The sequence below is a fragment of the Notechis scutatus genome, chromosome 2 (assembly GCF_049901735.1).
Source record: "Notechis scutatus isolate UNSWTSFEM ecotype Mainland chromosome 2, rNotScu1.2, whole genome shotgun sequence".
Lineage (NCBI taxonomy): Eukaryota > Metazoa > Chordata > Lepidosauria > Squamata > Elapidae > Notechis > Notechis scutatus.
Genome location: NC_142010.1, coordinates 224,047,119 through 224,191,297, shown reverse-complemented (window position 1 = coordinate 224,191,297; position 144,179 = coordinate 224,047,119). Strand labels below are relative to the sequence as shown.

Here is a 144,179-nt window from a genome sequence, read left to right as displayed (position 1 = left end):
CTTCGGGTGCTTTGGAAAATGTGCTGTTTCCCTCCTCTCTGTGATAGCCCTTTAAATATTGGAACACTGCTATCATGTCACTCCTGGTCCTTCTTTTCACTAGACTAGCCATGCCAATCTTGCCACCATTCTTCATATAATTTAGCCTCAGGCCCCTAATCATCTATGTTACTCTTCTCTACACTTTTTTCTAGAATCTCAACATCTTTTTTATAGAGTGTGGCCAAAATTGAATGCAATATTCTAAGTGTGGCCTTACTAAGGTTTATAGAACAGTACTAGTTCCTTACATGATCTTGATTCAATCCCTCTCTTAATTTAATTTAGGATTGCATTGGCTTTTTTGGCTGGCTCATAAATATGCTGGCTCATATTTAGTTAATAGTCCTCTAGGACTGCAAGATCCCTCTCACAGATACTCCTATTAAGCCAGGTTTTACCTAATCTGGTTTCATGGGTACATTTTATTTTTCTTGCCTAAATGTAAGACTTTACTTTTCTCTACGTTGAATTTTATTTTGTTATATAGGTTCCAGTGTTCAAGTCTGTCGAGATCCATATGGATCTTAAGCCTATCATTTAGGGTGTTGGCTATTCCTGCCAGCTTAGTATTATCTGAAAATTTGATAAGTATTCTCTTACTATTTTCTTGCTTATTTTAATTTTTATTTCCAGTCTTTTACAGTTATGTTTTTGGTAGGTTGGGATATAGTTTCTTTTTGCGTGAAGACTGATGCCTGTTACTTCCTTGCCATCTTCATTATAATGTAACAGTGTAATGACCATGTCTCCTGGTGTATATAGGGAGAGGAAATAATGCAAATGCGTGATGAAATGTAGTCATGATGTCATGACACAAGAGTAACAACTTATTTTCTTGTACCAGGATGTATACTATATAAGGCTGGGTTTTGTGTCATGATGGTTTATGTTGCCATTTTGATATATTCTCAATCTGTAATAACTGCCTGTGTTTATGTTGGCTGGAAATTGTGGGATTTGTATTAATCTATGGGTATCAAGTTAAGGCAGGCTGATATAAATGATTTGAATATGTTTGAGGTGGAAGATAATCTGTTTAATGATAGAAATTCATTCCTGTAGCCACTACTTGTATTTTTCATCCCTCCATTATGCAATATGCATAATATCAGTTCAATGGTATGGTACAGTTATCTGAATTGGAACTGAAATTTAAAGTGAGAGCTCTTAATACACTTCTTAATCTCTCCTTCAGTTCTCAAGAACATTTGTTTTGACATTCTGCTTTAATTTCACCTGATATCAAATCAGAGATGATAGAGCATTTTCACTGCAAGGTGTAATTTTTTTTCTTGTTTTATGATGAGTTCTGAAAAAGTAAGCACAAATGCACTTTAATTGCTATATAACTGGAAATTCTATTTTACTTCAATACTTAATTTGTGGAACATTGGCAATAAATGACTTCAAAATGTTCTTTACAATTCCTTTGCTAGAATAGTGAAAAGAACAATGTGAAATATGTGATGCAAGTTATGGGTTACAATCTTAATTGAAACTGTATTTTCCATTGCTAAACAAAGTGACAGTTAAGAAAAGTACCACATGACAGTGCCTCTTAGCAAAGGCACCACATGACAGTGCCCCTTAGCAAAGGCAGTCCCAGTTGTAGACATTGAATGAGGTCATGTGCATGATTGTTAAATAAGGACTTTGTTTAACAAACATGAAAGTGAGAAGTTTGCACTTTCAGCCTTGCAAGATTCTGATAGCAATAGCAATTTCATAGTGCTTTACAGCTCTCTTTAAGTGGTTTACTGAGTCAGCATATTACCCCCAACGGTCTCATTTTACTGACCTCATAAGGATGGAAGGCTGAGTTAACTTTGAGCTAGTGAGACTGATGATGCAGTCTTACAATAAAGAAGATTTAGTTCACCTAGCTTTGTTTCCTGACATGTTTATATAGGAAGGCTAACAATGCCATAGCTGTGGCCACCTCAAAAGTCTCTATGTGTCCTGGCCTCCCCAGTTACTGCTCACTCCCATATCATCTTTGTGGCACAAAGGGAAAAGAGCTTTGCTGGCTGAGGAATTCTGGGAGCTGAAATCCACATGTCTTAAAATTGCCAAGATTGGAGACTCCTGCTTTAAAATACACCTATTCCAACTCCTTTTAATATTTTGGATTTCCCCACACTCGGTTTAAAGGACCATTAATTTCATTGGACAATAGCAGTGGAGGAAAAAAATATACATTGACCTTGGATTGAATGCACAGTAAGGGCTGGTGCAAACAAATAGTGACTCAGAGGCTTTCAAAGTCTTAAGCAAATCCAGCCTTTATTCTAAATTCTGTATATTTTGCAATTCCTGTGCTCTCACTTTATAATCTAATGTGAATAAAGATGGTGAATAATGGATGGTGTTGCAGATGGATGAGATCCTTTAGTGCCCACTAGTGTTTAAATGAAAATAACTTGGGAAAAGTCTGACCTATTTGTATCATAAGTTTACATGTAACATTTGCACCATCTCTGTTATTTCCATTTTTTCATCTATGTCAAATATATTAAAAGAATGTTAAGGCAGAAATTCAATACCAAGAATTGATTATTTTCAAGGCTAGGACTTTTCCATTTGTTATTGACTTTTTCTATAAAGAGCACCTACCCTACATTCTAAAGAAATTTTTGAGAAGAAATAATATAAACGAGTACAAAGAAGGATGACTTTCAAAGAACAACGGTTGTAAAAATCATCAGGGATATCACAGGCAGGAATTTTTATTTACGTTAAAAAAACATGCATCTACAGAGAAAATGTCAAGTGTACTTTGCTAGCACAGGGATTATTTTTTTATAACTAAAAGGAAACAAAACAGGGTACGGTATTTTTCAGCTTTTACAATTACTATTTTAGCCTTTTTACGCTGGTTGATGACTGTAATAAAGATTTGATAGAGTATACAGGATTCACTGGTGTTTTCTCAACACCAAATTCGACAAGAGCCCTGTTTCTTCCTGTCCTGTGACATTTGAGTTGCACCTACTTCCTGCTCTCTTTACACCACTTTTTTGGGGTGGGTGGGGGTGTAGAGATAATAATTCTAAAATTCCACTTGATTATAGAGTTGAAAACAATGTTGTAAAAATGAGAAGCATACGGACTACACAATAATGAGAAAAACCAATTGGCTGGAAGAAGCACCCTTTAGGAAATGTTTCTCTGCTGGAGGTGTTACACCTCAGTAGGTAAGAGACTAGGAGAAGCCATCTGGCCTTGAGGTTGAGACAAGGTATGTAGCTCTGTAGTCAATTAATATCTGATTTATCCTTTCAGGTGAGTAAGAAAAGGATATAGCCCATCATATTAAGTATTTTTGAACAGAATTGATTAAAATCAAAGGTTACAAGTATTTAAGCAATAAAGAGTTGCATTTTTCTAAAGTTAAAATTTTCTAAGACTAGCATCATTAAAAAAAAAACAGCTGCAGGCACTAGAAAACTAGTCCCTGGAATGCAATTAAACTCAATTGCCTTCTAATGTATTCTATACCCTTTACAACCATTATGTTTCCTATATAATAAATTACTTAAAGTAACAATTATCAAGTGATTTGAATTGCAAGATACAACAATGAGATGACTACTATTTACATACAAACTCACATGAAGTGGTATTTTGAAATGCAAAGGTGAATGAAAGAATTTAATTTCTCACTTCAAAATGAGCTTTTACCTATATTTAACAACACCTGTGACATTTAGACTGCTCTAAAGAGACTTGAATAGCCTTCAAGACAATATTAATACTATAAAGATGAAATACCAAATGTCTACTTGCATTTGTAAATGCTTAAAAAATGCTTTCCTATTTCCAAACATAACAAGTTTCTTTTTATATACATATAGTAATGTTTTGTTTTGTTCAGCTTTCAGGTGGTTTTCCTATTGATGGGTGGACAAGGCTCTGTATAAAATTTCCTCCTAACATTTGATTAGGCTGGAAAGAATGAAAATTATTGTAAATGTAAATATATTCAGATATGCACTCACAAAAATGTTATACTCTGGTTAGTTTCTGAACTGAAATCAATTATATAAATTCCTATTCCTAACCATGAATTAGTGCATATATCTCACATAGGGGCATCAGCAATGGAGCAGGATGGGGAAGGGGAGTTAAGATGATGGCTATGATTGGAGCCCTATCCTATTTCTACCTAAGATACACATGATGCACAAAAAGGAGGCAGAGATTCATTTGCATGGTCACATGTGCCATCTTGACTTTTTTTTTTGACATTCACTTCTCACATCTGTTGCATTTGGGTTGGATCTATTTAGCCCAATTTACTTTTGTTTGCAGGCACAAGGAAGCTATTCATGGAAGCTTGGCATTCAGACAAATCAGCCACAGAGAAGGACCACACTTAAACAGTAATCAAAATCAAGGAATGAAACTAACATTTAATACATCCCCTCCAGCAGTCCATATACAGATAAGACAAACAATCAGACAACAATAATCAATGAACTGATAAGGTGGAAACTATGCCCTTACCAAATCTGGCATGGTAAGTACTTCTTATAAAGAAGCAGCAAATTGATTTGAAATAATGATATTAGTTGAGCAATGAAACATCTGTAAGCAAATCACCAACCTCAGAGCACAGCAAGAACTCCATATCTCAACCCTGAGATATAGGTATTCTCTTCTATTGGAACTTATGCATACTTTGTAAAAGATCCTTGGAATTCAGGTACGTTTGGAATTTCCAGTTCTGTTCATGCTGATTCCAATATTCTCTTATTTCTTTCTATACCTCCATACCAGCATATTTTATTCACCTTGGAAGGATGGAAGGCTGAGTCAACCTTGAGCTTGGTGAGATTCAATCTGCCAAACTCAGGCAGCCAGCAGCCAGCAGAAATAGCCTGCAGTACTGCATTCTAACCACTGTGCCACCATGGCTCTTAAGGAACTTCTCCATTAGACACACTTAAACTTCCACATGTGGTGAGCAAAGAGAAGGCTAACTTGTTCTTTCCTATCTCCCTCTCCTTCCACTTCTTTAGATACTTATTGCAATCCTCTGCAATATGTAGAAAAAACCATTAAAGCCCCCATAAAATCTGGCTGTCCAATCTTTTCTTCAAAAGTTCTAAAGATAGAAAATCCACAAATCTCTTTTTGGAAATTTTTCTTTATATTTCAATGAAATCTAGTTAACAACAACTTATACCCATCTAAATCCACCAAAACTCTCATTCCACTGTGGTCATTGGCTCTACTTCTAGCAGAGCTGTCTTCAATACTCCATTTCTTCCCTGAAAGCCTTTCAAGAAAATAAAGACCATTTATTGATAAATAAATATACTGCCTTAAAAACTCCATCTGAAAAATAATCTTAATGTGGGAATCCTATTTTTAAAAATCCATAAATTGTGTCTTTTAATATAGTTATATATCTTAATATCAAATTGTATATGCTACCATGTTTACCATATTATGGAACAGATAGAATTTATAAGAATCAGCCAAACAGAAATCATCAAAATGATAACCTTTTGTTAATTCTATGTCTTACAACTTTCACATAAGGAGAAAAATTCTTTTAAAATATGGCATTGATAGCTGAGAAATGGAAATATATATTTTTTAAAAAAATATTTAACCCAGATTTCTTTGGCTGTTTCTGTTGAAAACTTCCTGGTCTAGGGAATGGCATTTTTTAAAAAAAACAAACTTTATTGATTACAAAACCAAAATATCAAACAAACACAGCACACAGAAGAAGAAGAAAAAGAAATAGAAAAAAAGAAAATGATTAAAAACTAACAATTCTACTATCGACAGTGTATGGTACCTTGTTTGTTATCAATATTGGTGATACATTTACAAATATATCTTATTGCGAATATATAATTACTACCTCTTTTACATTTTACATTGTTTACTAATATATTTTCTATTTTTGTTCTATCCAGTCATACCAGCATTCCCAGCTTCTATAATATTCTGATGTTTCTAGGGAATAGCATTGTTTACTGAATGTTTTCTGGGACCTTTTCCAAACAGGATCTTTTGCTTCAGATGATTGGCCTTTGTTCCACAACATCACAGCAACACTGCATACAATAGATGCATTTTGTCTCAAAACTTTATAATACCATAGAAAAGGCATTGCAACTTCAGTGTGCACTTGAGCATAAGGTGAACAGGGCATTCTGGAAATATTTTTCTGGTCTCAGATACTTCTTTATTCCTGAGTTTTGCTTAGCAGTTCATGATAAGGAACCAAATGAATCCTTTTTTTAGTGCATTTTGTTCAAAATTTAGGTTTAAACTGTATGTTAATATTTTGTGGAAGTTGTACAAGAAGTCTCTGTCAATAAATATTCATGCATGCAGACAAACATATATGCACACATGCAGTCATAGAGCTACATAAATATTCATTTTTATTTTTTGTGGCTACTTAGGTATCCTTCCACATTTTAACTACAGGTAGTTCTCTAGTTACAACCACAATTGAGCCCAAAATTTATGTTGCTAAGGGAAACATTTGTTAATGAGTTTGTCCCATTTTATGACTTTTCTTGCCACAGTCGTTAAGTGAACCATTGCATTTGTTAAGTTAGTAATGTGGTTAAGTGAATCTGGCTTCCCCATTGACTTTGCTTGTCAGAAGGGTCACAGAAGGTGATCACATGACCTGGGGACATGGCAACCAATATAAATATGAACCGGTTGCCAAGCAACTGAATTTTGACCACATAACCATGGGGATGCTGCAACGGTTGTAAGTGTGAAAAACAGTCATAAGTCACTTTTTTCAGTGCCATTGTAACTTTGAACAATCACTAAATGAACTGTTGTAAGTCAAGGGCTATCTCTATCTATTTCATTGTTATTTCATACAGTTAAAATAGTCTCCTTGTATATAACCTGGCATCATTTTGAGATTTTGTATTCCAAGACACAATGAAGACTAACTATCCCTGACATAATTATTCAGCAACCCATCTCAAGTAAAAATATGATGGGTTAAATGTTAATGTTAAATTAAGTCAGCTTATTCAAGTATAGTAAATATGTGTGTTTGCTTTGAGGAAGATAGATGGCTGGGTTCGGAATGAAGTATCTTTAGAATGATAACATGGCTAGGTGATTTTTCTCAAGGTCATGCTTAATATGATATTGATCTTCAATCATGAATTATTTGGACAAAGCCATATTTTCCTTTCTATAACTAAAAATAATCTGGGGCTAAGGAGCTCTTTAACAGAAGAAATGGCATGGTGAATGACATCCCATCTGTTCCCAACATCGCAGCTAGGCAGCTTATTTTTTAAACCAACGTTTTCAAGAGATTTAATCATGGATTTCTCTTATAAATCCTTGTACAGTCTTTCCTATATTGGAAGGGAGAAATACAATAGTCTGTGTATTTGTTCTTCTCAAAGTGCCCCCCCCCCGTCGTGTCTGTGTGATCAAAAGGGGCTGCTGTTCTAGGCCCCATCAATAAATGGGAAGAACCTCATTTAAATTAATTAAAATTGTGGGTGTTTCATTTAAGGCCATACAACCAACCAAATAAAATATAATCCCCAAAGATGGCCCCCTATTCCAAATTTCCATTTACTACAACAGTAGGCAACAACAACAACACTAGCTGTAATTGGACATAATTTAAAACAAATTATATCACTATAGAGTGCCCCACGTCACAGTATTAGTTGGAATACTTTTATTCTGAGTTCTACATTTCAAATGTGTGGGAATATTTAGAAGACCTTGGGAAACATCAGGCAGGAGGAGAACAATTATAGAAAAAGATACAGAAACTCAGAGTAACTCCACCTTAATTATGATAGGTATCAATTGATTTGTACAATTATTTTGGCAGGATTTCAAGTTCCTCTTAGATTATACTACTAGAAATAAAGAACACTCCTAAAATTAAAAAGGTTCTTGTCTACAGAGTTTGACAGACTTAATGGGTTGGGTTTCCATTGCATGGTCCTATCTACTGTTTTTGGATCCCCATAAGGCCCTGCTGACAGGTCTGGAAAAGAACTGTCATTTATTTCCTTATCCAATTCCCATTGCCTACTGATCAAGTACTTTTCATGCACATGCCATCTATACAGCTGGAGGTCACATGTTCAGTGTCAGTAAGCTCACATATGTGCACACCATATGGATTGCCACCAACTGCTCCGTTGGAAACTATAAACTTGTTCGTCTTATATTTATGAAGTTAAATTAGATCTTATGTAAGTCACTCCAAAATATAGCTCTGATACAATCGTTTTCTACTCACAAGAAATCATTCATTCTAATTTGGTTAATCTGTTAATGTTCCCTCAATAAGAAATGTTTTCTGATTAGTGGAAATACAAAGGAGACTGTATGAAAATCTAGAATAAAGTGCAAAATAAATTATTACTATAAATGCAAGACAAGGAAATGCCAGTTACATTGTTGGACTTCATGCCAATTTGTTAAAGGAGCTGTTATGATCTGGAAAGAAATGTAACGCCTCTCCCCTAAACCAAGGAATAATGGCATCAGTTTTGTTTCATTGGTTCTGATACATAATATTGCTAAGAAATAGTCTACCAAGATCAGATATCCATGCGAATGTAGGCTGCTGCTTTTGCCATGGACTTGAATGATAGGATTCAATACAAACTTTTGGACTATCATGCTTGGCTGGTCAAAGTTTTCTTTAGAAAAAAACAAAGAAGGCTTATATTTTGTTCTACTCTTATAGATCTTATTACTTTGCCTGCTCCCCAAGAGTCATTTCTGAGAATTTTTCCAACAGACCATCTATGTGCCTTAGCACGCTATAAGCAAAAATGATGATTTTAGGAAAAACTACAGTGAGATGACCCGAGAATATTTTTCTAAAGTAGCCTAGACTTTGTAGAAACTGTGAATGGTAGAGTACTTGACTCATTCAATTTTTCTAATAGTAGGTTAGGAGAACATTGACACAACCATTTGCCTCTTCTAGTCTTATTTCTTCCACAAGTTCAAATTCCCTTCACATTTTACCTAACTTGAGTTACTTAGGCTCAAAGGATCTTTTGGTTATTTCATAGTTTTGCATTTTAACGAAATGTTGCCTGCCACAACTCATGGGGGGAAAGTTGTTCTATAGGACAGGGGCTACTAAGGAAAAAGTGCACTTCCTAGGTCCTAAAAGATAGCAACATATGAAAGAATAGACTCAGAATGTGCCCACTCTGTCTGAACCAGTGGATGAGCATATCTCAGAGACAGATGGTCCCACAAATAACCCAGATGTTGCTATTTACTGATAAAAATCTTCATGACTTATGGTACTTATGGAGCCATCTTTCTCTTGTCATTTCTGCTTGAGATATAATATCTGAAAGAGTTGGTGTACTGCAGATGTCAGTTGCAAACCATTTCCAAATTGTAAGATAGAGGGGATGTGCTTTCTTTGAAGCAGTGTCTGCCCTATGGAATAATCCATCTGAGCTTATTTTGGCCCTGAACCTGTTGAGTTTTTATAAAGCCGTAAACAGTTACAGCAGGTTCTGAAACAGGTTGCAGTGACTGTGTTATTGAACACCTATTCTGATTTAACAGACAGTATTAAATAATATTAATATTATTCTGATTTAACAGACATAATTATTTTATGTCATCCCAAAATAGATCATCCTTCATCTATATGTGATAGATATGATTGCTTTGTCTTTGTTAGTTTTTATTACTTTTTTTTTGTAATGCCTGAACATATTTCAGTAAATGAGTAAATAAATAACAAAACCAAATATGAATGACTGAGCATTAATGTTACTGTAAGGATGAGCATAATACTGTTAGATCTGGAGGAGTGGGCGCAAGGAACGGAGACGAGGCATCGAATAGTGACTCAACTCTTTATTAGTGACTTCAGAAAAAGAACGAACGCTTGGGCAGCAGCAGCTCCTTTTATAGAGCTGGCTGCTGTCACAATGTCCAATGATTCAAGTTTGCTGCACTGGAAGCGTCCAATCGGCGGCGACCCGCTGTCAGCCAATCAGATTAGCCAGAGACAACCAATCACAATCTGCTAACTGCAGGCCAATCAGAAGTGCAGGATTACGAGCCTGCTGTGGAAGTAAAACTATTAGGATTCAAAACCAATGCGTTTGCTTAGTTCGTAACAGTTAGTTCGTAACACCCCTCCCCCCTAGGTTCCGTCTGAGGGGTGGGGTGATGTATTCTTCCAAATAGGCAGGTCGTTTCACCTGTCTACTCGATCTGCGTTGCTCCACCGGTCTTTGCTCTGGCTCTGGTTCTGGTGGGCTGCTTGCTGAACTTAATGGCAATGATAGTCCAACCTCTTCGCTGGGTGACTCGGGGTTGTCATCTCTGTTTCCGTCACGGCTGTCATTCGGATTCCTTGGATTTGCTTCAGTCGCAGTACTGCTTTGTGGCGAGGCGATCATCTGGCTTGGTTCTCCTTCGGAAGGTGAGTATCCCCGGGTTGGTTGTGCTGATTGCTGGTTTTTGCTTACTGGGTCGTATGCTAATTCTCTTCCGGTCCCTTCAGTTTCCCTTCCCCCCCTGGTTTGAAATTCTGGGCTTGTGACGGGGGTAGGTGCTAGTCTGGAGTGAAGTTGGTCGATGTGGCGCTTCCACGTTTTCCCATCATCAGTTTGTAAATGGTAGGATCGAGGGCCCGTAGGTTGAGTTACGGTAGCAGGGACCCACAATGGGTCGCCGGAAAAGTTTTTTGCAAAGACTAGGTCGCCTACCTTGAATGTGTGACACCTGCTGCTGGACCCCAGGGGCTTTTCCGGCGTGTAGGCAGGGTGTAGGCGATCAAGATGTAAGCGAAGTTTTCGGCCCATGAGCAGTTCGGCTGGGGTTCTGTTTGTGGTGCTGCTTGGGGTGATATGCTGGAGCAGAAGCATCCTGGTCACCTTGTCATCGATTTCCCCATGTTCCATCTTGTGTAGCATTTTCTTTATGAATTGGACCATGCGCTCAGCCCTGCCATTGGCCGCAGGGTGAGCCGGCGATGTTAAAGCGTGGCGTATTCCCCGGTCTGCCAGGTACTGTTCAAATGCCAGAGCAGTGGATTGGGGGCCATTATCTGAGACCAGGACATCTGGCAAACCGTGCGTAGCGAATAGTCTATTTAGTTTTTTGACAACTGCTTCTGTGGTGGTGCTCTTCATTTTGTGGACCTCCAGCCAGTTGGAATAGGCATCTACTGTTATAAGAAATGTGTGTCCCTTGGTGGGTCCCGCAAAATCGATGTGGATACGGGACCAAGGACCTCGAGGCATTTCCCATTCAGTCGGTGGGGCTTTTGGTGGAGCTAAGTGAGTTTCCTGACATTTGATGCAGGTGGCCACCCAGGTCTCTATTTGCTTATCTATACCTGGCCACCATGCGTAGCTCCTTGCCAGTGCCTTCATGCACACGATGCCTGGGTGTCCATCGTGCAAGAGTTTTAGAACTTTATGCTGTAGTCTCTCTGGGATTACGACTCTGTCTTCCCACAAGATGCATCCTTTTTGGGAGAAAAGTTCTGTCTGTCGGTTTTTGAAAGGCTTAAGGATGTCGCTGGGTTCGTTGTCAGGCCAACCTCTTTCCACCCAGCTGAGGACTCGTGCCAAACAAGGATCCTTCTTTGTTTCCGAGGTGATGTCCCGTGCAGTCAGGGGTGGTGAAGGAAGAGTTTCTATTTGTAGTGCAGCTAGGGTTGGAGCTGGGTCACTTATGACTTCCAGAAGCGGAGAACGGCTCAAGGCGTCAGCGTGGGGAATGACTTTTCCGGGGCGGTGTAGTAGTTGGTAATTGTATGCAGCCAGAAACTCTGACCAACGTGTCATTCTGGGTGATAAAATGTGGGGAGTTGGTTTGTCTCCCGCTAAGATGCCAAGTAATGGTTTGTGATCGGTGATTATGGCAAAGGGTCTTCCGTATACATACTCATGGAATCGTTTGATCGCAGACACGATAGCGAGAGCCTCTTTATCGAGTTGGCTATAGTTTCTCTCGGTTTTAGATAAGGTTCTTGAAAAAACGCAATAGGTGCCTCAGTTCCGTTTGGCAGGACGTGGCTCAAGATGGCTCCTACTCCAAACGGTGAGGCGTCGCAGGTGACAGTTAAAGGTAAAGTCTCGTTATATTGCATTAATACAGCATCTGAAGTTAAAAGGTCTTTAACTTGCTGAAAGGCTCGTTTCTTCCGGTGTCCCCAGATCCAGGACGCCTTCTTGTCGAGGAGCCTATGCAGGGGTTCAGCAACGGTTGCTTTCTGGGGCAAGAAGATGTTATAAAAATTAATGAGTCCCAGGAAGGCTTGGAGATCTGTTTTATTCCTAGGTCTTGGGGCATTTTTTATGGCAGCTAGTTTTTTCTCAGTAGGGTGAATTCCTTGTTTGTCAAGAAGGTACCCCAGGAATTCAACCCTCTCAGTACATAGTTGGCACTTGTCTTTCTTGACCTTCAGGCCAGCGTCTTTGAATTTCTGGAGAACCATTCTGAGTCGTTTTTCTAATAGGCTTCTAGTGGGGGCAGCTATCAAGACATCATCGAAGTAGGGCACAACCCCTTTTATGCCCTGTAACAGTCTCTCTATCAGACTTTGGAAAATGCCGGTGCTACACTCACTCCGAATTGGAGTCTATTACACTTGAATGCACCCCTGTGCGTGACTATAGTCTGGGCTTCTGCAGTCTGTGCATCTACGGGCAGCTGCTGGTACGCCTGGGCTAGGTCCAATTTTGCAAATATTTTTCCACCTCCCAAGGAATGAAGAAGGTGTTGGACCACAGGTACGGGTAAGCGCTCTGCTGAAGCGCGTGATTTAGGTGGCCCGGTAGTCCCCACAAATTCTCAAGGATCCGTCAGGTTTTATGGGGGTTACAATTGGGGTCTCCCATCGGGCGTGGTCAATCGGTTCCAACACGCCCTGGGCTATTAATTTGTCCAATTGTTCATCAATCTTTGGCTTGAGTGCAAATGGCACTCGACGAGGCTTAAGGCGAATGGGCGCAACATCAGGGCTGAGATTAAACGATATGGGGGATCCTTTGTACTTGCCTAGTTCCTCGGTGAACACGTCCTGGAATTCCTGGATGAGGGCCGCTTCCCAGTCATCGCTTCCAGTCTGGTGGATGCCTGCTAGTTCAATTCCTAGCGGCGTGAACCACTGCAAGCCTAGCAAGCTGGGCCGATCTCGATCGACGATGGTAAGAGGAAGAGTTGCAGTGTGGTCTTTTAAAGATACTTGGACGTGGCTGGTACCGGCAACTGGGATTCTGTTTCCTTGGTAGTCTTTTAATATGATTTTTTGAGTGCTGAGGTCCTGGCGACGGATGTCAGGGATCAGCTGTTTGAGGGTTTTCCAAGAGACCATTGATAAGGACGACCCGGAGTCCTTAACACATGGTTGATTTGCAATGGTGACCTGCACTCGGATTTTCCTTGCATCCAGGGATGAAGCGTGGCCGATGGTGATGGTTTGATGGGTCTCTTCTCGTCTAGTTGAATTGGCGGGTGCTCTATTTCTGTAGTGGTAGTGGCTCCATTGGTTGTTTAGGCAGTCCAGATTTATTGGTGGGGTGCCTGTTGTCTGCCAGAAATTATATTCTCTTCGGGTTGGGCTGGATCCTCGTTTGCTTCTGCATACTTTTGCGATGTGGCCTCTCTTTCCACAGGAATGGCAGAGTGCGTCTAGGAATTTGCAGTCTGACCGCGGGTGATTACCCCCGCATCCAGCACATTGCTGCGAAGATTTAGGGTTCCGCTGGTCTCGCTGGTCGCGTTCTGACCTGAGGCGGTTGACCTCCTCTTCCTCACTATCAGACGAGGATTCGAGGTCTTCATGGTGGGTGGTCGTTGTGTGCTTCTCGGAGAAAGGCGGAGTGTCACTGGCGAGTTGGCGGTGCAGTGCGTTCGCTCGGTGCATTCGAGCAGCTGATTTCCTGGTTGCTTCTGCTGCAGTAGCATCGGCGATGACATCTGCGAGGCCGATGTCCCCTTTGCCATAATTTTGCTCTGGGTCGTAGGGTCTTCTAGGCCCAGAACAATTCAGTCTCTCATGGCTTCCTCGAGGTTTGCGAAGCCACAAAGACCCACCAGGTTCCTGAGATCAGCGATGAAGTCTCCAACACTCTCGCCTTTCTGTTGGTCCCTCTGGTAAAACTCGTGTCTTCTGATGAGTGTTGGCACTGCTGGTGCATAATGGGCCCGGAGGATCGGCGCGAGGTTGTCCCAATCCATTGTCTTGACTTCGGCTGGTTTCACAAGTGCTTTTGCCATTTTAAAAATGGCGGGCCCGCAATGGGTCAGGAATACAGCTCGTTCTTGCCAGGCGTAGCATCTTTTAGATTGTTGGTCTCCAGGAACATCTGGAACCTGTCCATATACGAGTCCCAGTCTTCGTTAGCCGGGTCAAATGGAGTGGGTGGTATGGCGCTGCTGGTCATTCTGTCGCTAGTGGGTGCGCTCTTAGCCACGTGCTCTGTTTGGTGCTCAGCGAGTGGTCAGTCAGCTCTATCGTCTCCGCATCCCATCCTCGTCGCCAGTGTTAGATCTGGAGGAGTGGGCGCAAGGAACGGAGACGAGGCATCGAATAGTGACTCAACTCTTTATTAGTGACTTCAGAAAAAGAATGAACGCTTGGGCAGCAGCAGCTCCTTTTATAGAGCTGGCTGCTGTCACAATGTCCAATGATTCAAGTTTGCCGCGCTGGAAGCGTCCAATCAGCGGTGACCCGCTGTCAGCCAATCAGATTAGCCAGAGACGACCAATCACGATCTGCTAACTCCGGGCCAATCAGAAGTGCAGGATTACGAGTCTGCTGTGGAAGTAAAACTATTAGGATTCAAAACCAATGCGTTTGCTTAGTTCGTTACAAATACAATGCCATGTTTAAAAGAAATAAGAATAAGAAACAAACAAAGTAAAACAAAAAGAAATAAGAAATACACCTGATATGAGGTATGGAAAGAAAAAATATAGCAAGTGTTGAAATCAAATGTTGCCCTCCTCCTCCCAAATAAAACAAAAATGTAGAGAAAATTCAACCTAGAAAAATTGCTTTAAAGGGGACTTTGGGGAATAATTTATAAATGAGTGATATCTGAAGTCATTCCAGCACCATTTAAATTCATTTTATGGAAGCAAGAAACAGCAGGCCCAAATATGCCATTTAGACATTTAGCTATCTGAAAACTATTATTTCAAACCCTGTAATTTATAGTATTTCTGTGCCTTTTCTGTGTGGAAAAGTAACCTTTCCTTGCCATGTTCTTAGAAACTACCTTCTTCTGTCATTTTGAATTGCTAGCCACCATTCTTTCTCCCCATCTTTAAACCCACTCAGAGTATGAAACTAAAAACAAAGCAGTTCATTGGAGCATATGTCAAATAAGGTCCTTGCTAAAGCCTGTTTTGTTCAAATGTTTCATTCTCTATTATGTACACCTAAGGTCTACAGTTTTAATTGATAATCTTTTCATTTTTAATAATCTTAAATTGAGCACATTTGCAATATTCAGTAATTACATATCTTGAACCAAGTACAGCCAATTCAGGTTTGGGAAAACTTTTAATTATGCTTAAAAAAAACCAAGCAAGTTTCCCTATTAGGTTTACTTTACAGAAGTAACAGTAAAAGTATTCAGTGTGTGTGAAAGATTTGTGTGTGGAATAGGCAGTAAGATGGCACCATCCATAAAATAAAACACATCTGATCCAGATGGTTTAGTCCCTACAGAATTTGGAATGCAATTGTTTTATTCCAGATGTAATCCTGAATATGGTTCTTCCAGACAGAAAAAAATGTTTCTGATGTTCCATTCTGTTCTAGCAGTTGGGGCTAAACATTGACTTTTCTGTTTGTGCTGTAGCGTTAGCTTTTCAATATCTGGGTCACTTTAAGAGCGACAAGTCATGTCCCTGTTTCTCTTGGCTTATGTTGTGGTGGGAATGAAAACCACTTTCATCTAGTGGTTAAGGCACCAGGCTAAAAACCAGAAGACTGTGCGTTTTAGTCCACCTCAGGCATGAGCCAGTCAATCTCTTTCAGACCACGACATCAGGCTTGGTGATGACTGGTTGGTCAATTCCTGTCATAACCAGTGAATCAACACCTGGTTGATCAAAAAACAAAAAAACAAAAAACCAAGCAAGCATCAAACCTTGCACCTATGGAAAGACTCTAGGAAAGAAAAGGAAAAAAAACATTTGGAGCAAAGCAGAGGGCATTTTACTACCTAGGGGAAGAAATTTACTTGGCTTACTTCGCTGTCTTTTTCAGGCCTTGTAGCAAGAGCTGAGCCTCACACTGGAGGAAAATGAAGTGGCTCTCTATAATTCGCCTTCAAATTATAAATCACCTATTAAATTATAAATCACCTATGTCCACAACCCACATCTCAAACACACCAACAACAGCCAAGCCTCCTACAACTGGCCCCAGTCCATTGGGCTCACAACCTCTGGTGATCACAGAAAAAGAAGTGCAAGATCTATTACACAGACTACATTACAGTAAATATTTTATCCATCATTTTAATCATATTTTCTAAAATTATTTCTGTTTATAATATAACAATGCTATCTTGTGTACCTTTGCAGAATCCCTTTTGCAATTAAATTTTCACCCATTATCTCTAGACAAGCTTATGGTTACAATCCTTATATATTTTCCCTGTTTCTCCATTTCTTGTTTCTGTCTTTTACAACTTCTTTTCCTTGCCTTCTTCCCCATCTTCTTCTCCCTCCCTTTTCTCTCTACTTCTAACTCTCTCATCTGTAATCCCCTCTTCTGTTGCTTTCTAATATTATACTTATCTTTCAAATTATTATTATTCTTTTTGGTTGTTTTTTCTAGTCTTAAACCTTTCACTCTTTTTCCCCCCTTTTCTTTTTTTCCACCACTTAAAATTATTTGATCATTAAAGATGGCTTCTTCTTTGTCCCAATCTTCTTGTTCTGTTTCTTGTTGTTTCTCATAGTTTCAGATCTCCATTTCTAAGAATTGAAATACGAAGCCAAAAGAACCTCTTCCTTCTTGTGCATCTTCTTTCCATTTTTTAAGTTTAATAAGAAAAGATAATATGAAATTGAAACAGGACAGACAAAAGTATAAATATAATGATTTGATTGAGATGAGATAATTAAAATAAAGTTGAGAAAATTAAAAGAGGGAAAAAACTATGTAGAAAATATAAAACGGTAATAAGATATGGAATAGAATATAAAAATGAGCATGAAATTGAGTTTGGTGTCTGTATGAAGAAGTGATAACCTGGGACCATGCTATTTTCAAAAAAGATGTTTTATTTGTATTTTGTTTTTGTGAAAACCCAAATAAAACTTTAAAAAAAAAAAGAATCAAAAATATGCATATGGTGCATATGCACAGTTAAACTCAGCAAGCCATAATCAGCATAGTAGTTTAGTCATTATTTTCCCCCCATAAATTATGTGCTGGCTTGTTTTTAGTGAGGCTGATTCTTTTTGGGATTCTGACTGACTGCTTTTGAAAAGCAAAAAGTAACCTCAGTTGTTGGAGTTTTTGTCTGATTTCATTGTTTATTCATCCTTGTGCACTCCGTGCTCTGCACTACATTCTTTTATGCCTTTTTATTTATGGAGCTTTCTAAATATGTTTACAATTTCAGAAAGGTTCTGTACCATTTGGCTCACTAAGCTTAGGTTTGTGTGCCCTGTGCAAATGTTACTGATTCTTGTTCGGGTTTAGATTTAGAGTGCCTTTGTAGCAAGAGTGTTATCTCCAAACATACAGTGAAAGCTTCACAATTTACAGGGCATTGTATTTTCTTGTGCCCCTTTGTGAATGGAGACATGCAAATGACTTTCTGCTGGTTGCCTTGCTAAGGTTATGCCCCATGTGCCTGCACTCTGTTTTTGTACAGTGTTTTTGTACAGTGGTACATGGGTCATAAAAGCCTGTGTGACTTTGGGAACTTCCGGTTTGTCGGCTTCGCTAGCGGCAGGGATTCGCGATACTGCGTGATCCCTGCGGCGCTAGCCGTTTTGGTGCCTCCGATCCGGATGGGTTTGGAGGTTAAGGCTGCCCTGCAGGGGCGGCTGAAGATAGGGGGGATCCAGAGAGGGGTTTGGGGGTGTTGCAGACCCCCTCCCCGGCCGGCAAAACCCCCTTTTCTCAAGACGGTGCAGCGGCAGTCTGTAATGGCTGCCACAAAGAAGCCGGCAGCTGGGTAAGAATGTGTAGGAGGAAGAGGAGAAAGTTTTTGAAGTGAAAGTTTTTCTTGGCTGACCCAGGACTTTAAGACACATTTAACATCCTGAACACTATGACTTTTTGAATGATACTTTCCAGAAGAGAATTATAAGCGGCAATTTTGAGGCGCTGAAAAGGAAAGTTTACTCTCCTTCCCTATGGAATCAACAAATGGATATTGAGAAACTTGTCTTTTTATAGAAGGTAAAAACTTGCTTTTTGTGATAAGTGGGAAGGGAGAGGACAATATATATATATATATATATATATATATATATATATATATATATATATATATATATATATATATATTCTTAAGTTTTCGTGGTACTTACATGTATGGCCTTCAGCTTTGTTCGGGTATTTTCCCACGTCATTATAAAAGCACAACTATAATGACGTGGAAAATATTTAAAGTTGAAGCTATATATATATATATATATATATATATATATATATATATATATATATATATATATATATATATATATATATATATATATGGATCTTTGGTTATTCAGTGGTTTTCCCGCGTAAGATTCAAAGTATCTAAATTTGGCGGTCCCACTCGCCATCTTCAGGCTGGTGCTTTCGGCTTAGTGCCAGTGCAAGCAGTGTGTGACCGGAGCTGCCATCTCTCTATATACAAATGGTGGGGGATGGTGTGCTGGGCTGGTTGGCTGTGCTGCAGCTTGCTGTGTTCTGCTTCTAATATCAGAAAACTCCAAGACCAATAAACACAGACCAAGACTCTCAACCAATCAGGATGAAGAAAAAACCATTCTGGCACAGCAATAGGCTGCCCCAAATTTAAATCTGAAACCACTGTAAAGTCTAACTCACAGAGAACACAATACAAAAGCCTGATGATGGCAGATGAGATTCTGCTGAAATGTTGCTACAACTTTAAAAGCACCACTACTATGACGTGGGAAAATAACCGAACAAAGCTGAAGTATATATATATATATATATATATATATATATATATATATATATATATATATATATATATATATATATATATATATATATATATAAAGATCTTGTTGGAGGAGATGCCTTAAGGATTTGAAGACTGAAATTTATTGCAATAAGGCTTTAAAATACAGATTGGGTTTTTCTTTTTTCTTTTAATTGATATTACCCCGGGAAGAGAAAGTGAGAACTTTGTTTTGGTTTGGACTGATTGATGACTTTGGGACTTTGGGATTGTTCTAACTCTTGAAACATCTTGGTTGTTTTAAGAAGAAAGAGGAAAAAAAGAAAAGAAAAGATTTATAATGGCTTTATCTGTTGATGAACTGAGAAAAGAATATGAAAAAATAAAAAAAGAAGCCAAGGACGCTGTGAAAGAAGCTTTTCTCTTTTTAGAAATGGCGCTTGCTATCTATCAACAAACACAACAACAGATGGAGGAAGAAGAAGAAGAAGAAGAAGAAGAAGAAGAAGAAGAAGAAGAGAAGAAGAAGAAAGAAGAAGAAGAAGAAGAAGGAGGAGCAGCAGCAGAAGAAGAAGAAGAAGAAGATGCCATCTTTAATGAATCTCAAAATTTAATTAAGAAAGAAAGGAGAAAGAGAGGAAGGAAAATGTACTTAAGACTTAAAAAAACACCCAAGAAAGAGAAAAATAAGATGCAAAATCAATATAATGTTAGAAAACAAAAGAAAAAAAGGAATACAACAGAGAAGGGAAGCTAACAAGGCAGAGGCTAGGAAGGGGGGGGGGCAAGAAGGCCTGGTGGGAGAAGAAAGGAAGGGAGAAGGCGGAAAAAAGCCACAAAGCTTTGAAACAAGATGGGAAAAGAGGAATTTTTTTTAGGGACAAAGGGTAATGTATAATTTCTTTAAAAAAGATTCTGCAAGGTACATAAGATGGTACTGTAGCATTTGTATTAGAAATAGAAAATTAGAATGTTATAAGAATTAATAAGAGATTAAAATATTGAAATGTTTAGTAATGATTGATTTTAAAACCTAATAAAATATTAAAGGGAATGTTTAGAATATTGAGTTTAATTAAAGAGTCTAATTGACTATGGTGTTGATGCTATTATAAACTTATTATTGTAGCATTTGTTTTTGGAAAAGATAATTGGAATGTTATAAGATTCAATATTTAGATTTATTATTTAACTATGTATTTAATCATTTTGTATTTATTATTTTTCTTTTTAAAAGTTAGTAGATAGAATGTACCAAGCAGAATCAGATTGGGTATTAGGTGTTAATTTAAATGTTAATTTAGGGTGATGATAGAAAGGCATCATACTCTGATTAGTGATTTCAGGAGAAATTCTTTTTCCTTTTTACTATAGGGAATGAGACAAATGGATAATAAAGGATGGACAAAAGATACAAATATAATGACTTAAATTAAAATGAATTAAATAAGATAGAATCAAGAAGAGTGAAATGTGTGGAGAAATTAATATAGAAGTTATAGAATGGTAAATAAAATAGGTAATGGCATGTAAGATGAGCATGAACTTAATTGAAGTCCATATAGAGAGAGGTATCTGGGGCCAAGTTACTTTCCTAAAAGATGTCTTATATTTTTGTGTTTTGTGTGTTTATGTATGTGGGAGAATTAATAAAACCTTGCAGGAATGTAGGATGAGAATAATGGTAATCAAGTCAGAGAGAAATAGATGATAATTATAAATTGGATAAATATAGAGAAAAATAATAATAATAATGAAATTGAATAAGAGTAAAGAGAAATAAGGAGAAATTTGATAAGAGATATTTGTATGTTCATATGGAAATGGTCTAAAATAGAATTATGTTGTATTAAATAATGATTTATTTGACTTGTAAAATTTATAATGGAAAAAGGTTTATGTATTTAATGGTTAATGATGGTTTGTTTGTCTTTAAAATTAATAAAATTTGTTTAAAAAAAATAAAAAATAAAAGCCTGTGTGACTTTGGTGGCTTTTAGCCCATTTTAAAGGGATTTTTTTTGTGTACTTCATATAAAATGAAAAGTTGTTTTACTGAACAAAGGTGTCTACAAAATAATAATCTTTTGTCTTTGCTACTGAGTACTAGGATACTCACAAACAGTGTCCATTGGGGAAGTTGGCCTGCTGTTTTTAATTATTCCACAATGATACACAATACTATATCAGGAATGATGCCTAAATCACAGAAACTCTTCCCAGTCCTCTCCGAATATTATTATGTATAGGTTTCATAATATCCTTCAGTGTTGCTGCCTTGTAAATATTGTGGAAAATTAGCTTACACCATATAAATTTTAGAACTGGCATATCCAACATGCAGTCTGTCAGCCACATGCAATCCAGGACAGTGATGTGGTGGCACCAGATCACTAAGTTTTAACATTATTATGTGATTTATGTACATTAACTATATTATGTATTCTATATGCTGCCCAAGACAATTCTTCACTTAGTGAAGCTGTGATAACTCAGAGTGTAACACAAACGTAACAAAATCCAAAACGTAAATAAATGTCATTTAATGCCTTCAACTTGGCCCCTCTGTTCAATAATTCTCAGTTGGAGATAAAACATATTCAAAAATAGTCTTCAAAAGAAAGCAATACAGTCCGAACTTAATGCAATACAGTCTGAACTCACCTTCTTAGAGGTGAAAATAAAAACCAAACAAACTACAATGATGAAATTTCCACAATGGAACAGGAGAAATATTGACCAAATTCAAGGAGATAACAAGACACAGTCTGTTGGAAGGGTGCCAACCAAGATAACCTCAAACCAAAATAAAACACACTTTGTCTACAGCATTTGCTAGAACGCAGGTCCAAACTCTTATGCAGTTATCACACCTGCAGCCCATGAAGAGGATCCAAGCCCCCTCCTCATTCTTATCCTCTCCTCCCTGCGTGCCCTAGGATGGATAGGGGATGGGCCTGGGTCCTCCTCTGACTGCTCAGCCAGCCTCTGCCCTTCCCCAGCCTCCTCTACAACCTCCGGAGCCATACTTCCAGTCCCTGTTGGCTGTTCCTCCTCTCCCTCAGAGTCAGTCTCCACCAGGAGCATGACAGAAGCCCAGGCAAGCTAAAAGGTTGTCAAGAATATATACTGATATACTGAATATATAATGATTTAAGATTTAAAACAAGACAGGGAACATGCTAAAATACCAATCTGTAGATGAAGAATGATCAAAGAGCAATGTGGTCAAGATAAATACCTTCTAGTGTAACTTCCGTAGGCACCAGTTGGATAGGAAAGAAGCAGAAGAATGAATATACCAAATGTGCTTTTTTAGGAGGCAACTGGACTTTCTTATTTTTGAAGATGTTTCACTTCTCATCCAAGATAAATCCTTCAACTCCCTACTATCCTGTCAGAGCTGAAGAAGCTTCTTGGATGAGAAGTGTAATGTCTTCAAAGAAAAAACAAGAAAGTCCAGTTGCCTTCTGAAAAAGCACCTTTGGGAAAACTATGACCTGGATGACTGAGAATCTCTACAGAAAAATGGATGTATTAATGGTGGACAAATAATTGTTCAACTGCTTTCTGCACAACAACCAAAGTGATTTTGTTAAATGATATTGTATACCCAAGATTACAATTACTCTGCGTATGCAAGTGTAAAGATAGGATTGTGATACTGGGGACATTAGGAAATTTTGTATTTTTCATTGGAATTTGGATATCTGCTTCATGAATTGTAATTGTAAAACAATAGCAGTAGCAATAGCCCTTAGACTTATATACTGCTTCATAATGTTTTACAGCCCTCACTAAATGGTTTTCAGAGTCTACATATTGCCCCCAACCTCATTTTACCCATCTCAGAAGGATGGAAGGCTGAGTCAACCTTAAGCCAGTCAGGATCAAGCACTGGCAGTGAGTTGAGTTAGCATACAAAACTGCATTCTAACTATGGCACCAAGGTCATACAATACTATACAGTAAATGATTATACATTGCAGACACTTCTTTAGTCACAAAGTCATTTAGAACAGGACTCACTAATTCCAACACTATTCCAATAGTCCATTTACTTCAGTCTTACTTATTTTAGATACATTTTTTTTCAGAGTAGTCAACATAAATTTGGATACCTCTTACTATGTCAGATTGGAATAAAAAGTAATGAGGTCAGAGTATGAGTACAGGGAAACAGAAGCTAGAATTGTTACCTAGATTTTCTCCTTCCAGAAAGACTCACTTTCTTGTTGTCTCGTGCGAACAGACCCAGTTTCACATTTCTAACTGTAAGGTTCAGCTATAACTTAAGATCACGATGTGCCAAAAATGAACTTAAGCAGAGGCTTTGAAGAACAAAATCTAACTTTTATTGATCAATAAAAGGGTAAGACCTCTCCTCTCATACACACAGATATATGAGGAAACTTACAAAGCATATAGGTGAAAGTAACTCTTCTTATACCTTAAGATTCTTTTAGAAGTAGATTAAATGCATTGTAAAACACTCTAAGTTAGATTTACATCTTTCCTGCAAAAAGACAAATGTCCTCCTGGCACTTGTTTATCTTTCAGTATCCTTTCTCCTATTGTCTGTTAATCGATCACAACTGACCATTTAAGAGGGCTATTAACAGCATACTTCAAAAGGTGTATATTGCTCCAGATGTAGGGAGTTACATTCCCAGGGAGTACGTTCCATTCAGATTGATTTAGATGGGATAATCATGTGTCTTCATATGAGAGAGATGTAACTAATTGCAAGCTAGTTTTACAACACAAAGGTTAGAGAAATATTTTCCACAACAGCAAGATAAGAAATGTCTATAGAGATAAATACTTCTATATACATAGGAAAACAACTGCCTAACATCAAAATAAGACATGCTTATAGAGTAACTCTCTACTCTCTCTCTATAATATTTTTTATTTCTTTCCTTTATTTATTACCCTAACATTCCTCCATTTTGTTTTAAAGGATAGATTTCTTTCTATCCCGATGAATGAGGAAAGATAAAGGCATTGATAAGAGGCAACAGAAAAATATTCCTTCAATGGCTCCCAAAAGCTTTCAACCATGAAGGTCTAGCAGTCAGGAAAAAAAGTTCTAGAAAGAAATTTACAGCATCCTATTTACAATATCCAATTTTCCATGCCAATTATTTTCAGATGTTTATATCACTGTCTGTGAGTTTCCAAATAGGTGTTACGCAAGCACAAACCCCAAAAATTCTTCACAGCCATGGTTCTTCTTGAAATTACAGGCTGCCCATTTTCAAGGGATCATTACTGTACCTGTCCTAACTCTTAATCATTGTGCAATCCAGGCTATTTACTATTTTGATTTATTTATTTTTTACACACAATGAGCCCTTGGACTTCTACTCATGAGGACACCAGTGCAACATCTGGGCAACTGGGCAGCATCATTTGTGAGTTATAGTCAGGGCTTTGGGTTTGGAAATCTCTTTTCTGCTGTCTCTTCAAGTGAGGGAATTGCCTGAGGGGGATGCCCCTCCCCCATGGAGACATGACTTATTGTGCCTTAGTGGCACAGAGCAAAAAACAACCTAGGAGCAGCTTCGTGTGGAGGTACTAGGAGAAACTTTGCCTAATTCTGAATGGTATGTGTCTCTCTCTCTATATGTGTATATGTGTATGCAGCTACTTTTCAATACAAACATGCTGGACAAATTTCCCATCCATCAGACAGAAGTCCAAAGTGTTCAAGACCAAGGTGTTCAAAAGTTGCTGTGGCAACCACTCTCAAATACACAATTCCTACATGAGTATATTAAACTGGTTACAATATAAATGAGACAACAAACATTGCAATGAATTTCCACCCTCCCCCCATAATCTTTCCAGCTGTCTTTTCGGAATTGAAAAAGAGTCTTTTACTGGTCCCTCAGCTTCCCTTGGGATCTTCAGCTGGAATAACATAAGCTGACACTCAGGCAGGAAAAATCAAAAAGTTGGTACTCCTGCAATAAGAAAAATCACAAACAAAGTCTATTCATACCACCATGACCACATCAGCTTTTGGTAATTTTTATTCTCAGCCAGTCTTCTCCAGGAAACACTTTCCACTCTTTTAAGTTCATCAGCTGGGGTCCACCCTTTGTCTTTTGGTCAGACTGCTGTTTCAGTGGTCAGCAAGATTTGGTAGGACCTGTCCCAGGCTTTTATCAGGACCCAATCCCCAGGCTGGAATTTATGGACAGCAAATTCGAGAGTAGGGTTTGAGCTAGAAGTCCTTTGCTTCTGAAGTGAGATAAAGAAGAGTAGAAACCAAGTATACAGTTCTTTACAGACATATCTTTAGTTTCACATGGTGTGATTTCCCTTGTTCTGTTCAAGTGTGGTAATCCAAACATCATTTCAAAAGGTAAAGTGTCCCTTTTTGGACAGGTTCAAATTCAGAGCTAAGCCAAGGGTAAACAGTTGGTCCATGGCATAGATGAATTTGCATTCCACAGAATGTGACATTCCCACCAATTTCCCACACTCCATGATTGATTGAAAAATGAGTTGCTGTCTATAGCTCCTACTATCCCATATCTAGGTATTATCTGCTCCAGTATAATTTTGGCTCTCATGGCTGGATAAGCCTCAACCCATCCAGTCAAGTGATCCACTATCTTAAAAAATAATAATTAAATCTTCCCACTTTTAGCCATTGCCCCAAGGGAATATAATTTAAATCAAGTCTAACCCTAGGCTATAATATAAGTACCCCAACACAATAGTGTTCAAAATCCAAACCTCCCTATTAATATCTTTTATCCTTGACAGGTAGGATCTAGCATTTCAGAGAAAAATGCCACTTCTGTGTTGAAAAATCCTCAAAAGCCATTCCATAATCTGTGTAACATTAGGCTCTTCTTCTAGCAGTTTAGCATAGAAGTCTTCATTCAAAATAAGTGTAATTATCCATCCATTCACAGCTTTCAATATCCAGCCAACACTCATCCCTTAACAACTCCTAAAAAGGGCAACAACTTGTGTTGCTGACAAATAAACAAACATGCCATAGGATGGAGCACTGTGATTCTTAAGTATGTAAAATCTGTGTGTCAGACTCAGATTCCATTCACATGGAAGCAAATTCTCTTTAAGTCAAAAATATTTACAAATGTAAGCAAAATATTTCAAAATCATTTCTTTTTAGATAGGTTTAATTAAGCATTTTTTAAGCCTCAAAAATTTTCAGAAGAAAAAAAAATCAAAATTGTATTTAGAAAAGAAGAATATATTTGCATAGCTTTCAATATGCAAGCCAAAATAGTGTAGTCTGCAAAAGGCAGGGATCAGATGTCACTCTTTTTTTCAGAAGAGATTGGGTAACAATTTGTCTAAAAGGGTATAGGTTTCCTGCCTAAACAGGGGGTTGGACTAGAAGACCTCCAAGGTTCCTTCTAGCTCTGTTATTCTAAAACTTCTAGAAACCTTTACTGTGCCTTTCTCAGGCTGGCTCTGCAGAGAGGGAGAAGGGGGGGGGGAGTTAAAATGAGAAGAGAGGGGTAGTTCCCCCTCCCCTGCTTCTCTCTTCAACCTTCAAGGTAAAAAGAAAAAAAATCCCTGTGCAAAAGAAGGGGTGTTAAATTACACAGAATTCTCACCTCCCTTCTCCACTCAGTCTCTTTCTCTCTCTTCAACTAATCACACACATTTCTCTCTCTCTCTCTCTCTCTCTCTCTCACACACACACACACACACATTGCACTCCCAAATCAAACCCTTCATGGGATCTTTCTCACTTGTCTTTCTTGCAAAATCTTGCAACTGTAAAAGGGAATTTCGGGGATGGGGGTGGGTGGGCAGACACATATATATACCATTAAATATCACTCCAGACCTGTGGAGGTTTTATCCTTTTAAATTTTCACTTTTCTTTCCATGGCCAATCTGTGGTTTTTTTTTCAAATTAAAAGAAAGTTTATTTAAGAATCATACATTTAAAACATAAAAAAAACGAGCATATAAACAGATATATATATATATATATATATATATATATATATATATATATATATATATATATATATATATATATATATATATATGGCATTCAGCTTTGTTCGGGTATTTTCCCACGTCATTGTAGTTGTGCTTTTAAAGTTGTAACAACGTTTCGGCAGAATCTCATCTGCCATCCTCAGGCTTCTGTATAGTGTTCGTCTGTGAGTCAGACTTTTACAGTGGTTTCAGATTTAAATTTGGGGCAGCCTATTGCTGTGCCAGAATGGTTTTTTCTTCATCCTGATTGGTTGGGAGTCTTGGTCTGTGTTTATTGGTCTTGGAGTTTGCTGTGTTCTGCTTGATTGGTGTTTCTAATATCTTCTGTCTGTTTTGTGGCTCTTTTTGTATCTTGATTGGCTGGCAACATTGTGTTACTTTATTGGAGGCCTTTAGTGCAGCTTGGCTCCGGGTGAATGGACAGCTATCATTAGTTAGGAAGCTAGGTTTCATCTGGGTGCCTGGTTGGGGTGTGTTTGATCTGGAGGTATCAGGGGGGATGTTTGTGCCCAGGTGTTTGCCTGGCTTGTGGTGTGGAGATTTTTTTGTTTGTGAGTGCAGGCTTCCAAATGATTGACAGTCTGGTGGAATCATCTCTTCTGTTCATGCTTTCTGGTCTTTTTTCAATCTCTATGGTTTCTCTGATGATTCTGTGGCTGGGGTTTTCTATAGTGGCTAGGGTTTTGGTGCCATTGAAGTTGATGCTATGACCTGTGACTTCCATGTGTTGGACTAGTGAGGAAGTGTGTTCCAGCTTTTTGACTGCATTTTTGTGTTCATCCAGGCAGGTACTTATTCTTCTATGGGTCTGTCCAATGTTGGGCATGATGCACAGGGGACTTCGTATATGCCTTGGTTTTCCAGGTCAATTTTATCTTTGGGGTTTCTAAGGATGGCTGCTCAAAACAGACAGAAAAATAGCAGCAATATATATATATATATATATATATATATATATATATATATATATATATGTATGTATGTATGTATGTATGTATGTATGTATGTATGTATGTATGTATGGTGTTCGGCTTGGTTCAGGTATTTTCCCACGTCATTGTAGTTCTTTTAAAGTTGTAGCAACGTTTCAGCAGAATCTCATCTGCCATCATCAGGCTTCATACAGATGAACACCATACAGAAGCCTGATGATGGCAGATGAGATTCTGCTGAAACGTTGCTACAACTTTAAAAGAACTACAATGACATGGGAAAATACCCGAACCAAGCCGAACACCATACAAATATATATATATATATATATATATATATATATATATATATATATATATATATATATATATATATATATATATATATATATATGGATTCAGTTTGTTGGTATTTTCCCACGCCATATTAGTTGTGCTTTTAAAGTTGCAGCGACGTTTCAGCAGAATCTCATCTGCCATCATCAGGCTTCTGTATAGTGTTCATCTGTATGTTCTTCTGTATAGTGTTCATCAGATGAACACTATACAGAAGCCTGATGATGGCAGATGAGATTCTGCTGAAACGTCGCTGCAACTTTAAAAGCACAACTAATATGACGTGGGAAAATACCCGAACCAAGCCGAACACCATACATGTAAGTACCCGCAAAAACTTAAGAAAACAAATTATATATATATATATATATATATATATATATATATATATATATATATATTGCAGCGAACGTTGAGCAATGTTTACCTTCTTCGTTGTTTCAATGTCTTCGTTTCACAAAATATTTTATGATTAAACGCACGTCTTCAAAAACTTTTTAACTTATCCAGTTGTCAAATAATGCCTTTTCTTTAACCATTCATACTAGGAATTCCATGTTTTATAGTAATCACTATCTTGGTTATTTTTTAGTAGTTTAGTTAGGCTATCCATCTCTGCACACTTTTGATTTTTTTTGGTGACCATCTCCTCTGAAGGGATGGTAGACAATTTCCAATTTTGTGCATAGCTTATTCTAGCTGCTGTTATAATGTGTAAAATTAAATATTGGTATTTTTTTCCCATTTTTGAATCTATCATACCCAGCAAGAAAGTTTCGGGTTCAAGTTTTATTTCTTGCTTAGTTATATTTAAAATCCAATTTTTGATATTTTTCCGGAACTTTTGCGCAAATGGACAGGTCCACCACATATGGAAATATGTTCCCTGGATGCAGTTACATTTCCAGCAGTTTGGGGGGAGGTTTGGGAACATCTTAGCCAGTCTCGCGGGTGACAAGTGCCAACAATACACCATTTTATAGAGGTTCTCTTTATACGAGGCTGACATAGTTAATTTGTAGTTTGTTTTCCAAATATGTTCCCACTTGTCTAATTCAATACTGTGGCCCACATTTTTTGTCCAAATTATCATACACTCCTTGACTGTTTCTTCTTTTAGTTTATAATCCAATAGATATTTATATATTTTACTAATCATCTTCCTTTCTTCTCCTTGCCAAATTTTATCTAATTCTTGATAGGTCAAGAACCGAATTGTTCTTTATCTTTTTTGTAATGCGATTGTATCTGTGCATAGGGCCACCATGATATCTCTTTTCCTAAAATTTGTATTTGATTCCTAGCCTTTAGCTCTCCCTTTTGATGTAATAAATCTTTATATCTTACAATATCATCAAAATCTAAAAAATTTGGATGTGTAACTGCCTCCATTGTAGATAACCACAGTGGGACCTTGCAGTAAAGTACTTTTTTATCTTTTCCCAAATATTTAGTAGCACATTTCTTATATAATGCCTTTGAAAATGGTGTTTACTCTTTTCATCCCACATAAATGCGTGCCATCCGAGTTGGAGATCAAAGCCTTTTAGTGTTAAAATCCTTTTGTTTAAGTCCTTGGCAATATCTTGGGTACATACTTTCCCTTTTTGATCTTGGAGAGCTACAATCGTTCTTTTTCCTTGTTCTTTTTTTATTTTATAGGCTAACCATCTCCCTGGCTTGTTTGCATTTTCAAAATAGTTTTGTTTTGCTAGTTTAACTTTTTGGGCCAGGTCTTCCTGCATACTTAAATTTATCTTATGTTTTACCAAATCTATTTCTTTACTAGTATTTTGATTATTCGGATCAACTTGTCTCCTTACTTCTAAATCTTTAAGTTTCTCTCTCCACACATTTTGTTGTTGTCTTTTTTCTTTATTTTTTTTAATACTATAGCCAATAGTTAGACCTCTCACATAGGCTTTTGTTGTATCCCAAAGATTTTGAAGAGACGTATGCTCTCTCTTGTTTATTTCAAAAAATATTTTCAATTCTTTTCTCACCATTTCAATATATTTGTTATCTTTTAATATACTATTATTAAATGTCCATCTTCCAATCATTCTCTTTCCTTTCCACTTAATTTGAATAGGATTATGATCAGCCCATACATTTGGCAAAATCTCTATATTTTCAATGTTTTCCATTAAGCCTGGGTCCATCCAAATCTGGTCTATTATAGACCAAGAATGATGGGGATTGGAAAAGAAAGTATAGTGTTTTTTGGTGGATATAGTTCTCTCCACACATCCTTCAAGTTTAATTCCCCTACCATGTTTTTAAAAGATTATGGGAATAGTCTCCTTTTATTTTTGGTTTGTTTTTTGGGGAGAACTTTTATAGTCTTTCTCCTTGTCTGAAACAGCATTTAAATCTCCTACAATACATACATTTGTATATTTGTATTCTATAATCTTATGGTACAGTTTATTATAAAATTCTTTTTGGTTTACATTTGGGGCATATACTGTAACTAACAAAGCCTTTTTCTGGTTTAATATTATTTCTATAAATAACATTCTTCCATCACCATCTTTATAAACTTGTTTGTGTTGCAGCCAATCTTTTATATATACTACAATATCCCTTTTTCTTTGATTTTAAAGGGCCCAATGCATTTTTTCCCAAATTAGTATCCTTTAGGAGGTCTGCCTGTTTATCTATGATGGTACACATTGTATACAAGTTATATCTGCATTTTGCTTTTTAAGTTTTTCAAATGACTGTTTTCTTTTTAACGTTGAATTTAAACTATTGATATTAACTGAGAATAAGGTAATTTCTCTGCTCATATTACTGTCTGTATAAAGCGTTTTTTGTTTCTTTCCTTGTTTTGGGTTCTCTTGTACTTGGTCTGTTGTCTTCATCTTCTCTAGGTTTCTGAGATTCTGACTGAGGTACAGGTTCTTTCTCTTCAGATAGTTGTTCTTCCTGACTTCTTGTATTTAAATCTTCTCCACTTTCACGATCTTCTTCGGGTCCTAAATATTGTTCACGGAAATGATGTGCTTTCTCTATTGTGTCGATTTTATATTTTTTATCCTGCCATGCTACTAGGAGTCCTTCTGGGGTGAGCCATCTGAACGATATACCATTTTTAATTAACTGAAATGACAAAAACTGGTAACCCCTTCTTTGCTCCCTAACTCCTCTGGGTATTTGCTTCAATGTAATGACTTCATGATCTTTATATATCAGTGGCTCATCTCTGGTCTTGCCATATAGCATGTCTCAAATCATCTTTCTCGCGAATTGGATGTGGACTTCTCGAGGTAAACTGTGTCTTCGGGAGTAATGGGTGTATACTCTGTAGACCTCATCGATGTCATTCTCAATTTCCTATTTGTCTTTCTGTAGGGCTGTTGCTATCAAATTCACCATTATTTCATGTAAATCTTCCTTTTTATCTTCAACAACATTCTGGAATCTCAAATAAAATGATGCTTTTTCTAATTCTATATGCACCACAGAATCCCAAAGTTCACAATATAAAACTTTGCAATTTTGTTCTGATTCCTCTAATCTCTTTTCCACCACCTCACTTCTTGCCTCTACTATGTTTAATTTTTTTTCATTTTTTGTCATTGTCTCCTGGATCTTTCCAATTTTACTATCTAAATTTTGTATCTCATTCTTCACTCCTCCTATTTCCATTCTCATTTCTAATTTCATGTCTTCGTGGTTCCTCGCTATCAGTTCATGGATTTTTACCATCATTTCCTGCATCGTAGCAAGGGTTGACTGTACTGCCTGAAAAGTTTGGGTGGAACTTGTCTTTTCTGCCAATAACATTGCGTCAATCGATCTCTGTCCCAGAGGTGAAGATGTCGCTGTTTTAGGTTTCTTCCCTGATTTTACATTTGTAGTTATTGTTGCCATTTTAACTATTTGTACAAGCTGTCTCCAATCTACCATCAACTATCCTAATAGAGTTATATTGTCTTCTCCTTTAAATACCGTACACGTATTTATACATATATTGTTAAATGAGAATTTTCTATTATAGGTAGTCCCAGACAGATCTTATTTCAATTTCTTAAGAGATCAAATATTCTAAGGTTTAGAGAGTTAAATATTAATCCAATATATATTTAATTAATCCACTATAAATACGAGTAAGTAAATACTAATATATTTAACTAGAAAAACACCAAATCTATGTAATCACGAAAATATTGTGAATAGTTAAAGCACCCAGCTCATTAATATATTTAAATATATGAATTTATCTTTTTCTTTAAGGATATATATTTAATCAAAGTAGGTAATTCTAATTACTTTTTTTCCCCATTAGATTTCTTATATAGTACTTTTAAACAAAAATTGATTGGTATTAGTTTATCAGTAGAAAACTAAAATGAGAATAATAATACTATAATAATACTATATAATTATCTTTATCTATTTCATATATTTACAGAATCATTTTCCAACAATTATACAATTAATCCAAGCAATTCAATCAGCATTAAACAATATTCTATAAACAAATTTCTAGTATATTTACCTCTATGAAATTAATTTTCTACCAACATCACTTAAATAGACTTGTATCTTACCAATATCTATTAAATCAGATCCAGCAATATTTTTTTTGCTAATTGTCTTACATTAGGTCTTAATTCAAAATGTCCTCCTTCCAAATTGCACTGTCACTTTCTCCATTTGGGTATTTTCTTGTTGCTCTTTATTCTTATTCCCGCACAGTCACAGTTTTACTTATAAACCTTAAATAAGTCTTTGTTATTTTATTGTCAGGATTGTCTGTTAATATTTATCAGATTAAAGTTTCTTTTCTCCAGTCCTTTCTTCCGATCTTTAAATGCAGTAAAAGTTCATTCCCAAGTTTTACACTCTTAATTGTCCTTTCGTTTTCCTATAGCACTTAATCACTTCACTTCTTTTTCTTTCTTTCCCCAGTTCTCAAATAAATGGGCAATAAAGTTCTATAGTTCACTCCTCCACTCTGAGTCTTCCCATTTAGACAGACTTAATTTTGTTAAAAAAAAAATTACCTGCTAAACCTTGGGTGGGAAGAACAACAAATCTTTTTCTTTCTTTCTTTACTCTTAGTTCTTTCACAGTTTTTGGCTCTTTTGAGAATGGTAATTTCTCAAGATCTCTCTAACACTGAAGTATTTTCTCAATTCACCAGTGTGTAATTTAATAATCCCCATTAAGAATAACCATGATGGCGTATTATAAATCAGCTAAAAATATTTGTGGTTACCTTCAAGATCTGCCATAAAGAAAGCGGGGTGGGTGGGCAGGATGCAGTTCACTGATTCTAAGCCTTACAAGGAAAATGGCATTACTGCAGAAGCAGCGTCTCCTCTCTTAGAACTTAGATCTTAGGGACCTGTGGTGTGCATTTCCTTGTCCGATGTTAAAAGAAAAGAGACACACATTGTAATGATGTATGGAAGCACATACATTATAAAAAATCAAAACGTAATAACCCTCATTGGAAGGAGGGAAAAGAGAATTCAATACTGTGGCTAATTTAGAAATAAAGAGGGAATCAATTTTTATCCAAATTTTGGGCCCATTGTGCTGTGCTGCCCATTGAAAAAAACAGGAAAAAATGGAAAAGATTAGAAGTTTAGTATTTCTGCACTGTGTTGCTGTGACTGAAAAAGAGATCTGAAATGGAGTCTTCAGCAAAGCAAATGAGTGCAAAGCATTCCTTTAGGTAAAGGGTATTCCTTTTATGTTCAGGTAAAAATCAGGTGAAATCTTAAAAGCCCTGAACATCTCTTTGTTTAGGAAGTTGGGAGATAAAGACACAAAGCATCAAATGGGAAGAGGTTAGCCTTCACACTGTCACAAAAATAAAATCCCACTATTGCTATTGCTTGTGATGAACAGAGAGTCAATGTGAAGGAAAAGACTTGATATAAGAAACACAAACATTCCAAAGTAGTGGTCTTATTTTCTCCCAAAAACATTTAGCAGCTTACTCTTAATCTACATTTGAAGGGAGGTGTGGAGACAAAAGGAGACAAGCACATGGAAAAGAAAAGAAGCAACAGGGAAAAATTAATGCAAGACTCTTTTCTAGCATTGGAAGTTGTGATTCACCTCTCTATAGAAAAAGAAAAGATTAAAAAAATATTTAAAAGGGGCAGGAAAATTCCTCTAAAAAAGGAGAAGTGGAGGCTCAGACAGCCCCCACCCTGTTTTCTCTTTCTAGTTTTGGATCTCCCAGCAGACTTATTTTTTAAAGATCCAAGAGGTGTAGAGACCTTCATTCAGATATCATTTGCCAGGCCCTCATGAGCAAGTTTGAACTCTGCTTTTCTTTTTCTTTTCTTAAAAGATTGTTACAATAGGTTTTAACGTGTCCCAATGAGCTAATACATAGTGCAGAGGAGAACACGGCTGGCTTCTTCATTCCAAACAAACTACCAGTATGGTTGCCCATTTTTTCGATGGAATGTTTCAGGCTTGTAGATTCGGAGTCTGACCAAAACTCTTCCTAGGGAATCTCTCCCTAGGAATTTCTCGGGCTTGGAATTAGCTCGGAGTGTGGCAGAACTCACCCTTCTCCTCAGGGCTTTCTCGGACCTTTTCAAGCTTCTTAAAGGGATCTCTCAGTGGGGGAATTTCTCGGTCTCTCTGTTTGCTCAGGCTCTGACCAACTCTTCCTCTTTCTCTAAGGAATTTCTCGGACCCTCCCCTCAGGCTTGGAGTTTGAGTCAGACTTCCCTCCAAAATCTCAAACTTTTATTTTATTCCACCATTCACACTCCTTTCAAAGCGATCCACTCTGGCTGATATTCTTGTAAATAATCAGAAACGCAAATAAGGTCTCCTCATTCACTTTGAAGGCAAATCTCTGAGGAATTTCCTTCATCTCATTCACGCACACACAAGGCAACACTCTCCTATTCCTCCCCTCTTAAAAAAATATTCTCTACCCACCTAGGAGATTGCAATCTTCCCCATTCCCCGGTTCAAGCCTCTTTTGGACTGTTCAGGTTCGGATGGAAGCAGAATTTGCCAACATATGACCAGGTCAAAATCACTGGTTCAAACTTACCAGGAGCGCTCTTGACTTTGTCACTGGTCCTCGCTGGTTTCTTCTGTCCACCGTTGTGAAGGTCTGCCGAGCCTCAAAAGGGGTTCGGCTTGTGAGGTGCTGAATGCAGCTATCTTGTGTAAACACTGTAATGCTCCTACAAACATGGTGTACCCAAATCTTGACTACTGTGTACAGTTCTGATTGCCATTTTTGCAAAAAGGATATAACAGAGCTGGGAAAAGAGAGGAGCCAAATGATTAGGAGTCTTAAACATTTTCAATATGAAGCTAGAATATTTAGGACTGCTTATCTTAGGAAAAAATAACTGAGTGAGAACATGATCAAAGTGCATAAAATGGTGCATGGCGTGATGAAAGTGAATATAGCTAAGTTTTCCTCCATCTCTCAAAACACTAGGACTCAAGAGGGCCATCCCATGAAGGTGCTTGGAAGGAGATTCAGAACAGAGAATATGAAATCCTTCACAATTACTTTGTGGAATTAATTTGGAGCAGACAAAACAAAATCTTCACGGAGCATGCAATTAACACGGAAATATTTACTAAAAGCTGAACTTGTGACTACTAACTGAGATGGTGTCAAAAGAAATCTATCATCCACAGATCTGTTGAGGACTATTAACCTTGGACTCAGTATTATCTCTGGATTAGATTCAATTAAATGTTTCCTTATATCTGGACCCTTCTTCTGGACTCTTTTCTGCTTTATTTTCTCTATTATTTAATGTGCTTAATTTGAAACTGGAGTTGTATGTTTTTTGACACAGATTGAGAAATTCACCTAACAAAGTGTGGAACTACAGAGGTGTCTGAATGATAAAAATGTTAAAAAATTAAAGACATAGTAATCTGGATACCATTCAATATTAACTGAAATTAGTTGATACTTCTGAAATATAGGTCAAAGGGTATTTGCCTGGATTTCTATTCCCACAATCATGTTGGGGAGAGGAGAGTTATAACATTTAACTGAATGTACTTATTCACCCCCATATAGGTTTGAGAACATTTAAAATGATACTAGGAAGGACTTGCTGGAATGACAAAAATCATTTGATGTAGGCTTTGTATAGATACTTTGTTGGTAGGCCAACAAACTCAAGAAACTGGAATTTATATTTATATCTCCCAACATCCTATTATTATCAAAGATGAATTGAAATTTCAAGACTGCTCCTTATTCTGGGAAATAATTATTTAAATTCTAACTCAAAATTAATAACCTACCACCGATAAATGAAAATGCATTAAAAGGTGTGTATGTGTGTTGGGGAGGGGGAGTTGGACAGCTTAAGCCAAAAAGATGTCATATAAGAGTAATGAAAAGTGTTCTTGCATTGTAGCACTGCTAATCTGCCATTGTAGCATACGGCGTGTTGGCATTCATTTATCACTCTTCTACTTACGTCAGACTGAGTGGAAGACTTACACAGTAGCAGATATTTGACAAGTTAAATGGCCAGAGGATGGCATTTGATTATGAAGCTGCAAGAGAAAAAGATTATTTCCTAACCTTACCATTTTATAAGACTAATGAAGCAAGAGTAGCCATCCAGCACCTATTTTTATTTCTTGACTGCTAGAGATATGGATATGGGAAAGGCAATTTAAGATGTTTTTCATGATTTTGATTTGCAAAGTATTAAATGATGCATATTGCTCTTACAGAGCACAAGCTGTTTTCCATTTAAGTGCTCTTTCCTTCCAGAAATATAGGATTTTTAAAAAACTGATCAATTTCATATACTTTTTGTCCAATAAAAATAACAATATCTTTGTCTGAATGACCAGTGAAGGTTGTTTGCAAATTCCTACATTCTTGAGAATATTAATTAGGACAATGTGTTTACCCATCGACAAAAACATCTTGATCAGAATCTGGATAACTCACACTAGAATAGCTCAGCATTGGCCCTAATGGCTACTCTCCTCTCTCAATTCTCTTCCAGACAAACCCAACATTGCATTTTAATGGATACAAAAAGAATGATCTTTGTTGAACATACATACACACTCATTCTCTTTGGCAGAGGACTTATTTTTAAAAACCTACAATTAGATCAAAAATAGAAACATGCAACAAAACAGGCATGAAACAGAAACAGTAATTTGGAATGAAAGTCAAAGGACACAAGTCTAGTTGCCAAACTGCTTCGTTGTGTAATAGACTGGGTTTTCAATTAATGTAGCTGCAATTTTTAATCAGCCATGAAAGAAAGATTTCCAGAAAGTTAAAAACAATTATTTGCTAAAATAATTCATCACAACAGATGAAACTAAAACACATACAAGAACTTGCCTTGCATTAAGCTAAGAACATTGGGACTTTTCTACAGCGCATAATTCAACAGGCTTTAGTGTAACAAGTGACCTTAGTTCTTTGCAAGGACTATAAATCTTGGCTTTATTTTATTTTCATTCCAGGCTTAAATGGTGCCAATTTCAAACAGGGGAAATGATGTATTTTAATACCGCAATACCAAAATAGAATGGTGCCTGAATTTTTTTCATTGCATAATAATTTGCCTAGCAGGCAGAGTCTAAGTGGTTTCCATATAAACACTCAAGGACATAGTATTGTAGTAAGTGTATTGAAAGCTGTAATGGCCATAATAATAGAACAAACATATGCACACAATACAAAGAAAATAATGTTGGAGGTTTGTGAATTGGATCAGTTTCTATTAAAATGTTCTAAAACTCTTTATACCCTAAATACCTTCTCTATTTTGTTCTGTCAGATCTTTTGACTCTGCAGTGTGAGTAAAGAGAAGTATGAACAAAGACATATACAATTATCCATGGATGAAGGAAAGATTTTTCTCCTTTTCATACCAGAGACTAAAGCCCTTAAATGAATTTAACAGGAATATGCAACAGTTTTAACCATGAAATGTTCTGATAGTCAAATGCTTAAAAACAAAACTTGGTTTATTTGGGGATGTTCTGATTATTGTGAGGGAAGTGATTTTTTTTGTGTCTGGATTTTCTTCTATATGTTTTCTTAGATTAGACATCTCTGCTGCCATGTTAGGGGGAATGGGGGATTGAGAGAAGATTCTCTTAGTCATTTACATGGCAAGTTGTTGTTGTTTTTGTTCTACTTTGTTTAACGATATGGGAAAATTAGAATACACACAGACACAGACACACATACTACCCATGATAAATTATTATGCTTTTTGCATTACATGCCTGAAGAATAAAATCCAGAACAACCCTGGTCACTTGTCTATCTGCCCACATGAATTTCTAATTTTCCCTAGATCCTTTAATTATTTTTCCTGGAATATAACTTCCAACCTTCACTAGCATTTTCATCCCTGTTCTCTGTACTCTTTCCAATTCCTTGGAATCCTCCTTGTATTGTATGAGTTGGAACTGGATGCAGTATTCCAGATGCTGGGAAGTGCAGCATTGAGTAGAACAATCACTTAGCATGATATTAACATTATATGTCTGTTGATAAAGTCAAAGACTGTACTGTCACTTTTGGTGAATGCTTTTAAATAAATACAAGATTTTGATTGGATTGTGTGCTACATACCTCCAACTTGTAAAGAAAAGAGCCTGTAAAAAGTAACATGAAACATCCTGAATGGTATTTATCTCACAGTTGCTCAATCTCCAATGCATTGAATGAAATACGCATTGGAGTTTATTTACTTATATGATAAGTAAAAACTGGCAGCTACATATATGTATTTCAACAATTTGTTATTATTATTATGGTTGCACATCCAAATGTTTAAACTGGATTTGGATTTTTATCCACCTATCAAGTCTCAATGTCTGTGGAAATTCTTAGTCATCCAGGTCATGATTGTTCCAAAGGTGCTTTTTCAAAAGGCAACTGGACTTGGTTTCTTCTTGAAGACATTTTGCTTGTCCTCCAAGAAATTTCCTCAGTTCTGAAGACCTGTCACAAAGTGTAGGATAGGCAGATATTGTTGTCTAATTGTGATAAAGTGTGGTGGAATTTCCAGCTAAACTGGAGGGTTTAAGAGAGGGCATTAAAATGTTTAATAAATCACATATAATTTCAATTAATCAAAATTGCCATTTTTATTAATGATGATTTTTTTCAGCATCATATCACCAAGAAATATAGAACAATGAAAGGATTACATTTTTCACTCTTTCAGGTAGAAGCTTTAATGGAGCCCATATCCAGATGATGAATATACATGATGTGGACTGGGATTGTGGTATCAAAATGCCCTAGGCAAAAACATTATTGAAGAGAAAGACAGCACTCTAGATGGTTGAGAAATCAAACTGTGGCTTAATTCTTTATTAAACTACATTAGGTTTATGCTAATGTAACTTTATGAAATACTGTTATCTTCCTTTCTATAGATTATTTTTTTATTTTTCATTAATTTGTGATTTCATGGCAATTATTTATCCTGCAATCTTAAATACCAAACTACTTTTATACCTTGTTATAAACACTTCAGGTAGTTAAACAGACAAGGCTGTGAAAATCCAGAACAGACAGATAAAGATTAATACATCACATAGATCACTGCTAATGTAGAGGGAACAATTCTGCTCAGAAATATTGTCTTCTTTTTTTACTTTCTTTCAACAAACAGCTTCATTTACTGATACTATACTGTTATAGTGAAGAAACCTATGAAGAGTGTGCTTGAATCAAGTGGAAATTGATCATAAATGTTACCTCCTAGGAATCATAGATGAACAGAACTAATTCAATATTGGAAATTACTGGAAAATCTCCAACTCTGTCTTCAAGCTTTACAGATGTGGGATTCACAAAAAGTTCAAGTCTGCAACACAGAAATTTATTTAATTTTTTTTTCTGTATAATTATTTTAAAGAATAGATTGTGCAGTTGTGTGATCATTTGGGAAGTCCCAACTCTACAGTTAAGTAGGTAGGAGGTTCAAAACCATGTTCTATGGTAGTAGATAAATAGTCACCACTGTAGTACCTATGGACATTCTCAGCCATCCAGGTCATGGTTTCCCCAAAGGTCCTTTTTCAAAAGGCAACTGGACCAGGGGTGGAATCCTACTAGCATATCAACTGGTTCAGTGAGTGCGCGCTCTGCATCAGAGGCACGCTCTGCATCAGATGGGGCCAGGGCCATCTGATAGTTATCAGCTGCCTTTGGAGTCAGACATCAGTGAGGCAGAAGAACAACTAGAACCTGTTCCCAGTGTGTGCATGCACAGAGTTGCCAGACGACAGGAACAGCTGAGGAACAAGGGTTAACTTGAGAGTAAAGCCACAGGTGTGTGGTGAATGGCCCTTCCCTAGAGTATAAAAGAGGAGCGAAAGGGCAGTGGGGATTTGCAGGAAACAATTAGTTCATTCCGGCATGCTTGCCAAGTATGCAGCATCTGAGAGATACAGGCCTGGCCCCTCTCCAAGCCTGGTAAAGGATTGTAATTGGGAACTATCATGAAAGACTGTTGGAGAGGAAATTCACTGTAAATCAAATAAAAGGGGTTTATCAGGACAAGGACTCATCTTCGTGCTGTTGGGGAAGCCTAGGTCAGAACAATAGGTAAATGAAAATGTCAAGCCCAGAATGAACATCTAGCTGACTGTGTGATGATTAACAACAACAACAACAACAGCTGCAAATGAAGCTGGTTCAAGAAATCCCTTTCAGGGTTTCAACTCCTTCTTCTGCTTCCGTTATGATGCATCTTAAAGTTCTGCCTGACCATAGTGATTATGGTAAATGGCCTCTAATTGCTAGACAGGGCTAGGTGGGCAAAGTAGTAGAATACAATGAACAGTTTCAGGAACTGGGCTTGGATTGTCTAGTAAAGAGAAGGACCAGGGGAGACATGATAGCAGTCTTCCAATATTTGAGGGGCTGCCACAGGGAGGAAGGGGTCAAGCAATTTTCTAAAGTGCCTGTAGGACAGACAAGGAATAATGGATGGAAACTGAACAAGGAGAGATTTAGCCTGGAAATAAGGAGAAACTTTCTGACAGTGAGGACAATCAACCAATGGAACAGCTTGCCCCCGGAAGTTGTGGGAGCGCCATCACTTGAGACTTTCAATAAGAGATTTGGACTGCCATTTGTCAGAAATGGTGTAGGGTCTCCCGCTTGGGCAGTGGGAGGTTGGACTACAATCCAACTCTGATTATCTGTTATCTGTTAGAACTTTTGTCAGTTTCACCTGTATTTTTACAAAAGCTTTTACTATTTTCATTACTCACTATTAGTGAACTTAAAAAGAACCCTAGGTCTTCACTGATACATTGCTAAAATAATGAGGAAAATGGCTGAGGAGTTCAGTGGCTGATGAGGAGGGCATTTGCATCTTAACGTGAATTGTCTGGTCAAACAACTCCACCAAATTTCTTTAGAATCTATCTTCTTATACCTTAATTATATCATAGAAAAAGAGAAAGAGTACATTTTATGTTTGGAAGGGAACATGTGAAATATCCAAATGCTTCATTTCTAAATCTAAGAAATTCATTAGTATTAAAGCAGATAGTTTTAACAATATCTGAATTTTAAAAAGGAATGGTTTTCCCAGACTGAACATTCAATCTTTTTTTCTAAGTATAGTTAAAAAAAACTTCAAAAAGTGATGCCTGATAATTAGAAGCTGAAAGTTTTACTTTGTCTCCCTGTCATAGTCTTTGTTAATTGCATCCTTAATTTATCAGCTCACTAGATGGAAACCAGAGTGGAAAAAGCAAGCTAATTGTAGAAGAGAAAGAAGATTGACAGGGAAATTTCCAAACCTGCCACCTTATTTATTACATTTCCTGAAAAGCAATGGAATGTGACAAACGCTGGAGGTAACTGTCAAAGCTGGAGGTAACTGTCTTTCTTAGACTGTGGCACTACATCCTTCTCATATGTTACCTTAAAATTTAAATGCTTCCATGCTTTAGCTGTTTGTAAATACTTAATTATACACTTTACGATAACTCTAGAATAATGTAAGAACTAGAAAAAATACCTATTGTTGCCTGTGCCATCACATTTTGGACCAACCATAGTTTCTGAATGGTCTTTATTTGCAGCTCCATATAGTCTGCAATAATTTATTTACAAGGTGACTAGAAAATTAGCAACTGTCTGAAGAGCTTCCTAATATAGAAATATATGCAATTGATCTCTTAGTTGGATGGGGAGATGAATGGAATATAAATTTAATAAATAAAATAACAATAGAATTTCAAAGTCCTCTTGGCCATAGCTCTCATCTACTCTTTGAACAGGAGATGGGAATCCAAAATGACCCTTGGATTGCACAATAATCTCAAATGGAAAATTGCTTTCCAAGATGAAAGAAGAAGCTAAATTTAACAAGTATTTGAATTTCATTTTTAAAATATATTTTATTTAATCAACTTCATGCTCTTACCAAAAGTTATACATTCTCCTGTCTTCTATACTACATGAGCATAGTTTGGAGGGATATGATACAACAAATGTTGGATTGATCAATGTTTGGACTGAAGATCACCTGAATAATTTCTACATATTGTTCTGAGTTCTTTGAAGAAAATGTAAGATCTAAATGGAGCAAATAGACAAAAGTTCAGGAATTCTCAATTAGTTAATAAATATGTATTGCTGAAAAAGAATTTTGTTACATGTTAGGTGCGAGTGATTTTTGAAAAGCACGGGGTCAGTTTTGGTAGGCAGTTCTGCAGAAGTTACTTAAAGATATTTACCAAAATGTACCAAAATGAGAAATGATACTTAAAGTAAACCAAGATTAACATTAGACCAACAATCAAGCAAACACCCCAATCAAGGAATTATTAATTCAGACAAACAATCAAAAACTTAACTATAGCCTAACCAAGGACAATCAAAACACTCCCACCAACAGTGACAGAGAAAGTTGCTTGTATATAAAGTGATGGTGTTACCTAGCTGGGTAAATGTCTGCAAAAACAACAACAACAAACTACCAAGCTCAGAGAGCATCCATTACTCCACATATTAAATAACTTGGGATGGAGTTGTATGATACTGTAGGATAACAGATGGGCTTCATCCTCTTCAGATTTAAAACCCACTGTTTCTTTGAAGTTTTGGCATATTGAAAAAGGCAAGGGCAATTGCCACATCAAAAAGGATGAGGATAAAATTACTTCCTTTTTAAATGGAACACCTGTAGTTAGAAGAAGAGGAAGGAAGGACATTGGATTCAATGAGTGAAATATCTGCTTTCATATCAGAGTGACTTCCACATTCAGACTTTTTCATTTTCTAATCACAGACTGAGAGATAATTTTTACAAGTTTAATTATTTTCTCACTTCATTTGCTCCCTCTCAGTTGTAAGAAGAATTATCAGTCTGAGGGTTTATATATATAGTATGAGTTCATCTGTTACACGCCTGTCTGTCCTCAAGTATCAGTCAGCTCAAATGAATTTGGAAAGGGACACCTGACATTACTGAGCCCTGGTTGAAGGAGGGTGGGGTGGGATGCCCTTTTTGAAATTAATTTTTGAATGGGCATGATCTGAGATTGAGAGGACAGGGATAGAGGCAGGGATAGAATGCTACCGGTTCGGCCCGGTTCTATAGGATCGGTAGCTGTGAAGAGTAGTTGACACCGAACCGGTTCGGTGTTTCCCCCACCCTCCTGCCCGGGCTCTAGGCTGTCCTTTATTCCCTGATTTTCCTTCCTCAGCTGCTTTGTGTGGCACAGCTGAGGTTGAAAAAGCAGGAAACATGGGGATTTTCAAATGCTGCACACCCACATGCAGTGCTTGTCAGCTGTCCAAGTGGCACAGTTGATGATTTCTTGCAACGCTGCACACACGTGTGTTATGATTGTCCGCAATTCGAAGAACTGGCAAATCACTCCACTGGCTGGCCCGTCCCCTCCCCTCCCCTCCCCGCCCACTCACTCCTTACCTGGCATGTGAGCCGTCCAACTTGCCTGGTTTGGTAAGTTGCTATTTTTCTTTTTTTTCCCCGACCATCAGCTTTTCTGCTCTGCTGGGAGATTTAGATTAGCTAGAAAGCAGCCTTGGATTTCTTGCTTTCTAGCTAATCTAAAAGTGGAGCCGAACCTTCCTTAGGACTGAAGTTTTTCGGTGCAGACTCAGGTAGCTGATTGCAGATAGATCTCTAAGTGAATCTGTGATTCTTTGAGCAACTCAATCTGCCTGCCTGCTTTGCCTGCTTTTGGGTAAAAGTTGTTTTTTTAATAAAAAAAATCAATATTTACATACATGGTGTGCTGTGAGTTAATTTTATGAGTTTGCTTGCAAGCAAATTTTATGTGATAGACTCAGGTAGCCGATTGCAGATAGACAGATTTCTAAGTGAATCTGTAATTCTGTGAGCAATTCAATCTCCCTGCCTGCTTTGCCTGCTTTTGTGTAAAAGTTGCTCTTTTTTATAAAAAAATCAATATTTACATCAATATTTATAATATTTACATACAAGCCACACCCACCCAGTCATATGACCACCAAGCCACACCTACAAATTAGGCCACACCCACAGAACTAGTTGTTAAGAAATTTGAATCCCACTCCTGGATAGAGGTGAGCTAATTATCATCCCTTACATTTTTCAGGGACCTTATTATGCTCATTACATTTGGTTCTAGAGATCTGCTGTGATTGTTGCTGTCCTATCAACTTCCCTGCTGCATAGCAACCTTCCTCCATGAGCTCATTGACTCTATTTGGGGATTGACAGTGGAGTTTCCCAGACTTATAGCTTTGGGGGACTTTAATATGTCTAAGGTAACTCAGGAGTTAAAGGCTTCTAGGACATCCAGAACCCAACTCAGATTAGTGGACACACTCCAGATTTGCTGTTCCTATTGGAGTAGTGGCAATATAATTTGAGATTGGGATCATGCCTTGGTTTCATTGAAAGCCAGCCCTTGACACCACAGTCCATTGCAAGGAGGCTGGACTTGGATGACTGATAGACTTGAAGGGTTTTAGAGGGAGTTGGGGGTTGTCCCTACTTCTGTAAATCAAAAACCAAAATCCTAATTGTTGCTTAGAATAAAGCTGAGGCCTTGGACCGGATTGTATCTATACAACATTTATTCTCTTATTAAGTCTACCACTGCCTGTGTTTATGAAAGAGCTGAAAGAATAGAAATGGGAGAAGAGATGTCTAGAGGGTTTTATTTTCTCCATCCTACCTATCAGAATAGTTGGGAGTGTTGTTTTTTCTTTGTGTGTTACTCTGTTTTTGGAATTAATTATTTAATTAGCATTTGTACAGAGAAAGAAAAACAAATGTTATTCTACTGTTATTTTTTAACTGTTTTGTTCTTTTGTGTGATTTTTTACTTTTATCCAAGTTTATCCATTTTTAACCACAGTCTTTCTTAATGTACATAGTTTTTCCCTGTTTGGTCATTTTGTCAGTCTCTGTGTTCAGTTTTCAATTCTTCATCTTTCAGTCTTCCCATTTTTAAAATTCATTTTGCTTACCTGCTATCTGGGAAAAGAAAAGCTAAACAAAACTTCTGTTTCTTTCTGCTTCTTATCAGTTTCTTTTGGTATTGACAGAATTTATTTTTACATTGGAAAATGAGTTTTTCTTCACTGATTCAGCACAATTTCTCTATCCAACTCTTTTCTGGAGAATGTGGAATTTGCTATATTAATTCTGTGCTATCTCTGTCTTCAATATACATTCCAACAAGGAGGAAGAGAAAATATTTGGTTAGGATAATCAATCATGCACCTATGGGCTAAACAACTCAACACAGAAAATAAAATAAGGGTGAAAAGATTCATTGTGATTTTATGCCACAGAAGCCAAGAGATAAATTTTATATTAAGAGAGATGAAAGATTGATTATGAAATGTCACAGCATGAGAGTCATGCACTGAGGAAACAATTATAGCAATGGCTGCTTCTGACACTAATTACCATAGCATAATATTTAAAATGTATTAACTTCTGTTTGGAGCTTAAATGAGAAAAAATAGTTTGTCCAGATATCTTGAATATCTTATCTTCCTACAGGTCAGCATGTTTTTCCCCTATTATGTTCAGATCAACTATCATAATCTTGGGTAATCAGAATTTCAGTTTTAGCTCAAAGAACAGACAAAGCATAGTTCTCCATTGTGTAAGAAATGTTTGCTTCTTGGTTTGGGGATTTTATAACATTCATCACTACTCTGACAATTCTATCAATTGTTAATATAGGCAGTCATATTTAACAGTGTCGGTTTGAATGAATTTTGAGAAAATGATTCAAATGATTCAGTAGCTCTATGTCTTACTACACTTGGAAATGCTTCCATTTTGCTTAAATATATCCTCTGGTACAAATTATTTTGATACAGAGATAGAAAAATAACTAGAAATTGCACTTATTTTCAGTGCATATGTGCTGAAAAATGTTATTGCCTGATAGAGGATTCTAATTGATTTATATATCTAGTCTTTTTTGGAATCACAATACATTGAGAGATGGCAGCTTTGGTATTCAAACTGGACCAAAATAGAGTTAGGAACGATTGCTTGTCTCTCGCTTTTTCTCTGCAGGAGATCAGATTATGAGTCTGGCAATTTGTCTGATAATAGACTCTGACATATAGGACTTTGGCCATAGCCATCTGATAAAAGCTAAAGTGACATCATGGATATCACTGAGCCATGGTGGCACAGTAGTTAGAATGCAGTACTGCAGGCTACTTCTGCTGACTTCTGGCTGCCAGCAGTTTGGCAGTTCAATTCTCACTGGCTCAATTCATCCTTCTACGGTATCCTTCCTCAGTCAGTAAAATGATGACCCTGATTGTTGAGGGAAATATGCTGACTCTGTAAACCACTTAGACAATGCTGTAAAGCACTGTGAAGTGGTATATAAGTCTAAGTGCTATTGCTATCATGCCATCATTGTCCAAATTATCATTTGTGTTAAGGTGTCTTGACATTTGGGTTATTCTTTACGTACTTTGCACCTTGCAAATACTACGTCTCTGCCAAACTGTTGTAAATATCAGACAAAAGTACACATTAACTCTCTTTTTATGACCCTGTGGTCTCTATTCAGGGTCTAAATAGCTTTGGATAAAGCTGAGCATTTACTGGCTGGAGGCTCTTCCTGATGCCTACATGGAATTTGCAGCAGATGTTTTTTTTTCTTTGCATCCTGAGAGAGAGAGAGAGAGAGAGAGAGAGAGAGAGAGAGAGAGAGAGAGAGAGAGATCTGCTGTTACCCAAGATTGAACTCTCAGTCTTCTGAATGTAAGGTGAGAATCTTCACCACTAGGCCAACATGCCACTCAGACACAAGCCCACATTAGCAATATTTTTATTTTCAGAAGATTCAGATGAAGAGTGAGTCTGGGTTCATGCATTGCACTGAACCATTATTTATGAAATATTTATTTATGATTTATTGAACAGTCCACACTAGTTGTATTTGCAGATCACAACAAATGGCAATACTGAGTTCAACCTAAAATTGGGCAAACCATATTAGCGGGTTCAGAGGTACTTCTCGAGAAAAATATTCCACTTATCCACTCACAATAGAATTCCCTATGCCTCCAGGTTCCAAATTCTGGGATTGGACAATTTGCAACTGCGCTGTTTGTGGTCTGATCTAGGCATAGTTCACAAAATTGTCTGTCAACAACTTCTTCAGCTTCAATCACAATAATTCAAGGGCAAACAACTGATTCAAACTGAAGGTAACCACTCCAAACTCGATTACAGAAAATACAACTTCAGCAACAGAGTGGTCAATGCCTGGAATGCTGTTGTTACAGCTTTACCCTTCACAGCTTCAACCTCAAAATGTCTACCATGGACCTTACCCCATTCCTAAAAGGTCCATAAAGGGGGCGTGTATAAGCGCACCAGCGTGCCTACCATCCCTGTCTTACTGTCCCCATTTATCTGCATTTACTTATTTCATTCTTGTTTATGTTCATACTTATACTTGTTATCTTGTACATGACAAATAAATAAATAAATACATAAATATGTATGAGTTGTACATGTTTGTTATCTCATTTCCCTCAGGATAGTATAATTTTGGATGGAACAACAGCATGGTCCCCATTGCTCCTTCCAATATATGCACCTAAAACATGAAAGGAGCACCTGTGAATGGGAAATTAGAGAAAGTTACTTCAGCAATGATAAACACTACTAAATATTACTGGACTCTGACTCCCATTATTCCTAATTACTGGAAAAGATAAAGTCAATAGGAGATATGGCCAAATACTCTTTACCTCTTGGTTTAATTTATCCAAATAGGCACAGAACTGAGAAGAATACTTCTTGGATGAGTTTAGTTTTCAGAGGCTTTGGGCACGAAGCCTGCTTCTACTGAGGTCTATTAGTCAAGGCTATAACATTTGATTACCAACACATGGTAAGTGCAGATGTTAATACACAATGGGAATAAATTCTTCATTTGAATCAATAGTTCAAATGAAAGCTCTCCTGGGGCTATGGGTGTTTGTGAAGGTAATACTGTCAACAGAAACATAGGTTTCTAGGCATAATTACATGGAAATCTTTGTTGAATTGCTTTGTATCTCATCCTGTGTAGGATATTTTCATCTGGATTCTGAAATTAATTGCAGACTGAATCTTAGTTGTTTTGTGTTAAATTGCACAGAAACAGGATAAGCTACATTTTGCTAGGTTTTTTTTAGTCAACCAAGAAGAATTTTCACACCTCATTAATAAATATAAATGAGAGGTAAAATGAAGCCTTTAGAATGCAATGGCAATACTTCAGGGTTTTTGATCACTCATTATACATGGGGGCTTTTATGAGATCACATTAGCTTTCCTGTCTTATCACACAGAATAACTGAAAATTGCTCAAAGCTGCTGCAAATGATGCAGAGATTATCTGAAGCATAGCAGCTCCACTCGTCTTATGTTATTCAAACCTAATCCAATTTCTTTTTCTCTCTTTAAAAAGCCTTTTTATGAACATAATACTTTCCTTTCAAGTAGGGACTGAACTGCAAATGATTTACTGTGTGATGGGAGGTTGAGTTTAGAATAAAGAAATGCTTTTTTCTATTATTATATAATGAAATGTACAGGTTTCTTGCTATCTCTGAGGCTAGCAGAATAAAGGGCTGGTAGCATTTTTGTTAGTAGTAGCATCAGTCTTCTTGCATTGTCTTATGGGTTCATAAAGGAAAGAAATCAAGAAATAAAATATTCCTGATTTACATAAGGACAATGATGGCAGCCATGAGTGATGAGAAAGTGAATAGTAACAGGGTTCTGAGCTAGGATTTAGGGGCCAAAGGGGTGCATGAATTGGGAAGGAAAGAGCAATTTTGGAGGACAGAGTGGTAGTTGACCTGGTTGCAAGAAAGGAGAAGAAGAGGGAGCCATAAATTGCTTGAGGATACTTGGAGATGATGATAGTTTCATGGCTACATTCATCCTTCAAAAGTAGATAGGGCCAGGTCTAACAAAAATGGATGCAGCAAAAAACGAAATAAAACAAAAACACCCTTCTAAATTTGATTTATTTTTATATTTCAATGTAATTATCTTTTTAATTAAAACAAATGAATTAAGCACCATTTATTGTATATGTCTGTGGAGATTCTCAGTCATCCAGGTCATGGTTGAAAAAGTACCTTTGGGATTTACTGTATATGACTTTCCCCCCACATATTAAATAACTTTCCATTGTTCCCACATTAAACATTAACAGTTTGCTAGCAACATTTGGAGAAAGTACATATGAAGCTTTGAGGACTTCCATATAATTTTTGATCCTCAGCATTTTTCACCCAGGCACTACTATTTTGTAAGGAGTTTATCAAGGTTGCCAAATTTCCTAATGTCATCAGCATTGTACAAAGGCAATTCTTAGAATAGCATGAATAGTGAGATCTTGGAGAACTACTACAATCCTTACATTGTCATTTATTTTAGAAGAAGTTTCCACTATCATAGCCACAGAGGAAATTTAAATATATGATCTCCACATTCGACATCCTCATTTGCTGCACTATTGGTCATTCAGTACTAAGTGTGTTTCCTTCTCTCTATAATTCTATAATGAATTGCTCTGCTCATTACTTCAGTGGTGGGATTCATTTTTTTTTTTTGCTACCGGTTCTGTGGGTGTGGCTTGGTGGGCGTGGCAGGGGAAGGATACTGCAAAATCCCCATTCCCTCCCCACCCCACTAACCTTTCCAGCTCCGTTCTCCTGTGCAGGGCAACAAAAGAAGACCCAGCCGATCAGCTGAGACTCAGGAGGCAGAGAATAGATGGGGGTGGGGCCAGTCAGAGGTGGTATTTGCCAGTTCTCCAAACTACTCAAAATTTCCGCTACCGGTTCTCCAGAACTGGTCAGAACCTGCTGAAAACCATCTCTGTGTTACTTGATGTAACTATTACAATGCAATTGTCCTGGTCTGCTGTTAAAGTCAGGCTGTCATTTGGAAGCTACAGCTGATTCAGCCTGCAGTGATTGGATATCAGTGCTTTGCAAGATGCATTGGTTTCTAGGATCCTTTAGGTGCAATTTAAGCTCTGGTTATTGTTTACGAAGCTCTTCATGCCAGAAGGTTAGGCTGGGTTGCCTATCTTCATATATATCTGCCCATCCTACAAAGGCCCAACAGGATGAACATGCTTTGAGTGCCAGCTGATGGGACCTAGGACATAATCTTTCTCTGTTGCAGTACCTGGCTGAAGAAAACCCTAACCCCAACTTTGCTAGATGTTTCTAAAGTGCTAAAAATTATTTTTACCTTGACATTGGACCAGAGAACTAGATGAACCCATCATTAGTGGACACTGGATTGAGATTGACTTTAGATATATTATTTATTTATTATTTGTTAATGTATATATTTATTTATTAAGCCTATATGCTGACCATCTTTCCCTATGTTTTTATTTCTCTTTTGAGCAGGTTTTTAAACGTTATTTTTAACCTGAAATTACCTGTCCAGAGTTGCATTTATGAATGGGTCAGTTGTATGATTGAATGAATGAATCCAGTCATCCATTCATCCTTTTGTTTTGTGCAGTTTCCTTTGATTGTAACAATGTTCCACTTCACATATTTTAGCTATTGTTGTGATTCCATTTTATTTGCATATTTCTATTCAGACTAATGTGTGTTTCCTTATTTACATATTTAAATATGTATAATTTTACAATTAGTATCACTGCACTTGCAGTGAATTTAAAGGCTTATAGAGATTTAGATGTTTAGATACAAGGATTTATGTTCCTCCCTTTTCTGCTTTTCTACTTCTGCACTAAGGAACAGACTCAGTTTGTTAAAATAACAATTACAGACTGGGCAACCCTCCTATATCAAATTTGTTATGTTACATTTCAAAGAAGGTGCCTTTAGTGTCTTTACACCTTGGATGAAATCTGTGTTTTCCTTTTTGTTATCTTGAATCCTTGAATCAGCCATAAAACATTTCTCTCTGAATTCTGGGGTTTCTGAAAGTATATGTAGAGTGTACTCACATTGCATTTGATCATTATTCTATGTAAGGCCTATGCCCCCCCCCCCCCCCCCCCCCCCCCCCCCCCCCCCCCCCCCCCCCCCCCCCCTCCCCCCGTGGCCCCCTAAATCCTTCAAGCTCTTCCTCTTGACTCATCTAGATACAAGAGACCAAAGAGTTATTGCATCAATAGTTTAAAAAAGAGAGTGAACACTGGATCCCCTCCAATTGTTGGTGTTTTCTTGGGTACATTTCCCACCATGTTTCATGGTATAGTTATCAGAATAAGAAATTCTAGTATTATGCAATTGTTCTGAGAAAGTGCTGCCTGCCATTATAGGTATTAGGCCCTTGGGTAGCTTTATTTGATCCAAAATTAGATTAATGTTACCTAACTAGACATGGATGTCTATATAAAGAAGGAACCCTTATTCCAAATGTTGGCCAGTTCTGCAGTTGTGAATAAGTGTGCAAATTTTATGAACTCTTGCATTTTAGTTTAGGGCTGATGCACACGAGGTATCCAGATGAAAGTCACTGGCTGAAACTGAATTATGCCCAAAATTTTTCATTGCCCACTGAAAAAGTACTTATTAAACTGCAGAACATTGAGACTGAAAGGGAAATGTTGGAAGATGAACTCTTGTTTTGTTTTCTGTATCCACTTGAATGTGTGTGCACACTTTTCTTGGTTTTATCCCTGTCACTGATCAAATTGTCTGTCAATTAGCATCAGCTGCCCTGGTCACACCTCTGAGATGTTTCTGGAAAGTAAGACTGGTGGGTAGCTATGTGTGCCCTGGCAGGCAATGATTGTTGGATGGTTGTTGAAAGATTTAACAGCAGCTTATTAAAACTGTCGTTCAAGTCTGCCTACAGAAAGTAAACAAGCAGTTCACACATTTCCCCCCACATAGTTTAGTATCATAGTTGATTTTACTGAAAGGAAGTAGTACTTCGCTTTTCCATGCTAGACAGAGCTCTAACTTTTAAAACAGCAAAAAAGACACTTCTGGTAGCCTGACCTCACTATAAAAATGGATCTCTTGAGACTAAGCCAGTTTCATCCCTAACAGATTTCAGTAGTTTCAGAAATCCCATTTGAGACAGCTTTAAAGGATTACAGTTTAAATATAAGCCATTTATAAGCCAGTTAAGTGCAAACTGCTGAAATTAGGAATTTATTCAATGAATTATATGTACTGTTCACCAAAATGTATAAGATGTGCATAGAATTAAACCTTGAATTATGCAAAATATATTTTAAAATAATTTTCTAAGTTGCAAGAGTAGCAAATGGTCCATTTAGGAGCAAAGAGAAAAAATATGTACATTATCAATTATCAATTGATTCATTAAATTATTGTATTTTTACTTTGCCATATGCATCTTCATTCTTAATTCTTTCCATGGTTCCTTCCATGTTTTTTGTTAAAAAATTTTTACAAAAACTTTTATTCAAATAATTTAGTCAATAGAATATTAAAGTTCTTAAACACAGCTTACAAATCCCTAAATATCAGGGACGCTGAGAGGATTATTACGTGCTGGAACAAGACTAATATGGACCCCTCTCCTACACATTAAGTTAACATCTTCTCTCCCCCTCCCCCCACCCTGTAGATTTCATGTTACTCCCTGCACTGACTACACGTAACCCCAACAGGCTCATTTAAAAAAAAGGGGGGGGAAGAGGGGCTGACAGGGCAGTGAAGCAGATCGGGAAGCGGGTGTGTGCATGTGAGAATGAAGTATGAAGTAGTGGCATTGAAGTCCGTGCAGATGTTTTTTTTCTGACTGGCAGAAGAATGATTCACTCTAGTCTATATGAATGAAAGAAAAGTGACGCTTCCCTCACCTGTCCCCCCTCTCGTCTTCCAGTTTATCTTTCTGCATTTTAAAGCCACCTCTTTCCAGTTTCCCTTTGGCATGGCTGGCATGCACAGATCCTCTGACTAAGTTAACAGTGGTGCCTCCTTCCTTTTGGTATGAAGGATTTCGACAGAGTAAGAAGTGGAAGTTCATTCTTCAAGAACCGGGGAAAAGGGGAGAAAGAGGGAGGAAGTGGTGGAGGGCAGGGTGATCATGGTTGCCGTTGCTGCACGGAAAGGACATGCCTTCCTTCCTTGCCATTTGCCCTCCAATGAGTTGATTTGATCAGTTTTGGGGTGTTTTGCTGTGAGCCACCTCCACCATCCCTCACCCCACCCCTCCCAGGTTGACACACCATCTTGACACACATCCAGGTTGACACACCGTCTTGCTGTTTTTCATTTTAAAAATTTGGTTTTATAAAAAAAAAAATTAAAATCCCTTTCCTGGGCCCCCTTTGAGCTCCATGGGCCCCCCGGAACAATGTACCAGCTGAAACCCCGTCTCCTCGAGCTTGCTAAAGACAAGTATATTTTCTAGGCATTTGACAATTCAAATATGTAAACAATGAGTTTCTCAATAAAAGTTGAAAGAATTTTGTATTATTAGTTTTTTGGATCATCTGTGCTGCTCCAAAATAATTATCTCTTCTATTGAGAAATAAAATGAAATTGTGCTTGGTTGACAAGCAATGTCAGATATAATCAGGGAGCAGCAAACTGTTATTTAGGCATGTATGATTTCCCCTCCCCTCATTTTGTATTAGATTAACTCAAGGATATAGTTTGATGATCCTAGACAGCATCAGTTTGCACAGTGTTTCAGAGAGGTTTTTATTTAAAGCAGTTCTTTAAAAAAAAAACACATTACCAGTAGAATTCTAATCCTAAATATTGTGCAGAAGGCCTTAATTGTTCTGGAATATTCTCAGATGGCAAACTGATTTAAGACAAACTCAGTATCGTAGTTTTATTCCAGAGTTTAGTTGAATGAATGAAGGATTCAAAATAAAGACACAGCTCTTCGTAACCTTTCTCTTCCTCTTTGTATCTTTTTTTTTAAAAGAATGACTATACAGCTTCCTTCAGTTTATTGTGGAGCTCTCCTCATGTTAGGATATTGACAAGATTCCATTGCACAACCCAGTTAGTTTCCTATGGCTATCTCTAATAAGCCATGAGGAGCAGAAGTCAGGAAAAGAGGATGAAAGGAAACTTACGCTTGCTTTAGGTTGGAAACTTTTCAATAATCCTATAAAATGACCCTTTGGATACTTCATTTGTAACTGAAATGCCGGCAGCATGTAAAAAAATAGAAACATAGCATATAAAGTTGAAAGTGTCATTGGAGATCTTCTAAACTAGCTCCTGCCCAGTGTAAGATCCCACTATTACATAAGTGTCAAGCTTTTATTTAAATACCTCATAGGTCTGATCAATGAGGAACAATAGCTTCTCTTGACCTTAATACTGTTCTGTTGATGCAGATGCAGCTTGCATTTTGTTTATAGTTGCATCAAACTGTTGGTTGAAGTTCAGCTTGTGATTCACTAAAGACACGTTTACCTTTGGGGCATCTATTTTTGTCTAGTAAGGTCCCATTCACATATTCATGTCTTTGACATTTTCTATCCAAATGTGTAACTTCAAGTTAAACATCTTGGTGTTGTTCAAGTTAATTTATCTTAAATCATGGTGTTTATGGTATGCATAATAACCAAGATAGTTAACTTTATCAAAGGCCTTTTAAACATCTATTAGAATTTAAATTGGAGGAGGAGCAAGTTAAAGAAATGATGATTGCTTGGGGGAAAAATTTTGGATATGGGATTGATTTGGAAAAATGGCAAACATTGTGGTCTCAAAACTATAAAATGACAATGTCAACTGCATATAAAGAAAATTTGTATAAGATGTTTTACAGGTGGCACCTACCCCGACGAGACTTGCGAGAATGTTTAAGAATAAATTGGATAAATGCTGGAAATGTCATCAGATACCTGGTTCAAATTACCATATGTGGTGTATATGTTCAGATGCAAAGAAATATTGGACTAAAATCCACACATGGTTGGAAAAAATGATAAAACAACATATAGACTTTAAACCAGAGATCTTTTTATTGGGATTCATACCGGACATATACAATAAAGAACTGAAATATTTGATTGTAAATGTTTTAACAGCGGCTAGAATTGTATTTGCAAAGAACTGGAAAAATGACAAAATACCTATGCAGGAGGAAGTTACCAAAAAAATTAGAGACTGTGCTGAAATGAGTAAACTGACATTTGAAATTAGAGAACAAGAAGATAAGCAATTTTATATGATATGGGATTTGTTTTATCAATGGTTGGATAAAAAGGCATGGTAATATAATAGACTAGATAATTTTGTGATAGAAATCTAATAGATTGATATAAAACATAATATAGATATATATAACCACTGGTTGAAAGTATAACATAAATTTTAAGATAAAACTTGGAACATCTCATATAAAATGATGGAATAAATAGTTTAGTCATGGATGATTAATAACTGATAAATATATAAACATATGTTAGTTTGACAATGTGAAGACTGATATAAATTGTGAGTAAATGACTACAAAAGTATAGCGCAAAAGATATGTAACCAACTGACACACTGTATGTAAATAAAATGGAAGAGGATTTTATGTTTTTATGTTTTTGTATGTGTATGCTTGTGTTTAAAAATAAAAAACTTTATTTAAAAAAAATTACCAAAATAGTAAGAAGAATTTCTAAGTGATCTAAAATAGTCAATCTTTCAGAACCAGATTCAGACTCCAAAGTTTAATTTTTCAGTCTCCTAATGATAGAATTAAATGTAAATTCCTATGAGAAGCATGATGAATCATATACTCCGCATACTTCGTAGGAATACTTAACAGAAAAACAACTGGTAGAAAAGGAAAATGAATATGTAAAACTTAGTTTATCCTGTAATGCATTGTCTTTCAAATTCCTGGTGCTGGGACATTGCCATGAGATATGGAACAGCAGTCCAACCTGATTATTACATCAGCAGCAGTCTATGTGTTATCCATTTTGGCAATCAACTTTGGAGTAATATATCAATCTTTGCCTTGTTCACTTTCTAAATCATATTTCAGTAACAACTCATATGAAATATATTCTGATTGTTCTGTTATAAACACTATAAATTCAGTCAACACTCTAACTATGCCACTTTGATTTTGTAGTTAATTTTGTACTATGCTGTTTATTTGAAGATACTGGAAACAACATCATGTCTGACCATTCCAATGACAGAACCTTGAAAGATCTCATTTTTATTTTGTTAAAGATTAAATGTCACAGCCAGTCTGAATTTATGTCTCTTTTGTTTCTTTCTATACTGCCATGATCCAATGCTTAGGATAGAATAATAGGTCAGTGTATATGTATTTGATATATTAAAATAACAGCATATATCAAATTTGTTCCAAGAATTCAGCTATATACATTGGTATCTAGGTGGGAAAACAATGCCTGTTGGTATTTTTAATTTGTTATCCCTTTAATCAAATTGACCCTGATTATTAGTCCATCTAAGCCAAAAAGTTGCACAAGCCCAGATTTTCATACGGACTATTACTAGAAAACTGAATTCTGTTCTATCAGGTCCTCCAGGTGGCTGATACATTGTTTCTTTCAAAGTGATATTCACAGGAAAGATATATTACATGTAAGAGTTTACTGTGACTTTTCCTTTGCCCTTTCTCCATTCTAAAAAATTAGGGCAGAAAAAATAAATGAGATGGGACACTCCCCACATCCTAGCCAGAATAATAGCCAGTCATTGATCACTGCTGAATTGGGGCAGCATAAAGCCCCAGTAAATATATAAAATAAATAACATGATGGGTTATTAGCTCAGAAAAGCTTTTACAAGTAAATGGAAAGGCATGATGCAGATAAATTGCTCCTGTGCAATCTTTATGATATTAAAGTCCATTTATCTCCATTGAATGCAACATCCTCTGTACATTAAGATAGAATTTCATTAATTATATATTTAAGAATATACTATACAGGAGAAAGATTAAGGCCCTAGGTTTGTGTCTATTATTAATATCAGAAGAGGAGAATTTCCCTTAAGAGTATTCTATATTGGATTTTTCTTCTGTTAAACTGTTGCTCAAGTGTGTTGTTTAAGCCACTAATCTAACATAGCAGCTCTTGGTAGCTTCAAATCCATACTGTAACAACAAGATTGCAGAATAAGTGTTTTACCAGGTAGCTTTGTGGTGAATCACTGCAAAATTATTAAGCTCCATTTTAAATTGTGAGCATTGTAATATTGATTGTCATCAATAGTTTCAATTTTCAGAGAGGAAACATTTCACATGATTATGTCCCCTGTTCTCCCAGGTGCTGATGGTTTGTACTATCACGTTATGAATCTGGGATCATGCAAAATATGTAACATAAAACTATACATAGTAAGGTATGATAAATATAATTTTAATGTTCATTTGCTTATTTATGCAATTTGTATAGCTGCCCATTTCAACAAGTGCTTTTGAATCAATTCCAGGATCAGATTTATTGACAGAATACACAAGACAGTGTATGTCTCAGTGTAACATGAATGATTCCAGGGAATGAGAGAAATATAAGAATCTAATAACAATTCTGTACTATAAATCAATATTTAATCTTTCCTTATTAAATATTAGCTATGGTAGGTGATGAATTTCTGATTACTGTATTGAAAAGTACCCAGTAAAAGAAATTATGTCTTATATCTGGATAACTCAAGTCCAACCCATTACAAGTTTTAGTTTTTATAGTCCATAAAAGTTTCTACTAGTAGTACTTAGTAACATATAAGATTAATTATGCTTAATACTGTATAATATATAAAATGCAACATACTTACTATTATATAAGAAAAGTAAAATTAACAAAATTTAGTTTTTGTTTTCTGTCTCTGTCTACATTTTTGCCCTAGTCCTATCTGTGTATTTAAGTGTTGTTCAAAAGCCAAGGTGGATCTTAAAAATATTATTCTTTTCCTCCCTATATGAATAAAATAAAGGATCTTAATTTAAGTACTGTATTGTGACCATATTTTCAGCTTTGTGTGTCATAATGCAATTTTAGAACTTTATAATATGTACTGGGGCTGTGCAGTGTTTCAGATTCAAAATATTGGGGTGGAATTTTGAAGATGTTAGAGGGATAGTGGAATAAAAGAATTAAAGATTAAATGATAAGAACACTTAAGTTTATTATTATCTTTTTTGCCAGAGTACAACATGTGTACAATGAGATTGACTGAGCCTCACTTCATGCACCCCCCCAAACACAGCTCACAATGAGGACAGAAGGCCCCAACCTGGTCCCAATCTTATTACACTATGTGACCTTGTTGCACAATGCGCTGGCCCCCACAAGTCTATCATACTATGTTGACATGCAGTTATTTTCAGTTCAGAAGTCTGACAGAAGTAAAAACTGTTCATCAGCCTGTTGGTGCGGTTGGCTATGCTTCTATATCTCCTACCCAATGGTAGGAGAGTGAAGAAGTGCTGACCGGGGTGTGAGTCATCCCTGAGAATTTTTCTCACTCTTCTAAGGCAGTGAGCCCTACCAATGTCATCTAGTGGTATCAGGGAACAGCCCACAATGTTTTGTGCTGTGCTCACCATCCTCTGTAATGTCTTTCTATTTGCAGCTGTCAAGCCAGCATACCACACCATAATGCAATATGAGAAGGCGCTTTCTATTGTGGACCAGTAAAGGGAGGTCATCAGTTGTTGTTCCACTTTATTCTTGCTTCAGGTTGTTCTCTGCTAGGTGGTTCTCCATCTTCTATTTGTATTGGGGTTTTTTTGTTTGATTTATTAATACAGTATAGTGCAAAATACTTTCTCATTTAGTGTATTGCAGGATATTTGTGAACAATGGACTCAGAAGTTAATTTTAAAAAATGTCTGCCATTATAGGCAGATTGTATTTCAAAGATGATATGAGCAAGCTTTATTGGATAGGAGTGTGTCTGATTTGAAAGTGGATTTGAAAGTGGATCTAAAAATAGGAGCTGTGGGAATGATGTGGAAGGAGATGTATAATATAATGTATTTATAAAAGAGACTGGTTAAATTGGTGAATAATTTGCTGACAAAGGACAAAGAAAAAATGAGAAAAAAATCATGTGCAGAAATCTGAGAGGATTAAGGATCAAGATTATCAAAAGTCAATGAATGGAGTATTTAAAACAATCAAGATTTGAAAAGTAAAAGAAAGGAATATGGTTTTTATTTATTTAATCAAGGCTGAAATATAGTAGATATATCTCAGGTGACTTTTAATGGACTTTGCTATCTAGATAAGGTGCTAAGTTACTAAAATTAGTTGTACTTGTTATGAACAGAATGTCATTTCTTTCTTTCTTTCTTTCCTTCCTTCCTTTTTTCTTTTCTTCTCTCTCTCTCTTTCTTTTTTCTTTCTTTTCTTTCTTTTCATTTTTCCTTTCTTTTCTTCACTTTCCATTTTTTCTTTATATTCGTTTTAGTTTGTATTATTTATTATATTTTTAGTTGTAATGCTCAATAAAATTACTTTAATTGATGATTTACATATATTTCTGATTTTCAGATTTTGGAAACACTACAATTTTTGCCTTGTCTCAGGATGGATTATAAGGTATTTGTTGATCTGTGAAATGCAGCAATCTTGATGTTTCACAGCATAACTATTTTTAGATTGTACCCTGAGTAGTTCTCAGGTGCATGTAATGTATAAATGAGTTATGTTATGCCGCAAAGACAGATTGGGTCTTCTGGGTGAAAATAGATGAAAAGTACTGTTGATGGTTCATTTGCTGGCATAATCACTATGGTTGCTGTCTTCTGAATCTTTGACTTTAAATAATGATTTGTTTGTTGCACACCAAGGCAATCACCTTACTTTGAGCCACAATGTTTAATTGACCAATCAATCAATTTTGATTGACTAGAAAGGTGAGTTATTTTGAATACAAGCAATTTACTCAGTCTGCAGTTGACAAAAATTGTCATTAAACATGGATTTCCTTTCTCCTATAGGAAGGTTAATACATTATATGAATGTTCATGTTAATACATTATATGAATGTTCATGTTAATACATTATATGAATGTTCATGTTAATACATTATATGAATGTTCATGTTAATACATTATATGAATGTTCATGTTAATACATTATATGAATGTTCATGTTAATACATTATATGAATGTTCATACACCCCAAAACCAAACCAAAACAACCCCAACCAAAAAAAAAAACCCAAAAAAAACACAACACCCCCCCCCCCCACACCCCCCCCCCCCCCCACCCCCCCCCCCCCCCCCAACCCCCCCACCCCACCCCCCCCACCCAAACCCCCCCCCCACCCCCCCCCCCCCCCCCCCCCCCCCACCCCCCCCCCCCCCCCCCCCCCCCCCCCCCCCCCCCCCCCCCCCCCCCCCCCCCCCCCCCCCCCCCCCCCCCCCCAAAACCCCCACCCCCCCCCCCCCACCCCCCCCCCACCCCCCACCCCCCCCAACCACACACACCCCCACCCCCCCCCCCCCCCCCCCCCCCCCCCCCCCCCCCCCCCCCCCACAAACCCCCCCCCCCAAAACCCCCCCCCCCCCCCACCCACAACACCCCGTTCATGAAAGTGTATGAGAATTCTTAATCAAGCATACAATTCTTGTTTCTAAACTATAAATTAAAAGAAAATTGCAATTTTGAGGTATTTCTTACTACTTAAACATATATTAGCAAATTAAAGCTTAGCAAGAAGCTTCTCAAAATTACTGGAGTTGGGTATGTATAGTTTAATGCAAAGGACTAGGGGTGACATAATAGTAGTGTTCCAATATCTCAGGGTTTGCCAAAAAGAAGAGGGAATCAGCCTATTGTCCAAAGCACCAGAAGACAGGACAAGAAGCAATGGATGGAAATTAATCAAGGAGAGAAGCAACTTAGAACTAAGGAGAAAATTCCTGACAGTTAGAACAATTAATCAGTTGAAGAACTTGCCTCCAAATGTTGTGAATACTCCAACACTGGAAGTTTTAAAGAATAGATTGGACAACCATTTGTCTAAAATGGTATAGGTTTCCAGAGGTTTCCGGTTTGTCGGCCCGCGGCGGTAAGGATTCATGGCTCTTGCGATCCCTCCTCCGCTAGCCGTTTTGGGGCTCCGATCCGGAGCCCCAAAAGAAGATTTGAGGACAGAAACATAATTTTAATAAGGCTTTAAAATATAGATTTGGACTCTCTTTTTATTTGTTTGATACCACCCCTGGAAGAGGAAGGGGGAATTTTGGCTTGCTTGGATTTACTGAGGATTGTGGATCTTGGGATTGTTTTACCTTTCTCTCGGAATATTTGGTTGGTGTAAGAAGAAAGAGGAATAAAGAAAAGAAAAGATTTATTTATAATGGCTTTCCCTTTTGAAGACCTGAGGGATGAATATGAGCAAACAAAAGCAGCCTGCAAAGATGGTATGGAAAAAGCTTTTCTATTTCTAGAAATGGCGCTGGTCAATTACCAACAGACAATGAAACAGATGGAAACAGAAGAACAACAACAAGGAAAAGACGAAGACGCCATCTTTATTGAATCCCAAAACTTACCTAAGGAAGAAGGAAGGAAGAGAGCAAGGAAAATGAAGGACTTAAGATCTAAAAAAACATTTGAGAAAGAGAAAAATATGATGCAAAGTAAATATAATGATAGCAAGCAAGAGAAAAAGGGAACACAACAGAGAAGGGATCCCAGCAAGGCAGAGGTTAGAAGAAGAAGGGGGTAGGAAGATTTGGTGGGGGAAGAAAGAAAGGGGAAAGGCGGAGAAAAGCCTCAAAGTTTTAAAATTGGATGGGAGAAGAGGAATTTTTTTAGGGACAAAGGATGAAATATAAACTTCTGTAAGAAAGATTCTGCTAGGTACAGAAGATGGTATTGTAACATTTATATTTGAAATAGTAAATTAGAATGGTTTAAGATTTAATAAGAAATTAAAATGTTGAAGTTTTTAATAATGATTGATTTTTAAAATGTAATAAAATATTGAAGGAAAGGAGGATACAATGTATTTAAACATTTTTGGTGGATAGAATGTACCAAGCAGAACCGAATTGGGTATTTGTTATGTTGAATGTTAATTTTACTAACTTAGGGGGAGGATAGAAAGGCATCATACTCTGATTAGTGATTTCAGGAGAAATTCTTTTTATTATAAGAAGAGATAGAGGGATAATGAATGGGCAAAAGATATAAATATAATGATTTAATTAAGATGGATTAAATAAGATAGAATTGTGAAGAGTGATATGCGCTGCCCATGCAAAGAGAGGTAACTGGGGCCAAGGTACTTTACTAAAAGATTTTTTTATGTTTGTTTGTGTTTGTTTGTGTTTTACGAGAATATTGGGGAAATCTCTGTAGAAAGACAGGAAAAGATTCAAATATGTAATGATTTGTTTGTTGTTGAAATTTTTAATAAAACTTGTTTTAAAAAAATAAAATAAAATGGTATAGGTTTCATGCTTGAGTAGGGGGTTGGACTAGAAGACCTCCAAACTCCCTTTCTGTTATTCTGTTATTATTATTAAGAAATATCATCATCATCATCAACAACAACAACAATAATAATAATCCCAGCCTCCTTACTGGGATCTGCTTGCATAATCCGCTGATACATCACGCAGTCCTAAATACTTGGGAAATGTTCGACTAGTGATTTGTGATACGAAACCCAGCATAGTTATCTTGTTTGTGGTGTATACTGTCATTTTTGTGTATAACAATCATCATCATCATCATCATCATCTATTGTTGAGCAGTGCTAATTTTATGAAGACATAACAAATCAATAGGACTATAAAACAGAATTGTGAGTAAATCTGAGAAAGGGCATCAGCATACATGGAAGAGAAACACTATTAATGCTGGCAGTATATGCATTTTGCTCCATTATTCTCTGTCACTTATTTTGAAGAATGTAGTTCCATGGCTATGATAGAGTTTCTCCAACTTTGCAGTGTCATATCCTTTAAAATGATAAATGAATTTGTGTATTCCCCATGCATAAAACAAATGATTTCATTGGGGTTAAGAATAGATAATAAAAATGCACTGCTTAATGTTAGTGTGTCTGTATCTAGGTTATAGAAGCTTGCAGATAGGTAAAAATAAAACCTATTCATTGGAAACAAGCAATAAAAAATAATTCAAATAGTATTTTAACCCAAAGAATGTCTTTGCTTAGTTTGCATAATCATAGAAATTTTATTTTATTTTTGAGATCATCAATTTCATTTCTCTTTCCATACTATATCTATTTTCCATCAGAATTGGCCATTTATAGTACCAGTCAGACTACTATAACATAGAGAGAGAGAGAGAGAGAGAGAGAGAGAGAGAGAGAGAGAGAGAGGGAGGGAGGGAGAGGGAGGGAGGGAGGGAGGGAGAGAGAGGGAGGGAGGGAGGGAGAGAGAGAGAGAGAGAGAGAGAGAGGGAGGGAGGAGAGGGAGAGAGGGAGGGAGGAAAGAAAGAAGATCTTTCTTTCCTCCCACCCCACCCACCAGAGACCCCTGGATTCCCTCCCCAACCCCACCTGGCCCATACAGGCACCACCAATGCGAGTGACATGGAGTCAACCACACCCACTCAGTCACATGACCCTTCTGGCCACGCCCATCCAGCCAGTTATTAGGGAGAACTGATTGTTAAATTATTTGAAGCCCACTCCTGGTACCAGTAGTAGCTACAGAAAATCCCAGACCTTCACAAATAATATGCAGCAAATGGAATCAAAATGTTTACTGTCTTTTTACTTAATTCTTGGTACTCATCTTGCACACTGATCCATTTAGGGAGAGATATTGTCAGGAATTTTATTTTCGAAGAAGTGGCAGAAGAGATGTCAGTGAATTGCTTCTACTTGGCAGTAATGGATATGTCAGCTTTCAGTTTAGCATTGGGATGGGTTCCTTATCTAATCAAATTTTTCTATTTTCCCATCCACCGTGATTCCAGAGATGTAAAATGCAATCTTCACATCTTCATTAATGTCTTTTCTACTGCTTTCAATAAATTGTTATAACATAGGGGATATATCTAAAATCTCATTTTCCATTTTACTGTTCTGCAATTGCAGAGAGAGAGATAAAAAATATTCAGTTTATCAAAAATTCTACTTAAACATGTTCCCTGCATATTGAAGTCATAGTCATTAAATACATGTGCAATATTATATATTTCCATAGTTAAATATAATAAAATGTATTTCTTAGTTCAAAAACACATGTTGAAATATTTCCGGAGACAGCTATCTTGGCTCCCAGTTGAATTTCTTGATTTAGGCTTACTTTTATATGCAATATTAGTAGAACAGTGATCTTTAGGTATTGTTTTATCCATATTAAGGATGTCTTAATATATCAGGATTGTATATGTGCAGAACCAAACAATTTAATTAACACCCATAAATTTTGTCAATGTGCATATTTTCTAAGTGCCGCCCAAGATTCATGACATGGTACCCAATGTACCAATAACCACTGAGACCATCTTGGCTGGTTTCTGCCCAAAACTTTCAACTTTAATTTTTAGAGTTTGATACTTTGTGATCTTTTTTAATCCATTGTCTTCTATTTTATCCTCTGGCATTGCCACATCAATTATCCACATTTTCTTATTTTAAACTACATTTAAATCTACTTTTTTATAAGCCAAGAGTTCATCTACCTGTTTTTGGAAAACCTACAATATTTTAACCTGCTCATTTTCAGCTTTTTTTTTTTAACTTTAGGTTCCCACAATTTTTTAATTATAGATGTTTCAATGAATGAATTAATTCTTTACTGGCCAAGTGTGATTAGACACACAAGGAATTTGTCTTGGTGCATATGCTCTCAATGTACAAAAAAAAGAAAAGATACATATTTCAAGAATCATAAGGTACATTTTGAATCATTTTGGCAATTGTGTTATATTCTTTAGAATCAGTTTATGTGGTTTCTTGCATGAGCCGAGTTTCTTCTGCTTTTTGCACAATCTGCACTTTGAATAATTTGATGATTTCTCAGTTCTGGCCTTGAATGTATTAACTCTGTAAGTTTCAATTGAGCCTTCAAAATCAAGCCTCTGGTTTCTTCTTAAATATTCCAATTGTAAACCATTGGCAGGTTTATCTTTATTCACTTTCCCCACAATCTTCATAAAAATCGACCATGTAATGCTTTTCCTTGCCAGCATTCTATTAGCATTTTTGTTACATTATTTTGATATTTATATTTTGTTTACTCCACATTCAGTAAGTTCCAAATTTTAACTTGTATCAATGCTTTTTCTTTTTCTTTTTTTCTTGTCTTTTATGTAATCAATCCATGCATGCTTTTCTTCTTTAACAGTTTGTTTAATTTGAAGTAAACTTCTGTCTCCATTTCTGCAATATAATCTATCAATATTATTATTATTTGGCTGTGGAATAACAGGGACAGGGATAGTTTGTTTTCTTATTCTTATTTATAATTTTCACAGTTCCAATTTTCCATGGATTCTGAAACTGTTAAAGAAAAATATTCATCAACGAAGCAGAAAAAATACCCATCAGGACATTAACTTGCATCTAGCAAGTTATAATACCAGGTGGGGACAGGATGGGACTCTAATGTTTGAGTTTGCTAAAAAAAAATTTTTTTTAGTGGAAATATAGAATATTTCTCTTTTAGTCTTCATCTGAACTATATCCAGTAGGATGTCTATAGCTTTGGGTAAAGCAGATTAAAATGGGCAGTTATAGTAAATATATTTAGGTTTAAATTGGCTACTTTGAGGATGTGAGTGTGAACAGTGAATCCTAAAGACATGTCAGCATATCAGTCCCTTTAAGAGATATGTCACTGAACTGTCTAGATTCCAAACAGGTTTAAACTTTGGCAACACTACAGCTACACTGATAGGAAGAAGTCAGCAGTCACAGTTCATTAGCTAAATGACATGTCCTGACAAGATTTCCATTTTACAAAAGCAGGTTGCTATAAAATAAGAGAACCCATCACATTCTCCCTATGATTGTAAAAGCCCAGAGACTTTGAAGAGATAAATTGGGATCTATTATGATGGATAGCAGGTTATTAAGAGATTCTAAGCAATAGGTGAGGAATGGCAATAAAGAAAAAAAAAGTCTTACGTACAAGGCTGCTGGAGAATATAAGACTGACTAGTAAATGGGAGATTAAATCCCCATCGATTCAAGAAGGAAATAAATAAATAAATAAAACCCTGTCAAGCAATATTAGAAAATATATGTCTGGTAAATGAAGCTTAGCTATTTTATATCATGTCCACTGAAGTAGGTTTTTTTTGGTCTGAGATTATATTAATTAGAGTGTTTATACTAGATCTTTCAATTCAATAGGCAGCACAAATAACAATAGACACATAAAATCTATAACTTGAAAGAAACTTTATAGGTCATCTAATCTCCTATTCAGTGTAGGAATCTACTACATGGCTTGTAATCCATAGCCACCTGTCCCCACTGGAAAGCCTCTAACAAGGATGTGTCCATGTTCTTATTCTACAGTTGTTATTCTTCCCCCAATTGTCAGATACTGTGTATTCCCAAATTATCTGTTTTCTTACATTGATCCTGGAGAGGATTGCACTTTATCCTAAAGAGCTGGTCTATGACTTGGGAGTTCTTAGGGCTCACAGGTTCTCTAGACTCCCAGGTAGAGAATCTTTGCCCATCTTTTGCTGGTGAATCTGCACTACACATAGGCTTCTGAGTACAATTTAAAAAAAAACACATTTAATCTATGAAACCTTATATGACTTGGTTCTCAACCTCCTTTAGGACCTTCTCTTTCCAAATGAGTATGCTTGCCTTCGATACTATATTCAGAATGTTTTAAGGGCCATCCAAGATTTGTAGGGGACAACTGACTTTCTCAGTGATTTCCCATTCATATAGAATTGACTCTCTTGGAGAGTCCAGACTGTCTGTAATGTTGTCCAGGAGGATTGTGAAAATTATTATTACATGAACAGATTAAATTATTAACTGGTGTACACTTATGGGGCAAACACTAAGGTTCTGTTTCTTATTTGTTTTATTTTTAAATTTATTTGATTTTGATGGGCTTTATGGAATTGTTGTTAAGTTACAATATTATCATGCTTTACTATTTTTGAATATATTTTATGTTTTATTCTTGAACTGATCAGAGTTGTTTGAAATAAGATATAACTGGAATAATAAATGTGGTCAGCTCCTTTAACAGTTCCTCATAAAACCAGATCTCCACTGAACCCACTCCAGCTTTTCCAAATCTATTTTATATAAGAGGGGAAATTTTAGTTCTGTTCTCTAGGTTCTTCCTAGAACTATATTTTATCCTTCACCCCTACTTCTCTAGTTAGCAAACCAAAATCCATTCTTTTATATGTGGACAATGCTATTATTCTGTCTATATCCCAAGTGGAACTGTGACTGAGCCCTCCAGTACTAATATTTCACTGTCAATCCAAAATGCTGGAAATCAACCATGTGAAAACCAAAGTAGTTGCATTCACTAATCAGCATGCTAATCACTCCTACATTTGAAAAACTCACAGCTACCAAACTGAGTAAGCAAAAACTTTTCATATCTTCCTAGACATCTTCCTTCAAACTCACTCTTCAAATCTCTCTGCTATCCAAAAGATTTCTAATGCAATCATTAGATACACAACTCACAGGGGCAACAACTATGTGTAAAGGCAACATTAATCGTTTTGTTGTACGATGAACAGTGTTGTATCTATAAAAATTCCATGTATTAGAAGCTGTCCACTTCAAATTTAAGGACCCTATTTTGGGAAAGTCCCCGTGTTACTAACGTACTTCTCCACCTAGGGTTTGGATCCATTTCTGCTGTTATCTGCTTGAGACTCTGTTGCTTGAAATATTGATTTAAACAAATCTTTTAATAAAGAGATATTAAAAATGACACTACACAATCTAACATGTTTTGCAAATCTCCACTGCAATGCAGGAGATTAAAGAAAGCCATTGGCTTCAAAAGCCATTCAAAAGATTTAAGCATTCTCCTCTCTTAGTCAGGATTTAAGCCTGTACACATACACTAGAGTAAGGCCTAAGGGGTGGAAGAAACTCTGGATATGATGGATTTAACATATGGTAAATTTTGTATTTCAGCAACTTTTTTCCTTTGATTGATATAACTGGCAAGATTACCAGCATACATCTTAATGATGTGTTATGCATTTCATTCATAATAATGACTTGTAAAAATCAATGTGGAATAACCTCATTTTTAATGATAGTATGTCTATATGAATCTCACATAAATGGTAGCTCTTTAAATCTGACCCCTTTTATCCACCATGGGATTCAGAATGACACCCTGAAAAAGGATGTCTTTTAGATAAATATAAAGTGATTATTGGATGTAGTTCCCCTAATTGCACTAAATTCCATCTCAAGGGAAGGAGGAGGTAATTTGCATGCATAGAATGGTCTCTATTCTTCAAACAATTCATCGGTCATTCATAAAAAAGAATGGAAACTGATTGGTTACTGATGTGAGAAGTATACCCAGAAGACATGTTTCTACTTTTTCATTCTACATGAATGAAAAATTGTACATGAATGAAAAGTGAACAGTGCACTTGTTTTACCACAATATGCGATAAAATATGAATGCAGTTAGTAATAAAACAAATTCCCACCATTTGTATGATATTGTTTAGTCTTCTAAACTATTTCAGCAAGTTTAGTGAAGAACATGAAATACTTGTTGCATTAAAAATGGATTAAATTTGAAGATGGTAATTGAAGTGATCCTGAGTACTGCATCTGATGTCCGATGGTGAAGTTACACTGAATGTGAATTAAACTAGTAATAGCTTAGTAATTTATGGAAAATGTTTTCTGATTACTGTTTTGTGTGATAGTCAATTTTTACGATGCCTTCAATTACACTTTTTGGTTTTGTTTCTTCTATCTAATTGAATCATGACTAGAACACACTAAAATAGCAGGAATAGCCTAATTAAATGATATATTACCTGAAGATTTATGAGACTGCTACCTTTTCAGGAATGTTTTGCAGAATCTCACTAATAGCATAAAATGTAAGTTCTTGTCTCATTAGGCTACAAAGATGGACAATATTTTTAACATCAGGACTTCTTAATCAATATTTTATATTTCTGAGGAATCTAGGCATTCAACCTAGATGTCATGATGCCACTTTGTTTTGCACAGCTTTCTCAACTCTGACCACTCAGGTCCTCTGGCGTGCAAAGCAGTGCTCCAATCTGACATTTCTAATTGTGATGGCAAAGGTAAACCCTTAGATCTTCCCCACTTCCTCACATCATAGAAATGTGCTCTGTAACTACGGAACCACAAAAGTCCTATAAAGCGTTTTGTTTGTTTTTTAAATTGATGTCACTTAAACTAACAACAAGCACATAATTTTAGCAAAATCAATCCAAATTTAGATAAGCCATATTAGAACCCTAGAAAGTTCCAAGTGAGTTCTAATTGGTACTAATTAGCAATAGCAATAGCACTTAGACTTATTTACAGTTCACAGTGCTTTACAGCCCTCTCTGAGTGGTTTATAGAGTCAGCATATTGCCCTCAACAATTTGGGTCCTCATTTTACCCACTTTGGAATGATAGAAGGCTGAGTCAACCTTGAGCCTGGTGGGATTTGAACTGCCAAATTGCAGGGAGCTGGAAGTCAGCAGAAGCAGCCTGCAGTACTGCACTCTAACCACTGCACCACCCAGGTTCACCTGATATTGTTATTAGTATATTGAATTTTTGTTTAAATCTTTCTATGAGTTCAAGGAATATGGAACACACACTTCATTGAATACTTATAAGAACAATCCTGAAGGATAAATTTGGCTGAGAGAAAGAAACCCTTTTGGTGATGCAGTGAGTTCTACTGTATAATCAAATGGGAATTTGAAATTCATAGCACCACAATCATTGTAATCCATGGAGACAGGTTTACCTGTTAAAGTTATGAAGGACTTAGAGAAGTTTTGTTCTGAAAAAGCTTCTGTCTGATTTTGTCATTCAGGGTTCAATAACTTTTCAGGAGTCACAGGCTCCAGTTTTTTTTAAGATAGCCAGCAGCCACAGGAAAAAAAAGTACAATAATGTTGCCAAAAGAGCATGAAAATAGAAATTTTCAATGTTTGGTGAAGTATAAAATTTTTATAAAGAAATATTTGTAAATATATGAAACATTTCTGAAATGAAACCATCTCTTTATCTTTTTCTTCATTTCTGGAAAAAAAAACCTAGAAAATATGATTTCTCTGCTTCCCATTAAATTTCAATGGTGTAATTAAGGGCAAATTAGCATAAAAAAGAGGTCTGGAGACTGCCTGCAGAATACTCACCATAGACTTCTCATATCATGATGGCACTGTGATTAGAATGCAGCATTGCAGGCTAATTCAGCCAGCTGCCTGCAGTTCAATTTTCACCAACTCAAGGTTGGTCAGCTTTCCACGCTTCCAAGGTTGATAAAATGAGGACCCAGATTGTTGGGGCCAATATGCTGACTCTGTAAACCACTTAGAGGGGGCTGTAAAGCACTGTGAAGTGGTATAAGTCTAAGTGCTATTACTATTCCTTCTGTGATGGCTCATTTCTACAATGCTAAAATGAGACTAATCATGACTACAGAGGTATTTCCTGAGCTGGAGAACCAGTTCCCCAAGCTAGGAATGCAACTAGTGTTGTAGACATTTTGTATTCATTCTTGTCTGAAACTTTATTGGGGAACACTGGACTTGAGTACAGGACTGAGGGTAACTTGACTCAGTATTTCACTATAATCTTTTCTATTACATTATAAATAGTGTTCTAATTGTGCTTTTTATTTTACTTCTATTTTTATTGTTACTTTGTATGAACGCCATCTGTCAGTGAGGTATATAGCCATTAATATGTTCCTATCTTTTTCTCCCAATCAAACTGAATGAAATAGGCAGTGCAGAAATCATCATATGCAACATGGAGTTAGAAAGTATTTTACCATCACACTCCAGTACTACTAATAATGGGCTTTTTCCACTAGCAGTATTTGCAAAAATGCATCTAGATGAAAACAGAATGTTTTCACTTGAATCACTTTAGATAAATGACCTTGAAATAAGTCTTGCTGTGTGGTTATGCCACTGGATCTGATCCACCAACCTCTCGGTAGCTCTCCTTTACTGGTAACAAGTTGGACACTGGACCATAAAAATGGGAAACTTCTAAACGTAATTAGAAGGAAAAAATCTTTGTGGCCTGGAAGAAAGGGCTAATTTAATTTTATTGATTTAAGTGAAAGTGACTTTAAACCAAGGGAGACTAATATGAATAGTAAGCTTAATTGCAGATGCCTCAGTACATTATGTAGATAATAACAGCTCCCCTGTGGATAATACAGAACTTGCAGAGAGAACAGAAAATTATGTTCTCTCTTGCTATAATGAAAATGAGCCAATATTGCATCTTATCCCTCCGTCTGCAGATTGAGTTGAAAATGTTCTGTGCCCTTTGTTTTAATAATCCCACCTTAATAATCACATATGAATGAGTCTCTTTGCACGTTAATACATTCTGACAAAATGAAAATGCTCTGGGTCAATCTAAAAACAATATTCAGAAAATGATGGAACAGGGAAAAAATATTGCCGGTGGGAAAAGCCCATTATTAGTAGTACTAGAGTTTGATGGTAAAATACTGAATTATCATTTAAAAGATCCTTTCACAGCCTATCAACATCTGCCATATATTTTGAAAGAAGTCAATTTTTTTAAAAAAAGAACAACCCTGTGTGGAGGGATCTTTAATGAAACGTTGCAGCACGAAATATTGATTTTTAGCATGATACCTATCATTTCATTCTAGACTCCTCATTCTCACATTAGCTACTATTCTAGAGATATATTCAGATCTCCGAGGGATTTTTGAAAAAGTATGCCATTTTCTTTCTCTTTTGCTATTCTACAGGCAGATTGCTTCCCAGAACTGCTCCTTTCTACAGTCATCAAATAAAAAATTACATTGGACACATGGGTCTTACATGTAAGCATGCTGCACCAGAGGAAAGTTTGCTACATATTTGAAAGAAAGAGAAAGGCTTTGTAGTTGAAATCTTAATCTGGGGTAATATGGCTTTTTAGTTTAGAAAGAGGTAAATAGCAGAAGTCTGTATTGTCACAGCATGTACACACCTTACTAAACATTTGCCAAGGACATGCCTTTGCAATGAAGCCTCCCACTCATTGCTTGTCCATTTCTAAAGTGGCTGAAGCTGGACCAAGGCATTCTGGCATGAAACTCATGCTTTCCATTGAGTGCCAGAAAGCAACATCCTATCTGGACATTCTTGATCACTTTGGAGGTTAAGAAACTTCTGGACACCTATTGTCCTGTCTCCTATTTGGCCAGTAGGTTACATATCTCTAGGTGGCTGCTGGAGGGATTGAAAACTTCACTGGCATAGTCAGTTGAACATTTATGTTGTTCCAACGTGGAAACATCTAACCTATGGATAGAGGAAAACTACTGCACTGTGGACAACCTCCCACTTGCATTGTGCTTCAATGCTGACTTTTATTATGAAACATTTTTTTAAATAAGAACTGGAAAATCACATGCTATTTTTTTAGATCTTGCCATATAAATGTTGTTAATATTCTTATTGGTAGAAGTTTTTAAAATATCATGACATGCTTTCCCAGAAGAAAAGTGGCTATTCTAGCAACAGGACCTATTAATTTGGGGTTGGTCAATTTGTTATTGTGTGTGTGTGTGTGTGGGGGGGAATTCTGCACACACAGAGGTGCTTTTTCTGAGGCCAGCCTTCAAAGAGGAGAATTAATTGTGCCAGAAAATTAGCACTCATTATTTTCTGCAAGAGTGCAAAACTTCCACCCTCAATACTAAGATAAAATACAGATTGGGAGGCAATATTCTTTTTCCTATAAGCATGCTTTTTTTCTATCCTGGTGGTGCAGTGGTTAGAGTGCTATATTACAGGCTGACTCTGCTCACTGTCTGGAGTTCGATCCTGGATGGCTCAAAGTTGACTCAGCCTTCCATCTTTCTGAGGTTGGTAAAATGAAGACCCAGATTGTTGGGGGCAGTACACTGACTCTGTAAACTGCTTAGAGAGGGCGGAAAAGCACTATGAAGTCTATGTGCTATTGCTATTGCTAACAACAGGTGGAAAGGAAATCACTGTAGCTACAATGGTAAGCTTAAGAAAAATCTCATGGATCTGGTAAGAAAAAACAAAAACCTCAACCTATCTCTGTTTCTTGCTCATCAAATAAACAGACTTGGGTGATGTCATGAATATTCCTGGACTTTAAAAACTTTATCTGGAAAGTAGAATCAAGACTTTTGATTGTTCTGTTTTTTGTCTGTGTTGGAAATGCAGAGGAGATGGTAAGAAGCTTAAATGGGATTTAAATGGTATAGATTTTGAAATATTTATACTTTGTTAAAGGAATAGTTGTTGTAGCAGAGATGTACAAATATGGGCTGTCCAAAATCATTACTGGCAGCAAAATCTGATTGAATAACAGAATAATGTTGATTTCTAACTGGATAGAATACTATACTTGAGTAGCACATGCAGATAAAACACCAAGTGGAAGATGAAAAGGATTAAAAGAGGAACCTGAGGTCCCAAGATTTCATGCAGCTCCCAAAAGTCAAGGGTGTTGCTGCAGCAACACAGTCTTTCCCAGAATTGCCATTGAATCAAAATTTCCAATCTGTCCAAAAGAAGAAAATTAACTGTATGGAGATGAAGCATAGAAGTAACTACAGTATATTCAGTTTATGTAATTAACATAGTTTGTTAAACCCTAAGTTATTTTATGTCCTGGCCATTCATGCTCTTTTGACATTTTGCAATGCAACCATCTAGTAGGCTATTCAATAGTCATGTGTGGCCTCTGACCTCCCCAAAACGGGATAAGAAGGAAAAGTTTAAAAGTTGAAAGTAAGTGTGTTCTCCTACACAATTCCTTCCTTTTCTTCTCAAACTTCCCTGAAAGACCATAATCACCTTTGTAGTGGTTGCCTCTTCCTCTTCTTACCTTCAGTGCTGTTTTATAGCTGTATTTAGTTCTGTTTTTTTCCTGAAAAGAAAAAGTGCAAGTCCTCCGGGTGTTGTTTTTTTAAAGGATAAATTTAATAAGTAACTAGTGAATCTCTTTTCAGCTTTAGATTTGTTTCAAGGTCAGCTTCACATCAGTGCTCCCAAGTCTTACACTCTGATTGAGTTTCCCTTCTTCTCACTTTCATCTCTAAAAGGAATCTGATAAGAAAGAAATATGGAGCAGTTTATACTAACTTAAAGCTACTGAAAATGCCCTCTAGACATCAGCACTGCTCTATTGTTAATGATAAGCCCCTATAAAGAACAATATCTATTTTAAGAAATCTGTTGGGAGTATGTTCTTTTTCCCTAAAAATGCTGAGCAGTTTCTTTTGCAGTCTAATTAAGACCATGTAGCTGGTCGCCAACCATACACTTCAGACAGTTATTTAAGAGAAAAGTATGTAAGAGAAAAGTTAGGTTCATGCATGTGATTGACTGACTGCTCACTAACCACACTACATGAAAACAATCACGAGGAACAGTACACACATTAATAAACATTTATTTATTTATCAAATTTCTACACTGCTTATCTCTCCTATGTCTCTCCTGGGCAGTTTACCAACAACACCATAAAATTATATGAAACATGACTGAAATACAATTAAAACACAGTTAAAAACAAGATTAAAATGTACAAGTAATTTTTTTTAAAGACATAAACAAGGTGGAGGGAGTGCTCTCAAAGCACTAACCATCCCAGAAGTGTATAACACTCTTAGACCCCCATGCTAATTGGTAGAGCCAAGTTTTATGTACTTATACTAGTGTGACACAATTTGAGGAAGTGGTCCAATTTTCTTCATTCTATTCTTAAGTTAATATTACAGAGAAATGTACATTTCTGTTGTCAAGAGAGTTTGCAAATACATTGTTCTATCAATACTTGGTTTTATTGAATCAACCAAAATTGGCTTAATTTTGAAAACATACCAAACAAAAAGCATGGTTTAATGCCACATTGGTTGAATTCATGTAATACGTGTGCCAGAACTAAACAAACTACATCATGGCTTAGTATGCCATGTCAGCCCAACGATAATTTGTAGTTATACATTTCTACAAAAGAAGTATGCAGTTAATTTTCCAACATTAATGGTTTCATAGCAATAGCACTTAGACTGATATACCGCTGCGTAGTGCCTTACAGAATTCTCTACAGAGTCAGCATATTGCCCCCAACAATCTGGGTCCTCATTTTACTGACTTCGGAAAGATGGAAGGCTGAATCAACTTGAGCCGATCAGGATTGAACTCTTGGCAGTAGAGCTGCAATCACTGCACCACCACGGCTTTTTCAAGGTGTATGTTAAACCACACTGGTCATCTTTCAAGTTTGTTGCCAAGACTCTTTTTTTCCCCATACATCGTTTCAAACATTATGCTTGCATTATAAAGTATAACCAGTTTTGCTTTCTTCACATAACAAGTTATTTCACTGCAAATGAAGCATAGTGGCTTAATTTTTACATATATTTAGCTTTGCACAGCCATCCAATCAACAGACTATTCATTTTTAGAAATATGACCTACTATATCAGCTTTGCATAATCTACTAATTAAGTTACTATCAATTATATTTAGTTTAATATATTCAGAAAAAAACAGCACATTCTTCTACTTACTTACCTCACACATGGTCAATAGTTAATTGCATGGTGGTGCAGTGGTTAGAATGCAGTACTCCAGCAGTTCAATCCTGACTAGCTCAATGTTGACTCAGGTCAGTAAAATGTGGACCCAGATTGTTGGGAGCAATATGCTGACATTGTAAACAGCTCAGAGGGTGCTGTGAAGCACTGTGGAATGGTATATTTAATTCTATTGCTATTGCTATACAAGCCCCACTATGTTATGTGGAATTTACTTCTGTGTAAGTATGTATTAATTGCAGAAACATTTTCTCTCATCTTAACTTTCTTTTCAATTCAGTATTTCAGTATGAAATTCTTAGAGTTCCTATTAAAAATGCAAAGATATAAATAAAACACAGTCTTACCAATGCCCATTAGAATATGTTATTCCACAATCAAAGGGAGAAAAAAAATCTAATTTCTATTTAGTTATTATTATTAATATGAATTTTCTAAAATAAGATATGAATGAATGCACTGAATGCTTGCCAAGTTTTATTTGTGGTTAATGTCAGTATGCCTAGCTACAACTACTGCATATGACTTCCTAAAGTCATGGGAAGTGAAACTTTCAGAAAATGAGAAACATGGATTAGGACAGGACATTCTTGAATTCAAGAAAAGCTATAAATATATTTGAAAACCAGAACAGATAATAACCCAGCATGTATTTTTTTTTTGGGGGGCGGGGGGGTGACACACAAAGGGCAAGAAGGCATAGAAGAAAAAGGAAGTAAATCTGGCATGATGATCTTTATAAGCTAGGCTGATCTTACATTCAGGAAGAACAGAACTCCATTTCTAAAAGCATAAATGTCTTGTGAAAGACATTTTTATGAACACATGAAGGCAGATGCCTCTGGCCTCCCATGTCTGTTGCTCACTTGGTTGCTTGCTGACTTACTATTGCAATGAGCTAGCCTGAAAAATGTGTGAATCTTTCCCAGTCCCTTCTCCTTCATTGCTCACCTGTAATGTCTTGGTTCTTTTTACTACTTTGCTTTCATTAAGACATTTGACTGACCGTCTTCAAAGCCAAACCATCACTGGGAACTTCAGTTATTGCCATCTCCACCTCAGAAGTGTTTCTTTCAAGCTATTTTAAATGGAATACGAATAATACAGCCGTAGTATATGTGTACTCTTTTGCATAACGACCAGTCTCATATTTTGGATTGAAGACAGCCATTTATGTTCCCTTACATTAAGGAACAATATAACCCAATTTCCATCAATCTCAGTATGAATTTGGACATTATAATGTTTAATTCTGGAGATATACTGTACAGTTCTAGGGCATTATTAAACTCAGACTGGAAAGTCTCTCATGAATGAAGGTAAATATATACATCCCAGGATAATGTTGCAAGGTCCAATTGGATCATGAAAAGTCTCTGTATCTCTGTAGTATAAATCTAAATTGTGAGATATGAAGCAGCTTTCAGCACATGTCTCTAATTCTACAATACACTTGGCTGTATCTATCTCAATGTTGCATTTTTATCACCTTTGCTTCATTCTCTAGCTACCCATCCTGCTTGACATTCCTAATAAAATTTGGCAGCAGATCAAATCATACTCATGTTGGAATGTAAAATGTGTGACTATATGGATTTCCACTGTGTTTATAAAGTATTGCAGTCAAAGGATATTTCTGCCAATTCAAGTTTGGAACATTAGAATAAAATAAAATTTCATTCTAACAGTTGTTGGGACAAAGAGATTTGAAGCTACTAGTAATGAATTATAAAAGCAAAAATATGATGGTTAGAACTACAAAATCTAATAAAATATTAGTGTGGTCTTTTGTCTTTCATGCTGTTTGAAAGACAGTATCTTTCTGCAAGAATGAACATATTTATTGGATTGGATTTACATGATTATATTTATATTTGTTCTGTTACAAATGCAGTGGAAATGAATTCCCATTTGAGTTTCCTTTCATTATATCTTTTGAAGTCAGCTGGTAGAGGAAGAATCATCTGAATAAAGCATTTAATGTCTTCCAAAAAATAATGGAATGACATGAAGTGTTCTGAAAGAAAAGGAAGCTGCCAGCATATCTTGTAGTATTTTTTTCAGAATTGTGGTAACAGAATAAACAATTACTGATCCAGTGAAATTTATATTAAATATAATCCTAGACATCTAACATGTACATATTGGTAGAATGGGAGCTTGTTATAGATACTAAATACTAAATTTGGTGGTAGTTGTTGAGGTATTCCCCGTTAGGAGAATGAGTGCACTCAGGGAAACATAGTGAGAGTGATGTTGAATAGCATACAACTAGCATACAGATACACTGAATAGTAAAATGTAGGTTTTACTTCCAGTAAACAGGTAAGCAAAGTCCAACAAACAGTCCAAATCATACATGGTTAAAGCAGTTAGTATCAGTCCAGGGATAATTCAAAAATGAAGTTAAGTATCATAAACAGAGTTCAGTAAATGGAGTTTGCTAACAGTTGCAAGACTCACGGCAATCCAAGCAGAATGACGATCAAGGAACACGGCAAAACAGGAAAAACAAGGAGAGAGAAACCAGGTTTCTGGCTCCATTTTATGGCCGTTGGAGGAAACTTAGCCAATCATAATTATAGTATTCTCTTAAAGATACAGTATTAAATTACTATCCTGGTTTATATATTGTCAACCCAACTGTTAGGTGACTACTATTCCTAACAGTAGTTATTAATTTGGTGAGAATTGATGCCTCAGCACAGATTTCTGCACATCAGTAATGACTATTTAAAAAAATGTAGTGAGAAAAAAAATCTTATTTCTGGACATGTCAATACATTGGCTTTCTCAAATAAATGTATTATTGAAGGTAAGTATACAAAGATACATAAATATTTCACTATTTTATTTAGCCTTGCATAGATAAAGTTTGTATATGACCTGCAACTGAAGTCTTGGTGAAATTATTTTTACTTTCAACATGAAACATTGTTTTTGTGTGTCTGCTAAAGTGGAGAAATGAGTCACTGAATGCCAGTCAAAATAATACTCAATTTGACAATATAATCATACATGCTTATAATGAGACTAACAAGCTTCTCTTCTCAATGAAGGTCTAATTCTTTGTGTGATTATTCAAATAAGCTCACAGCTGTTTCAATATTTTTTTACAAGAAAAAGAGAAACATATCTAAAGATGTATCTTATTGATACACTGACATGAGCTACAATTATAGACAATTATAGCCATGACATTAATTGCTATAATTTTCTACCTTTATGTCCTTTAATATTTAGCTAGCAGGAGTATCAGGTGTAAAGATTTAGGAGTTTACAGCTAAAGTGTTTACAAGTGTTCTTTTTACTGTGAATATGACACAGTAGTTATTGATTGTATTGGTTTTGTGTACTATTAACTATTGTTAGTTTTAGTTGTTAATTTTTACTGTTATTGGCTTATGGCCCTATTATGTTTATTTGTTTGAATTTATTATTGAATTTATTATTTATCTATTTGTCTAGAAGATATTCCAGCAACACGTAAACCAGATGGACTCTCAACTGGCTGACAAACCGTACTCAATGAATAGTCCTTAATGGATCTAAATCTACATGGAGGGAAGTAAGCAGTGGGGTGCCACAAGGTTCCGTTTTAGGCCCAGTACTCTTCAATATCTTCATTAACAACTTAGATGAGGGAATAGAAGGGGAACTTACCAAATTTGCAGATGATACTAAACTGGCAGGAATAGCTAACACCCAAGAAGATAGGCTCAAGATCCAGGTGGATCTTGACAGACCAAAACACTGGACCGTATCTAACAAAATGAAATTCAATGTAGAGAAAAGTAAAGTCCTACACTTAGGCAAGAAAAACCAAAAGTACACATATAGACTGGGTGAAACCAGACTCAATAGCAATAACTGTGAGAGTGATCTTGGAATCTTAGTGGACAACCAGCTAAATATGAGCCAGCAGTGTGCAGAAGCAGCCAAAAAAAAAGCTAATGCAATTCTAAGTTGCATTAATACAAGCATACAATCAAGATCAAGTAAGGTACTAATACTACTTTATAAAGCCTTAGTAAGACCACACCTATAGTACTGCATCCAGTTTTGTCCACCACATAACAAAAAAGATGTTGAGATTCTAGAAAAAATACAGAGAAGAGCAACCAGGATGATTAGGGGATTGGAGACTAAAACATATGAAGAACGGTTACAGAAACTGGGCATGGCTAGTCTAATGAAGACAGGGACCAGGAAGACATGATAGCAGTCTTCCAATATTTGAGGGGCTGCCACAGAGAGGAGGGGGTCAAGCTATTTTCTAAAACGCCTGTAGGTCAGACCAGGAATAATGGATGGAAACTGAACAAGGAGATATTTAACCTGGAAATAAGGAGAAACTTTCTGACAGTGAGAACAATCAACCATTGGAACAGTTTGCCCTTGGAAGTTGTGGGATCATCATCACTTGAGACTTTTAAGAAGAGATTGGACTGCCATTTTTCAGAAATGGTGTAGGGTCTCCCGCTTGGGCAGGGGGTTGGATTAGATGACCTACAACTCTGATTATCTGTTATCTGTTAACCATATAACAGGTACTTTCATATATTCAAAGGGTTTTCATGAAGAACCTGGTTGTTTAATTAATGGTAACTATATAGTTTTAGAAGGGCTATGTTAGAACTTAGAAGAGACATTGGGTTTCCATGAAGCTTCAAAGCAACACTCTGGATTTATATAACATTCCAACAGAGATAAACCCACTTCTAAAAGATATCTCAGAGCATGGAAACTTCTTAGAGAAGTACCCAGTCAAAGTTATTTGACATGTAGAGGCATAGTAAATAATTGTTTTGAATTAAAATAACTGCTTTGAATTGCATAGCTCAGCCTAAGATCAAATTTTGAAACAGAATAAAGGAATTATTCCATTCTATTAATGGAATAATTGGGTTCTTCATAACAGGGTTCAATCTACTTTTCTCTCTTATTTAATCTGTCTCTATCTCTCTCTGTCTCACTCTCTTTTATATGCATGTGTGTGGTGTTCAAGTTGCTGTCTTGATATACATGGGAGAAACAGACTTGGACTAATCCCAGCAAGAGTGGCTGTAGCAGGGGAGGGATTCCACCTGGTATAACAACCAGTTCAGTGATTGTGCACTTCGCTCCGCGGATGTGCTCCACAATAAAAAAGCCCATACTTATCTTTAACTGTAGCCTCTGTGACTCAAACAGCTGAGAAGCGGCAAACCACTCTGTCATGTGAATCAGCTGTTCTCTAAACAAAGGAAATAAAGCACAGGAAAGAGTACGGGCGGGCAGGCAGGCCCAATTGCTCATCACAGCGAACCGGTTCAGAGCCATCGGAACAAGAGGTTTGCCCGAATTGGCCTGAACTGGTAGAATCCCACCCCTGGGCTGTAGGTTCTGAAGCTGGCAGATTCCAATAGAATTTCATTTTTTTATCTCAGATGCTGCCTTCTACAGAATGAGCCTGCAATTTGGAAAACCACTTAGATACCGGTTTCCTGCTGGAAAATCAGGTAGAGGCCAGAAGGATCATTATACAGTTTCATCTTGTACACTTTTTAAAATCCATTCTTGGATTAGAAAGCTTTGCTGATCATCTCTCACACTGTCCCATCCTGTTTAGGTTACCACAATTTGCTCTACACAGGGCTGCCTTTGAAAACCATCTGGAAAGTACATCTAACCCTAAATATAGCAGCCTTAGCAATAAAAAGAATGGCCTAGTTTGCTCATGCTGTTACCTCAAAAGCTGAATAGGTTGCCAGTAGACTTCTGGGTTAAATACAAAACCCTGGTGTTTTGTTTTTTTTCAAAACACTTTATGGCTCAGGATATGTGCATTTTTGAGGCAACGTTTTTCAAATAGAATCTGCTTTTCCAGTAAGAAAAGTTTATGATCCCTAAAATGGGTTATTATCAGCGCTCCTTCTCCAAAGCAACATACCCTCAGTAATGAATATTTCCCCATCCATGCTATTGTAAAAGTTATCAAAACATGGCATTTTCAGAGGATTCGGGAGATGGTGCAGAAGAGTGACTTGTTTCTGGAGGTGCTAGATCAGCAATGTCAAACTCGATTTTGTTGAGGGTCGCATCAGGGCTGTGTTTGACCTCATGGGGCTGGGAGGGCTTGGCCAGCTTGACGTCACACATGTTGGGTATGCCTTTGGCCTGAATGTTCTGCCAGCAAAAACGGGCTCCTGAGCTCCATTTTTGGCTGAGATGTCTTCCTACAACTCTCCCCCAGTGAAAATGGAGCTTGGGAGGGCTGCATTTTTGCTGGCAGAGGCACTGCGGATTGGACCTTCACTATGTCCAGGGCAGCCCCATAGGCCAGATCTAAGCACCTCCAGGCTGAGGGCCTTGAGTTTGATACTCCTGTGCTAGATAGTTGTGTGAATGGTTATACTATAGTTGTCTATTTTTGTTATTTCTTTGCTTCTTTACTGTAGGGTTTAAGTTAATTACAGTATTGTAAGGAGATCTATAAGCTGCTTAGAGGTGAAGTTCTGATCTTAAAATGATAAAACAGAACCTTTTAAAAATGTTATTAATGTAATAGAAAGGAAGATGAACCTATGGGTCATGACATTGTGAGGATCATGAATAATTTGGATGGAGGCTCAATTTTTTTTTTAAAGTTTTCGGATTAACACAAAACTCTCAATGATAAAATGGTCTCCTGTTTTGGCTTGGTAAGCTTGCTGCAAGCTTGCTTAAGCAAAACAGGAGCTAAAGCCTGCAGCACGTTTTGAGATGGCTAAAGCTGTAGGTCCCGCCATCTGTCAAAGTCATTGACCAATTTATAGTCGTGCTGTGATTGACAGTTTCTTGCCAGCTGGTAACATCTGGATGATGTGTGGTAGTATGTCTGTAGTGTTCTGAGTATCTATATAGAAGTATGTTAGTAAAGTTCCTAATTTATGATTTATATACATTATTTTAAATGTGTAGCATTTTTAAAATGCAGAAATACTGGGTTTGCGCAGCTTGGAAAGGAATGCCTTGCAGTCCTTTCCTTTTGCTGTTAATTTTAAATGGCCTCACTAGCCTATGCTGATGGCTTTGGGAAAGATAAAGAAGGAAGGTTATAATCAGCAGGGACACATGAGAGAGGTGTGGAGAAATATTGTCCTATGGATTAGATCTGGTTGAAAAGAAGCTGAAGTTTTTAGCTGAGAACGCTGTATTCCCCCATCCCCCACCGCCTTTAAACTACAGAGGTGGAAGCTGACTGGCAAAATAGGGGAAAATCAGCAGTAACTAACCATGCCTGAAGCTACAGCAGTGGAAGGAGGCAGAGATAAGACAATCTCAAGGCCACATACACACACACACACACACACACACACACACGTGCACCAGCAGCCCTATGGTGGACCAGCAACAGTAGGCTTTCAAAAAGGCTCATTGAAGTAAAAAGCAGCCAAGAATAGGAGGATAAAAGCAGCCCATCAGCAGATGTGTAGGAAGAAGTCTAATAGAAACAAGTGGTTTACCAGCTGGGACTTATTAAAACACCCCTCTTGCAGAGCAGTGTGGGTATCACCTTGTCTACTAATGAAAAATTCTACTACAGAGCCTACTGAAGAAGTTACAGCAGCATTCACCTACCAAAGAAGTCTGGAGACAATAAATTACTGCCAGCTACTAGACTGTCCAGCTGGAAAGTATCCTGGTTGAGATGGTACACTTAGGTAGGAGGAATTCCCCTCTCAGACTGTCTCCTCTAGGTTCAAACTATAGGCTCAGTTAGCTTCCGTATTTATGCAGCATAGCACTCTGTGGAGGAACACTATACAGAAACACTATCAGGTACTATAAAGACACATCAGTTAAAAATACTTGTAGCTACAGTATTTATAGAGATACTCAGGAACTTGCAGATATAAGGTTAAATTAGATTAGCTTACAAATTAGTATCACCAAAGTATGTTTCTTCAACATTCCAGAGTAAAAAAGTTGATTTCTACATGTTATTGTATATTTATAGATTACGTGTAGTTTACAACTAAAAAGGGAGAAATTGTGAATTCATTAAATCATTGATCCTAATTAATCATTAAAAGGAGAAGAAAGCATACTTTTATGGCAAGGGAGAAGGAAAAGAAGCAGGAATTAAGCTAGGGCAAGGGTGTCAAATTCGTGGTGTCATGGCGGTGTCACGTGACATCTAGGGACTTTCCCCCCCCCCCCTTGCTAAACCAGGCATGGGGATGGCCAGCGTATGACGCATCTGGCCTGCGGGCCACGAGTTTGACAGCCCTGAGCTAGGAAATAAACTTCAACTTGGAGAAGAAGACACCGTGTTGCAGTTATTTTGTATGATTAATTCTAAATAAACACATGAGGCTATGACATATATTTCTTTTCTTCAGCATTCCATATAAATAGCAAAATAAATGCAGCTGTGTTAAAGATGCATATGAAATAAGTTGTTTTAATGAGATGAAATTACATTCTGATGCAACTCTTCTGAATCACTTTCTAGGCATGCACTGCCCTAAAGGACAACAGAGACTAGGAGAAATTGAACACATGATTCAAAAATATCAATTTTAATAAGAATAAAACAATTTTAAATATCTTTATTTCCATGGTTTGTTTTGTTGTTATCAAGTTAAATGTTACGGAGTGTAAGTCAAGAATTCAGTTTAATTGAATTGAGGTTTTTCTGAATAGTTACATTTTCACAATGTCATCTTTAGTATAATTTATGTGTCACTCAGTTGTTTCTCAGGGGCTAATGTGTGTCTTTCCTGATATAATGGCAGATAATTTATTCCTGATTATTTGGGTAGATATTTAACCTTATTCCTGATTATATTATTTATACAGATATTTAATTCTCAGTCATTCCTAAACTATAATCTACTTTGTCTTAGGGACTTTCCCTACTGCTGAGAACATCTGCTATCCACCTACTTTAATTTGATATAAAACTATATTGGCATGTCATTTTATGTTCCCATTGCTGATTCAAATTGTGATAAGTATATGTGTAATTTGTGGCTTCATTTTTTTGGTAATAAAAGGTTCTGAGTTTTATTTATACTTTAGAACAGCAGCTCCCAAACTTTTGGGCACCAGGGACCAGTTCTGTAGAGAGAGAGGCTTTTCTGTGGACTGTCAGGGGGGTGGTTTAGGATGCTGCTTGCATCCCACAGCTGGGGCTTTGCTTTTTTTATGTAGCCTGGTTTCTCGCATTCCACAGCTTGGTGCTTGTCCATGGACCGGGGGTTGAGGACCCTGCCTTAGAAGTTGGGATGATAGACATATAAATGTTGGCATATAATTTAAACAGAATTCAATTAGACCTGTAGATATATAGAGATGTTTAAAAAAAAAAAACTAAATTAAATATATTTCCCAAAGGTGCTTCTTCAAAAGACAACTGGAGTTTATTTTGCTTGAAACTTCTTGGATGAGAAGTGAAATGTCTTGAAGTAAAACAAAGTCCAGTTGCCTTTTGAAAAAGGTTTTCTACCTTTGGGACAACCATGATCTGGATGACTGAGAATCTCCAGTTGAATATAATAACATATATTGCCAATAACTAAATTATAAGATAGGATTATACAGTCAACTTCCCATACGTTTGTTTTTCCCTTAAAAAGAAATGGACTTCCTCGACAATATGAACAACTGATTGTGAGCATGCATAAAGATAAATATAACCAGAATGCTGTGCTATGGAAAGCAAAACCAGGTAATTATTATTATATCAAGTATGATATTTAAAAATATTAATTAAAAAAAGCAGAAGATGATGCTAACAACTTGAGAATGACCACTATGCTTTAAGCTGCCTCCATTAGAAAAATGCTAGTATACTGTATCATCCCTATACTGCTACAGAAGTACATAACTGTAACTATTTAATTGGATTCTGCAGCATGATAGTTATACAAGATGATCTAATGCTTACACAATATATGCTGTTTAGTTTTGGCACAGTGTATTAGCCAATATTGGTTTATCAACAAACCCAGGATAAAAAAAACCATGGGTTAGGAAAAAGTGTAAACTTTAGATGCAATGTTGGAAAAACTTAAATTGTAAAGAAATATTAATTAATATTAATATTAATTGATTTAAATAAATATTAATTGGAAGACAACATGGTTAGTAGAGGTGATGGAATTGATATCCAGAAGATGACACAAAGAAAAAAGCATCACACCCTGATACAGCCTGTACATCAGGGATTTCAGACTGGACCTCTCCTTGACTGTCAATTGAAACCACCCATTCATTCATTCATTCATTTAAGCAAATATTAGATAACAGGTATAAGAATAAACATGATTATGAATACATGAAATGGATACAAAAAAAAAGGAACATTAGGACAGGGACGGTTGGCACGTTTGTGTGCTTTTGCATGCCCCCTACAGACCTCTTAGGAAAGGAGTGAGGTCAACAGTAGTCTAAGGTTAAAGTTTGGGGTTTGGAAAAGAAACCACAGAGTCAGGTAGTGTATTTCAGACATTGACCACTCTGTTGATAAAGGCATATTTTCAAGTTTGGTGTGGTTTACCTTGAGTTTGTATCTGTTGTGTGCTCTTGTATTGTTGTGGTTGAAGCTGAAGTAGTCATTGATGGGTAGGACATTGCAATAGATAATTTTATGTACTACACTTAGGTCAGACCTAAGTGAAGAAAGGAGGGGGACTACCACAATACCATGCTTCCCACTTCCAGACACCATGGCCATTCCAGAAGAATATCATTAATTATAAAAAACCAAAACAGTTGCATCACTCCTATTCAGGCTCTTGATGGACTTGATTGATACTGCTTTTGTGGTATACCTTGGTCTGAATTCCACCTGCAAAACTATTAGATAATCCATTTCCTCCAGACCCTATGAATTTATAGTCTACCTTCTCCAGAATCTTAACTAAAAGAATGTTGGGTAATTGGATGCCAATAGAAATGCTTCAAATGCGCCAAATCACTTAAAAAAATTACTGGTGCTAAGGGACCTTGCATCTTCATCTGCACTCTATAAAAAAATCATTTTTCAATTATATAAAATATATAACCCATCAATACAGAATTGCAATAATTACATCTTAAAAGAAAAATAACTCTTGGGCCAGCTCATTTTGATGTTGACTTTATTCACAAATGAAGCTAGTGTTCTAGTTTAGTATTTGTCCTTGAAACTTAGTGGTGTATGTACATTAAATGACTTACAAAAAAAATAGTATGAGTGATTTAACTACATTGCAAATGCTACATTTCTTGCAACTCCCTTTGATTTTTAAAATACTTTGAGGCACTGAAACATATTTTTATATTGTTGATTTACAGATGATAACTTTGTTTTTGTTTTTGTTATTTTATACCAAAATGCTTTATGTATAACATACTCTCATGGAAGAAATAGTGGTCAACATTTTTATTTTCCAGGGCAAACTTACAGTATCTCTCTGAAGTGTATCAGGATGCCTGCTGGGTTGACATTAGCAAAGAAGGGACATGAGCCATTACTACAAAAGATAAACTCTGCTAGTAATAAAGACAAACTTCCTTCCGAGATTGTGAGTTTTACATTTTGCAATGAAGGAAATAAACCCTCTCCCTGCATTAGAAGATAATTTGGTTCCTCTGAAAATCTTCTGAAACTTGGGACTTTAGCCTTATGAATAATCATGAATAAACATTAAGAGGGCTATGGTATTAACTGAATAAGAAGAATATGTAGATGTGAATTATGGTTATTATTAATGAAGCTTCTCCTTTTTTAATTCCTGAACCTTTCATCATTCAGCTATATAGATTAAATGCACTTTTACAACACAAATAATTTCTGGAAGCCACATAAATAAAACAAATGCAGAAATAATGGTTCAATTGCTAAGGGAGTATATAGCCCAAGGATATTTAGTAAATAAAAGATACACTTTGTCATATAAAGTCCCCTGTGGCATAGCTCTCTGGAATCTAAATTATAACAGTAAACTATATATTATTTACTGTTATAGTTTATTTAAGGCATTTGACTGCCATTTGCTCTGTTCTGGTACCAAACCTTTTAGAGAGTAAACCTTACTGAATGTTTATTTGTGAGTAAATGCATATAACAATGTCTACAGAGCTGGGTGAATCAAAAGGTAAGGTGGTAGTCCTGTCTATGTATATATGGACTAAGGGAAGGGGCTGTAGTTTCAAATGCCAGGTTGACTTTTTTTTTGACACTACATTTTTGACCCTACATTGAATATGTATACTGTATACTGAATATATATGTGAGTGACATGAAATTGGGTTACAGAAACTAAGCAATCAATTTAAATTGGATCAATATGTCATGTTTCTCTTTCTGAAATCCTGTAATGGAAACATGTATTTTGAGATGTAATGGCTATTTTGAAATGCAGCAATATTGTAGAATTAAATTAAAATACAGTATAGTTATTAGGCAAAATGCTACAATATGGATTTTAATGTTGTATGTGATTCAGGCTCAAAATATTTTATTTACAATAATAACTTCTATTTTTTAATGGGGGTATACTCTGGATATTAAAATGTAGGTTCTCTATAAGAATTTAAAACAAATGTATTTTGTTTTCTTTGTAATATGTAATTTTATTGTGTCTGGTATTAAAGATAAAAATATACACCACTGTACAGAGTTATCTATCCTCCTTGCTTTATGGCTTTTGTCAATCTGGATCTCTTGGGCTTCCCTATGTTCCTGTGGGAGGCCTGCCTCACCCCCGAAGAATGAAATATTTTGGGAATATTAAAAGAAGCAGAGTATTATATTTCTCCAAAGGAAGAAATGGAGAAACATGCTTATAAAGACAGAAAGCAGACTCGATCTTTCTTAAGAGTCCCCCCACCAGATATTTTGTGCCCATTAAAAAAGATTTGACCAGCCTATCTACAAAACAAAAGACTTCAGCTCCAGGGTGATGGGATTAAAAAGAACAGGATAGGACCATTGAGGACATAATAAGATAAACCCACTACTATTTAGCAGATGACATAGAGCTCACTACATTGCACAATTTCCTAAGAAGCATTTCAGGACCTATATAAAATCCTGGCACTCATCTAATTAATTGCTTAGCTGACCAGAACTGTAAACCCTTGTGGTTCTGTTTACCAATAAATGGACCTTTTTTCCAATCAGCCTCCAGCTGTTGTTTCCAGGATGTGGCAAAGGAAAAAAAACAGCCCATTTTTGGTTTGGTGATTTCAAAACCTCATTTTCTGAGGCAAACCAAAATTCCTTCCTGCTTAAAATAACAGCCTAAAGCTGGCACAACTAGTTTCCATTATACTGAAACAAATGGGAAAAAAAATAAAACCCCAATGATTTACAGAGGATAAAACATTGTACTGGATGATTTAACAAATAAAGAATAATCTACCACCAACTGTGCATAGGAATTTACTCTTCTTTGGGGAAAAAAATGCTACTGAAATCGTGCCTAAAATTGATGATGATCCAACTGCGAAAAGTAGGTGAGTTTCTAACTGATGCAAAAAATCCCAAATTATAAAACAAGGTATGAAAAAATAATTTTCAGATTATACGTGTTTTCATGAGCTAAGAAATATTTTGTAGAATGATATTATAGTTAGTCGTCAACTTACAGCCATTATTGAGCCCTAAATTTATGCTGCTAAGCAAGACGGTTGTTAAGTGAGTTTGTATCCATTTTATGACCTTTCCTCACACAGTTATTAAATCAATGACTGCATCTGCTAAGTGTCATGCCCTTGTTGGAGACTGACCCCGAGGGAGAGGAGCAACAGCAGACAGGGAGTGCAAGTGTGGCTCCGGAGGTGTGGAGGAGGTTAGGGAAGGGCACAGGCTAGTTGGGCAGTCAGAGGAGGACCCAGGCCCACCCCCTGTCCATCCTAGGACACGCAGGGAGGCGAGGATAAGGGAGAAATGTGAATGGCATGGTCTACAGGAGAGGAAAGGGCCTTGATCTCCTTCATGGGCTGCAGTTGTGAGAACTATTTAAAAGGACGGACTGCGCATGACCCAGTGCTGGAAACAAAGCATGAAAATATTTCTAGTCTGCCTGTTCTTACCTGAGTTTGATGTCCTTCCCAGTGTGTATTCCAATATCTGTGGATGTCTTCAAGCCCTTATCTTGCCTAATTTCCTTAAATGCTTCAGTGTGGTTTGTGTTGTTTTTTCTAGTTATAATTTATAGGTATTTTTAGTTTGAACAGCATGTCCTCTTTTTTGCAACTGTTGTGGGGGAGTTTTTTGTCTCCAGTCAAGGATATTTGGAGCTTTAAAGCCAGGTTGAAGGAATTAAAGGGGGGTTCACCTGTTTTTGTGCCTGTGTTTATTTTCTATCCCACCCTGGGTCATCACACTAAGCTAGCAACATAGTTGTTAAGTGAATCTGGCTTCCTCGTTGACTTTGCTTGTCAGAAGGTTGCAAAAGGGGATCGTGTGATCCCAGGACACTCTAGTCATGATAAACATTGCCAAGCATCCAAATTCTGATCATGAGGATGCTGGAATGGACATAAGTGTGAAAAAGGTCATAAGTCACTTTTTTCAATGCCATTGTAACTTTGAATGTTTATTCAATGAATTATTGTAAGTCAGGGACTACCTGTACTGAATTGTGTTATTTCTTATTAAAAATTGGTTACAGTTCAGTCACAATGTAAGTTAATAAAAAAAAACCTTTGAGTTAATAAAGTTAAATGAAATAATTTAAATAATAGTTTGGGAGTCAATTAATTGTCTCTTTTCCCATCCCCATCATTATGAATGGAGATATCACATTAACAAAATATCTCTAGTTTGCATTGGAGTTCATGGATAGACACTTAGTATTATACTGTATGTGTGATTATCCTGTCTACACTGAATGGAAATGCCATATTAACAAACTATCTCTAATTGCATTTGAGTTCATAGACAGATGCTTAGTATTATATGTGTAATTATCCTGTCACAAATTTAGCCAATATTACTATCTCATAGACAGTTCTTCACACAGAAATATTAAAGTGTTTTATTCATTTAATTAATTAATTTGTTACCCACCTTTATTATTTTTGTAAATTACTCAAGGCAGTGAACATATGTAATATACCTTCCTTCTCCTATTTTCCCCACAACAACAACTCTGTGAAGTGGTTTCGGCTGAGAGAGAATGACTGGTTAAAGTTACCCAGGTGGTTTTCATGGCTAAGGCAGGACTTGAACTCATGGTTTCCTGGTGCCTTAACTGGGAAAGTAAAAAGACATTCTTTTTGCTTGGAGCTTCACTTTTTCCTTCTTTCTTCACAAATCCAGCACCAAAGGCAAATAGAATATAGCCCAAATAAATCAAATCTATTTCACAGACTTTATTAGAATGTATGTTATCAATTTGATTTTTTTAATGGCATGTAACTGTGGTTCATGAACCTGGATTATGCCTTTTGGTTTGGTTTTTTTTTTAATGTCTTTTTCTTCTTCTTGGTAACTGGTTTACATTTGTGACTATCAACAAGACAGACAGAACATTAATCAAAATGCATGCAGTGGTCTCATAATATTTGTAAACTGATGATGAGCGTATATAGAATGTGGTTTTATCAGCAAGTGTCTTAATTTGTTTGTTTAAGCATCTAGAGGAAGCTTGCTTTATTCCAAACGTAATTAAAAATGAATGATCTAATCAAGCTAAAAGAAAACATTTTGCTACTTACTCTGCAAGTCTGCAGAAAAAAATGTTGGTAAGTTTTATTAACCTCCCCTCTACTAAATTACTTGTGAGATGAGAGCTTCCTCATGCTGACCTAATTATAGTATTTATATCCTTGCTATTTATATGTCTTTTACTTCAGACTTTCAGGCAATAGTGCCTGTAACAAGAAAAAAATTATCACAAACTAAATAATATTATATTTGTCTTACATTATTTACTAGTAAGAAATATTCCATTTGAAAGTTATTCAAAATACCTTCACATAAGGCACCAAAAATCTTTAGCTAGGGGCTATAGCTGCAGGATATAGATAAGATAGAAGTATACTTTAAAATACAATGAATGTAAATTTAAATTTACTTATTCTACTCCTTCTACATAGGGGATGTGATAAATTTTCTCAGGGTGCAAAAACAAATGAATGTGTATAGTTGCCAGAAAAGAACATTGACATTATTAATAATTTAATTTGGTGAATGACAGTTCTTTGTTCTTTCCTTTATCATGAGTGCTGGAAAAAAGTGATGTACTGTCCAGAAAAAAAAGAGATGCACTGATGACCATAATCACTGTGGTTGGCTGGGTGAAACCACTATAGTTTCCTCTTCACTTAGTCCTCAAGAATCTTTGGTGTCCACTTGATGGTTTTTAAACATTTATTTGTTTTTAGTCTGAGAACTGTGATGATAAAAGAAAGTCATCAGAGAAGGAGAGACTTAAGTACAACATGTATGTTAAGCCACTTCAAATATAATACTCCTGTACTGCACTGTTCTGCTATCACTTTGATGTAAGAATAAATTACCCTATTGTTTTGTTGCCTTTGACTCAATGCTGACTTCTGGTGACTACCTGAATTATTTCCTGAAGTTTTCTAGGAAAGATTCCAGATGTAGTTTGCTACAGCCTCCTATTTAGGGCTGAGAAGGAATGAGGGAATGACAGCTGGCTTCATGCCTAAGACTCAGAGGTGGTATTCAGCAGGTTCTGACCAGTTCTGGGGAACCGATAGTGGAAATTTTGAGTAGTTTGGAGAACTGGCAAATACCACCTCTGACCGGAGATTTTACAGTATCCTTCCCCTGCCACGCCTACCAAGCCACACCCACAGAACCGGTAATAAAAAAAATTGAATTCCACCACTGCTAAGGCTGGACTACAATTCACTGACTCTCAGTTTCTAGCTTGATGCCTTAACTACTCTACTAAACTGACTCGCAGATTACTCCAGCAACCATAAAATAAGAGGAATACCATGTGGTTCTAAATAAAGTGATTTATATAATGTTTTTCTTATCAGGCATACATATGGTATTCAGCAAGCCAGATATATTTATATCCACCATATTCTTGCTTTGGGCTCCTACCTACAAAGTTCCATCTTAAAAAAAGGGGAGAATAAATAAAAAACAATTTTTGCCACTTAACTCAATATATTACTAAAGTCAAATCCAGCCTCCAGCTAAACCAATGACTTATTATAATTGCTCCAAATTATTTTTCATTTTCACTGATTTTAAGAAATATATATATCAGGGAAATCAACTGTTTGAATATAGTTTCAAAGGTGCTTTTTCAAAAGGCAATTAACAGATAACAGATAATCAGAGTTGGAAGGGACCTTGTAGGTCATCTAGTCCAACCCCCCTGCCCAAGCGGGAGACCCTACACAATTTCTGACAAATGGCAGTCCAATCTCTTCTTCAAAGTCTCAAGTGATGGCGCTCCCACAACTTCCGAGGGCAAACTGTTCCATTGATTGATGGTTCTCACAGAAAGTTTTTCCTTATTTCCAGGTTAAATATCTTCTTGTTCAGTTTCCATCCATCTTGTCTGGCCTGTAGGAAATAGCTTGACTCCTTCCTCTCTATTGTAGCCCCTCAAATATTGGAACAGGGCTATCATACCATGTCCTTCTCTTCACTAGACTAGCCATGCCCAGTCCTGTAACTGTTCTTCATATGTTTTAGTCTCCAGTCCCCTAATCATCCTGGTTGCTTTTCTCTGTTAACTGGATTAACTGGATTAATCCTTCCATTCTTCCTTCCTACATCCAGTCAAAACTGAAGAAGCTTCTTGGATGAGAAGGAAAATGTCTTTCCCAAGGGAAAAACATAGTCTAGTTGCCTTTTGAAAAAGCACCTTTGAGACAACCATCACCTGGATGACTGACATTTGCTTTTATGCAGATTTTTCCAGTCTTCAGGTTTTGTAAAAAAAAAAAAAAAAGCATCACTCACGGTATTGTGCCATGGATTAATGACACAAAGGAAAGCATTGTCCACTCTGGCATCCACAATATCTGACTACACATATTAATAGCAATCCCTAGTGAATTTTTAAAGTGATTATTATGATTGGTTTTACTATATTTTATATGATTTTACTGCAAACACTTCTCAGTTTTAAGTGAGGACATGTATGCTGATGTTTATATTTAGCTGCCAATTTAAACTACAAATTTGTAATTAAAACAATTTTTTCTGCATTGGATTATCAGTATTTTGTCAATAGTTAATGACTATATAGAATTTCTGGATAAATCATTGAATATCAATCATGAAAAAAGAACCATAAGAGTTAAAATATTTGTCTGTGTCTTTTCTCTATGTCTTTAGAGTTATTTCTAAATCATTTGAGCAACAGTTGGGGACAAAGGATGTGAGACTGGATAGTTTTTTTGCATGCTCCAGCAAAGTTCTTACATTTTTATGTGAAGGTTTTCTTTAAAGATGAAAAACAATATAACAAATAATACCTAATGCTTGACTTTTCCCTTGTTCTCTTGGTTACAGAGGCAGACTGCAATAATAGATTCATCAAAGTTCTGATATGGATGGTCAAATTCCCATAGGTTCAACTTAGATTCTATTTATCATTTTTAGGCTTTTCCAATAAACTGAAAAAAAAAAGCTGGCCTGTTTTCAATAATGTATAATGGATACATGTATACATGTGTATAAATGTAAACATTAGTGGAAACAGATGAATTATTTTCTAGACAACTTATGGACATCATTAGTAACTCCAATAGGTAATAACACGTCTTCAAAGTTTCATTTCAAGCAGAACTTAATATTACTCCATAGGACTTCTCCACACACTGAGATTCTTATTTCTGTCTCCTTCCCCATTATCATATTCCTCTTGTTCATTACCAACCATAGCAGAAGGCTTCCCCTTAAGTGGACCATTGAGGTCCACAGCTTCCAGGAAATAATGGGCTCATTTTAAAATGCACAGTAGTGAAAGTTGGCAGAGTTTTGGATGTTTTGGATGATGTTGGAAACTGAAGCAACAAACTTGTTACTCTGATTGCTGTTTGGAATAACAATTTATTTTAGCAGACCCAGCAAAATATTGATAAATTTGATACTTAAAAAGAAATAATATTTAATTCTGAAAATAAATTATTATCATTGCAAATATGGTCCATGGTGTAGAAAATGTAAATTATGTAGAAATGAACAATAAATAAATAAATTGTAGTTAATTGCTACATAAGTAGTAAAGATTCTGGATTACTCAAAACATGGTTTGACATTCTGTAGCAATGATTATAAGTTAAAACTGGTGTGTCAAGAATCTAGTGTAATCCCATGCTCCCCTAGTTGATAAAAGCAGAAGGTTTCTAAGAACCAGCCAAAAAAATAAATTGATTTGGTAGCATTTCATTGAAATTGTATATTTATGGGATATATGGAATTAGAAGTAGAGATAGACCTAATTAAGTTTCTGGATAGTGAGGTGGGAAGAATGAATGCCTTTAAGAGCAATTGAGATTTCATTAGCACTATGTAATATATTCCATTTTTATTTCAAAAATTAATTAAAATTAAATCAATAATTGAATTGCTTTCCTTAGTGACATGCGGCATGACAATATTCAATCAAAAAATACTCTATATTGTTAAAAAGGCATTTCAGATCTTGTATGGAAATAGCATGGCAGGGGAAAAAAAACTACCCTAAAATTCCATTAAACAATGACGTAGGTCGAGCAATTAGATGAGTGTCTTTTATTTAAGCAGACTTCTGGATTCTTTTTCCAGCACACATGGAGTATTCCTCATTCTTTCCCTCTTCATGTCTTCACAATCATGGAGGAAGAAGAGTGATAGGAAGATAACAGTAATTGTTTGGGAAGCCATTAAAGTCTTTGCTTGAATGCATACAGCTACTGTATGTTTAGGCAATAGTTAACTCAAATGAACCAGCAGAGGAAAAGTGGCTCTCATGTGCTGCTCTTCTTTCTTTACATGTGCTATGGCCCATATTGTGACATGTGCTTGGGCTACTATAACTGGAAAGAAAAAAAATATACAGGTGAAACTCAAAAAATTAGAATATCGTGCAAAAGTTCATTTATTTCAGTAATGCAACTGAAAAGGTGAAACTAATACATGAGATAGCAAGATAGGTCAAGCCATGATTTGTCATAATTGTGATGATTATGGTTTACAGCTCATGAATACCCCAAATCCACAATCTCAGAAAATTAGAATATTACATGCAATCAATAAAACAAGGATTGTACATAGAACAATATCGGACCTCTGAAAAGTATAAGCATGTATAAGTACTCAGTACTTGGTTTGGGCCCCTTTTGCAGCAATTACTGCCTCAATGGGGCATGGCATGGAAGCTAGCAGCCTGTAGAACTGCTGAGGTGTTATGGAAGACCAGGATGCGTCAATAGCGGCTTTCAGCTCTTCTGCATTGTTCGGTCTCATGTCTCTCATCTTTCTCTTGGCAATGCCCCATAGATTCTCTATGGGGTTCTCTATGAGTTTGCTGGCCAATCAAGCACAGTAATCCCATAGTCATTGAACCAGGTTTTGGTGCTTTTGGCAGTCTGGGCAGATGTCAAGTCCTGCTGGAAAATGAAGTCAGTATCCCCATAAAGCTCATCTGTGGAAGGAAGTATGAAGTGCTCCAAAATCTCCTGGTAGACAGCTGCATTGACCCTGGACTTAATGAAGCATAGTGGACCAACACCAGCAGATGACATGGCTCTCCAAATCAACACAGAATGTGGAAACTTCACACTGGACTTCAAGCATTTTGCAGTGTGTGCCTCTCCATTCTTCCTCCAGACTCTGGGTCCTTGGTTTCCAAATGAGATGCAAAAGTTGCTTTCATCAGAAAAGAGACTTTGGACCACTGAGCAACAGACCAATTCTGTTTTTCTTTAGCCCAGGTAAGACGCTTCTGACGTTGTTTGTTGTTCAGGAGTGGCTTGACAAGTGGAATACGAAGTCCATGTCCAGGATCCGTCTGTGTGTGGTGGCTCTTGATGCACTGACTCCAGCCTCAGTCCACTCCTTGTGAAAGTCCCCCATACTTTTGAATGGCCTTTTCCTGACAATCCTCTGCAGGCTGCGGTCATCCCTGCTGCTTGTGCACCTTTTTCTTCCACGCTTTTCCATTCCACATAACTTTCTATTAATGTGCTTTGATACAGCACTTTGGGAACATCCAACTTCTTTTGCAATTACCTTTTGAGGCTTTCCCTCCTTATGGAGGGTGTCAATGATGGTTTTCTGCACAACTGTCAGGTCAGCAGTCTTTCCCATGATTGTGATTCCTACTGCACCAGACTGAGAGACCATTTAAAGGCTCGGGAACCCTTTGCAGGTGTTATGGCTTAATTAGCTGATTAGAGTGGGACACTTGAGCCTAGAATATTGAACCTTTTTACAATATTCTAATTTTCTGAGATTGTGGATTTGGGGTTTTCATGAGCTGTAAGCCATAATCATCTCAATTATGACACATCACAGCTTGAACTATCTTGCTTTGTATGTAATGAGTCTATCTCATATATTAGTTTCACCTTTTAAGTTGCATTACTGAAATAAATGAACTTTTGCATGATATTCTAATTTTTCGAGTTTCACCTGTATATGGCTAACCAGTAGACATGGTGGCAGAAATACAAAAATCAGCTCTTTATGTTCATCAAGGTGGGTTGAATGAATTGTACAGCCCATATCTGATAATTCTAGTCTACACATTTACTTTCTGGAAGGTATGAACCAAGGTGTGGTTCTCAAGGGAGAAAGCTGGTAGATATTCTGGGCCTGTCTCTCTTCATTATAATAAGATCAATGCCTAAGGATTGTTAATTTTCTAAGCTGGGGGAAAGTTAATACAGGAGAGTGGCTCTTACCTTTCTGAATTCTTAGCGGTAAGTGGTAAGAATGATATGCCAAACATGAGAATCACATTAGATTAATGAATGTAGACTGTAAGAGGGAATGGTAATGAGACATTTCTTGAAGAATGGACTTCCACTCCGCTGCAGCCTGCACTCCATCTGTTTAGAAGATTAATAGGAAGAGAAGCTTGAGGTGAACCAGGGATGAAGAATGAAAAGTTTCTAAAATCAAGCCTGAATGTGTAATGAGTCTGGATTTCAATGCAGCAGTAATGTTTTGTTGTTTCAAACTAAGATCAGCAATTAATTCACTTAATTTTTTCCAGTTTGTGGTCTTTGATAATAAAATGTGCAAATTCCACTATTGGGTTTTACAATTGGATGCTAGCTTTTGTATCTTATCATATAAATATACCTTTGCCTTACCACATTAGGATGAAGTCATTTACAGCCCTAAGAACTTCAACAACTTTATCATAGACTCTTTGACTCTTCCCAGATATGTAAAATAGATTGTACTTTAAGCATTTAAAAGGCCTTGAACAGCCAAAATCTATCTCAAGGTGGTATTGAGCAGCCATATCCTAATAGGTTATTATCCTATATACCAGGTCAAACTCCCAGCCCACAGGCTGGATGTGTCACACACTGGCCACACCCACACCTGGAAAAAAGTCCCAATACGTCACGTGATGCCTCCATGACAATGTGAATTTGACATCCCTGCTATAGATGCTTTAAATATTGCACACAATGGTCTTGGATGTATTTTGCCAAGTTCTCCGTCCCCAGGAAAACCTTATCATCTTGAACAGGTCCATAAGCCAACTATCCAAAGACACAATCAGAGTGGAAAAATTACATTTTGGTGCTCTAATCATAAACCTTAATAAAATATTTTGCCTGTGTTTGATCAGATTTAGTCTTTATTCCCCCTCAGCAATGCTCTAGGCATCTCTTCTTCCACTTCATATCCTGAAAGGGAATGAAAAAAGGGGCTCTCTAGGATTACATGTATATGCATGATCTGATCCAATGCTCTAGCCACTATCTAATTCAAGGCAGTGACAAAGCCTTTGGAGAAGCCATGCTTCCGAGCTCAGGAATAACCCACAATTAAACCAAACAGTACCAATCCTGTACTCAGGGCACATTGATCAAAAAGGTCCTTATTTCCTGCATCATGAAATAGCTACAAGTTTAACAAAGAATGATCTGACCCTAACAAGGGGATATATCCTAACTCCAGCTCACATTAAAACTGTCCCCAAACTAAAGCCAGCACCAATGTTTGATCTCCACTGCAAGATAGGCTTTCTATTTTCAGGTTCATGTGTGCCATAATAGCTATGATGTGGTTTAAACCACTCTAGTTTGAATATAAGAAAGGCAAATGAAAGTTTTACACAACCATAACCTTGGGGTTATGCAAGTAGAAAAATAGGGACTACTTTGGTGGGAAGGTAACAGCGTTCCGTGTGCCTTCGGTGTTTAGTCATGACAGCCACATGCCCACAGGGATGTCTTTGGACAGCGCTGGCTCTTTGGATTTGTAATGGAGATGAGCACTGCCCCCTAGAGCCAGAAACGACTAGCATGTATGTGAGAGGAGAACCTTTACCTTTACATTTAACCTTAGGGAACTTCACTGCCAGCCTGACCACAGAATTAAACATCTTGTGTAAGGAAGTCACTATTCAACAAGGTGTAGCAGTAGCAGCACTCCCATCTGATCTCTGGTACCCCACCTAACCAACACAGTCTCACGGCCAGTTATCTGTAGGACAGTACTTCTAAAAGCCACTGGAGCTTCTCAGATGTCAATAGCTACCCTGTTGCCCTTGCTTTGGGATTACAGTCAAGGTCATACCTGAAGCCTATATGGCTATAGTTTTGAAAGAACTATAGAAAGAACTGTCCGTACATAGACAGCCTTAGTAATGCAGGCCAAGTTGGAGCAGGTAAAATATGGCTATGGCAACTTATTTTCTCCCAGCTGAATTCTTCACAATTATTCTTTCTTTGTAGAAATTGCTACAAAATTACTAAATACAGTTTATTTCTGTTATACAGCATATATGACCATGAGTATGTGTGACAATAACAGTTGTGTTGACATTTTATAAATATGGCCATAAAGGTCAGAATTGTATTTCCCAAGCCAGCTAGCTTGGAAGAAACATCAATTTGCATGCTTTTAATAGAAGAGAAAGAAGCCTCTCTTGTGGCCCTTTCTTAGCAACTGGGTATTATAGAAAAAGTGGGTTTTTTTTTAACTTGGGTCAGCCTGGAATTCAGGTTTTGAAATATTTCTAGTCAATTGACAGTATAAAGTACCAGGTGTTTATAGCTCTAGATTTGTCAGGTCATAGGGGAGAGTTTTTCAAGTGAGTGGGAATTAGGCTGGGAATTATTTTTAGACATGTGTCACAAAACACACTTTCAGAAAAAGATCTCTCATATATAGAACTTTATAGTCTGCTGAAAAATGTATCTAAACAAAGCACAAAACATGTGCAATCATGAACTGAAGTGAAATAAAGTAATGAAACCTTGAAAACTAATACCTGGATAGTTATGTCAAATCAATCCTATAAGATACTGTTGCTTGGCTTCTTTGCTTTCTTATCTCAAGACTAACTGTTCTCAACTGGGCTTATTTCCAGTGTTCATTTAATTTTCCTCATTTTCTACTTTCACATTAAGTTTTCCATATAGGAAATGTACACTTTGTTCCTCCCCCTCCTCTGACTTAATCTGATTGTGCATGGCTACCACATCAGGCTTGCAAAATTTTAGGTGACCACTATGGTAGGTAACATCAAAGTGACCCATAGAGCTTGAGTTCTGGCACATTATGATCATCCAGATTTTTGCAACCAAGACCTGATAGTCCTATTTGTGTAGAAAAGGCAGAAGAAAGACTGTGGAAGGGAGGGAGGGAAGGAAGGAAGGAACTTCAGATTTGGGTTCTGCATCAGTATCCTGTTGTTTGAATTGAAGAACAAGATGGCCTATTTCCCATCATATATATAACATCTCTTTATATATATATATATATATTACTAGCTGAATATATATATATATATATATATATATATAAAGAGAGGTTACTTTTTTAACCATATATAGTTATTTCCTCCACCTCTTTCTATCCTTCTGACTGAGAACTGCCTTGTAGAAGGATTATTTCTGAAATATAGAAAATCACCCACGCCTGCCTATTATTACAACTCCTATTATGCTATTTTGAAGAGATGAGTCATCTGAAGCAAGGAATGTACTTCTGAAGTTCCATGTAACAAAGACTTGGATTGAAAATGTATGCATCGATTCAACAGCTGATTGAATCATAGATTCATCCATTCAAGTTATTTTATTTTAATATTTTACAATTACTATTCTTGGGGAATTATATTAATCACAAATCGTGGTGAGGTTTAATAATTTTTTGCATTTAATCTGCCCATGTTTTACAAATGTAAAATGGAATCGGGGTGGGAAAAAGTATTTTTGTGGGAAAATCATAGGAGTAGACTGAAGAAATGTTTGAAAAGACCACCAGCTTTTAAAAAGCATTTGGTCCATCTCCTTTTCAATAATTTTTTCATGGATCTAAAAATACTGGTCCATTTTCACAAGCGCATTTGTAGCAACAGTCCCAAACTTATAAACAAGCAATAACCAACTGTTCCATTATGCCATGATAAGCTCAAATTACCCCTGTCTCGTTTAAGAACCATTGGTCTAGAGACTGTGGGAAAGAAGCTTTGACTTAGTGAGTCCATGTAGCTATGGTTTGGAGTCCTTGGACTCTGGCGACTCTCTGCCTTGGTTCTACATGGAGTTACACATCCCCCAAACAGGAAAGATGCACAATTTAGGAATGTTCCTAGATTCTTGGGCCTTCTGTAAGAGCAGGTGGATATCATGGCCAGGAGTGTTTTAGCATAAACTCTTCTAGTATGAACATTGTTTTCATTCCAGGATCAGAAGGCCTATTCACCACCGCTAGTTTTCTCCCATCGAATTTACATTACATAAGGCTGGCCTTGAAAACTACCCAGAAGCTGATGTCAATCCTTGGAGGTTGCACACCTTCCCTTGTGGGGGAAGAGATGACAAGAGTGGGAAAGCATGAAGAGAATTTTAGCTGATGTTGATATAGAACTCCCTTCTTCAGCTAGTAAGTTTTGACCCTATATTATGCTTCAGGTGAACAATAAGAAATTTTATTCTGCCAAGATTTTTATAATTCCTAATTTTGTTTTCTGATTCAATCATGTGCTTATTTTACAAGAAGTGTGTCTACTTTTTTTACTGTATCTGCTTGAAATTGTATGTTGCAGCCAGTTGACCCACATTTTGAAATATCCATATTTGTATCAGAACAGGCTTCTGTATACCTCTTTTTTTCTTTTTTATACTTGTGTAAGAAATTACAGTCCTATTGAGATATATAGTCATCTCTGCATCAGTATCATCCATCTCTGCCCCTCACCATTATATGTCAGCTTGAAAGGTAAGAAGTAATCAACACCCCAGCTAATTCAGTTTCTTCTTTCACACATTTTCCTTCTATTTCTCTGTTTTTGTTGGTGTCTCCTCTTTAGTGACCTAAGGGCAATAAGCTACAAGACTTAATCACACAAGTGAAAAACACTCTCCCTCCCCCCCCACCCCCCCTCACTCATAAAAGAGACACAGTGAGACCAAGGGACAGAGAACAAAACCATACAGCAGTATATGGTAATTAGGGCCTTCTAATTCTGGTAATAGAAGGCTTCTTCATGATTTAAATATGACTTTGTGGGGGCATTTCGGCTTTTTCTACATGCTCTTAGTGCTCTTGTTTCCTATTGTAGGAAATTAAATTCTATGTTCATGTTGCTGGTGGCTAAACTGTAGAAAAATAAATACAGTATATAAAAATGGCACTCCAGGGTCCACTTATCTTTGTCAGGGAAAGCCAAACTAGAGAAGCAAAGGGAAAGAAATGAAAAATAATCTAGAAAATGCTGCAGTGTGACACATGTTAATTTTATTTTGGAGAGCAGACATTTTTGTTCATCACAAAATAAAACAAGAGGAGAAAAGGAACTTTTCCACTGAAAAGATTGCTGTTTGAAAAAGATATATCTTGAAACTACTGTGCTTCAACTCTCAACACTTTGACTTTTTGATGTCACTCATTATAGGTATTTGAATCCAACTTTCCTGATGGATAGTGTAGATCAGTCTGATCAATCTGTATTAGTTGTATACATAGCTATCCATCACCTAGCAGCTATACTTCCTGGACCATTCTCAAAAACATGGAGGCCTCTGGCCAGATTTATGTTAAGATTAGAAAGCACAGCCATAATAGCATCTTCTGACACATTAAGTAACAAAATAGTTCAAAATCCACTTATAGAAATCAGAAAAGCAGGAAAAGACTTCTTTGCATGGAAAAAAAGCTAACAAATTACAAATCAGATTTCAATATGGCATGGATACTGTGACATATAAATGTAAAAAAAAGGAGTCCCTGAGATTTTTACTCCCCTGACAATAGGGAATGATGCTTATGCTTGTTTCAAGGCCATTGAGCCAGCATTATCTGAAGACCTTTCCACAGTCAGGTGGCCAGCATGATGTGATGGAGTGCTGTTACCTTCCCACTGAAATGGTACCTATTTATCTACTCACATTTGCATGCTTTCAAATTGCTAAGTTGGCAGGAGCTGTGGAAAGTAATGGAAGCTCATCCCATTCTGTGGTGCTCAGGTCTTGAACCTGGGCTGCCAGCTTTCCAGCATACAAACCCACCATTTTAACCGATGAGCCACCACACTGCAAACTGTAGCATACAGAGGATCTAAAGTTCCTCATATAGATTTTAATACTGAATCAAACTGATGTCCTTCAGCTATGTTGAAGTTTGGGATAGCTGCCCTCCACTTGGTTCACCTAAAGATATCCGAAACTGAATTCCATTAAAAACCTGTGGTTCAATTTATAAATTGAGGGCCTTCACTGATGATCTGGTTGTATTTTTACAAGACCCAAAAAATAATATAGAATATTTGATGAGGAAATTGAATGAGTTTGGGTCTTTGGCAGATTTCAAAATAAATAAACAGAAAAAAAAAACCCAATGCTGATCAAGAATATGCCTACTCAGGATAGTGATATATTTATTTATTTATTTATTTATTTGATTTGCCAATTGTTTACAAGATAATAAGTATAAGTGTATACATAGTTGTGAATACATGAAATGGGTACATATAAGAAAAATAAAAGAAGAATAAGAGAAACAATAGGACAGGGATGGTAGGCACGTTGGTGCGCTTATGCACGCCCCCTACAGACCTCTTAGGAAAGGGGTGAGGTCAATAGTAGACAGTCTAAGGTTAAAGTTTTTGGGGTTTGGGGAAGAAACTACAGAGTCGGGTAGAGTATTCCAGACATTGACCACTCTATTGCTGAAGTCGTATTTCCTGCAATCAAGTTTGGTGCGGTTAACTTTGAGTTTGTATCTATTGTGTGCTCTTGTGTTGTTATGGTTGAAGCTGAAGTATTCATTGACAGGTAGGACATTGCAATGTATGATTTTATATACCATGCTTAAATCAGACCGAAGACGGCGTAATTCAAGGTTTTCTAGTTCTAGAATTTCAAGTCTGGTGGCATAAGGTATTCTACAACGAGTAGAGGAGTGGAGAACTCTTCTTGTGAAATATTTCTGGACTTTCTCAATTGTGCTAATATCAGATACGTAATGTGGGTTCCAGACTGATGAACTGTATTTGAGTATTGGTCTAGCAAATGTTTTGTATGCTCTGGTTAGTAGTGTGATATTACCAGAGAAAAAGCTACGTAGGATTAGGTTAACAACTCTTAATGCCTTTTTGGCTATGTAGTTGCAGTGGGCTCTAGCACTTAGATCATTAGAGATGAGTATTCCAAGGTCCTTTACAGAGCTTGGGTCATCAACAAGATCTTGACTATTCAATTGAATAGTCAATTTATTGAGCAAAAGGTTGGGCTTTAGGGCTGAGAAAAAGGTGAAATACTTAGGGGTTATGTCGACAAATACAAATATAAAACTGTTTCAAAACAACTATGTCCCTCTTAGTGAGATATTAAATAGGATTTACAAAGATGGGATAAACTGTATTTATCACTATTGGGTAGAATCTCAGTAATCAAGATGAATATTTTACCAAACATGCTTTTTTATTTCAGATGTTACAAATACTTACAACTAACAATCATTTAAACAATGGCAGAAGGATATTTCTAAGTTCACATGGCAAGGGGAAAAAACAAGAATTAGATATAAGCTACTGCAATATGCTAAAGAAAGAGGAGATTTGGATCTATCAGATATGAAACTGTATTTTGATGCATGTTTTTGACCTGGGCAAAAAAATGGATGAGTCTCCAAAATAAGAAGTTACTTAAATTAGAGGGCCATGAATTAAGGTTTGCATGGCATGATTACTTGTGGTATGATAAAAGTAAAGTTAATGTTGATTTTAATAAAACCATTTTCTTCGACATGCCATACTAAAAGTTTGGAATAAATATAAAACAAGGCTCTCTATGAAGCTGCCTCTTTGGGTGTCACCACAAGAAGCTTTTTTAGAAAAGAAATGGTTGCAAAGCCAGACTAGTTGATGTATGGTATCCCCTTCCCCTCCCCTTCCTTTTCCTCCTTCTCTTCTTCCTCCTCCCCCCTCCCCTCCCCCTCCTCCTCCTTCTCTCTCTTTCTCTCTCTTGTTTCAGTCAGATCCATTTTCCAGTTGACATAGTCCAGCTAAATTTTTAAATAACTTTTCATGATATCATTTGAAAGACATTTTCTTCCACTTTAAGCAAAATCTTCATGGATTTGTTCTTTATACACCTATTAGCTCAGTAGGAAAGATGGAAACTATCTTGATACTCCAGAAATAAAAGGAGATAAGTACCTTATTGCCAAGAAGGCACTGTAAATCATGCTTTTACTCAAGAGCACTTTAAACTATTTTTCATTGATTCCTTCTTGTTATTTGCTTTTTCTAATATGAAGAGCAATCTTGGATGTTTGTAGAAATAATTACGTTTGCTAAAGTTTTGCAATTAGATGCCCAGGACAAAAAATGACTTATAGATTGTTATTGTTTCCTATTTACAGGAAAATGCTTAAAATAGCTACAGTCTTAGATAGTCTTAGACATTTTAATATTTCAAATCAAAATCCATAATTGCCAGGAAGAACTAGAACTACACAACACTTAGCACTTAGACTTATATACCATTACACACTGCTTTACAGCAATCCCTGGCAGTTAACATAGTAACAGCATATTGCCTACAACAATCTGGGTTCCCATTTTACAGATCTCAGAAGAATGAAAGGCTGAGTCAACTTGAGCTGGTCAGGATCAAACTCCTCAGTCTGGGCAGAGTTAGCCCACAATACTGCATTCTAACCACTGTGCCATCATCCAATATGATTCCATATTGGATTGCCTTGGATATCTTCGGTAGAAAAAGGGCATTACTTCTTATAATTAACCATTGTATAGTAAATATATTATTGTAAATAAGATTTTTGACTCCCTAAAACAATATAGTCGAACAATTGGGAGATTTTCCTGCACAATATCACTTTATCAAAAGTTGCACTCTTTTTTTTTTAAAAAAAAAAATTTAAGTAAAAGTTTTATTGATTTTAACAACAAACAAAAACACATAAAACATAAAACATAACATAAAAACATCATCATTCTTCATAAATTTACAGACAGTGTATCGGTTGTTTACCACTCCTTTTTGTGCATCCATTTCATAGTCATCATAATAATTATATTACATAATAACTCATATTATCAATCAACAATTATATATCCTAATATCATTATTAAACAATCATTTGACTATAATTTTACTAATTCATACTTAAGCGAGATAACTATAGTTTAGTTAATTTATTTTATAACAAATCATAAAATCAAACCAAGTCTATCTTAATAAAATATTATAAAAATATTATCAAAACCAAAAAAAATGTATATTCATTATTTCCTAGGTTTCTAAATATTTTATATTGTATTATCTAACCATTGATAAAATAGATCCCAAACTTCATAAAATTGTTTATCTTCTTGTTCTCTAATTTCAAATGTCAATCTACTCATTTCAGCACATTCCAATATTTTCTTAATACCGTATATACTCGAGTATAAGTCGACCCGAATATAAGCCGAGGCACCTAATTTTACACAAAAAAACTGGGAAAACTTATTGACTCGAGTATAAGCCGAGGGTGGGAAATGCAGCAGCTACTGGTAAATTTCAAAAATAAAAATAATTAATTTGGGAAACGATCTCACTATCATGAAAGGTTTAATTGATTCACTAACCCAAAAGAAGATGATGATGACAGCGGGAGGCAGGAGTCACTCTCTTCCCCTCCCTCGGAGGCCCCCTGAGTCAGGAGTCACTACCGCCGGCGCGGCCCCAGTCCCGCCGCCTCGGGAAGGGAAAGGCAAAGCGCTTTTTGCCTTTCCCTTCCCGGCTGGGGCTGTTGGGAGTCGCTGCCGCCGGAGGCCGCGACTCCACACCATTTTTTTTTCAGAGGGGAATCTGACTCGAGTATAAGCCGAGGGGGATTTTTTCAGCACAAAAAATGGGCTGAAAAACTAGGCTTATACTTGAGTATATACAGTAATTTCTTCTTCTAATGGTATTTTCTCACTCTTCCAATTTTTAGCAAATACAATCCTAGCAGCTGTTAATACATTTACAATCAAATACTTTAAGTTTTTATTATATGTATCAGGTAAGATTCCCAATAAAAAAATCTCTGGTTTCAAATCTATATGTTTCTTTGTCATTTTTTCCAACCATATGCGAATTCTAGTCCAATATTTTCTAGCGTCCTCACAAGTCCTTACATCTAAAAAATATCCAAGTTACCCAGGAGCTTGCTCTTCCTGAGACCATCATCTGTGAACTATCCTTAAATATCACAATTCGATTCTTACTATGTTACAGAGCACCTGATTATGACATCGAACATGTAAACAAGCTAAATACATTACTAACATGGGCTGCATCCTGCCCATACCCTTTTATCTTTCTTGGTGATTTCAATCTACCTCATATTGACTGGACCCTAAATGATTGTACAACTGAAATCATACACACAACCTTCTACAATGCTACTACAAATCTGGGACTGGAACAACTAGTAACCAACAACACTAGACTAAACAACTGCCTCGATCTCATCTTCTGCAATAGTTTGAATTTAATTTACGGAATACAAACTAAAGAACTCTTTTCCAGTAGCGACCACAATATGATTGACTTTTGTCTCAACATACGTCCACACAAAAATCACCACAATGATGTAATTCCCAATTGTAACTTCAAAAAAGGCAACTATGATCTTATAGACAACGATCTCTCATCCCTTGATTGGCAATCTCTATTCACTGGATGCAATACTGTTGAAGACCATTACAACATATTTTTACTTGAAGTCAAAAGAGTCATCAAACTATATGTACCAACAACAACTCCCAAAACAAAACAAAAAGCAGATTACCCATATCAATAAGGAAACTTCAATCCAAAAAGAGATCACTCTGGCGGAAAAACAAATCTGGTCACGTTGCCAATTTCAAAAACCGATACAAAAATTTATGCCACCAGATAAAGACCGAATGCACCAATTATCACATTAAACAAGAGGAAAACCTTCTAAGCACCAATTCCACCCGTGCTTTTTACAATTTTGTAAACAACAAACTAAAAGACTCAAGGTCCATCCCTCCCTTGATAGGACCTGATGGTAAAGACTGCAACGACGACACCATTAAAGCCAACATCTTTAACACATTCTTCGGCTCAGTATTTGTAAACAGCAATGGATCATGCCCAGTATTTCCTAGCCATACCACAGATAACAACAATGATCTAATACATATCGATTTCACAGAAGACAATGTTGAAAAAGCACTACGCAACCTAAAACCATCTCTATCTATTGGACCGGATGGAATATGTGCCTACTTCTTAAGAAAGCTATCCACTGCCATAGCCAAACCTCTAAGCATAATCTTTGAAAAATCTTTCAGAACCAGCTCCTTGCCTAACCTATGGTCACAAGCCACAGTCATCCCCATCTTCAAAAAGGGAGACCCAAGCCTAGTTGAAAATTACAGGCCAATCTCCTTATGCTGCGTCACCTGTAAAGTCATGGAATCAATTATTAACCAATCCATCATCCTTCACTTAGACAAATAACCTACTCTCCAGTAAACAATTTGGTTTCAGAAAAAAACTATCCTGTAATCTGCAACTCTTACACTGCAAAAACATATGGACGACACAACTCGACCAGGGCAAAGCAATAGACGCAATCTACATAGACTTCTGTAAAGCCTTTGATTCAGTGGTACACGACAAACTACTCCTAAAAATAAAATCCTATGGTATCTCTGGACAACTGAATAACTGGATAGAAGCGTTCCTGTCAAACAGACAACAAATGGTCAAAATCGGGAGCGTACTATCAAATCCAGTACCTGTCAATAGTGGTGTTCCCCAAGGCAGTGTTCTAGGACCAACTCTCTTCATACTCTACATAAACGACCTCTGTGATCATATTAAGAGCAATTGCGTTCTCTTCGCTGATGATGTAAAGCTGTTCAATACCACAGACAATACTGCTACCCTACAAAAAGATCTTGACTATGTATCAGAGTGGTCAAACAAATGGCAACTTCAAATCTCAACAAATAAATGCTCTGTCTTACATATTGGCAAAAAAAATCAGAAAATAAAATACAAGCTGAATAGTCAAGATCTTGTTGATGACTCAAGCTCTGTAAAGGACCTTGGAATACTCACCTCTAATGATCTAAGTGCTAGAGCCCACTGCAACTACATAGCCAAAAAGGCATTAAGAGTTGTTAACCTAATCCTACGTAGCTTTTTCTCTGGTAATATCACACTACTAACCAGAGCATACAAAACATTTGCTAGACCAATACTCGAATACAGTTCATCAGTCTGGAACCCACACTACGTATCTGATATTAGCACAATTGAGAAAGTCCAGAAATATTTCACAAGAAGAGTTCTCCACTCCTCTACTCGTTGTAGAATACCTTATGCCACCAGACTTGAAATTCTAGAACTTGAAAACCTTGAATTACGCCGTCTTCGGTCTGACTTAAGCATGGTATATAAAATCATACATTGCAATGTCCTACCTGTCAATGAATACTTCAGCTTCAACCATAACAACACAAGAGCACACAATAGATACAAACTCAAAGTAAACCGCACCAAACTTGATTGCAGGAAATACGACTTCAGCAATAGAGTGGTCAATGTCTGGAATACTCTACCCGCCTCTGTAGTTTCTTCCCCAAACCCCAAAAACTTTAACCTTAGACTGTCTACTATTGACCTCACCCCTTTCCTAAGAGGTCTGTAGGGGGCGTACATAAGCGCACCAACGTGCCTACCGTCCCTGTCCTATTGTTTCTCTTATTCTTTTATTTTTCTTATATGTACCCATTTCATGTATTCACAACTATGTATACATTTATACTTATTATCTTGTAAACAATTGGCAAATCAAATAAATAAATAAATAAATAATAAGTCCACCACATATGGTAATATGAGCCAGGTATCTGATGACATTTCCAGCACTTTTCAGATTTATTCTTGAACGTTCTTGCTATTCTTGTCGGGGGAAAATGCCACCTGTAAAACATCTTATACAAATTTTCTTTATATGCTGTTGACATTGTCATTTTATAATTTTGAGACCACAATTTTTGCCATTTCTCTAAATCAATCCCATATCCAAAATTCTTCCCCCAAGCAATCATTGTTTCTTTAACTTGTTCTTCCTCTAATTTAATTTCCAACAAATAATTATATAATTTTTTGATCACTTTTTCATCAGTACCTGTCAAAATCCTATCTAAATCAGTCAATTTATCATAGAATCCTTCCATTTTAGAATCTTTAAGATACCTTGAATGTATTTGCGCATATGAAAACCAATTCATCTTTATGCCTTGTTCTTCTAAATTTTTCATCATTTTAAATTCACCCTTTTCATCTAGTAATTCCCCATATCTAACTGTTTGTTCCTTCTTATAGGTTATAGGATAAGAAAAAGCTTCAATAGTTGATAACCAAACTGGGATTTTCAAATAACATTGTTTCTTAATTTTCTCCCAATTCAACCATAACGATTCCCGTATATAATGCCTTCTAAAGTAACCCTGTGATTTAGTTCCCTTATACCATAAAAAAGCATGCCAACCCAATAATAAATCATGTCCTTCTAATGCCAACAATCTGGTCTTTCTTAACGTTATCCATTCTTTAGCCCACATTAAGTTTGCAGCTTGATAATACAACTCCCAATTAGGAAGGCCAAATCCTCCTCTAATTCTAGCATCCTGTAAGAGTTTTAATTTTATTCTCGCTTTCTTACCTTGCCATATATACTTCAACACAATTTTATTTAATTCTTCAAAGTAATCCTTACTCAGGCAGTCTGTATATTTAGCTCAGTTTTTTACCTGGAATGTTTTCAGAAGGTTATACATTTTCCAAAGTATAAGTCAAGCCCCTTTCTTTCTTAAATACTCTTAATAAACTAAGACTATTTCAGTTGATGTGACCCTAACTGTCAGTGGATCATGTTCAAAAGGGCGGGAAAAGTGAAAAAAAATGAAAAATGAGGAAAAATGAATAATTTTCTCATTTAAAGTATATACAACTTTAACAATTTATTACCATGTCTTTAAATACAACAAATAATCTCTTAATTCATATCTCACCTCAGTCTCTATAAATATATCTTTAAATCCTCATCATCTACCCTAACTGGGAATGGTCCACTAAGGGTTACCAGAAATACCCACATATCTACAATAAACTATTGTAAACTCACTTAATTTCCTTCCTTTATGTTCTTGAACAAGTCTTCAAACATCACCAATCAAATAAAAGCCATAAAAAGATTACCAGAAATAATAACAAATATTTCAAAGCTAATCAGATAAATTTAAGATGTAACAAATAACCTCTTTACCATGTAACACCTATTATTTTAAAGGATTTAATAAATTAACTGTCTATCGAGATTCTAAGTCATCCAGGCCATGGTTGTCCCGAAGGTACTTTTTCAAAAGGCAACTGGAATTTATTTGTTTTTGTTTGGAAACATTTCACTTCTCATACAAGAAGCTATTTCAGATCTGAATGAATTGTGGAGAATGGAAAGATTTATATTACTTGTAGTCATCTGGTCATTAGCACTCTTTCTGAGAATCCTTGAGGCCACTTGGAGGTTTATCTGTGCCTTTCGGGTCCCCTGAATAGTGAAAATGGGCTTGGAACCTTCTTGGAACTGCTGAAAGGACTGTATTGTAAACAGGAGATAGGTGGTGTCATATCCCTCCTGCTCTGTTGAGAGAGGGCTCTTCAATCTTAAGGTAGATGGCTCTTTGACTCCTCTTTCAAACTAGTGGCCCCTTTGTACAGAATATGCACTTTGTCATCTTCAAAAGAGTGACCTTTGCCTTTCAAATGCAGATGGGCTGCTGAATCTTGTCCTGATGGGTTTGTTTTCCTATGTTGTGGCATGCCTTTGCAAAACAGTTGTTTTGTTTCTCCAATGTACAGATCTGCACGTGGATGAATTGTACTGCATATATCACATTGTTCAGTTTGTGTCTGGGTGTTTTATCCTTCGGGTGGACAAACTTCTGCCTTTTGTTCTAATTTCTGATCCCTAATGATATTTTCTTGTGACTTTTTCTCCCCATACCTTGAAGCAAATAGTAACTAAAGGTTATCAAGTTACACAAGAAGCTTCATATTCACAAAATACATTGGTCCTTACTTTTAGGGGCAACAAAGAAGAAGCATATTATTAGATCTTTGCTTGAAACAACAAATTAAAAAAGTTTCCAACTTGTAAATACCAAATGTCTTTTCAGTTCTATTAATTTCATCCAAACATTTATCAGTATTCTGTAGCCAAAACAGCAGTAGCTTGTCAAGCATAAAAAGTGATTCTCTTCATTTCCCACCAATGCTGCAAGTGCCAGTTCAAAATATTGTGACAATTAAGCATGATAAATTTTCTTTTTCCCTGCCAATATCTTTGCATGGAGGACAACACAACACAAAGCAAACAAGGACCAGCATATAAAATCAAAATTTATAGAAATTTGAGAAACAATGCAGCTAGATAGTAATATTGCTTTCAAAACTGGCATTTCACATCTTACAGATACAGACATAAACATATTCAGATGAAATGTCAAGAATCATTGTTGGAATATTTTCCTTATATAGGAATAGATTTCAAATTAAAGATTGATGAGTGATTGTATAGGGAATAGTAATACAATTTTATAAACAAAAAAACTGGCTCCTGTGATTATAAAAAAAAATCAGTGCATCACGTAGCAAAGGAAGGAAGCATATAAAGGAAAACATATATCTTATGTATAGAAAAACATATATAAAGATAAAATGCCTATGTGTTTTATTCTAGATAGGGAAATATTTGTAATAAGCTAATGCATTCCAAACTAATGCTAACGATTGACTAAATACTTAAACTAAAATAAAATCTATAAAAAGGAAGATGGAAGGGCAATTCACCATGGACAGCACCCAATGTTACATAACAACGTTGGGTTGAATAAACTTGTTTTCTTTGACATCCACTGATTGCCTGATATGTTTTATTGGATTCTCAGCTTGGGAATGAACTGCAAGAAAAGAAGGTGTCTGATCCTATTGACACCATTAAATTACTGACTTTATTGACTGAATATATTTCTGCAAAAACAATCCAACAATAGAAGCAACAGGAATCTTAATATTAGGAAATTCTTTTTTACATTAATCTTAAAACAAGCACATTATGTTTCTCAGACTATCCTACTGGCAAACCATCTGTTAAAATATGAAATATAAAATGGGCATCTTTTGAGTGGCAATGTACATTATATCTCCAAGTCTTTGTTTTCTGTCACTTCTCCTACATATGACTGTTATTCTAACAGTGCAGCATAGCATAACATCATCATAAGAATAAGACTAGATCATTCGAAATAATTGCTGCAAGTTCCAGAAATAAATATGGTGGTTAACTGTTTAACAGCCAGACTGTTAGAGCTCAAAGGAATTGTCAGAGATATAATTTATCTTCCTCAAATTGTTTTTACTTCATATACAGTATTTATTTCAAGTTGTTCTTTTATATCTTTTATCACTGCTGAATAGAATCAGTTCAAGGAAAGCAAACTTAAATGAAATCCTTACTTTGTTTAAAAAGAACAATTTTCAAAATAGGTTATATTACATTTTCATTCCAACAACAGGCTCCAACATACTCCATATGTGGATTATATCTGTCTATATGGTATTGAACTTTATGTGCTATTGTGATGCCTGATGTTATATGTTTAAAAGCACCATACCTTCTTTAGCTAAGATTCCAGGAATGATCAGACAATATTTTATACAGTTAAAGAGCATTGCCCCCAAAGAACAGAGAAAATGGCAAATATTTGTACCAAAACATGTTATTCATTGTGGTTATTCATACACCTGCATCACACATACACTGTAAATATCTGCTGTGTATTTTTATAACTTGATTAAAAAGCATAATATATAAACTACTTATATTTTCTTTTTGGTAATTTGTCAAATGCAAATATTATTGTTGCTTCCAAAATGTATAAATTAAGAAATAGTGTTGCACTATCTTTACTTTTATAGGCAAAACTTGTTATGTTTCTATTCCAAATGATACCAATTTTCTATAGCACATAATCACCTGAACAACTAGTCATGTGAAAAATGTACAAAACAGCCCTAATTGGACATGTCCATGAGGTAACTTCACAGGCTGGCAGATTTTAGGTTTGTATTGTAATGCTTTTTCATTCAGTCTCATTCTTGCAGAGATGGGGAACCATGGCCCCTTTATGAACTTCAACTCCCAGAATTCTGCAAGTTGAAGTCCACAGGTCATAAAAGATTCATAGTTCCCAGCCCTGTTTTAGTGGAGGTGTTTGCAGAACCTTACATTGTGAGAATAAAATTTCATGTACTAATGTAACAGGATGATGATGATGATGATGGTGATGATGATGATGATGATGATGATGATGATGATGATGATGGTGATGGTGATGATGGTGATGTTACTATCCATTCTGTCATGTCTGACTCTTGGTGATTCTATGGGCCAGATCTCTCCACATCTTCCAATTGTCAGCTTTGGAAGCCATATTAGCACCAGAAGCACTACTTCTTTGAGTTCTATGTTATGGTGTAACAGTATAGAACTGTTTATTTATTAGAGGGTTTACCTAACTCTGGACTGTGACCTCCCTCTTAGGAGATTTAAACAAAAAACATGAAGGAGATCACAAATGGGGAGGCTTGCCAGAATCAAGGAGGAAACTTGAGGAAACTCATTAGTTCTATTCAAATGATTTTATTTATATTCAAATTCTATTCAAATCATTTGCACATAATTTTTCCATTTGAGCATCCCCAAGCTTGCATTGACATCTCATCTTTTCTAAAAGCTAAGGGATTATTTCACATACATAAGTCAGGGAACCAAGAAAGAAAATAAGTGCCCCCATCCCCCCATTCCACAGCAAGCTGCATGGCTGACCTGAGACTAGAACCTGGTCATTGCCCATCTTTGACTCCTTTCCCATACATGACACTGTCATGTACTGTCCATTAGGCTCCAACTTTATTGGAAAAGAACAGGTTATATATTCCTAAATAAAATAATGTGGGTGAACAGTCTCTGGAGTATAAAATTAGCAAAACAAAATTTAGCTAGCTATCAATGAAATACTTATTTTAAAAACTTTATGTTTCTACCTCTCACAGTGCCTTTCTGCCTTTTAATCTTGTAGCTCAGCATTAGCAAACAAACAGGACTGTATGTGATTAGGAGGCATTTTGTCCTAATTTGCTCACTCTCCAAATCTTATCACAGCTCAAACTCTCCTCGGTGGAATTAAGATGCTTTGCTAATGTATTGGCCTTCTTCAGAACTGTTGTAGATAAGGCGATATAAATCCATAATGTGTTTTGGGGTTAATGCTTACTATAGGAAAATGGTTTTATCTCAGTTGGCTGACCTGGATTATAGATACAGTTGGCACTTTATCATTGTACGTCTGCAGCTGCTTCCCATGTATAAAGATTAAGCTAGCCATGGAGCCTTTCAAAGATGTTTCCGGCTGTCATTTTTGTGGTATCAGCTCTAAAGTTTAGTGGATCACTTTTGTTGCCATAACAAGCCAAAGCATTTTCAGCAAAACCTTTTAGCCCAATGTGAATTTAGCAGACAACTGCTTGAGGCCTGCTGATAAGCTAAATATGGATTTCCAACCCAATGAAAGCAGAACGGTAGTTATTTCACCAATTATCCAGCAAGGAAGGTGCTATATACTTCACATCAAGATAAGCACACACTTATTCTTACATACTCTAAAAACACTTTAAGGGTTTTAAGAGACAAATGTTACTTTGGGGGAAATAGTCTATTTTTCTGCTCCATAGGGGAACAACAATTTTCCTTCTGCTGTATGAAAGGATTATGGCAGGTAGTTTTTTTTATAGTTAACAGTCTTCCAATATGAGATGCATTGTTGTGCAGCAATTAAAGAAAGTAACCTTCAAATTTAGAAGCAAATCCTATTCTTTTATCTATAAGTCTCATCAGCAAGATAAAAATTGTTGTGGAGCGGCGGTTACAGAAGGAGACAAAGCCAGGGCTAGGCTAACAATACTTTATTCAGTGAATAAAGGGTCGCCGCGGCTTCAGATGCAATCTGACAGCCAGCTGGCGGCGACAGCTGATGCTGTTTGACAGCTCCCTTTTATAGCGGCTGTCAAACGGCATCAGCCAATGGGAGCAATCGGCGCTCCCGCTCGGATGGCGGACCAGAAGGGGAACTTCAGGCAGGTTCTTAATACACAACACTCCTTCCCCCTGGCCGCGCGCATGCGTAGTCCCGTAGCCACAATGGCGGTCTTCGTTCGCAGCTTGTCCTCCGTGGTTCTGGAGGCTTGGGGGCTGCAACACAGTCTCTGTCTTCTCCGGCGGTGCCAGGCGTCTGCGGAGGGTCGACGGCCGATCTGGACCTGCTCTCTGGAGGCGGCTCTGGTGAGTCTTCCTGCGTCGGTCGGCTGGCTGGGAAGTCGGGCCTCTGGTAGACCGGGTAGTTCTGCGGGACGGCTGCAGCAGGCGGCGAGTAGACCGGGTGGCTCAGCAGCGGGTTGTCCAGGCTTCCGGCGGCAGGCGAAGTCCAGCGTCTCCTGAGCTGGTCGATATGCCTTCTCCAGGTTCTTCCATCTTCCAGGAGGACTCTGTAAGATCTGGGCCCTGTAATAGAAACTATCCGCCCTGGCAGCCATAACGGGTGCCCTGCATAGTTCCTGGCATAGACCAGGTCTTGCAGGGCAAAGCCCCTGGCATGGCTGTCAGATGCCAGGGGTGTGCTGGGTGAGTAGTGGGGGTGCAACCTGTCCAGGGTGGTTCGAGTCGCCTGCCCATTAAAAGTTCAGCAGGTGACTTGTTGGTTGTAGGGCATGGTGTGGCGTGTTGCGTGAGTAGGTAAGTGGACAGCTTGGAGTGCCAGTCTGCCTGCCTCAGTTTGGCCAAAACTTCCTTGGCTGACCTAACAGCCCTCTCTGCCATCCCATTACTGGCGGGGTGAAAAGGGGCTGTAAGGGCATGCCTGATGCCCAGGTTGGCAGCGAAGATGGCAAATTCGTTTGAGCTGAATTGAGGCCCGTTATCTGACACCAAGGTGTCTGGCAGTCCATGAGTAGCAAACAGTCTGATCAAAACCCTAGTGATGGCTTGAGTTGTGGTGGAAAACAGCACGGCTACTTCAGTCCATTTTGAAAAACGAGTCCACTACCACCAAGAATGTTTTCCCCATCATAGGGCCAGCTAGGTCAATATGTAGCCTGGCCCAGGGTGCCCCTGCATCTTCCCACCTGGTGGGTGTAGCTATGGGTGGAGCTGCTCTTGTCGCCTGGCAGGCTTGGCATGCGTTGACCCAACTGGCAATTTGGGCATCTAGTCCAGGCCACCAAACGTAGCTGCGGGCCAAGGCCTTCATCCGTACCATGCCCGGGTGACCCTCATGCAGTGTTTTTAGAACTGGCTCTTGCAAGGAGGCAGGAATGACCACCCTTGTCCCCCATAACAGACAGCCCTGTATTGCAGACAACTCCTGCTTGCGAATCTTAAAGGGAATTAAATCAGGGGCAAAATGTATATTTGGCTACCCCCTCCCCACCCAGTCCAGGACCTGGGAAATCAATGGGTCTTTTTTTGAGTGCGCAGCAACATCCCCGGCTGAAAGTGGGAGGTCCAGTCCCGTGCACTCGAAGATTGAGTGGATGGGAGCTGGGTCCTCGACTGGTGTAGGCAGGGGGCACCTGCTGAGGGCATCTGCATGGCTCAGGTTAATTCCAGGACGATGAATCAAGGTGTATGAATAAGCAGCCAAAAAAAGTGTCCACCTGGTCATTCTCGGGGACAGCACCTGTGGGGTTTGTTTGTCTCCAGCTAACAGCCCTAACAAAGGTTTGTGGTCAGTTACCAGTTCAAAAAAATGGCCATAGAGAAACTCATGGAACTTTTTTACAGCAGCTACAGCTGCCAAAGCCTCCTTATCGATCTGGCTGTAATTTCTCTCAGCAGCAGAGAATGTTCTTGAAAAATAGGCAATGGGTGCCTCAGATCCATTTGAAAGCCTGTGGCTTAAAACTGCTCCTATCCCAAAAGGTGAGGCATCAGCGGCGAGTACTAGGGGCAAGTCCTTGTTAAATTGCACTAACACTGCGTTTGAGGTTAACAGCGACTTCACTGCCTGGAAGGCGTTGGCTTCTTTATGTCCCCAGTGCCAGGAGACCTCCTTGTCCAGGAGCCTATGCAGGGGCTCAGCTACAGAGGCTTTGTGGGGTAGGAAGGATGCATAGAAATTTAGGAGCCCTAAAAAAGCCTGTAATTCAGTTTTGTTAGAGGGAGTGGGTGCCTCGTGAATGGCCCTGACTTTACTTTCTATGGGGTGAATCCCTGAGGCATCAATTCGATAACCCAGGAAGTCTACTTGGTTGGTAGCTATGGTGCATTTATCTTTTTTAAATTTGAGCCCATTTAGTCTAAATCTGTCAAGAACAGACCTTACTCTGAGTAGCAGTTGTGCCTTGGTAGGGGCCGAAACTAAAATGTCATCAAAGTATGGAACCACCCCGGGTAGGCCCTGGAGGATTCTTTCCATGAGTGATTGAAAAATGCCTGGGGCTACGCTGACCCCAAACTGTAAACGTTTACATCTGAAGGCGCCCCTGTGTGTTACTATGGTTTGGAGATCAGCAGTGTGCTGGTCCACAGGGAATTGTTGGTATGCCTGGGACATATCCAATTTTGCAAAAACTACGCCTGGCTCGAATGTGTGAAGCAGGTGCTGAATAACAGGTACTGGGTATGTGCTAACTTGAAGGAAACGGTTGATGGATGTCTTATAGTCCGCGCAAATTCTCACGCTACCATCCTTTTTTAAAGGGGTGACAATGGGCGTTTCCCACTTGGCAAAATCTACCTGTTCCAAAACTCCTTGACTAATGAGTTTGTCTAGCTCAGCGTCTAATTTGGGCCTAATGGCGAAGGGAACCCTTCGAGGTTTCAAACGGATAGGGGTGGCTTGTGGACCCACATTGAAGGATATGGGGGTGCCCGTATAACAGCCCAGGTCATTGCTGAAGACATCAGCGTAGTCATTAAAAAGGGCATCAACATCAGAGTTTTTGACAGAGTGAATCCCTGTGATGTTTAGACCTAGGGCAGGGAACCAATCCAGTCCTAGCAAGCTAGGTAGGGCACCATCAACAACTACCAGTGGCAAGTAACCTCTAAAGTTTTGGAATTGAATAAGGAATTTTCCCTTACCCAGGACCGGAATGGTCTTTCCCTGGTAGTCCCGAAGGTTCAGGTGGCAGGCAGTCAGCTTCCTCCTTGGGAACGAAGGTAGAATCTTCCTCAGCGTGGACCAAGCGATGATGGAGAGGGTTGACCCGGTGTCCACCTCCATGTGGCAGGGCTTATCTTCTAAGAGAAGAGAAACGCTTATTTTGTTAGGGTTCGTGGAGAAACTGCCCGCATGATGGCAGGTATAGCAGCTTTTTACTTTCCTTTGGGATGAGGCAGAGACTCGCGATCTTTGAAAGGGGTCCTGCTCAGCTTGACAAACTCTGGCTATATGCCCTTTTTTCTGGCAGTTTAGGCAAATAGCAGTCCTGAATCTGCAATTGGATCTAAGGTGGTTACCTCCACAGCCTGCACAAGGGGGCTGTTGTTTGGTGAACTGGTTGTTGTTTCTTCTTGGTGGAGCTAAAAGAGTTCTGGGGTGTGTGAGGCGATTTACTTCTAATGGTTCTTCTATTTCCTCCTGGGATACCTCATCATAATGGACTGTGGCCTGTCCTTGTTTTGGGGAGCTCCCTGAATCTCAGCTGCAGATATTTCAGATAATTCAGCAGCTTGAGCTTCTTCAATGGCTATGGATAAAGTTAGATCTTTCTTTGCTAACAGTCTTCTCTGGAGTTTTAAATCCCTAATACCACCCACTATCTGGTCCAATAGCATGTCCTCCAGGTAATCCCTGAAACCGCAGTGTATGGCAGCAGATCTTAGGGCTGCCACATATTGGCTCACGGTTTCTCCCTCAGCTTGAACCCTTCTCCTAAAAGCTAGCCTCCTAGCTATCTGAGAGGGTTTGGGGGAATAGTGGTTGGCTAAAATCTCTTTAAGCTCTTCCCAGGGAATAGATTTAATGGGTCGTGGTGACACTAATGCTGAGGCAGTGTCGAAAACTGTAGCCCCACAGAAGCTTAAAAAATATGACCTTTTCCTCAGGTCTGTAGCCCTAGACAAGTCTATAGCATTTAAAAAACATTCAAATCTATTAATGTAGGATTCCCAAGTCTCTGTTCCGGGCTGGAAATGTGGGGAGGTTGGCGTAGATGCCATTTGAGCGACAACAGTGGGTCTGCTAGGTAAGGAAAAAAGTTAGCGGTCGCTTTTAGAAAAGCGTTTCAGTAGCGCCTGTCAGTGGCGTTCGGCTCCTCAGCTGCGGAGCTTTGAAGTTCGCGCTCTTTTGGAGAGCGCCGGCGGCGGTGACTTCACTCGGCACTTAGCGGCTTCAGCTCTTTCTCTGTGTGACTTCGGCTCAATTGTTTCGCCTGGATGTCTTTACTGCGTCCCACCCTCGTCGCCAGTGTTGTGGAGCGGCGGTTACAGAAGGAGACAAAGCCAGGGCTAGGCTAACAATACTTTATTCACTGAATAAAGGGTCGCCGCGGCTTCAGAGGCAATCTGACAGCCAGCTGGCGGCGACAGCTGATGCCGTTTGACAGCTCCCTTTTATAGCGGCTGTCAAACGGCATCAGCCAATGGGAGCGATCGGTGCTCCCGCTCGGATGGCGGACCAGAAGGGGAACTTCAGGCAGGTTCTTAATACACAACAAAAATACTGATTTTGAATCATTGTATTAGATTCTAATAACAAACTGGATGAGACATATACAGAGGATTGCTCTTGACATTTTTCAGAGATTTTATCTTTCCTTGTGGAAGGCAGACTGTGGTGGAAAGGGATTTGATATGATTACAGATATTCTGGAACCTTTCAGAGGGCCAAGGGCTACAGTGGGTCATATGGATAAAACAATATCACACCAACATTACACCTTGGTTGCTAATACATAAAGTGTATGAAATAACTGCTAACAAGTGTAATACTCTGCAGAATTTGTCTCTCTATAGTTTAAAAGTCCTATGATTTCATTTCATTTTTCCCACTGTCAGGCCTGCCTCTGTTCAAAACCCAAGAAAGAAAACCCCTAACTCCATTGAAGTAGTGAAGAGGTACTTTGACTGGCTGACACCCACTTCTTTACAGCAGGTGAAGCAGGCTATCTGAAGAGATGGGGAAAGCTTGCTTAAGGTAGCTTTTATTTACCTCATAGGGGATTGATATATGACAGAAATATAGGAGAGAGAAGGCTAGTAGAAAGCAGTAAAGAATTTCATGCAAGTGATTGAGCAGCTGATGTGAAGCTGAGGTAGGTGTCCAGACATGAAAACTTTGAAGAAAGTTTCTTGTACCCAATGGAACAATTAAACAAATTCTGCTAAGAATATACTTTGAAATGATGACACCTCATTTCTTCCTCACATACATGGATTGATTGCTACTTTCCCTCTTCCAGTTTGGCCTTAAGGGGGCACATTAAAAGAGAAAGGAAAAGAGACAGAAAAGGAATTTAATGGCTGAAAATCTACAGAGTTCTTGGCAAGAAGAAACCTTATATTGGGCTAGTCTTTCATTGGTTGAAGACCATGAAACCTATACTCCAACACCTCCAGAAGATACCAAGTTTGAGAAAATGTGAGCATATACTGGAGAACACAATTGTAACAGCCTTATAATGAAATGGTATGATGTGCTAATCTCAGGTTAATTAGTAATTTTAAGCAGTTATTTTGTCTAGCCAGAAAATTGGTGTTTTTATATCTATTTATCTAATTTCAGTTGTAAAAATAACAGAAGCTTTTGAATTTCTTCTCAAGTGAAATTGACACTCTTTTCATTTGCTTTTGTTTCTCCACAACTGAACCAAGACATGAGGTGTCCTCATTCTTCTATTACAGGTTTTTGTAGGTTTTAGTCCTGTGAAAATTTCTTCACTTTGTGAAAATTTTCTTTCTTCATGAAAGGGCTCCTAACACAACTTCTGAATCTCTTTTGAGTTCTCTTTAGCAATATCACTGCAGTGTGTCTGAAGGGCTGGGCTACATTTTTACTGTACTGCACAACCTTCTATCCCTCTAAAGTTTTTCCTACTGACCTGATTTCTGAATCTGAAAAACCTTTATGACATCTTCCCCTGGATTTCAACTGAACAGTAAAGTTTAGGAAAGCATTTAAAAAAAAAAGATTATACAGCAAAGGCAAGAAACTTAAGGCAGATCAAGGGCAGTGTTTCTCAAACTTCTCAATTCCACAAAAACTGGCTGGGGAATTTTGGTAGCTGAAGTCCACACATCTTAAAGTTGCTAAGTTTGAGAAATACTAGTCCAGACCATCATATGTGCACCACTTCAAATGCCATTAGAAAATTATTCACAAATATTGTATTGATTCTCACTGACCTCATAGTACTACAAACAAGAATCAGATATCATCACTTCTTTATCATAGTTAACAGTTTTATTAGTGTATGTTATAATATGCCACTCCTTATGTTGTATTATCACTCCTTTATCATAGATAACAGTTTTATTAGTTTATGTTATACAAAAAATATACAAAAGCAATTAGTAGAAAAAATAGGGAAGGAGAAGGGAAGGGAAAAGTGAAGAAAAGAAAGGAAAAAAGAAGGCATTGACTTCTGATTCCCTTTGGTGCAGTAGAATAAGGCATTAACATCAAACCCCAACTTTTTATTTTTACATAATACTGTAGTTTAAACTAGCCATTTCTATAACAACACACCTATCTAACTGGTAAAAACCAAAATCAAAGTTTCCTTTTTTTCCACCTCAAGCACAAAATCCAGAAGCAGTTTGTGAGTAGAAATAAAAATATTTGTATTTTTTCTTTGATCAAAGCAGTCAATAGAAATCATCACCCTTCTACTTAATTCAACTCTTTCAGAGGCTAACAACTGTTCTTTAATTCCTTCTTCTCTCCCCCCAAAAAGAAAAATCAAATAAAGCATGCTGGAGCTTTTTCTGCAACAGATCCACAACCATACAGAAGAGGGGAAAAGATAGAATCTTGTTGATTTCATATGTGTTCACTTTACTTAGCCCGAGGGGAAGATATAAAGCCATCACCTCAGCTTAAGGAAATCTGTACCTTAAAACACTGGATAGAGTGTGAGGGAGAAATAGATAGAGTCCCTCAGGAGGAAATAGCTTGTAATATCTACAAGGTTCCAGTGTTTCTAACTGGATATTGGTTTTAGAAGTAGTCTTACTCTGCTGGAAGTAAAATGGCTCATCTATTGAAGAGGGAGAATCAAAGGAATGTGAAGCCATTCTGCAAGTTTTGTGAGCATATTTGGTAGAAGGGGATTCACTTACACCATCCTATCTCAAAATTAAAATAACCTAAAATGAACTATTTTGTAGCATAGATGACAGCAATAAACAAAGTCCATAAGGGTCAACCTGGCTCTGCTTTAAAAAATGAGTAGCAAAAAGATGTATTGGGTGACAAGCAAGAAATATGCATACTTGTGCATCACATATCCCTAATATGTGAGAAATATGCTTCCCCAAAGAGCATGCATTTTGTAAAGGAGAAAACAAAATAACATTTATTAGTAGCAGTTACCCTTTTCTGTTCTTTTTTTTTAGAGTACATTAGGGACATTTGCATACGGAATTCCATATATTACACAAAGTTACGAGTGACATTGAATGTAAATTTTCCAGTACTATTTTAAAGCCCTAACCAGCAGCAACTATGACAGCAGCATCCATTAAAGAATGAAATAATATAACCAGCAGCACGGACACAGACCAAGCTGAGATTGATCTGACAGCTCTAATTTATACACATATATACACAAACTGCATGGAAAAGCAGTGAGCAGTTTTGTCCTTTCTCCCTGGCAATTTACTGCCTTTTCACAGTGTATACTGAGAAGCAGCACCTCTTTTCAGCATGCAGCTTGTAAACGATCAGGAACTAGGAACAGCGAACCTGCTTCCACAGCCCAAGAACTGAAGTGCTCTGTACTGTTTCATGTGAAAGTAGTTCTTCATTTTACTCCATGGCATAGGAATGCAGGCATTTGCCCTTTTTTCCCTCCGTTTGCTTTATCTTGCCTTGCCTTGCCTTGCATTGTGGAGGGAGGTGAACAGTTGCCTCGGTTTCCATTCTGCTCACAGAGAAAGAAGTTGTTTCCCATCAAACATCAAGCAATGTGGAAAGACAGAAGGAGAGACAGGGCAGACTCAATGGAGAATCCAGCTGGGTTAAAGTCTTTGGTTGTAAGGGCTGTCCAAATCTATAAATCATGGTTTTCTTGCACCATTTCAACAAAAATAAAAAATTGTTTACATTTTATACATTCTAAAAGAGAAAATCTCTACAAATCCGAAGTACCGGTAGTCTTTGACTTATGAATACAATTGGGACTAAGTTGCTTCTCTCCTTGATTACTATACATCTATTGCTTCTTGTCAGTTGCTTTGGAGAATAGCTTGACTCCCTCTTCTTTGTGGCAGTCCCTGAGATACTGGAACACTGCTATCATGTCACCCCTACTCCTTCTTTTCATCAGACATACCTAATTCCAGCAACCGTTCTTCATATGTTTTAGCCTCCAGTCCCCTAATCACCTCTGTTGCTCTTCTCTTCACTCTTTCTAGAATCTCAACATCTTTTTTACATCGTGGGGACCAAAAGTGGATGCAATATTCCAAGTGTGGTCTTACCAAGGCATTATAAAGAGGAATTACACTTCACATGATCTTGATTCTGAGCAGTCATAAGTGTGGACATCAGTTGTAAGTAACTTTTTCTGTGCTGTTGTAACTTCGAATAATCACTGAATGAATGGTTGTAGGTTGAGGACTACCTGTATTTTTGGTCAATAATCTACTGACCTAAATGAATTTAGAACAAGAATGATAAATGGATATTGTTTACAGATATCAAAAGCCACATTAATTCCCTTTCTCTGTTGAATTTACAACATGAAGCATAGGGTAACGAATGCCATCAAATGTTCTATTTAATCAATAAGGTTTAATATAGTAGAAATAAATTTCATTTCTTGAAAGCTAGTTATAATCAAGGGCACTTTTGATAGTTTTTTCCCCCTCTCTTGGTAAGATCAGAGTCTCTCCAGCAAGAGCTTTAGTATCAGAATCAGGAATCAGTTAGGTTTCTAATGCAATATATTTTGTTCTAACTCCTATTATTCTCTGCCTGGGTGTTGACATTCTGAAAAGCATAACTCCATTGTGTGATTTGGTATTACAATAATATAAATATGAAGTCTACAGTGGAGAAATTGTATTTAATAGAAATTATAATTTGATTGGGTTTTTGAGTGTTCAGAAGCAAATTCCAATTATGGAATTATTATTTTGAAAGAAAGGAAAATAATTGCATGAGAGAAGCAACTGATTTGTCAAGGCTCATATGTTTTTGAAGGTCTGCAGAATTGCGACTGCTTCAACAAATAATTGTTCAATCCATTGCAAATAACACAGAACTATTTTTATTTCAAGTAAAATAAACTGTACATTCTTAACAACTTGAAAAGCCTTATGTTATCACTGAATTTCATTTTAGAAGAAAACAATCTTCTCTCTGAAGTAGTTGAAATAGCCAAACCATACCTATGCTCTGGCTACAAAAGATTGTTTTTTGGACAAGGGTATCTATCAGGTGTGATAAAAAAGATAAGGATTTTCACAACACCTGTTTTGTGAAATGGAAATGTTGTCGAATAAGAATGGGAAAGATTGTATTTGCACAAAATTGGAAAAATGAGAAAATTTCAACGGAAGAGGAAATAATTAAGAAAATAATGGAATGAGTAGATTGACAATGGCAATTAGAGAACAGAAAGAAAATGATTATTATAAAATTTGGAATTTATTCTATGAATGGCTAGATAGAAGAGTAAAAAAATTGAAATATGTAATAATAGCATAATATATCATAATTGACTGAATTAAACTGAGTAAGAGAATGAATATAATTTAGGTAAGGATGAAATATATTTTTGAAAGGCAATAACTATAATGTTAATGATAATACAACAATTGATAATTGTGATATAAAATACTGATTAGAGTGGTTATAAATATAAACAAGAAATGTATGATAATATTATTATGTGCACATGATGTACCCAACCGACACACCATTGAACAGAAAGGTGGTTTTACTTGTTTGTCTTTGTTATAAAATAAAAAAAACTTTTCAAAAAAAAAAAAAAAAGAATGGGAAAGATGAAGAAAGAGACAGAGGGGCCAATTCTGGCTACACAAGACTAAATCTTTAGAACAAATGCATACAAAGCCAGATCTGAGAAGATAGCAGCAGACAGCAAACACCTCTCTGCAAAGAAACTGAAGAAACAGCAGACCACTTAGTTGGTTACTGCAAGGCAATCTCACTGATGACAAACAATAGCATGACAGAGTAGCAACAATAGTGCATTGGATTATCTTCAAGAAATGTCATTTGCCTGTAAGCAAGAACTGGTGGGGTGACAAAACAGACAAAATAATAGAGGATGAAGAAGCTAAATTGGTCTGAGACTTTAGAATTCATACAGACAAACATCTGCTGCATAACATCTCGGACTTCACAACTGTCAATAAGAAATACTAAAAAGGCTACGTGGTGGTAACTGGACACAGCAAAACAGAAAAGAAACAACTAGAAAAAAATAACAAAATGCAAAGACCTGCAAATAGAAGTAGAATGACTATGGCAAAAGAAAGCAGTAGTATATAATATATAGTAATTAGTGCCTTGGGTGCAATTACATAACATGTGGAGCACCATTTGAACACTATCAGCATTGACAAAAATCAGTCAATTCCAAAAGACACTTTGCTTGGAACAACTTACATCCTCTGATCCAGATATTAAACAATATCTGCCTATCCCAGGTCTTTGGGAAGGATAAGGTTCCACAGGTAGTTAAATGCCAAATCCAATCTAAACATCTGGATGACTGTGAGACCAACCATAATAGTTAAACAAAAAATAGAAAGGCTTGGCTTTGGCTGCTATACAGGTGAAACTGGAAAAAATAGAATATCATGCAAAAGTTAATTTATTTCAGTAATGCAACTTAAAAGGTGAACCTAATATATGAGGTAGACTCATTACATGCAAAGCAAGATAGTTCAAGCTATGATGTGTCATAATTGAGATTATTATGGTTTACAGCTCATGAAAACTCCAAATCCACAATCTTAGAAAATTAGAATATTGTGAAAAGGTTCAATATTCTAGGCTCAAAGTGTCCCACTTTAATCAGCTAATTAAGCCATAACACCTGCAAAGGGTTCCTGAGACTTTAAATGGTTTCTCAGTCTGGGTCAGTAGGAATCACAATCTTGGGAAAGACTGCTGACCTGACAGATGTGCAGAAAACCATCACTGACACCTTCCATAAGGAGGGAAAGCCTCAAAAGGTAATTGCAAAAGAAGTTGGATGTTCCCAAAGTGCTGTATCAAAGCACATTAATAGAAAGTTATGTGGAATGGAAAAGTGTGGAAGAAAAAGGTGCACAAGCAGCAGGGATGACTGCAGCCTGGAGAGGATTGTCAGGAAAAGGCCATTCAAGAGTGTAGGGGACTTTCATAAGGAGTGGACTGAGGCTGGAGTCAGTGCAACAAGAGCCACCACACACAGACAGATCCTGGACATGGGCTTCAAATGTCATATTCCTCTTGTCAAGCCACTCCTGAACAACAAACAACATCAGAAGCGTCTTACCTGGGCTAAAGAAAAACAGAACTGGTCAGTTGCTCAGTGGTCCAAAGTCCTCTTTTCTGATGAGAGCAACTTTTGCATCTCATTTGGAAACCAAGGACCCAGAGTCTGGAGGAAGAATGGAGAGGCACACACTGCAAAATGCTTGAAGTCCAGTGTGAAGTTTCCACAGTCTGTGTTGATTTGGGGAGCCATGTCATCTGCTGGTGTTGGTCCACTATGCTTCATTAAGTCCAGGGTCAATGCAGCTGTCTACCAGGAGATTTTGGAACACTTCATGCTTCCTTACACAGATGAGCTTTATGGGGATGCTGACTTCATTATCCAGCAGGACTTGGCACCTGCCCACACTGCCAAAAGCACCAAAATTTGGTTCAATGACAGTGGGATTACTGTGCTTGATTGGCCAGCAAACTCATAGAGAACCCCATAGAGAATCTATGGGGCATTGCCAAGAGAAAGATGAGAGACATGAGACCGAACAATGCAGAAGAGCTGAAGGCTGCTACTGAAGCATCCTGGTCTTCCATAACACCTCAGCAGTTCTACAGGCTGCTAGCTTCCATGCCACGCCCCATTGAGGCATCAATTGCTGCAAAAGGGGCCAAACCAAGTACTGAGTACATATGCATATACTTTTCAGAGGTCCGGTATTGTTCTATGTACAATCCTTGTTTTATTGATTGCATGTAATATTCCAATTTTCTGAGATTGTGGATTTGGGGTTTTCATGAGCTGTAAGCCATCATCACAATTATGACAAATCACGGCTTGAACTATCTTGCTATGTATGTAATGAGTCTATCTCTTATATTAATTTTACTTTTTAAGTTGCATTACTGAAATAAATGAACTTTTGCACAATATTCTAATTTTTCGAGTTTCACCTGTGGAGCAACCTATTCAAACTAATTTAATCAAGGCAGGAATTGAAATACCATCAAATGATTTATAGTGCTGATTGTACAAAGAATCAGAAGGAACAGTAGATCATATGTTAAGCTCATGCAGGAGGATCACACAAACTGATTGTAATGACATAAGACACAAATACTGTAAGAATGATTTGGTGGAATATTTGTAAAAATTATCAAGGGAAAATTTGTGGGAACCTAGAATTGAAAAAAAAAGTAGTAAAAATGAGCAGGTTAAAATATTGTGAGATTTTCAAAGACAGGCTGATAAAGTTTGGCTCATAATGTACCAGATTTAACTGTGAAAAGAAGAAAGTATGGATGAATAGAAATCAAATAATTGGAGAACATGACAAAGTATCAAGATCTGAAAATAGAAGTTGAAATATTTTGGCATAACCTGGTGGCGTGGCTTGGTGGGTGTGGTAGGAGAAGGATGCTGTAAAATCTCCAGTCAGAGGTGATATTTGCCAGTTCTCCGAACTACTCAAAATTTCCGCTACCGTTTCTCAGAACTGGTCAGAACCTGCTGAATACCACCTCTGCTTATACCCATAGTTGAAGTTGAATAGTTGAATTGTTGAACTGCCCATGGTGGTCCCAGTGATTATTGGCACAGAGAGTGCCATACCAAAAATCTTGGATGGATGGGTCTTAGAAATCCTATGCTTTGGCAAAACTTCCGTCTGTTAATTACAAAAGGCCACAGTGCTTAGATACACATTTATACTATGCTGACATTTTACAGATTCCAGAACCACCTTATAGGAAAAATGGGTGGCATAAAATTTAATAAATAAATAAATACAACACCCTGGGCATTTTTAAATAACTTGATACATATAAAGATCAAGACAAACTGAGGAATTGGCAGGTGGCATTTTACATTGCTGCATATGTAATAATATTTCAGACAACAACATCTGTTTATTGTAGGTCATTGGGAGGACTTGGTAAAAGGATAAAAATGGCTGTGCAATCACCATTATGAATTATAATTTATTAAATTTGTGTATTGCCCAACTCCCAGCAACTCTGAATGGTAAAATAATCAGCTGTCAAATTATATCAAGATATGTCAACAACAATCTGCATAGCTGATACTTAAGTCCAATAGCAAAACCAGGTCTTTAAGGTCTTACAGAAACTTAGCATGGTCAAGACCAATCTAATCTCCAGGGTCAATACTCCAAAGGGCAAATACCACAATAGAAAAGGCTCCTTTCCTAGTCCACATCAGATGGTGTTCCCTAGCTGATGAATCCTAGAATACACCTCTCCTGCCAACCTGATGGGATGTTGATATAGATGTAATGGGTGTCTCAAAGAACCGATTCCATGCCATGAAGCACTTCGTCATTATCATTCAAACCCAGAAAACAAGAAAAAACAACACATGACATTAAAAGTAAACTAAAATATTACAATAGTGATCAGCACCAAATATACTAAAATTGTCAGATGCAAAGAACAAGGACTAGTTGTAAGGTTGCAGCATAGAAAATTTATTCAAGCCTGTACACAAGAATCTAGTCAGATAAAGTTCAACATTAAACTGGTGCTATATGAGGGTCCACAGAATTTAGGATGGGTTGGATTTGAAACACTTGTGTGAATGCAATGACTCTAAACTGATGATGTACTTAACCTGCCCTTTAGCTCTGCCTGCTCTTCTCCTACAAAATATACTAAACTAAATTTCTAGGCATAAGATCTCACCATCATAAGGCAGACAAGATATATATTGATTGATTATGTGTCATCAAATCATTGTCGACACTTGACAATATTTTCTCTATGACCTTCTTCTCCTAACCTGGTCTTTCAGGTCTTCCAACAATGCAATCATTGCCATTGTAACTGAATCCATCTACCATTCTACCTTATTGCTGGTGGTCCTTTTTCTTTTTCTCTTTCTTAGAGCCTTCTCAAAAGGGACAGGTCTTTGCATATTATCCAAAGTAGGATAATATACAAATTCTTGTATGACTAGACTTACTGGGAGAATCTCACATGTTTCTAAACCAAAATTTGATTTGTTTAGGTGCTACACCCTATCAGTCATTATGGATATAATGATAGTTCACAATTAAATTTTCTGCATGAATCAGGTCATTGATATTGTACCACAAACCGTACTAATTTAGCATAAAATGTGAACCTAGACACTGATTATATTCATTTTAAGCATGTTAGCACTTAAGACCTAGCGGTTTTCTGAAAACTTGGGAGGTATCTAAGCTTTAGAAAGAGATTGCAGAAAAATATAGCTTTAGTTATTTGAGACACCCATTACATCTACAATTTTCACCATATTTGCATCAAGCATTGGCTGAATGGATCTTGTGTTTGGGTTTTTTTTCCCCCTGCAAAAACTTCTTATGGTGGGATTTTTTTCCAGTTTGTGTGTCTGTCTGCTGACGGATTGGCAACCCCTAAAAAGACCCCATCTGTTTTCTTTCCAGGGCATATCTGGGGAGAATACAGGTTGCTGCCAGGCTGCAAGTAGAAGTGAAGCAAAGCATGATGTTGGCTTTCACCCAATGTTTAAATTGATCCCTATGGCTACCTGTTTTGAAGAATGTGTGCAGATAATAAACAAAACAGAGATTAGGCAAGGTATAAGACACTTTAAGAAAGCTGAGCCAATATCCACACATACAGTATGTACAATTAATAAAAAGCTGAAAAGCAAAAGAAAATGCTCTTAGGCCAAATCCAAAGTGTACAACAACAATATGTGTATTAACCTAATTGGAAAGAAAATGTATTCCCAATATAATCAATTCTAGATTTGCTAATTTTATCCCTTTAATTAATCTATCATTCATGTGTTTTCTTGTTTTCTTTAACTATAAAGTTTAACAATGACCCATTGAAATACTGTTTGTAACCCCCTTTCTCACACTCTTTCTACAAATCTATTGAGTTGATTGTAAATGATGCACTGATTATCTAATGTAGAATTATCCATCTTATCCGTGTAGAAAATAGACAGCACACGAGGAGAGTAAAATTGCGCTGAAGGAACATCTATCTCCTTTTGAGTAAATATGAGCAGCCAAATCAGTGCTATGGATCTGCTCTAATGAAGAGATCAGAGGGAGATAGTTGGAGAAGAGGATTGAGGGAGATGGCTGCTAGCACAAGGAGAAGCTTGCCAGAAAACATCTGCTAGAATATCCTTGTCAGTCCTAAATAAATAAAGTCCTCTACCTCTCTAGGCTGCCTGGCCTGATTTCTGCCTGGCAGAGAAGAGAGCTGATTCTTCAAGCTGGAAGGTAGTTCTTAAAGGAAAGGAAAGGGACAGAGACTATCAATAAGGACTGGCTTTCATGTAGCCCTTGCTTGAGTAGATTCATTCAGTGACTATTCAGAGTAACAACATGATGAATGAATACAGCCAGTCATTGAATTATAGCTATGATAATGACCCCTAGTCACATGATCAAAATTTGAGAACTTGTCAGCTCACCTGCATTTACTACTGCAACATGCAGTTTCCTCTACCTGCCTATCTCCCCCTAATCCCAAATGTGCTTTTTCAAGAGGCAGTTGGACTTTCTGTTTTTTCTTTGAAGACGTTTTGCTTTTCATTCAAGAAGCTTCTTCAGCTTCTTGGATGAGAAGCAAAATGTCTTCAAAGAAAAAACAGAAAGTCCAGTTGGCTCTTCAAAAAGCTCCTTTGAGACAAACATGACCTGGATGACTGAGAATCTCCATAGACATCTCCCTCTAATTTTTACCTTTTTGGGTTACCCTTTGGGTTACCATCCCTACTTTCTTGCCACCCTACACACCTGCCACCCAACAGTTTGCCACCCTCAGGTGACTTTGCTGTCTTTTTCTTTTGCTGCTGACAGACACTCAATATGGCTCTTTATGAGGCAGCTGCTATTGGTGTTCAGCTTCCCCCAACCCTGAGGTTTTTTTTTTCTTTCTTTAATCCCTGTCACTAGATCCTCAAGCCTGGGGAGAATAAACTTCAGCAGGTTCTCTATACCTTTGGAGAGTTCAGTGTTTCCTTTCTCTTACTTGCTTGTCAGCTCCCCACCTCTCTGCCCACAAAGATCTCTGCCAGAGTACTTTGCGATGGAGGCATCGGTAATGGATTATTGCGTGTATGATGAAGACTTCTGTGTACATTACTTTAAACTCTCAAATGAAAGAGAAATAAAACTGCAATAAATAAAAAGTACACAAAAGGCTGATGCCAGCCAGAGGAGTTGTTAAATTAATATTGCAGGATGGAAAGGAAATAGGATCCTTAGCAATGGTGGAATTCAAATATTTTTACTACCGGTTCTATGGGCGTGGCTTGGTGTGTGTGGCTTGGCTTGGTGTGTGTGGCTTGGTGGGCATGGGAGAGGAAGAATATTGAAAAAAATCCATTCCCTCCTCACTCCAGGGGGAAGATTACTGCAAAATTCTCCCTCCCCACCCTAATAACCTGCTTTCCAGCTCCGTTCTCCTGTGCAGGGCAACAAAAGAAGACCCAACTGATCAGCTGGGACTCGAGAGGCAGAGAAGAGATGGGAGTGGGGCCAGTCTGAGGTGGTATTCCAAACTACTCAAAATTTCTGCTACTGGTTCTCCGAACTACTCAAAATTTCTGCTACCAGTTCTCCAGAACTGGTCAGAACCTGCTGAATACCACCTCTGATCCTTAGAGATGGTAAGGCCAATAAACAGAGAGATATAAGGAAACGATACAAGAGTTCTTGTTTAAAAAATCAAGATGGAGGGAATGACTGCATGGTTGAAATTCCACACTTTTCATATCTCTGATCACCATAAAAATATTTTCCAGAACATATAAGAAAACATTACACATTCCTTATTTTGCTGAACTTCAGAACTCTTTTCTATTATTCTTCTATTTATTTTTTCCCTTTTTCTCTTCTCTTTTCACATTATTTCACTCTGACGAAAGTAAAAATATCTATGACCTATTCCTTTGGATTCATAGTAAGTTATAATTTGAGTAGCATAAAATCAGGAAAATTATGACATCCACTAGGAGATATAAATTTACAATATAGCTTTTATACTTCTTTTGATTACATTCTTAAGGTTATTCTTCTGTCTTAAATCCCTTCTTTATGGTTTTGGATGTTATGCTGTGATTATTTATATTTCTTAATACACAATTGTCCATATTATTTATTTTGAATCTAAAAATATTTCAGTCGTCATTTTTATGTTCTAATTCATTTTATTTAAAATGTTTGATGCTAAAACCTATCATTTGATACACTATCTTGATCACATTCAGCAATTTGACAAATCCAGTGGTCTTGATTCTTAATATCTCCTTAATATCTCATTTTGTGCCTTTATAAGAGAATAGAATAGAATAACAAAGTTGGAAGGGACCTTGGAGGTCTTCTAGTCCAACCCCTTGGTTAGGTAGGAAACCCTATACTATTTCAGACAAATGGTTGTCCAATCTCTTCTTAAAAACTTCCAGTGTTGAAGCATTCACAACTTTTAGAGGCAAGTTGTTCCACTGATTAATTGTTCTGTCAGGAAATTTCTCCTTAGTTCTAGGTTGCTCTGTCCTTGATTAGTTTCCATCCATTGCTTCCTGTCCTACCCTCATGTACTTTGGAGAATAGCTTGACTCTCTCTTCTTTGTGGCAACCCCTGAGCATCTTTGTGGCTTTCTATAGGAAAATAATAGTTATTCCTACTATTCCCCTCACTTGGTCTTTGGTGGAAAACTAGCTTCAAGATGTATGATTAAGTGTGACCAATTTGCTGCTATCTTTAATAGAGCTAGCAAGGCACATACATATAGACAATTCAAATAGCAGTGGTTTTATTATTACAATAGGCTTTGTTCAAGACTATACTTGTATTTCTAGGCTAAAGAGAGAATTCTTGATAATATACATGGAGATCTTCCATTTGGAGATCCTCACCCAACATGGCTTTTTTTTTAAAAAAAAGAAAAATATACCTTGAAAAATATCATGATTCAGACCTTTGTTCTGGTTTAAAAAAGAGCTTGCAGGGTGTAGCATGCCAGATCAGGTTGACTGGGGTTTTTTTTTGGATTAAAAATTCATCCAGGAGTCAATTAAAGGTCAATCTAATGGATGGCCATGTCAGCCCTTCATGTCTGATAAGATTACCAGTAGGAATCCAATGTCATGTAGATTAGCACTGTTTTTATTGCATAAGCTAGAATTTTGGAAGCCTGAATGGGCTTCCTCCCTCCTTCCCTTTATTTTCATGAGAACCAAGGAAGTATTTGTCTGAGTTGTTTACCAAGGTTATATTCCTGCCTTGGACTCCACTTTTTTTTTATCTGACTGTTGTTTTGATAGCGACACTTCCTTCTGTCTCTCAAAATCATTCCCTCTACCCTGTACAAGCCATCACAGAACTTTCTGATGACAACTTTTCCAACTAATAAGTTTTATTGCAAGGCATTAACCTTTGTGAAATAAAACTCCTTCTGTGCATCTAGCCACTCTGGATCCAATGAAGTTAAGTGCATCTCACAAAAACTTATGTCATATAATAAAATGATTAGTTAGAAAAGGTGCCATCTGAATTGGATTTTTTGTTTGTTTAGACTAACATGGATCTCCTTCAATGTGATAAAGGGATAATCATGCCTTGTACATACCAACTTGAATAGAAAAGCATAGGATTAGCTCATTTAGATGCATGGAATTAACTCCCCCCCCACTCTTATTTGGTGATGTATAGTTTTGGAATAATCTACCTGGGTCAAAAAAGTTTCTTATTCCTGGATGGTTACACAAGGATAAGAGAAAGAACTGTGGGATGCTAAAATACCAAACTTAAAAAAATATTCAGGGAAGGGATACCTTGAAAGAGCAGATGTAAGCTAGAAAAACATCCAATACAACACCAAGTACAACAAAAATGAAATTAAAAAACATAGAATCTAAAATATGGGACAAAATCAGGGGTGGGATTCAACTGGTGTAATAACCAGTTCAGTGAGCGCTTGCACAGCATTTGAAACTCATCTTCTTCTGCTGTGCAAAATCATCTTCTGCTGCACAAAGCAGCTGTGGTTAAAAATAAAGGACAGCCTAGATCCCGGGCGGGCAGGCGGGTGGGCCAAACAGAAGAACAGAAGATCATCAGAGCGAACCGGTTCTCTCTCAGCTGATCTTCGGAGCTAGAACCAGTAGAACCAGGCCGAACCGGTAAAGTCCCACCTCTGGGCAAAAAGGAAATTCTGAAATGGAACAAGAAAATGACACATGGAATAAAGAACAAAGAAGTAAAAACATCAGTCAGCAATCTAGATAAAACCAAAAATTAGCCCTGAACAACAATGAAAAATATATATGAAGCAATAGATTCTTCAGAGACCAGATCAACATCCCTGAGAATCTGCAAAGGTACAACCTGTGACTAATCTACATTATTATAAGTGGACTCAGCAGGAAATAAGACATCTCGAACATAATGAGCAAATATAGGTAGTCCTCAGTTATCTATTGTAACTGGAACCAGAATTTCTATCACTAAGGGATGCAGTTTTAAAGTGTGATAACACATGACTCTGCTACTTACTGATGGAAATTCCACCACTTCGGTTGCCACCATTAAGCAAAACACAATGGATCATTAACCAAGGATACCACTATCTGTGACCTCCTATTGGCTTCCCTATTGAGTTTGTTTGTTGGAAGCTAGCAAAGAAGGTCACGTATTGTGAACACATGACAGCAGGGCTGCTGAGACCAACATAAGTACAAGGACTAATCATACATACCATTGGTTCAGCATCATCATACATTTAAAAGGTCACTGTATGAGTAGTCATTAAGTGAGAACAACCTGTAAGTCTAAGACCTGAAGCATTGGTAGACGAATAAAAGAGAATTAACCAGCTGGCCAATACAAAAGAAGAAAAACTCTCCATCCAGTGTATTTCTCTTATTTGCTCAGAGATACAATGAAGTTGATGTTCCCATTGATGGAAATTTTCTACCTTGGAAGTCTTGAGAAAATCCTGTAATCTTTCTTCTGGAGCAGAAACTGACCTGAAAGCTGTCTTCTTAAGCTCCATTGAAGCCTGTGCTATGGTAGGGCCACAGTGAAGTAATGTTTAGCTTTCTATTTAAAGAGCAAATCTTGAAATAATGCACACCCATAGGACTGAATTTACTGCTATAACTTTTACATGATTTCTATTTGTTTGATCAGATAAAATAGAAACTGGTGGATAACTTTCAGAACATCCACAGACAATATAGCAATCCATGTAGTTAATAAAAAGTTGGCTATACAACATTATTCAATGAATCTCTATCATAAAAGTGAAGAGTGTAAACGTTAAGTATTACAATACCACAGTGCGCTATTAAGTAATTTGAAAAGTGTATTATTACAGTCCATGATATTTGTGGTATCATATCCATGATAGTATCTGTTTGGACCATAATTCTTTGCTTAACATTGTCTATTATTAAAAGTATACATATTATTTAAGGTACACATTTTCTATGATAAATTATGTATGTATTATTTAAGTACACATTTTCTATGATAAATTATGTATATATTCATTGCTAATTTGTTTATGACAAAATATAATGTCTTCACATCAAAAAACTCACTAAGACAAAGATGATTACCACATATGGTAAATAATCACTACTATAGCTATCACATTGAAGAAAAATAGCTATGGCTTTTAGTTTTTATTTAGTGTGTCATAGATCAGTCTTTTAGATATAGCTCTTTTATTTTGGGCTTTAGTGAGTTATGTTGTCCATATACATTTCTCATCTTCTTGAAAGAGAAAGAAAGTGGAATAAAAAAAAATATTTGCTCATTCTAATTAACATCAACATTTGGAAATGTGCTTAATTTAAATCAGAAGTGTAGGAATTTGGTTCTGTCTAAATATAACATGCATTTGGGAATTATATTATTTTACATGATTCAATAACTTGATAATCTTTAACATTTTTATGGCTAGGCATATGCCCTTTTCTTATAAATGATAAAGAAACAAATAAAGATTGTAGTGTAGATGCAGAATCTGTTTGTTTCAATCTTATTAGCTGTCACCCTGTGTTGGTCATTGGGCAAAAACACTAGAATCAACCAGAATGTATGTATGTTTCTAACTAATCATTTAGTCAGAGCATATTTTTTAATACAAAAAGAAAGATATTCATGGTTATTCAGTTACTGGTCTTCTACGGGTTCTCTCTGTATATCTTCCAATCCTTTTTTCCTATTATGTTCTATCATTAATTCCTTATGAAAACAATATAAGATTGGAATGTTCCCAGGATTTCTCTGCTATTCTTAAAATCTCTGGTTATTATTCTGTTATTTTTCTTTTTTTGTACTGTTAATTTCAGGTACATTTTTTTTATTTCTTCTCACCTCTCATAGGAAATTCGTATTCATTAAACTGTTTAGTTTTCCCTAGATCTCTCTGATTTTTGTCAATTCTCCTTCCTTAATTATTTCTATGATCTTAGCTGATGACTATTCTGCATTTTCCAGATCCCTTCTTTTTACAGGTACTGGTATTTCTTCCCACAAATTATTCAAATTGCTTGAATCTCACCCACAATCATCTTCAATTCTGAAAATCTCAATACCAAGAATTTGATAGTCAGTATTACCTTCTTCCTCACCCCATCCTTCAATGTTCAATAGGAGAAGGCAAAAACTGTTATTAATCAGCCAGCCCCCTGAACTACTCCAATAATGTAGCAAAATAATTCAATACTCCTACATAAAACATAATTCAATACCCCTACATAAAAAATAAAATACATTTTACAGCACTCATGCATACACAATCCAATCTTTTTCAGAATGTGTATTTGTGTGTATTATTTAATGGTTCCCCTCAAATTCTCATATTGTTATAAAGGGAAGTGTGAGTTCTGCAAATTCATTGGAAAAAAAAACATTACAATTCTCTCACGGCTTTCTATCCATCTTGCTGCTATTCTTTTGTTGATTTAAAAACAAACACAATTTGTCATAGCATGCAGCTACTTTTGCTACCAGGCATGTTCCTCATAGCTAGATGTTTTTTTTTCCCATGTTACCATGGCAGCACAATTGCACTGGGCGGGAAGTGAGATTTAAGTTGCAACTAATGCATACAGGGGCAGGCTGACCTCAAAGAGAGGGAAATATAGTGGCTGGCTTGATATCAGGAACCAGGAGAGGAGGCAGAAATTTCCACTAGTGAAAACAACTACTACCTATGAAGTCTGCAGATCAGCTGAAATTCAAAGAAAAATACCAGATTGCTATAGTTTAAAGTAAACTAAAGTAGAACCAATGCACAAACTCAGCTCTAGAAAACATTTCAAAAACCGATACACATTTCAAAAACCGATACAAAAATTTATGCCACCAGATAAAGACCGAATGCACCAATTATCACATTAAACAAGAGGAAAACCTTCTATGCACCAATTCCACCCACGCTTTTTACAATTTTGTAAACAACAAACTAAAAGACTCAAGGTCCATCCCTCCCTTGATAGGACCTGATGGTAAAGACTGCAACGACGACACCATTAAAGCCAACCTCTTTAACACATTCTTCAGCTCAGTATTTGTAAACAGCAATGGATCATGCCCAGTATTTCCTAGCCGTACCACAGATAACAACAATGATCTAATACATATCGATTTCACAGAAGACAATGTTAAAAAATCACTACACAATCTAAAACCATCTCTATCTATTGGACCGGATGGAATATGTGCCTACTTCTTAAGAAAGCTATCCACTGCCATAGCCAAACCTCTAAGCATAATCTTTGAAAAATCTTTCAGGACCAGCTCCTTGCCAAAACTATGGTCACAAGCCACAGTCATCCCCATCTTCAAAAAGGGAGACCCAAGCCTAGTTGAAAATTACAGGCCAATCTCCTTATGCTGCGTCACCTGTAAAGTCATGGAATCAATTATTAACCAATCCATCATCCTCCACTTAGAGACAAACAACCTACTCTCCAATAAACAATTTGGTTTCAGAAAAAAACTATCCTGTAATCTGCAACTCTTACACTGCAAAAACATATGGACGACACAACTCGACCAAGGCAAAGCAATAGACGCAATCTACATAGACTTCTGTAAAGCCTTTGATTCAGTGGTACCGCCTAAAAATAAAATCCTTGGTATCTCTGGACAACTGAATAACTGGATAGAAGCATTCCTGTCAAACAGACAACAAATGGTCAAAATCGGGACGTCCTATCAAATCCAGTACCTGAGTGGTGTCCCCAGGGCAGTGTTCTAGGACCAACTCTCTTCATACTCTACATAACGACCTCTGTGATCATATTAAGAGCAATTGCGTTCTCTTGTGATGATGTAAAGCTGTTCAATACCACAGACAATACTGCTAACAAAAGATCTTGACTATGTATCTGAATGGTCAAACAAATGGCAACTTCAAATCTCAACAAATAAATGCTCTGTCTACATATTGGCAAAAAAATCAGAAAATAAAATACAAGCTGAATAGCCAAGATCTTGTTGATGACCCAAGCTCTGTAAAGGACCTTGGAATACTCACCTCTAATGATCTAAGTGCTAGAGCCCACTGCAACTACATAGCCAAAAAGGCATTAAGAGTTGTTAACCTAATCCTACGTAGCTTTTCTCTGGTAATATCACACTACTAACCAGAGCATACAAAACATTTGCTAGACCAATACTCGAATACAGTTCATCAGTCTGGAACCCACATTACGTATCTGATATTAACACAATTGAGAAAGTCCAGAAATATTTCACAAGAAGAGTTCTCCACTCTTCTACTCGTTGTAGAATACCTTATGCCACCAGACTTGAAATTCTAGAACTAGAAAACCTTGAATTACGCCGTCTTCGGTCTGACTTAAGCATGGTATATAAAATCATACATTGCAATGTCCTACCTGTCAATGAATACTTCAGCTTCAACCATAACAACACAAGAGCACACAATAGATACAAACTCAAAGTAAACCGCACCAAACTTGATTGCAGGAAATACGACTTCAGAAATAGAGTGGTCAATGTCTGGAATACTCTACCCCACTCTGTAGTCTCTTCCCCAAACCCCAAAAACTTTAACCTTAGACTGTCTACTATTGACCTCACCCCTTCCTAAGAGGTCTGTAGGGGCGATGCATAAAGCGCACCAACGTGCCTACCGTCCCTGTCCTATTGTTTCTCTTATTCTTTTATTTTTCTTATATGTACCCATTTCATGTATTCACAACTATGTATACACTTATACTTATTATCTTGTAAACAATTGGCAAATCAAATCAAATAAATAAATAAATAAATAAATAAATAAATAAATAAATAAATAAATAAATAAATAAATAAAAATAAAAAACGAATGACCATGTGATTAGCTATTGAGCTTGCATCTAAGTGATGCAAAACACTTGTGGGGTTTGGGAAGGAGTTGAGAAAATAAAAATTTGTTATTGACCTTAGCAATATTTAATTCAAGTACTTAATTTAAAAAATGTGTTAAAGGAGTTGTTAAAGTTCTTTTAATTTCTGATCTCCCAAAATGGTATCAAATTTTCAGCATTCCAAATCTGTCACCACCCTGCTGTTTGCAAATCCTGGACCCAGGGGACAGACGTGTTCATAAAATACAACATCTTTTGCCTGCTGCTCATAAAACATGGAAAGCAATTTCAGGATTAGATATTTCAGTTTTCCGTTAAAGGTTATTTCTTTTCTCTACCATTATAATGTTACTTTCTGTAGGTAATTAGAAATATGTGGATTCTCAGCAATTCACCATTCATTTGCTTCTTTCAGAATGACTGTTTTTGAATCCAGTGAAGATACATTTAGATGGTAACTATATATTTTTAAAATATACATACAGAGTGTTTGAGAAATTCCCTGAATGTAACTTTTAATTTAGGAAAGCTGAAAGGCTCCCATCTTCACCCGAATCTTCAACAAATCACTAGAGATGTGCTATGTTCCTTCTTGCTTCAAACACTCTACTATAATCCCAGTGCCAAAGAAGCCCTCCATCAAGGAACTGAATGACTACAGATCGGTTGCTCTAACATCTGTAGTTATGAAAATCTTTGAAAGGCGTGTGCTGTCCCACCTGAAAACCATCATGGATCCACTGTTAGATTCCATGCAGTTTGCATACTGAGCAAACAGATCAACAGATGATAATGTTAATATAGCTCTGCACTACATCCTACAACACCTTGAATCTCCAAATACCTACACAAGAGTCCTCTTTGTAGACTTCAGTTCAGCATTCAATACCATCATTCCAGACATTCTTCTAACTAAATTAAACCAGCTAGCAGTACCTGAACACACTTGTAAGTGGATCATAAGCTTTCTAACAGATAGGAAGCAGCAGGTGAAGCTAGGCAGAATCATATCTGATACCTGTACAATTAGCACAACGCCCCCCCCTCCCCAAGGCTGTGTGCTTTCTCCACTTCTCTTCTCCCTATATACCAATGACTGCATCTCAAATGATCCATCTGTTAAAATACTGAAGTTTGCAGATGACACAACAGTGATTGGTCTCATTCAAGACAACGATGAATCCGCATACAGAGAGGAGGTTGTACAACTTGCCTCATGGTGTAACTGGAACAATCTGGATCTGAACACACTCAAAACTGTAGAAATGGTGGTAGATTTTAGAAGAAAACCTCACATACTACCACCTCTTACAAGACTAGACAACATAGTACCAATAGTACAGACCTTCAAATTTCTAGGTTCTATCATATCACATGACCTAAAATGGACACCTAACATCAAAAACATCATCAAAAAAACACAACAAAGAATGTTCTTTCTGCGCCAACTCAGAAAGTTCAAACTGCCCAAGGAGCTGCTGATACAGTTCTACAGAGGAATTATTGAGTCTATCATCTGCACCTCTATAACTGTCTGGATTGGTTCTGCAACCCAACAGGACAGACATGGACTTCAGAGGATAATTAGCACTGCAGAAAAAACAATTACTACCAACCTGCCTTCAATTGAAGATCTGTATACTGCACAAGTCAAAAAGAGGGCTGTGAAAATATTTACAGACCCCTCACATCCTGGACATAAAC

General features: G+C 37.0%; 1 protein-coding gene across 1 annotated transcript; it reads right to left on the bottom strand.

The window, feature by feature from the left end:
* Positions 1 to 25,145: 25,145 nt before the first annotated feature.
* Positions 25,146 to 121,646, bottom strand: LOC148132525 (uncharacterized). The gene is given in 7 exon segments (XM_087954230.1): positions 25,146 to 25,162; positions 31,315 to 31,544; positions 67,496 to 67,614; positions 77,691 to 77,762; positions 120,163 to 120,711; positions 120,805 to 121,124; positions 121,127 to 121,646. Coding segments are annotated over 7 exon segments (1,827 nt in total).
* Between the last annotated feature and the right edge of the window lie 22,533 nt (positions 121,647 to 144,179).